Consider the following 144179-nt stretch of genomic DNA (forward strand, 5'->3'; position numbering starts at 1 on the left):
TTTAAAAGCTAAAAAACTTGAAGATGATCTCACATGATGGAAATGATGAATAGTTGCTCTATTATAATTCCTTTCAAGTACCTAGTTTTCAGCCTTGAATTCTCCCGAGTTTTAGATGAAATTGAGTTGACATGAGAATTTTCTCTGAACTTAGAACTCGTGGGTAGCATGTGCTTGATCTAAGTCTAGGTAATTGATAGATATGATATGAGAAGGTCTGAGCTGCTATTTATCTTGTTCTAAGTGACACTTGAATTCTAGAGATTTATCTTTTGAAAAATATAAATTTAACATGATGAGATCCTATATGACAAAGTTTGAATTCCTACCAGAGCCAAATATGATATCTAGACTAGGAAAACTCCAACTCATTTATGTCGCTTGCATTGCATTGAGTTTGGTCAAGCTTTGTTGATGCCTTATGAGAGTTTTGTCATGCTCTTAAAATCTAGATCACATACACACCACCTACATATGCACTACTCCTACACTAGGGGTAGACGTAAAAACATGCATTCCATCTAGATCCACCAAAAAATGTATTACTCCTACACTAGGAGAAAACACCAAAAACATGCTTGATAGGTTTTTCACCAATAAATGCTCCAAGTTCTTGTTACTATCTCTCAAAAGTTTTATTGCAGAGAAGAAGCATGGGATATGCAAAAGTTATTCATAAAAAAAGAAGAATTGAGAAAAAATGGACAAGTGTCCAAGATATTTAAAATAATGGGTATTTAGATGCCCGCTTGAAAAAAAATGAAAAAATGAATGATGAATAAGATAGCCCCTGCTCTCTAGCAAATGTTTCAAGATCCAAATGAGAGAGATGTTTTCAAGGAGCATAGTACAATTAGGCTAGCCACCATATTCATATCCACCATATTCCACACACATGCACATCTTGATTTGATTGTGTGACTCGACTCTCTTTGGATCCATTGTTTGACTTTACAATATATGTATCGTAAGTATGCTCTCTCATACATTTACCACTCCTATGAGCTCCACATAAGCCTTAGTTGTAGAAGAAAAAGCATAACATCATTATTGCCTTGGTAAGGATCCACAAATATCATATATATTGAGAGACTTGAGAGTGTCATACAATGGAATCTCTGAGTTTTATTTTGAAAACTTGCAAAAACTCTAGAATAATGGTTGAACAAAGAATTTGAGACATAGTGCTTGACTTGATTGTTTTGTCTTTCAATTACTCAAGACCCAAGGGAAAGCTCAAAAGCTCCATGGTTGAAGGAAACAAGGGTAAGTTTCAAAGTCAGATCAGTGGATTTTAATCTAGAGGAGAATTATTTGTTGAACGTGTAAGGAAAATGGACCCTTGGCCCATTTACTTTGGATTTTGGTGTTTGATGACCAACACAACCAAATTGGACTAATGAATTTGCAAGTGATTGTTTTGTAGTTCAATAGGATGCAAGATGTGACTTAGACAAAGGCGACATGATGATTCGATGATCAACACCTCAAAGAAGACCTTAGGAGCACAAGAGAAGACCTAAGATATCAAGCAAAGTCCAAGCATGAAGATAGAAACCAAGCTGCACGCAAGATCATGAAGAAACGAGCTCACAAAGGTGAACGGACGCTGGAGAAAAGCGACCGGACGCTCCGATCAGGAGGCTCGGCAACAGCAGCAGCGACCGGACGTTGGACCGGACGCTGGTAGCAAACCAACCGGACACAGGACCACAGCATCCGATCGAGTACAGAGAGGTTCCAGAGCGATGAATTTGTGACCGGACGCGTCCGATCAGGACGACTCCAGTGTCCGGTCAGTAGCAGAAAAGCGGGATTTTGTCCCCAACGGCTACTTTCTCACTGGGGCTTATAACTACAACCCCCAACCGGCCAAATGAGATGGGTGGAGCTAAGGAAACATACCAAGGGTGTTGATACACCATTTTAGCGATCTCCACTTGCATAGTGCTTAGTGTTGTATTATGTGACTAGCGTAGGTGCTTTGCGAAGTGCTTAGGTTGATTAGACCACCGCTTATGCGCTTGCTCTAGGGTTAGGCCTAGTGTTTAGTGAGGTTTGCATACCTCTTACCACTCGGTGCTTGCGTGCACCATTATTGTACATCAGAGGGGCTTGTAGTCTTGTGAGATCACACCAACCGCGTTTGTGGTGTGACTGCCACCGTGTACTAGAGGGAACAAGGCCCGTGGCATTTTGGCCAAAAGTTTGATAGTGAAGACGGCGGGGAGCATCCGGGAGAGGCTTGCCGGAAGGCACGTCGGAGACCCACTTGCGCGTGGGGAAGGCCCAAGGCTATCCACGGAGTTACCTGACCAAGAGCTTGGCCCTTGCGAGGGATTCCTTGCGAGGGGCTCCAACGAGGACTAGGGGGAAGCTTGAGCGCTTCTCGATACCTCGGTAAAAATACCGGAGTCATTGACGGGAGTTTGCATATCTCTACCTTGCTCTTTAACTTTCGCATTTACATTGATTGTATTACTCTTTTTGCGGTAGAGATAGCAACACATTAGCAAAACCATAGTTGCACATTTAGATAGTTTATCTTTTGCATAGGTTTTGCTAAGGTTAGAAAAAGAGGCCATAGTTTAGAGTTAGATTTTTAAGTTGCCAAATTCACCCCCCCCCCCCTCTTAGGCATCATGGTCCCCTTCAATTGGTATCAGAGCCAATTGGCTCAATTTGGACCTTTGGCTTAACCACCGTTGAGCCGACGCTATTTAGAGTGGTTGGGATGGATACCTCTAGGCCTCCGCATTTTGATGGTACTAACTTCCCCTATTATAAAGCTAGAATGGCTTGCTACCTTGAGGCGGTTGATTTAGGTGTTTGGAGAGTCACTCGTGATAGGATGAAACCCATTAAGAATCCCAAAAAACCCACAAAGAGTGATGAAAAAGAAATGCACTTTAATGCTAGAGCTAAAAATTGCTTGTTTGGATCTTTTAGTATGGATGTGTTTAACCAAGTGTTCACTTTAAATATGGCACATGAAATTTGGTTAAAACTTCAAGAGCTCCATGATGGCACATCTAATGTTTGTGAGCAAAAACATTGTCTAGCTAAACAAAATTATGATTCCTTTACAATGAATGATGATGAGCTTGTTCATGATATGTATTCTCATTTGAATCTAATTATCAATGGGCTCCATTCAATAGGACTAACAAAGCAAGATGATGTGGACATCATAAGGAAGATCATCTCCATGCTACCACAAAAGAAATATGCAAGCATCATCACCATCCTTCATAATATGGAGAACTTGAGCACCATGACCCCGGCCATAGTCATTGGCAAGATAGTGGCATTTGAAATGTCACACAAGATGGGTTAAGAAGAAGCCTCTTCATCAAGCAAAGGCAAAGCTCTCGCATGTGGCGAGAAAAAGAAGATGAAGGGCAAGCAAGTTGAGACAAGCTCAAGCTCAAGCTCCTCAAGTGAAGATGAAGAAGAAGATGAGGATAATGATGATGATCAAGACTCAAGTGATGATGATCAATCTTCCTCCTCCACCTCTGACCTTGATGAAGAATCAATCAAACTAATCAACAAGGTGGAGAAGATGATCCAAAAACTCAATGTCAAGGGTGTGCCCATCCAAATCCAAGATCTCATTTTCACAAATCAAAGAAATGAGCAAAAAAAGAGAGGATGCTATGGATGCGGCGAGTTGGGGCACTTTGTGGAAGCTTGTCCAAATAAGCCCACACCCAAGAAAAAGAAGAAGGCATGCAAGAAACAAGCCCTCACATCAATAAGGACATGGGGTGATTCTTCAAGTGAAGAAGAACACCATCACAAGAGGCGAGGGTGCAAGCACTCATCATCAAGCTCTTCTCGTGTGTGCCTTATGGCACGAGGTAACAAAAGCTCATCCTCTAGTGAGAGTGATAGTGATGATGATATGCCTTCTTATGAAGAAATTGTGCAACAAAATCTTAATTATGCTAAAGTTTGCACTAGTCAACAAAAGAAGCTCAGGAAAATAAAAGAAAAGATAGATAGTTCACAAGAAGCATACAAAACTTTGCTTGAACAATCTGAGAATTTTGCTAATCTTAATGTTCAACTATCTACTAAAATTGAGCAACTTGAGGCTAGTGCAACAACAAATGCATGCACAATCAATGATGAGCAACTTGTAAAGAAAAATGAAAAATTAAAAGAAAAGTTAGCTAGCTCACAAGATGCTTATAAAAGTTTGCTTGCTAAAATGGAAACCATGTGCAAACATTGTGATGAGCTAACTAATAAAGTTGCTAATCTTGAAGCCGTTAGCACAACCCCCACTAAGGCATCGAAAAGGAAAAGTTCTAACATGTCTAAAAAGGATGCCTCTACTTCTTGTAATGATTTATTTTTAGACTCACCTTTGTGCAACCAAGTTTGTGTTGAGAAAGTTGTTGTAGATACATGCACACAAGAAGTTGCAAAGGAGAATGAGCAACTCAAGCAAGAAGTAGCTTGCCTCACCAAGGACTTGAGTCAAGTGAAAGGCAAGGCGAAGCAAGCCCAACTTCATCAAGATAACACCATCAAGGGAGTGAAGAAGCTTGATGAAGGACAAACCGTGGTTTGCTACGTGTGCCACAAGGAAGGTCACAAGTCCTATGAGTGCAAGGTGAAGAATGGGGGAGGAGCAAAGAATAAAGAGAAGAAGCAAACAAGCAAGCTCTCCAATACCTACACCAACAAGGTGGACAAGAAGGCCTCCACACCTTATCTCTTGAAGAAGAAGAAAAATGACAAGGTGGTGGCCATCAAGGTGAACAAGCAAGCCAACAATGGGGCCAAATGCTTTTGGGTGCCAAAGGAAATCATTTCCAACATGAAGAGCACCAAGAGGTTTGGATCCCAAAAGGGAAGTGAGAAGTCCAATGGACATCGGGAATTTGGAGACTTGGCAAAGTGTGGATGCATTTCATGGGTGCATCATGATGGACAAAGACATTGCTAAGTGGGTTAGTGAATACTATGGACCCAAATTCCCCTTCTCATGTTAGGTAACTAGATTCAATTTATTTCAATTGGTATTAGATTTGAATTTTCCTACAATTGGTATCTTTTAGCATCTAGTTACTCTTCATGCCTAGGTTTGCATTTGCATTCTTATATATTTTGTCATGCATACACTAGGTATTTCATATGGTAGGCTTCCTCGGTTTCATTCTTATTCCTTAGAGCAATCCTACATGGTTTAAAATTGTTTAGGAGCATGGCACATAGCTTGTCTTACAATTGTTCATCTAATATGTGCCAAAGTCTGAATTGTAGATAATCTCTCCTCTATATCACCTTCGAAAATGACTCTCACATTCATATGATGTCATCTTTCAAGTGGTATTTATTTTTCTAAAATCAATGTGCACGTTTCCTACAAGTATTCCACACTTGTGTGCACAAATTTAGGGGAAGGTTACTCTACAAGTTGGATGCCTTGAGACTAACACCCTCTCAAGCTTATCATGTGTGTAGTAGTCTCATTGCAAGGAAAATGGAGTCCCCAGAGTGAAGCATCATACTTCAAATATCCACCACTTATTGCAAGTGGTAGAAATCAAATTGGTTTCCACATATGGTATTTCTAAACTGATATCATCATGTTGATTTCATTTTGATATTTATATGCTTTCTCCATGCATTATATAGATTAAATTCCCTTGAGCAATAATTTGCCAAATATGCATATGCCTTGCTTTCTACCATATGTATGCATATATTTAGGGGGAGCTTAATCTATATAATGTGAGAGTCAAATTTTGTGATCTATTCCACTCTACACACAAAGGATCACAAAGTTTGACCCTCCCTTGTGCTACTAATGTCTTCCTTTTTTGTGTTTGATTCCAAAGGGGGAGAATTTAGAGGAACAAAAGCAAGCATTAATAATTTACAAGTGGTAATGGTCCTAGAAAGGGAGGATAGTGGATTATGGATTGCCTATGTAATGGGAAAACTTGTAGGAAGCAAGGCTTAAATCCATAATACCATATGGGGACATTTGCAAGGGCAAGATAAGTTTCTATATAGTCTTACAAGTAGTATCTTTTAGCATCATATAATCTTGCCCCTTGCATTGCATCCTAGCAAGTAGGTAGTTTTTAAATTTCAAAATTCTATTATTTGCTTGCTTTGGTCGTGTTGTCATCAATCACCAAAAAGGGGGGAGACTGTAAGGAAAATGGACCCTTGGCCCATTTACTTTGGATTTTGGTGTTTGATGACCAACACAATCAAATTGGACTAATGAATTTGTAAGTGATTATTTTGTAGTTCAATAGGATGCAAGATGTGACTTGGACAAAGGCGACGTGATGATCCGATGATCAACACCTCAAAGAAGACCTTAGGAACACAAGAGAAGACCTAAGATATTAAGCAAAGTCTAAGCATGAAGATAGGAACCAAGACGCATGCCAGATCATGAAGAAATGAGCTCACAAAGGTGACCGGACGCTGGACCAGACGCTAGAGAAAAGCGACCCGACGCTCTGATCAGGAGGCTCGACAACAGCAGTAGCGACTAGACGCTAGTGGCAAACCAACCAGATGTAGGACCGCAGCGTCCAATCGAGTATAGAGAGGTTCTAGAGCGGTGAATTTGTGACTGGACGCGTCCGATGGCAAGTGACCAGACGCTGGCAGCATTTAGGACGACTAGACGCGTCCGATTAGGACGACTCCAGCGTCCGGTCAGTAGCAGAAAAGCGGGATTTCGTCCCCAACGGCTACTTTCTTAGTGGGGCTTATAAATACAACCCCCAACCGGCCAAATGAGATGGGTGGAGCTAAGGAAACATACCAAGGGTGTTGATACACCATTTTAGTGATCTCCACTTACATAGTGCTTAGTGTTGTATTAGGTGATTAGTGTAGGTGCTTTGCGAAGTGCTTAGGTTGGTTAGACCACCGCTTATGCGCTTGCTCTAGGTTTAGGCCTAGTGTTTAGTGAGGTTTGCATACCTCTTACCCCTCGGTGCTTGCGTGCACCATTGTTGTACATTGGAGGGGCTTCTAGTCTTGCAAGATCACACCAACCGCATTTGTGGTGTGGCTGCCACCGTGTACCGGAGGGAACAAGGCCCACGACATTTCGGCCGGAAGCTTGATAGTGAAAACGGCGGGGAGCATCTAGGAGAGGCTTGCCAGAAGGCACGTCGGAGACCCACTTGCGCGTGGGGAAGGCCCGAGGCTATCCACGGAGTTACCCGACCGAGAGCTTGGCCCTTGCGAGGGATTCCTTGCAAGGGGCTCCAACAAGGACTAGGGGGGAGCTTGAGCACTTCTCAATACCTCGGTAAAAATACCAGAGTCGTCGATGGGAGTTTGCATATCTCTACCTTGCTCTTTAGCTTCCGCATTTACATTGATTGTATTACTCTTTTGCGGTAGAGATAGCAACACATTAGCAAAACTGTAGTTACACATTTAGATAGTTTATCTTTTGCATAGGTTTTGCTAAGGTTAGAAAAAGAGGCCATAGTTTAGAGTTAGATTTTTAAGTTGCCTAATTCACCCCCCCCCCCCTCTTAGGCATCATGGTCCCCTTCAGAACGCATGTGTACTTTTGAGGAGTGAAAACATTGATGCAACTCATGATCCATTGCTAAGTCTGTCATTGCTCAAGAATGAGCAAAGGTTAAGCTTGGGGGAGTTTGTTGATGGTAGTTACCATCCATAATAAACCATTAATAAAACATGTATAAGGGCATAAATATGATCACCGACATAGACTTAGGGGTTTAAACTAACAATTTACATGAGTTTTGGTGAATATGTATTTTCTGTAGGAGTTATTCAGAAAATCGTCAAGGTGGACCTACATGCTAGAATTAATTGTGCTTATCCACAACAAAAACTACTCCAGAAGGTTCCAGAGGACACCAAAAGACACATCATCAAAGTAGACCTTGAGAGAATGACAGGTCCCCACCTGTCAGCCCCCCATTGTTATGTCGGTTCTCCACCGCCTTAAGGATTGCATCTACACCGTTTATTCAAGTCGGTTTGATCCGAGGGCTTAGGATTGATGCTCTGGCCTATATAACCAGCCCCTACCCCCCCTCTAGAGCACGCTGCCATAAGTCAAGATCAGACCAAAAAATAGGATTTTCAGAGAGAAGAGAATAGGGCTCCAATTCTTTAAGTTTCTAGTATAGGCTAGCTTGCAAGGTTCAAGTAGAGTGTGAGCTATTGCTTAGGATTCTGGATCTACCGTATGGAGACTGGTATAGCCATTGTATCTCTTTATTTATGACTTTGTGCTACTTCAATATTATGTTGCTATTTATTATGTTCCAAGTTTGCTCTAGTTATATACTTGATATAGTTGTGATTGATAATGAGTTTATGCATATGTTCGCAAAGTGCTTAGCCCAAGACGCGCATGGGTTAAGTGGTCGACATTATATAAGCATGGTGCTTAGATATTGTTTACCTACAGATGCATTATGCACTCTAGGTCATGTGGTAGATCGCGGATGTGACACTCCCACTAAGTCCTTTGTAGTCCACTCCCCATTTGTAGAGCAAGTAGAACACGGTTGCGAAGGGAGACAAGCTCTGTTCTTGATCTTCCTTAGTAATGTTCCTTATGCATAGATCCAAAGTTAATTATGCTATAGATGAGAGTGTATATACTTGGGTGTACAAAAGACTTAGTAAATAAGGAATAACTTAGGAATCTTTTTACTCTTACTGAATCTCCTACCTAGCCATACTACATTTTATGAGTGTCTATTTCTATCTCTAGAATTATTATCAATGCTTTATACTTATCATTTATTTATCATTTGACTTACCCCTGTCAAAGCATCAGAGTGGTTTTATCATAAGTATGCATACTTGTCAATATCTCTTTGCCAACAATCCCATAGCTCCTCCCTGTGGATAAAATATAAATAACGATACTCGGTATACTCCCAGGTGAAATGCTACAATGGTATATTATCTGTGTGCTTACGGATACATTACTTTAACATATATAATTTTCTGAGTTTACAAGTGTCATTAATAATTACCAACCACGCATTTCTGGCATCATGCTAGGGATGACAACTTTGTAAAGAGTAATGCTAAGAAATGTCAACACCATGCCCGTGGTGAAAGAGGATGACAATGTGCCCTTGGTGAATCAAGATGAAGCTCTAGTGGATCCCTTTGGAGATAGAGACGATTGGGCCATTGGCATCATGAGTAAGGCTTTCTTGAAGATTAGGAAAGTGCTATAGAACACCGGTCTAGGCACCATCAACCTGCCTCGGGAGGAAAAGGTAAGCAGTTACATCTTCATTTTTCACCAACTCTTCGATGTCCTAGAAGAACTGCTAGCCTACTTGAACGAGAATCGTGCGAACAATGCAGAGTACATCCTCGCCTGCTACCAGAGTCAGATAGATGGCTTCGACACTAGTGTCGCAGCATAGAGAATCAGCACTGCCCACAACACTAAAAGCACAGGCGCAACCTGGTTCGTGCAGATGCTAAGCAGGTGGCCAACCGCATAACCACTGACAAGGATGATGACAACATTGATACCAATGAGGAGGATGAGGACAAGGATAGTGATACCAATGATGAGTAGAGGAGTAAATAAAGTTCCATTTGATGTATCTCACATTTCATTTGATGTATATTCCTTATGTTGGGAGTACATGTTGTTACTCTTCCTTATATTGTTGAACTTTGTATGAATTAGGTGGGTTAAACTCTGTTGAGCATGGTGTAGATCAGGTCATTTGGTAGCCGGTTTCTAGCCGCTATTGGTTGGTTTTGCCTGTAGGTTTATTTCTAGTTCTCTTTCTGATCTGTAGTATGGTAAACATGCATAACAGAATTCATCCGATCAAGTCTCGTGTTGATGTAATACCTAACGGAGGAGCCACATATCTATTTAAATTTTACAGCACATGCAAGAAAGTCCAAGCATTGTAAATCTGACTAGGCCCGACACATCTCATGTTATACAAGGAAACCTATTTCGTACAAATACATTCATTGAATTCCTAAAGAAACAAATAAAATTGAAACTAGTTACATGTCCGGCTCATTCAAATTTACGCTGCTTAGACTATCAGGCGAGCATATGATTTACAAGAAATAGGTAAATGCCATTTTGTTGAATATACTAGAGGGACATGGCTAGGGGAAAAGTTATGATCATTTTTTGTAGAGTACACATCCGTGGTATGGTAACTAGTTGCCATCCGTTCATGACTACTATTACTACTGATTCAAATGTTGTGACCGAGTGCACTCCATAGGCAATAGTTTAAATCACAACTCTATACTATATAGTGTCTCTATATATTTCATCAAAATTTAGAATCTTTGAGGGAAGGGGGACACTCCTCCCATATAGACCTTGCACGGTTGCCGAGAGTGAAGTGAATGTGTAGGAAAGCTAGACACAAGAAGTGCATCTTAGAAGAAGAGCTTTTGACCACCATGAGTCCATGACATGCTTGAGACTTGAAGGCCTGGTGTGGTTGTGAAGAGGACTCACAACAATCGAGGGGCAGTCAGGCAGACCGAAGGTAATTTCTCTTGGTCAGAGGAGCAGAGGCAGTCAGCTAGCTAGAGATCGCTATACAATGGGAGTGAGCCCAGGCTTTGTACACACAGGGATGCTAGGGCTAGAACATGCTTCTAATGTGATCGCACGATGTTCATCATTACTAGTATCTGAGTAGTGAATATTTTAGATGGTCGGACCTTCTATCATCTGTCGAAGTAGTGTAGTCCAATCTAAGCAGTTACAGGCTCACAGCAGCCGAGGGGCAGCAACTAGCTAGAGATGGCTACATGGTTTCATAGGTTCTGTTCAACTGCACTCCTTGGGCTATGGTTGACGCTGCCGCTTTAGGAATCCAACTACTAAGTAAAGATGTACTTCTACCTTAGTAGCATTACTTCATGCTAGAGATGGTTACATGGTTTCAAAGGTTCTAATCCTGATGAGGATGATGTGAATTAGAGTTTTAGGATGGCTCTGCTACAAGGGGTATAGGGCAATATATATAGGGGGTAGAATCAATTATGGACCCTCGGATCAAACCGACTTAAAAGTACGATGTAGATGCAATCTAGGAGGCAGTGGAGAACTAACATAACAAAGGGAGGCTGACATGTGGGGCCACTAGGCTAGCCGGCCTATAGGTGGGGCCGGCTGGCCCCACATGTTATCCACTTGTGGTCTACTTTGATGGGTTGCCTTCTAGTGTTTTCTAGAATCTTATGGTGCAGGTTTCATCACAGATAAGTATGATTTACTTTGACAAATAGGTCCACCTTGATGATTTTCTAGATAAACCCTGTTGAAAGTATAGATTCACCAAAACTTGTGGAATTTATTAGTTTAAACCCCTAGACCTATGTTTGGTGATGGAATTAAGTATATATGCAGGATATATTGACGGTTTATTATTGATGTTAGTGACCATCAACAAGGTCCCCCAAGCTTACCCTTTGCCAGTCCCTAAGCAAAGCTAAACTCAACAATAGATCAGGAGTTGCTACAATGCTTTCACGCCTCAAAAGTACATAAGTGTTCAATCATGAATTCTCCTCTAGATTAAAATAAACTATTCTGACTTTCAAACTTACTCATATTACCTTCAACCATGGGCTTTTAGCCTTTACTTGGGTCTTGAGCAATTGAAAGATAGAACCATCAAGTCAAGCACTATGTCTCAAGTTCTTTGTTCTACCATTGTTTCGTAGTTTTTTTATAAGTTTTTAAAATAAAACTCAAAGATTCCATTATATGACACTCTAAAGTCTCTCAATATATGTAGTATTTGTGGATCCTCACCAAGGCAATAAAGATGTTATGCCTTTTTTCTCTTCCTACCACTAAGGCTTTATGTGGAGTTTATAGGTAGGGAGAAAGTTAGAACATACTTGCAATGTATATATTGTAAAGTCAAACAACGGATCCAAAGAGAGTTGAGTCATACAATCAAATCAAGATGTGCATGTGTGTGGATATATGGTGGATATATACGGTGGCTAACCTAATCCTACTTTGCTCCTTGAAAACTTATCTCTCTTTTGAAACATTGAAACGTATGCTAGAGAACAGGGGCTATCTTATTCGTCTCTTCTTTTTTAGGCGGGCATCTATGTACCCATTGTTTTAGATATCTCAGACACTTGTCCATTTTTTCTTTCTCAACTTTTTTTCTTCTTTTTTTATGAATAACTTTTGCATAGCCCATGTCTCTTCTCTACAACAAAACTTTTGAGAGATAGCAACAAGAACTTTGGAGCATTTATTTGGTGGATGGAAAACCTATCAAGCATGTTTTTGTGTTCACTCTCAGTATAGAAGTAAAACATTTTTTTGGGTGGATCTAGATGGAAGACATGTTTTTGCGCCTACCCCCAGTGTAGGAGTAGTGCATATTTTGGTGGTGTGTACGTGATCTTGATTTTAAGAGCATGACAAACCTCTCATGAGGATCAACAAAGCTTGATAAAACTCAATGCAAAAACAAGCAACATATATGTGGAAGTTTTCCTAGCCTAAATAACATGTATGGTTCTGGTGGGAATTCAAGCTTTGTCATACAAGAACTCATCTTGTAGCATTTTTATTTTTTCAAAAGATAAATCTCTAGAACTTTAGTGTCACTAAGAACATGATAAATAGTAGCTTAGACCTTCTCATATCATATCCATCAATTACCTAGACTTAGATCAAGCATATGCCACCCATGAGTTTTAAGTTCAGAGTAAATCCTTATATCAAAACAATTTTATCCAAAACTCGAAAAAATTTGAGGCTAAAAACTAGGTACTTGAAAGGAATTATAAGAAAGCAACTATTCATCATTTCTATTTAAGAGATTATTCTGAGTCCTCTTTATTTTATTCAGCTCCTAAAAATAAATTAAAGCAAACTAGACACACCTTTTTATGTTGTTTTCAATTTTATTAGATCACACATTATTACTATAAATGACTAATGCAAAGATAATTTTTTATTTTATTTTTCATTCATCATTTTTTAATTAATTAAAAGAAGCTAAAACTAAAACTAAAGGAGAAAAAATACTTACCTAGATACACGGGAGTGCTTCTCCCCCAAAGCTAGCTCTTTCGGTAAGGGTTTGGTGTTGTAAGTCCCTCGAACGGGACTTCTCCTCATGAAGTTCATTGATCGAGTACCTCAGTTTGCTCTGAAGATGAGTATTCTTGTGATGACACATCTAATGGTGATGTCACCTTCTTCTACCAAACTCTTCTTAGTTTTGAGTTTTGATTTTGGTTTGACAGGTTCAGAACTTTCACTTGTAGAAATTTGGGGAATCAACGAACTCCTCCACACTTTGCTTGAAGTGTGTTCTACTTATAAAGACAAGGTAGAGATCAAGTGCATGGGCTCTGTTGGTGGGAAAACACCAATAAAACCAAAACTTTACTTATTCTTCTCTAACCTTAGGCACATCAGACAAGATGAAGTTGATGTTATGTGCTTTGTTCATTTATATCATGGGCGATAAGATTAGAACATTGAGCATGAATGTAGCATTTAAAGATATTTGGCTAAAATGGTTGAATTGCTTAACCCATGGAAGGATTGTCTATCTCTACATAATGTATCAATCTTTACAAGATTATGACTATCATCTTGTAGAGATAGTATGTGCACTTTTTAGCTTATTTGGTTAATACTATGAGACCAAGAAAGTGGTGCTAGGAACAAGCTTAAAAGAACTAAATATGTTGAGTTAATCAAGTTGGATCAAGTAAGTTGTAACTCAAATATGTTTATTTCTTGTTTATATGCCTATCAGAATCAAGGAAAAACTTTTTTAAATAATGGCCATTTACCATTGGAAGTTACCTTTGTCATTGGAGCGTGATAACACCATATGACGAAGGGTTGATGACTCGTGATGGTCCTTCTCTTTTTGCTTAAAGTTTTTCTTATTCAGCTAGCCTCACAATTTGAACTATTCATGAGCTTCTTGTTTCTATATTGCATCCTTTCTTTCTCATCCTTTTGTCATGTCATCTTTTTGCTCTTCGATCTTGACATCTTGGTCCTTGTTGTCGATGTGCGAGTTGGTTCTTTTAAAGATAATGGAAGTAGGCATATTCTATTTAATACAAGGTGGGCTACATCCTCCTTCTCATCAGCATCCTAGCTTGAGTCTTAGGAAGACTCAATGCTATGATGTCTTTGATGTTGCTCATAGCTTGTCGATTTGTTCATCTACTTCCTTAGCTTGATTCATCTTTGATATAAATTCATCCCTTGACTTACCCAGATTGGATTTGAGAGTTTTTGCAGGGGTTAGTCCAACAAAATATCTAGTGTCTATACAAGCAATTTTTAGTTTAATAACCAAACTAGTCTCCATGTCTAATTTGACTAAGGGAGGCTATTTAACCTAAGCACCATGCTTAATTTAAACGGCTTTGGAAGTATGTGCAGTACTTCCAAACCAAAACTTACTATGGCAGGCAAAGGTAGCATGAAAGCATTATAGAAATTTATCCAATTGGAGATGAAAGAGCATGATTTTTATTGAGCATGACTTAAAGCAACCAAGATGAATTAGCAACATGGCATAGGATTTTTTAGAGAAATCTATCCCTTGAATTTTGTAGCAAAATCAAGTTTGGATGATAGAACTCTCATGTGTGAATGTGATTCAATGTTGCATGATAATTGGTTGGACATGCCTTGCATCATTATCCTTCATTCTTTTTGCTTCAAACCTAAAATGGTTAGTGACAAAAATACCTGAAGGAATATTTTCACAATTATATTTCTATGCCCATTTCACAAATGCATCACAGCAAAAGGTGAAAGCTTATGTTATCTCCTGAAAGTGCTTGTTTTAGGACAGAAACTCATCCTTGGGAAACCTTCAAATTGTGTCTAACTAGTGAAGTGGTTTCCTCTCCAACACCAACCTTTGGGTGCCTATCTCAAGATTCATGCCCATGAGATTTACAATATTTATGATAAACATATGCATCTACAATCACCCTTTCAAAAATTTTGTGAACAAGAAGCACAAGGGGGTTAAAGATCTCGTGAGTGGCAATGTTAGAGAGACCAATTCATTCAAGAGATTTCTCATATGAGCGTGGATTTAGTGAAATGTTCATGAAATAGTTTCCATGCTCGTTGATGTCATCTTCCTTTTTAGGCTCCAAGGTTGTTTCCTCATGAATGTCTATAGGCGGAAATATTATCTCCATCATTCCATGCCTATGACATTCATTGGTCATTTTATTGTCCATGATTTTCCCTTGGATTGGTAACTCTTAGGTTGATCTTGTATAAGGCCTCCTCCAAACTTGGATGAGTCATGTTTATTAAGGGGATTAACTTAAGCTCACCCTTTGGATTAGGTTTGGGTTCTATCCTTAAGGTTTTGGCCTTGTCCATTCCTTCAATGGCATATGAATTCTTAACATTCTCTAGCCATTGTCGTTGCTTCTCTTGGTCTTCCTTGTGGTCTTCATGACTCCTTTGTTTTGGGTGTTTTAGTGGATTTCTGGTATCATCATGAGACTTAGGAGAAAGAATATAAGAGGGATCATCGGGGTCATCATGAGCTCAATGCCACCCATGAGAGGCTAATGGAAGCCCATGAGAAGCTTGGCAAAGCTCACTCTAAGCTTGAAAAGGCTCACTCCTCTCTCATCGAGCAAGTCAAAATAGAGGAAGCCAAGAAGGAGCAAGTGATTATGTCTTGTGATGTGGGACTAACATGTGATCTTATTGATGAATCTTTTTATAAGCCCATTGTAGTTGCTCCCACTAACACTTCTTGTAGCACTGCTACTTCTACCTCACCTTTGAGTGATGGTCTCACTGGTGATGCCTCACTAATGGTGGAAAATGAGACCCTCAAGAAGGAGATGAATGAGCTCACTCGTGCCTTAGGCAATGCCTATGATGGAGATGCCCGCTTACTAAAGTGCTTGGGTAACCAAATGTTTTCTCTCAACAAAGAGGGATTAGGCTATACCCCCAAGAAAGGCAAGGCGGTCTTTGTCACTCCCAAAGTTAGCTTTGTGAAGGGCAATGGCTGGTTTTGCAATAGATGCAAGCAAGTTGGGCATATAGAGCAATATTGCAAGACTAACAAGAACAAGCTACCTAATGTATCCTCAATTAAATTTGATTCTTGTTACATGCTTGTTAAGGGTGCCAATGGTGTGAAGGCTAAATTCAATAGTACACCAATTGTGGGCCCAAAGAAGAAGGCCATTTGGGTACCAAAGACTTTGGTAACTAACCTTCAAGGACCCAAGCAAGTTTGGGTACCTAAAACGAATTGATCTTCTTTTGTAGGTCAATTATAAAGCCGGAGGAAGGCATTGGGTGCTTGATAGTGGGTGCACACAACACATGACCGGTGATCCAAGAATGTTCAATTCAATCAATGAAAACAAGAGCAATGGGATTGATAGTATCACATTTGGTGACAATGGCAAAGGCAAGGTCAATTGGCTTGGTAAGATTGCAATATCCAATGACTTGAGTATCTCCAATGTGTTACTAGTAGAGAGCTTGAACTTCAATTTATTATCGGCAGCTCAATTGTGTGATATTGGTTTCAAGTGCATATTTGGTGTGGATGATGTAGAGATTATAAGTGTAGATGGCTCTAACTTGATATTCAAAGGATTTAGATATGAGAATCTATACTTGGTTGATTTTAATGCTAGAGAAGCTCAATTGACTACATGTTTGATCACTAAGTCTAGCATGGGTTGGTTATGGCATAGAAGGCTTGGTCATGTTGGAATGAAACAATTGAACAAGTTGATTAAGCATGACTTAGTTAGAGGCTTGAAAGATGTCACATTTGAGAAGGATAAGCTATGTAGTGCATGTCAAGCCAGAAAGCAAGTTGGTAACACACATCCTAAGAAGAGCATGATGAGCACATCCAAGGCATTTGAGTTGATACACATGGACTTGTTTGGACCAACCACATACACTAGCATTGGTGGAAACAAATATGGATTTGTGATTGTGGATGATTTCACTAGATACACATAGGTGTTCTTTCTTGTTGACAAGAGTGATGTATTTGCAACATTCAAATCATTTGTCAAGAGCATTCACAATGAGTTTGAAACAACCATCAAGAAAGTTAGAAGTGGCAATGGTAGTGAATTCAAGAACACTAGAATTGATGAGTTGTGTGATGAATTTGGAATTAGACATCAATTCTTGGCCAAGTACACTCCACAATCAAATGGCCTAGTTGAAAGAAAGAATAGAACTTTGATTGACATGGCAAGATCAATGTTGAGTGAGTACAATGTGAGTCATTCATTTTGGGCCAAAGCAATAAACACGGCTTGCTATTATAGCAACCGACTCTATAGTCACCCCATGATGGAGAAGACACCATATGAGCTATTGAATGGAAGAAAACCCAACATAGCATACTTTTGGGTTTTTGGTTGTAAATGCTACAAATTGAAGAAAGGCACTAGATTGAGCAAGTTTGAAAAGAAATGTGATGAAGGCTTCTTGCTTAGTTACTCCACTACTAGCAAGGTATATAGAGTTTGGAATTTGGCTAGTGGTACTCTTGAGGAGGTTCATGATGTGGAATTTGATGAAACAAATGGTTCCCAAGAGGAAGATGAGAATCTAGATGATGTAAGAGGCACTCAATTGTTCAATGCAATGAAGAACATGGACATTGGTGATATAAGGCCTAGAGAGGTGATTGATGTTGAAGATGACAAGAATCAAGTGCTCTCTAACTCAAATATGCAAGCTAGTGGTTCTCATGATCAAGTTCAAGCAAGAACAAGTGATGACAAAGTGCAAGATCAACAACAAGTGGCTAGTTCATCATCTCAACCAAGTGATCAATCAAATGCAAGCAATCAAGTGCAAGTGCTTCAACCAACTAATGTTGCAAGAGATCATCCATTGGATACTATAATTGGTGATATTTCAAGAGGTGTGCAAACTAGATCAAGATTGGTTTCATTTTGTGAGCACTTCTCATTTGTGTCATCCATTGAACCTAAGAAGATAGATGAAGCTTTGAAGGATGTTGATTGGGTCAATGCTATGCATGAAGAGCTAAACAACTTCATAAGAAACCAAGTATAGGAGTTAGTTGAGAGACCTAAGGATCATAATGTGATTGGAACCAAGTGGGTCTTTTAGAACAAGCAAGATCAAGATGGGATAGTAATAAGGAACAAAGCAAGATTAGTGGCTCAAGATTACACTCAAGTTGAAGGTCTTGACTTTGGAGAAACATATGCCCTGGTTGTAAGATTGGAAGCAATTAGGATCTTGTTAGCCTATGCTTGTGCCCACAACATCAAGTTGTACCAAATGGATGTGAAGAGTGTATTTCTCAATGGGTACATCAATGAGCTTGTGTATGTTGAGCAACCTCCTGGTTTTGAAGATGAAAAGAAACACAACCATGTTTACAAGTTGAGAAAGGCTTTGTATGGATTGAAACAAGCACCAAGAGCATGGTATGAGAGATTGAGGTATTTCCTACTCTCTAAGGGATTCAAAGTGGGAAAGGTTGACACCACTCTCTTCACCAAGAAGCTTGGAAATGACTTGTTTGTAATGCAAATCTATGTTGATGATATCATATTTGGGTCAACAAATCAAGATTTCTGTGAAGAGTTTGGCAAGATGATGGCAAGTGAGTTTGAGATGTCCATGATTGGAGAGCTTAGTTACTTCCTTGGTCTTCAAATCAAGCAAATAAAGAATGGCACATTTGTGAGTCAAGGCAAGTACATCAAGGACATGCTCAAGAAGTTTGGAATGGATGATGCTAAAGCTATTAATACACCAATGGGAACAAGTGGAAGCTTGGATAGTGATGCTAGTGGCAAAATGGTGGATCAAAAGATGTATCGGTCTATGATTGGAAGCCTACTCTATGTGACCGCATCAAGGCCAGATGTGATGTTTAGTGTATGTATGTGTGCTAGATTTCAAGCCTCACCAAGAGAAAGTCATTTGAAGGCAATAAAGAGAATATTGAGGTACTTGAAGCATACACAAAATGTTGGATTGTGGTATCCCAAAGGAGCAAGATTTGAGTTGATTGGATATTCAGACTCTGATTATGTAGGATGCAAAGTTGAGAGATAGAGAACATCGGGCACATGACAACTATTGGGAAGATCACTTGTGTCTTGGTCATCAAAGAAGCAAAATAGTGTCGCACTTTCAACCGCCGAAGCGGAGTACATTTCGGCCAGTAGTTGTTGTGCTCAATTACTTTGGTTGAAGGCTACTTTGAGTGATTTTGGAATCAAATTCAAGCAAGTGCCATTGCTATGTGACAATGAAAGTGTTGTAAAGCTCACCAACAACCCGGTTCAATATTCAAAAACAAAGCATATTGATGTCCGCCATCATTTCATAAGAAATCATCAACAAAAAGGGAACATTTGCATTGAGAGTGTGGGCACCGAAGATCAACTTGCCAATATCTTCACTAAGCCACTTGATGAGAAGAGGTTTTGCAAGCTAAGGAATGAATTGAACATACTTGACTTCTCAAATATGTGTTGATGCACCCCCCATTATATGACATGCCTCTCCTTCGAGCAAAGCAAGGTAAAGTTGATTGACATATCATCCATCCATTGCTAAGGACTTGTTTAGTGCATCTAGTCATTCCTATCATGTCTTAGGCTCATTCATGAAAATCAAATGAATTTGATGCTTGTATGGTACCACTATTACTTGTATGCTTGAAATGATCTAGTGGTAGCATATGATATGTTTGTGGGCTTATAAACCTAGTGTTTGATCTAGAAAATAAGCTATAAGTGTTTAACTCAACATGGTATAAGATAACCCTTATTTAGAGGTGTGAAGAAGCTTGTCCTTGGATCAAACCAAGTTAAATATCTTTTGCAAATGATCTAGATTGAACCAAATTGGGAAAATGATCCTCATTTCACATGGTTTCACCTCAACCTATCTATAATTTGAGCTCACCTTTTGTGCTAATTGTTGACAAAGGGGGAGAGAAATTCACAAAGATAGTAAGATAGGAGGAGCAAACAAATGAAAACAAATGAAATGACATTGTAAGGGGATCAATAAAAAATGCACACAAGTAGGGGGGGCAAGCTCATAAACTTGTTTGTTGTATTTGAATGTGCATTTCATATATTTGCTTGCATGGCACAAGTTTTAAATTTCAATATCCATGCTTGTTTGGTGTATGCTAGTTATAGGCTTGAATGATGAAATGAGAAACTAGCATGCATAGGCTAAAGTAACTAGACTTATGTTCATTCTATGAAAACTAGACCCTTGCTTGTAATGTTGATCTCATAGGGTATTCTAGTTTTTATGTATGTCTAGTTACCAATGGTGCTAAGGATGGTATATTGGTGCACTTCGATTGGTATCACGCTTCAAAGGTCCATCTCTTATACTTTAGCATCATTTGGTAGACATTGTCTCCTATATTTCCTATCTAAGCATATGTGCAAGCTTCAATCCAAACTCTTAGCACATATGTAGGGGGAGCAATCGCTACCATATGGGATTCATGAAACTTGTCCATATTCTTTTACACATGGTAAATATGTTTGGACAAGCAACATGGATTCAATTGAATTTCAATTCATATCTTTGTGAAAGGGTTGTCATCAATTACCAAAAAGGGGGAGATTGAAAGCTCTAGTTTGGTTTTGGTGAATTGATGAAACCCTAAGTGCTAACCTAGTTTATCAAAAGTGATTATGAGATAGGTAGCACTAGTCCAAGTGGTGGAGCAAATGAAGATCATGACAAGATGATGGTGATGCCATGGTAATGATCAAGTGCTTGGACTTGAAAAGAAGAAAGAGAAAAACAAAAGGCTCAAGGCAAAGGTATAAATAGTAGGAGCCATTTTGTTTCGATGATAAAGACACTTAGTGAGTGTGATCACATTTAGGTTCGATAGTCGTACTATTAAGAGGGGTGAAACTCGTATCAAAATGCGGTTATCAAAGTGCCACTAGATGCTCTAATTCATTGCATATGCATTTAGGATCTAGTGGAGTGCTAACACCCTTGAAAATGTTTGTGAAAATATGCTAACACACATGTGCACAAGGTGATACACTTGGTCGTTGGTAGAGTTGAGCAAGGGTTAGAAACTTCATCGGTGGAGTGTCCCCTTGTAGAGTGCGGACAGTCCGATGGTGCCACCGGCGCCCTATATAGAAAAGACGGAGGTCACTGTAAGTGACCGGACGCTGGTCCCGGTTGGACCGATGCGTCTGGTCAGTGGCAGCAGAGGGCGTGCTGTTTTGGTCTCATGACCGGACGTTGGCATAAAAAGTGACCGGACACTCAGGGCCTAAGTCCGGTCAGTTTGACGTATGATGATGTTGAGTGACCGGACATTGGGTGTGTCCAGTCGAGCATGACCGGATGCATCCGATCATGATTTCTCGCTTCTAGATGCTTACTAGAAATGACCGAACGCTGAGGTCTAGCATCCGGTCACTTCACAGCAGCGCGTCCGGTCATCACTTAACCGTTGGGAGCGGGCGCTTAGTATTTAAAGAGAAGAGACACATGGCGTGCATCGCACGACCGGACGCTGGGGTCCTGCATCTATTCGCCCCGTGTTCAGTGCAGTGAGTAGCCCAACGACTCTATTTCATGGGGGGCTTCTATTTAAGCCCCATGGCCGACTCAAGCTCACTCTCTTGGCCATTTGCATTGACATAGCAACCTTGTGAGCTTAGCCAAAGCCCTCCCACTAATCTCCATCATTGATTTATCATCTTTGTGAGATTGGGAGAGAATCCAAGTGCATTGCTTGAGTGATTGCATCTAGAGGCACTTGGTGTTCGTGCTTTTGCTGCTGGGTTCGCTTGTTGCTCTTGGTGGTTGCCACCACCTACACAGCTTGGAGCAGCAGAGGAGGATTGGCACAAGTTGGTGATTGTTCATGGCCATCTCTGGTGATTGTGAGGGGATTTGTACCTTCCCCAGCGGAGCACCGAAAGGTAACTCTAGTGGATTGCTCATGTCATTGAGTTACTCACTTGTGGGTAGGTTCTTGCGGTGTCCAATTGTGTGGACGAGGTTCGTACAACACCTCTTAGCCGTCGAACCACCAAGTGTTGGTCAACACAACGGGGACGTATCGTGTTGGCAAGCACGTGAACCTTGGGAGAAAATTGATTGTCTCTTGCCCTTTTGGTTTTCTCCCAGTGATTGATAAAGTATTCATCTTGTGATTGGTTCACTCCTCTACGCGGCGGTATAATCATCTCACTTACTCATTTACATTCCCGCAAACTAGCTATATCAAGCTCTTTAGTGTAGCTAGAATTGAGAGCTTGCTTTGTGGATTAAGTTCATCTAGTAGAGCTCTTTAGTGTAGCATTTGTGAGAGCTCTTAGTGAGTAGTGACCTAGTAGATTGTGTGCCTAGTGATCATAACAACTAGAATTATTGGATAGGTGGCTTGCAACCCTTGTAGAGCTAGAGCAAGTTTGCATTTCGCTATTTGTTATACTAATCAAATTGTTCTAGTTGATTTATAGATTTTAAATAGGCTATTCACCCCCCTCTAGCCATATTAGGACCTTTCATGGTGGCGGACCAATGAGTAGGTGGGTATGCAACAAGGGGTGTGTGCTATGCCACTGCGAGGCGGCCACCGAGGTGATCTGTGAAACAAGATGGGGCAAGTTGTCACTGCCGCCGCTAGCATAGGTGTGTGGCGATCTTCCATGCGCAGGCGGCGCTTGCGGTGATGCAGATGGATGGGAAGGAAAAGCTGTGTATTGCAGCGAGGACTGTAGGCTTCACCGTGAATTTGAGTTGATTGCATAGGAACTTGGAATAAGAAACTAGTAATTCCCTCTTTACATGCGAGAGTGAATTACTCCCTCTATCCTAAAATATAGTGTATTCTGGCTTCAGCAGTACTTTTCAGGGAATGCATAGTGTTTTCCTCTCACAACAAATCAGCATAAGCATCATCATAAGCCAAATTTTAGCGAAACAAACAGGTTCAGCCCTGTTCGTTTCGCTGAAATTTGGCTTATGCTAATGCTTATGCTGATGCTTATGCTGAGTAGTTCAAGCTCCTCAAATATAGTGTATTCTATAGCTTTTGATTTTCTGTTGTTTTGTTTTAATTTTATTTGTTTTCTTTAGGGATTCAATGAAAGTACTTGCACGAAATAGGTTTCCCTGTATAACGCGAGATGCATCGAGCCTAGTTAGATTTATTATGCTCGAACTTTCTTGCGTGTGTAGTAAAATTTGAATAGCTATGTGGCTCCTCCTTTAGGCATTAGATCGACGCAAGACTTGATCGGATGAATTCCGTTATGCATGTTTACCATACTACAGATCAAAAAGAGAACCAGAAAGAAACCTACAGGCAAAATCAACTAACAGGGGCTAGAAACCAGCTACCAAATGACCAAAGGACCTGATCTACACCATGCTCAATAGAGTTTAACCCATCTAAAACAAAGTTGAACAAAAGTAAACATAGACATGTAGAGGGCCAAAAAAGACACCCCTGCCCCTCAATACTATGGCAGCAGCAAAGATCTTAGGCAATTAATATGGAAGTTCTGGTCTTTTTTTAACTGCTTTAGTGTCTTTTAGTCACCTACACTAAACACCCTAGGATCTCTGCTGTTAAACTTTAGTCCTATGTTCCCTAGGATCCTAAGTGCAAAGCAAATGTAGAAAAGTAAATATACTAAAGTAAAAATAATTCATTCAATGTTATAGTAAATATAGATAACTATTGATTTACCTCCTGGCGAGGGTTCCGATGACGCCACCTTTTCCTTCCACATCTTCTTTGTTTGTGGACTTGATTTTGGCGTAGTCTATTCATTCTTCATAGCTTCTACTTCTTCGTCAGTCTTTGGGGATTGATTCCTCCAGCATTGAGATGATTGGCGTCTTCTCTTGGAGCGGGTCTTCTTCAGCTATTCATAAGTTGTATAACTATTGAAGTAGCATCATACCTTTTGTCTAGAGAATTGAAAGTGGACTTATCCAGATCCGACATAGATGATCGCGTTTGTAGTGTTGAGGAATGGTCTTCCAAGGATGATAGGTACATCTTCTTCTTCTTCTCCCATGTCTAGAACCATGAAGTAGGCAGGGACATAGTGAACTTGTATTCTTACTATGACATCTTTTGCTATTCCCTCTAGAAATCAGATTGATTGCTCCACCATCTATAATTGCATATATGTAGGGAACAAAGGTTCATCACCAAATAAGTATTCATATGTTACCTTGAATATTATATTGACACCCGATCCAATATCGTAGGAGGTGATGTGAAAAATTCTTTGTCCAATAGTACACTCAATCGTGGGTACTCCTAGATCATCCTTCTTGGCAAGGAATGGTGAAGCGAGGAGGTGGTCATACTCTGATCAAAGTGTGTTGATCATATTGATTGATTCTTCTCTTGGTTGCCTAGCCTTGTTCTTCCTTCTTTGATTGTTCCTCTTCTTGGTCACTGTTGTCTCTTCGGGCAAGTATGCCATTTGTGGATGACTAGGAGAGTGATGTATATGATTCTTGAAAGTAAATTTCTCCTTTTTATCCTTTATAGTGAAGCAGATCTTGGCACTGTCCGCGTAGATGATGGCTTTTGCGGTGCTTAGGAAAGGCCAGCCTAAGATAATGGGTGCCCTTACATCTCCACCTGTTTCTAAAACCACAAAGTCTATGGGTACATATGATTGTCAACTCATACACAGATGTCTTCAAGAATTCCCTTGGGGTAGCAGAGTGACTGATCTACAAGCTGCAAATGTATGTTTGTGTACAACAAAGTATCTCCATGAATTTTATCATAAATTACCTTTGGCATGATATTCACACTTGCTCTGAAGTCATAGACAACTTCTTGGAAAATGTGAGGTCCAATGGCTATAGGGATGATAAATCTCCTTTCTTGATGGGTAAGGAATAATCCTCCCATATTCTTGTCAATTGTTCTATGTAGCATCCTGTAGCATTATGAATATTGACAAGATTTACAGTTTCTAGATCTTCCGGTTGCTTCGGAATCTTACCTTTGTCGGTCAAAGGAATAGTAGCCGTCAGCTGAGCAATTTGTGATTCTATCATTTTATTAAAGCTATGCTGGTTTTTAATGGCTAAGGAGAAGCTATCCATTCTATTGTTTATATTTTCTAGGATTTTATCATTGGAAGCTAGTTTTCTAGATAAGCCCTCCATAATTTTAGCTTGGCTAGAAATTAGTTCTCTCAGGGGTGGTTGATTATTGAAATTATTATAATTATTACCTGGATAGTTACCTTGGTAATTACCTTGGTAGTTGGGCCTTTGTTGTTGATTCCATCCTTGATTCTATTGAGGATGATAGTTGTTGTTGATAAAGTTCACATTCTCATGGGTTTTAGGATAGTTGTTCTCTGAGTGCCTAGTGTTTCCACACTCTTCACATGTCATGCAGGAATCATGAATGCGCATGACTTCTTGCTTCTCATTGGCTTGGTCTTTAAGCTTTTTCATCAGCAGGTCCATCTTGGTGGACAGCATGTCTACCTCCTTGAGTTGATGCATTCCTCCACCTCTCTTGTGGGTCTGAAGATGTTCTTCATTCCACCCTTGGTTGGAAACCATCTTCTCCACAAGAGTTATTGCTTATGCGATTGTGAGTGACAAGAATGCACCTCCAGCAGCAGCATCCATATTCTCACGGGTACTATTGGTCAACTGAAAGCTCTAGTTTGGTTTGGTGAATTGATGAAACCCTAAGTGCTAACCTAGTTTATCAAGTGATCATGAGATAGGTAGCACATTCCAAGTGGTGAAGCAAATGAAGATCATGACATGATGATGGTGATGCCATGGTGATGATCAAGTGCTTGGACTTGAAAAGAAGGAGAAAAACAAAAGGCTCAAGGCAAAGGTATAAATAGTAGGAGTTATTTTGTTTTGGTGATCAAGACACTTAGAGAGTGTGATCACATTTATGTTCGATAGCTGTACTATTAAGAGGGGTGAAACTCATATCGGAATGCGGTTATCAAAGTGCCACTAGATGCTCTAACTCATTGCATATGCATTTAGGATCTAGTGGAGTGCTAACACCCTTGAAAATGTTTGTGAAAATATGCTAACACATGTGCACAAGGTGATACACTTGGTGGTTGGCACATTTGAGCAAGGGTTAGGAACTTCACTAGTGGAGTGTCTGCCCGTAGAGTGTCGACAGTCCGACGGTGCCACCGGCGTCCTAGATAGAAAAGATGGAGGTCAGTGTAAGTGACCAGACTCTGGTCTCTGAAGGACCGGCATGTCCAATCAGTAGCAGCAGAAAAAGCGCAGCATCGGTCATTGACCAGACGTTGGCGCTGAAACAACTAGACGCTGGCTGGCTATGTCCGGTCACACTGACATGGTCACGCATAGAGGAGTCGTCGAGTGATCAGACGCTGGGTGTGTCTGATTGAGCATGACCGGACGCGTCCGGTCGTGAAAAGTCATCTCTGGATGCTTACTAGAAATGACCGGACGCTAGGGTTCAGCGTCCTATCACTTTGAGCTACTGCGTCCGGTCATCACTTGACCGTTGAGATTGGGCGATCAACATTTGAAGAGAGGGGACACATGCCACGCATCGTGTGACCAGACGCTGAGGTCTAGTGTCCGATCAATATGACCAGAGCATTCGATCACCCCATGTTGTGCCTAGTGAAGGGGTACAACGGCTCTATTTTGTGGGGGCTTCTATTTAAGCCCCATGGCTGGCTCAAACTCACTCTCTTGGCCATTTGCATTGACATAGCAACCTTGTGAGCTTAGCCAAAGCCCTCCCATTCATCTCCATCATTGATTCATCATCTTTGTGAGATTGGGAGAGAATCCAAGTGCATTGCTTGAGTGTTTGCATCTAGAGGCACTTGGTGTTTGTGTTTCGCTATGGGATTCACTTGTTACTCTTGGTGGTTGCCACCACCTAGATGGCTTGGAGCAACGAGGATCGTTGAGCGGAGGTTGGTGATTGTCTCCGGGTCCGATCGTGGTGATTGTGAGGGGTTCTTGACCTTTCCCCAGTGGAGAGCCAAAAGGTACTCTAGTGGATTGCTCGTGGTTTGTGTGATCCTCATCTTGTGTTGGTTGTGCGGCACCCTATTGAGGGTTTGGCGTGTGATGCCAATTAGCGCGTGAACCTCCAAGTGAGTGAATCGCCACAACAAGGAGTAGCTTGTCGGCAAGCAAGTGAACCTCGGTAAAAATCATTGTGTTCATCATTTGATTTCGAGGTAATTGGTTTTCATTAGTATTCATCCTTGTGATTGATTAGTTCACTCCTTGACATGGTGGTATAACTATCTCACTCACTATCTACATTACCACAAACTAGTTGTCAAGCTCTTTAGTGTAGCTAGTTGTGAGAGCTTGTTAGTTTGGTTAGTGTGAATCTTTAGTTAGCCTTTTGAGAGCACACTAACTTAGTGTAGTGACATAGTTATTGTGTGGATTGAAACTACATAAACTAGAATTGTGGTAGGTGGCTTGCATTTTTAGTAGGCTAGCGCAACACTCGCTTTGCCTCATAATTGTCTAACCGGTTTGTTAAGTGTTGTTGTAGAAATTTTTTAATAGGCTATTCACCCCCCCCCTCTAGCCATTAGGACCTTTCATCAACCCATGGTAGAAAGTCTACATGAGTAGCCAATTCTCCATCTCATGATGAGGACATTCTGATATGTAATCTTGGAAGTATTCCCATGCCTTAGGGATAGATTCATCATGTTGCTGTTGGAAGCTTGAAATTCTCCCACGCAGTGCATTGGTCTTGCTTGTGGGAAAGAACTTTGCTAGGAAGGCAGTGGAGCAGTTTTCCCATATAGTATTTCTATCTTTGTTGGCGTAGAACCATTGCTTCGCCTTCCCCAAAAGTGAGAATGTGAATAGGCGAAGTAATATGGCATCTCTGGTTACTCCCTTGATGGTGAAAGTGATGCAGATCTCCAGGAACTTTAGAGATGAACACTCACATCTTCATGTGCCTTTCCACAAAACTGGCTTGCTTGTGCCATGTTGATGAGAGCTGACTTAAGCTCAAAAGCATTGTCTCCAATGTTGATCGTTGGTCCAGTACGGATGTTGGCCATAGTTGGAGCAGAGAATTCATGGAGAGTCTTGTCAGCCATGGCTTCAAAAACTAGTGTTAAGCTTCGCCTTGTCTGGTTGTCTTCTGATTCTAAAGCTGGAACTTTCTTAAGTTTAGCTTTAGTCCTCCTGAGTAGTGCTTCTAGATTTTCAATGTAGTTTGTCGAAAGGTCAAAACCGGTCATACATTACCCTGCATAAGATATGAAAGTAGACAGAAAAAGGCTATGCCTGCTCGAGTAGAGGTATATGGTTTTCTCGATCACATGAATAAGTAAAAGTTTATCAATATTCCATGATTGCCTAGCTACCTTCCCCGGCAATGGCACTAGAAATGCTTGTTGGTATTTATTAACTTGTCACTTGTTTAAGTAGCCACCGAATGTGGTTGACATTTCTTAACATCACTTTTGCTAAGTTGTCATCCCTAACTATAATGCCAGAAATGCTTGTTGATAATTCCTAGCGTCATCACTAGAATGACACTAAGAAGTACTTTAGTATTTCATTGTGACTAGAAAGAATATATAAATATGTATATGAAGGGATCTACAAGTGCACAGATAATATATCATTGTAGCACTTCACCTAGGAGTATTCCAGGTATTGTTATTTATATTGTTACCACACGAAAGGACTGTCGGTTGGAATATATTGATAACTTATACATATAATGGAGAAGGAAACCATAACCAAACTTCTACTCACAACAGGGGTATGTCAAGAGATAAATATGATAAGTAATGATAAATGATAAATGATCACTCAGAGTACTCCTTTCTATGGCATTGGCATGACTAAGTAGAATATTAGAGGAATAATTCCTAAGTCATTCATAATTACAAGTCAAAGCATACGTTGACTAGTGCAATTACACTTAGTAGTCATGGCTAAGATCAACTTCATATCTACACATAAGGGATATTACTAAGGAAGATTAAGAACAGAGCTTGTCTTCCTTCGTAACTAGATCCTACTTGTTCTATATTCAGGGAGTGGACTACAAAGGACTCAACGGGAGTGTCACATCTACGATCTACCACATGGCCTAGAATATAGGGTGCATCCGCAGGTAAACAGCATATAAGCACCACACTTACACAATGTAGACCACTCACCCCGTGTACTTTGGAGCGAGCGCTATATGAACTTATGCTTGAACATGATGATAATCTAACTATAATAAGCATATAATCAAAGTAGACGATGAACATGATAACTAGGAATATGAATAATATTAAGAATAATGTCAAATCAATTGTAGCAAACATATGAATAATGAAAGATACAAAAAAGGATACAAGGGGCTATACCAAGCCACGCTCTTGACAAGATCTAGAATCCAAGCGAAGCTTGCCTTCCTCTAAATGTAGCCTAGCTAGCTATGCCCTAGAATATGGTGGAGCTTTAAGGATGATTAGGGTTCTATCTTCTTGACTGAATGCAGTTCGGCCTGAGGGAGGGGGTAGGGGCTAGTATATATAGGTTGTAGCATCCATTCTGAGCCCTCGGATCAAACTGACTTAAAGAAACGACGTAGATGCAAACCCTAAGGCGATGGAGGACCGACATTCGAAGGAGGAGGCTAACAATGGGCCCCATAGGCCGTTCGCCCTATAGGTGGGGCTGGTTGGCGGCCTCTCATGGTCTACTTTGGTGGTTTCGCTGCTGAACCTTCTGGAGTTATTTTTGCCATGGATAAGCATGATTAATTCTGACATCTTGGTCCACCTTAACGGTTTTCTAGATAAACCCTGCTGAAAACACAGATTCACCAAGTTTATGTTGGTGATTACTTTTATGTCATTATACAAGTTATATTGATGGTTTTATAATGTTTGTTAACTACCATCAACACTCCTCTTCCTCGAATGTTAGAGGAAGCTCCGCGAGGTGAGTCTCCCCGAGGCTACTTTTGATAGTCCTCTCCTGCTCATGGTGCAGATCCGAAGGCTAGAGATGCCTTGTGTTGGTCTCTCTACTTCATGAGATGTCCATCATGAGCGGGAAGGGATTCGATGATCAGCGTAACCTCGGGTTCTGTTGACATTCGGTCTTGTGGTGTATTCGACCAGATGTATTTGCCTATGGCTTAGAAGCCGATGGTCCTAAATTTTTATGATGGTGATGTTTAGTGAACGCGTAAGCCTTTGAGACTTCGATATGTGTGTTGTTCTTTTGATTTTTCCTCTGTCGTTGCCGCTATCGGCTATTTAACTAATTTGCTTTGGTGAGTCTTGGCGTGAGGAACTTCGCCCGAGTTTTGTAGCTTCTGAGTTATTGATGGTTCTCGCGAATCACCCCGCCTGGTTGTAACTGTTATCGAGTTGTTGTCGAGCTACGGTGCAAGTTCGTATTCATGTGTCATGGCGCGTTCCATCGTAGTCGAGGATACTTTGGTCGTGGACTGGTTTGGCGTGACTCCTGCCCCAAGGGAGGCGGCGCACTGGTCATTTTGCTGTTGGCCCTCCCTTTAGAGGAGCGGTCGCCGATAGCCCGAATGAAGCGACCTTGTCGTCTCGTTGGTGCTGTCGTCCGGATACGCGCCAAGGTGCCACTATAGGAAGACGGAGCATTAGTGATAAAATGATGTGGCGAAATTTATCTTTGCCACTAATGCTCATACTATTTGTGACAAACCTAGTTTTCATCACTATTATGTTGGTTATTAGTGACAAAGTATTAATTCGCCATAGAAAACATCTTTAGTGGCAAATCAAGTGGCGAAACATTATTTTGCCACTGTTTAACATGATATCTATGGCAAAAGAATATTTACCCCACTGATACGACATTTATTAGCGGCAAAATAAATTATCGCCACAAGACGTACAATTAGTGAGAAAATATTATGGCGAAATTTAAATTTGCCACTACTTGCCATACTATATGTGAAAAAAAACTAGCTTTCATCACTCTTATGTTGGTTATTAGTGACAAAATATTAATTTGCCACATAAAGCATCTTGAGTGGCAAATCGAGTGGTGAAACATTTTTTTGCCACTATTTAACAAGATATTTGTGGCAAAAAAATATTTACCTCACTAATATGACATTTATTAATGGAAAAAATATCACCACAGGACACACAATTAGTGAGAAAAATATTATGATAAATCATAGTTACGACTTGCTAGCTTAATTAAAATAGGGCCCATGCATCAGCTCCTTATGAATACATGTATCCAATCTAATTCATTAAACACACGTAACATACAGAAGCTATTTAAGATGGTTCCACGTGTTAGTCTATCTTTTTCTTCTTCGATTCTTATAAACACAAAATACACGGGCAACATGTTGTCAGACACGTGAGTTCCTTCCTCTTCACCTGAATGCGCTACAACGCCTGCACCACTCTAGATCCATCACCAGCATGCTGCACCTTCGCTCCGCCAGACTGCCACAGCAACGCCCCCATTCTAGCCTCCTGTGCGCCAGATTGGATTTACTTGATTTAGTAGTGACATCTTCTTCATCAGTAAAAATGACAGATAACCGTCATCCGTAAAACCACATTGGCCATGTACGTCTAATTTATATAAATTGTGGTGAATCTTATCATGTAAAAGAGTGAAAATGAAACCAAAGCTAAAAGCATGACTATTTTTGTTGCTTTTTGCTACAAAAGAAGTTAGAAATATAGGTTGTTTCTATATAACTACAGGTTTTTCATTAGTTTGCAGAATATGGAGTAATAAGACAGTTAATGATGAAGCAGATGAAAAATAAAAGTACAGAGCAATGAAGCAACAACAGGTCGCACAGCTAAATGAACTAATTGGTAACCATTAATTGAACAAACAAAAAATAGTATCTGCTTACTTCTGCTCGAATCTGACCAAAAAGACAGCGAATGTATGCACTAGCAAGGCCGTTTTCCTTCGCTGCTCGGCCACAGCACGCCTGCTGCCTGTGCTCGCCTCACTGGGTTAGACCTCCGCTGTCACCACTGATGCGTAGCCTCGTTGATCACAGCGTTGTTGGTTCATGTCGGATAGGGCAGTGTCTGTTTGTCCGTTCGCGGCGACGGCATCACCGCGAGTCTGGGATGGATAGATAGGCAGACCACATTGGACTATATGGTCTACAGGGACATGAATACATGCTTGGACCATAGGCCCAAATAACGATTCTTAAGGACAAGATGAATGCATGAGTGAGTTACTTATTTGTAAAAAAATCAGCTAAAACAAAACTAATATGGTTTGAATGTTGGTATTTGGTTTGATCTTTATGAATAGACAATTATGGTATTCTATATTATTTTTTATAAATATTTAATATATAATTTAAATAATTACTTATTTAGGATTTTATATATTAATCAAGTACATTTCTAATATGGTTTGAATTAGAACCATCCATTTGTATTCGTATTCAAGAACATTTGAATTCGTATGGTCCATGCTAAGGGGGGCCCGGCAAATGCTTACAAGCATACATGCACACTCATCCAAATGAGTTGCCGTACTAGAATAAATTCAGGAAAATAGGATCAAGTACATCAATGACTACCACAGGGTGTCAGGTTCCACCACAAGAACCTAAACAGATGAGCTACACTCAGTTCACATGTATTGAATATCTTTGACTGACCCCTCTATGTATAATTCCTATCTTCAGCCCATGATAATGGGTGTGTTTAGATCATTGGTCGTATCTTGCCTCTCCTTACTTGGTAAGGAATTGCAAGAGAGCCGAATGTTTGGTTGAGCGGTGAGTTGCTTGGGAGCCTGTGCTGGCAAACAAAATCTTTGAAAAGAGCTTGAGAGCACATTTGGCTTGCTTGGCTAGGTGAGTTTCTTGGATTCCATGTAGGTGAGGCGAGTCAAGTTTCCCAGAGAAACCAAATGCACCCATATGTTTACGGTTTTTGGCTCTGTTATAACGCTACGAGGAACTCATGGACCCTTTAGTACACTCTAGCCAACTTTTGCAGTCCAGGTTGATGGAGGTCTTCGCCTTCCATGAATATATTTTTATTTGTTGTATTGGATATTAATGTTAAATTAGTTCTATAGCATTGAAAGAACATTGTTTTTAGAATATACCGTTGGAAGATTTCAAGTGACACATCTTATTTGAAGAGGTTAGAAGCCGAATTTTATTCATTACCTAAAATTATTAGCTTTTTTCAATAAACACATATATGAAAATAACATTGGCCATTAAATATTATAAATTCTACTAGTAGAAATATTATGGCCTTGTTTTTTTTGCACCGAGCGCACCTTTTCCCTCGTAATTGGTAAAAATTGTTCTCTCCAAATATCCATTCACCAATGACGCTACTTTCCCTCCAACTACTCAGTGATTTTTTTTCACTCTCGCCATATTGCATTGGGCATCAACATATATATACACAACAACAAGGAGTCCTTTTCATCTACGAAGAAATAAGACAAGCCATTCTGTGAGAGGAGAAATAGGCAACCGTAAAGTCCGCAAGGTGAGTACTAGTATTTTCTATCTTTTTCCCCGTCTAACCTTCCGCCATCTAGCAACCAATAGTAGCCTCCATGATTACTCCTGGGTCAAAAGTAGCCGCAAAGGCCATGCTTCACCATCCTCACGGCCAGATGCCTCTACGGCGCATCTCCGTGCTGCTGAGACTCACCTGCCCCAATTTTCCGATCCATGCCGCTGCAAACTATCATCCTGGCCCTGATCCACACTGCCGCTGTCGCCGTTGCCCCCATCTCCGCGCCGCTTTCCTCACACATCTGCCCATCCGCGAAGATGTGATGCCTACTACTCTGCACCAACACCGCGCCCTTCGATCCATCAAGATGCATTGTATCATGCCTGTACTCGACACCAGCCCTTGCATACTGCTGTGCTAGGGCATCCATGCCTCCTGCTCACTCCGGCATTCATGTTTATGAAATTATTATTTTTTAGATTATTTCTTTTGGCAAAATCTTCATTGATTCCACAGGGGACATGGCTCCATGGGTGACTCGCCGAACTGTTGCTGATATTGTTAGAGAATTTGATGAGTTGACCTCTGCTTTATCTGATCCAAGGGAGCAGTTGATCACCTCTGGTATAGGATTCATACACTCAGTTCCACTAAATAATTTCTCTGCATAAAAAAATCTGATGTATTGTAGCATGTCACATAGTCCAATGTTTCAATTATGCTTAGGAAACTTACATGATCTTATACCAAGGTAATAAGGTGTATCTTCTAGTTACGAGGAACTCAATATCTTAATATTGATACTAATTACATTAGTCTCCACCAATTGCACTGTAAGCTAACCAAAGCCTATTAGTTCTCATACAATTGAATGCACCATGACTTGTTCATACGTATGAACTGGAGCAACTATGAGCACTTGTTGCTTGTATTCTTGTTGGTATAAAAATCCTGCTTTTATAAAATGTTTACTCCTATAGGGGAAAGAACAAGCAGGTTACATCCACGTGCCTCTCGAGCTAACAATACAAGTGATCATTTGGATTCAGATGAGGCCATGGATAAAAATATTCAAATAAATGTTGCAGCACACAACACTGAAGGTGCTTAGCTAATATGAAAATCTTTCTATACACTATTGTTCATTTCACTAAATTGCCTAGGCTCACTTTCAGTAGGCTTTGTTATGCTGATATGGAATTGTTTCTTTACATAACATAATAGTAAGCAGTGCATTTTAGAAAACCACCAAAGTAACTAGGAACTGTTATACTATCTAAATTTGTTTATGTACAGTATAGAGTAGAAATATGAAATATTACATCTAATTATTGTTGTTTCCCCCCTATATTAACTAGACCCTGCTAAGAAGAGTGGTAGAAAAGTTACAACCAACGACCAACTTCGCAAGAGAAGAGCAAATGGAAACAATATTGATATAAAGTTCCCCAAAGAATTTGCAAAAGTGTGTGGAGAACATGCTAGTTTATTTAAAAGTGAGATTACAGTTCTTGTAAGAATTGTACCACTCCAAGTGAATTTTCATATGAAATAAATATATTTGGCATGCATAGGTTATCATTGCATTCAATGGCTGCTTATTACATCATATCATTGTTCTACAACAAAAGTTTCCTAAACTTTTAGAAGAAGATAAAGATTGTGCAATGAGACAAGTAGAGTCAATACACACTATAACACAACATACCTTTGTCGACACTTTTTATAGTGGACAAAGGGCACCTTTGCCGATAGATAACCTCCCGTGAAAAGTTTTGCCGACAATTTAGAAACAGTCGCGCTAGAAGCCATCGGCGAAACTTTTGCCGACAGTTAACAAAATCCCCGACACTTTATGTGTAGGCAAACGGTCTACCTACACCGATAGTTGAAACCTTTGCCGACAATTAACCCTTTGTCGACAGTTAAGACCTACACCGATAGTTAAGACCTTTCCCGACAGTTTGTATGTTGGCCAAACCATTTCCAAGGTATTTTACAAATCATACCTTGCCCAAAAAAACTGTCGGCAAAACTGCATAGATATAATTACAATTAAAATAATTTGACAAATCCACTTTTGCTCATATAGAAGGCATCACATTGAACAAATTCACTTGATTTTTGTATAAATAATATATTAGATCTTCCATACATACACCAACTTTATATATATATATATAGCAGGTCAAGTGATGATTATAGTACATAGAGCCATATAGGTCCAAAATATAGATTAGTCTACCTACGAATCATCCTCTGTTGTTGTTCTATCTTTCAATGGTGAAGATTTTGGAGAACTGCCATCATTTTTCTCTTTAAGATTTGAGTTATTTGAATGTTCTCTCACACTTGTCTCGGGAATAACCACTTTGTTGTCTGCCTCTCCTTTCCTTGTAGGGAGTTCACTCTCTTTCTCTTTTATTTGCTCTTCATTGACAGCATGGATTTTGGGAGTTGACCTAGGTACTTTGTTGTCTGCCTCTCCTTTCCTTGTAGGGAGTTCACTCTCTTTCTCTTTTATTTGCTCTTCATTGACGGTATGGATTTTGGGAGTTAACCTAGGTACTTTTGAAGATTTACGGAGCTCATCCTTGTCAGTTGTCTTGCCATTCTTTCTATTTTTGGAAGATGCCTTACTTGAAACTTCTACATCTGTATTTCGCTGTTTTGCAGCATAATGATGTGTGAGAACAAGCCATTTTAACAAGAGAATCCACAGAGAAATTTCACATGAAATAATGTGATGTTACAAACATCAGATGGTTCTCCATATTTACCTGTTTTTTGTTTGCTGGTGTTGCTGCCCTGGTCGACTGTTTTGCCAAAGTTTTCCTGGTCTGCTTTTGATCTTGATTTTCAGTTTTGTTTGCGGTTGTTGCCACCTTGGTAGATTGTGATGCAAAGCTTTTCTCAGTCTTCTGATCTCGATTTTTAGATTTAGTTGGTAATTTCATGGTTCCATTATTAACGGGAGAAGTTGCACGAGAAACTGTTGCCCTCCTTTTAGCTTTGGTTCTCTTTCCAGTCAAACCAGTCCGCTTTACTATGCTTGGAGTATCAACCACCAAGGAAGGGACCTCTATTTTCTCTTTGCTGGCAATGTTGTTACAACCTTTGGAGCATCAACATTCTTTTTAATTGGAAATACCTTATTACTGATATCTTCAAGGTTGTGGTCAGGCCTTCAAACAAGGAAACGATCACAGTTAGGTAGCATCAATTCATAGTTGATCAGTCGATGCACTAGAAATAAATAAGAAGCTGCAACACTATGGCCCAAACTTCTGTTTACATAATAAAAAAACTAGGTACTTGAGGCAAAAAAGTATTCAGAAAAGAACCACAGTACAAAACATGACCCATAAAGGTGTATTACAAGCTTATGTCCTCCCTAAAGTGATAATCATAAGAAATGATTTCCAATCAGATATGATATATCAACAATAGATCATGTCATAGCCAAACTATTAATAGGACACTTACTAAAGGCTGCTTCAATAAATGCTATATGCGAATATGCGACAGTGTAGAAGGAAAGTGAATGTTTATACTCCAAGTACTTTAAGCGTTCAACCTAAAAACCCAAGCTATATTTATGACAGAGATTGTTTGTCTGAAACTCTAAATTGCAGATATCCTAGGCAAATAGCACTACATATGGGTTTTATCCATTATGATAATCTCTGTAATCCTTTCTCTGCACTTTGACCATCCCTTGATCTTGGTGCCATTACTGGTCGAGTTTGTCAGAGAAGTTTTCAAGATACATGGTTTTATTACTCATTAGCAATAGCATGATGTATAGGACTTCACATCATACTAATGCTTCATCTTCATGGTTGCACTTGTACAAAAAAAATGAACGTAGAAGGCATTGCCAGAATAGGATAAGGAGAAAGTAGAAACTATGTTTTACAGAAGAAACTCAAAAGTTAGAACAACTGATTCACCTGAGTTTCTCTTTAGGATTGCAGCCAAGATCAATGTCGCATACTGGGCAACAGGCAACCTCCTCATCATTTATTTTCTCCATAATGCACCCCCAACAAACTGTCAAAGACATAGTAATAGGAGAAATTCTATTAAGACAAGGAAGCCAGATTCAGAAAGAGGTTTAAAACAATTGATAATGGTAACAACACGTGTGAACTTCTTTCATAGCAACTAGTAACTTGCAATATATATATAGCAGGTCAAGTGATGATCATAGTACATACACCAACTTGATTTTTTTAGCACCATTAAAGTTTTTAAGAAGTGATGACTCTTCAGGTAAGACATCCTTAAGTAACTCTAATAGCATGTCGAAGCTTTTGTTACTCCATCGCCCAACAAATTTGATATGGAGTAATCTTACAATGAAACGTAGCTTCGAGTACTTGCAACCTGGATATAGCTCCTTGCCAGCATCTTCTACCATTTTGTAAAAAGCTTCCATATCCTCATCGTGTTGCTTCGTGTTGTCTACTTCTAAGTCCCCCTGGACATCTAAACCCCCTGCTATGTCATGAAGTAAACAAGAAATGTCATCCTCTTCATTTGGGTCCCCTACTTCTACCCTTTCATGTTGGCTGCTATTTGTGAAAAAACTAGAACTAGGTTCACCATGATTCACCCATGTTATATACCCATCTGTAAATCCCTCATATATCAAGTGCTCAAGTACAATACTATGGACCCTCCAACAAGAGTTCTTGCATGCCTTGCAGGGACACAAAATCTGATTTCCTTTTGCTGAATTACTAAAGGCAAACTCTAAAAACATATCCACTCCTTCTCTATACACAAGGGCTTGCCTACATATGATTATCAAGATATCAGACCAAACACCCTATGCATGCAGATTCTAGTATATGGTCATAGGTTTATAATGTACCTAGGTTGATCCATCCATGTTTTATCCATGACACACCTTTTACAAAATGCAGTGTCAAAATAGTGAAATATTACTCCCAAAATAAAAAAAATCATTCAATTCAGATTGGGTTGTTCAATAAAAAAATAAAGATCATGCCAAACAATTGTCTAAATTAAATCAATTTCACCACACTTGATGCTAAAAAATTATCCCACCACAAGCCATCAATAAGAACTATAGGGGAAATTTAGTCTAGTTTCAAGAAACCAAATCATCACATCATAGATCACACACAACCTGCAATTCTAAGCCAAATGCAGAGACAAAGTTCATAAGAAAAGGAAAGCATACCAATCAAGCAATGACATTAGAAGAACAGATGAAGACTAGAAGGCCAACTTGCTCGTGCTCCCTGTAGATAATATTACCAATGCTAATTAATCACACAAGGCAATACAAATAAGTCGAAAACCTAAGCATAAGCAAACTTACTTCCAAGCTTTAGTTGGTGACAAGTTGGTGACGACTTGTGTAGAAAGAAAAATCGAAGAGTTGAATCCTTTAGTGCTTTCTTATTGGATATTTTGCAACATGCATAAGAAAGAAACAAATACTCAGATCTAATCTTTTTGCAACGAGGAGACATGTATGCATTTCAATAGTTCCAAGACTAACTTATAATTTCACTTGCAGCTTAAAGTTCAATTGATTCCCTTCTCTCTTTTTATACAGAACAGTCACAACATTTTTTCGCATAAAGGACCAAACTAGAAAGACTATGAACTCCCATCAGTGTGAACTTTGCCTTCATATACTAGACTAGAAATAAGTTGCAGATCCAGCATAAGAAAACTTACATGCAAACTGATGGATTCTCTTGTGTACAAGATCTTGAATCCTATTGGTTCCTCTGCAAAATCAACTAAGGCAGTAAACATCACATCGAAATCGAGCTGAATATGTTCCTTCTCCAAAGAGGGGAAGAGGGGCGGATCTGGACTGAATGAAAGTTTGGCAAGAGAAGTAACCCAAACCTTGAATCTTTCTAGTCTTTCTCACCTTCGTCTACTCCTTTCTGCAACCAAGAAAAAAATATAAGAAAGTAAGCTGTGCCAAAACCCTAGCACATAGGGGAATGGGGATGAGAGGAAGGGGATGAGGAGATGACGCACCTGGATGCAGAGGGGAATGGAGATGTGGCAGCAGCATTGCTCCTACTGGCCGGCGGTGGTACTTGCAATGTTGTACTTGCAATAGAAAACCATAAATTAAATTCTTAACATTAAAGGTGAAGTACAATTCTTCACGTCAAAGAAGTTTCTAGAGTCACTGCTATATCCTAAAGTCAAGTGCAAATGTTATTACGACATTGTACAATATTAGACAGAAAGAGCAAGGGGTCATATGAACATCTCATTAGCTAATTCACAATTAATAGTCTCCAATATTTCATTGCATAAACTAAACGAAGGGCAGAGAGGTACCATTTAAGCATGAACTAATTTCTTCAGTAGCACCACATAAGCATCAAGTAAGCACTCTGTAGAACTAAGCCATAGCCACACTTCTTGAAGAAAAGAAAGAACAAGCAATTAAAAATCATAGACGAAGATAATTTTATTGCGAGATTTTTAATTGCTTGTCACAATGTAACACCAAAACTGCTATCAGGATTAATCGAAAACATCACAATACACATCAGCAGGCTCATTTGCACAACGGCTCGCAGCATTGCCAAATACAGCATCACCAAGAGTAAGAGAACAGATATCATCCTTGAGTGTTAGTCCATTAGACCGCACAAATACCTGATCATCCCTGCAGCTGAAATGCAGCATGCTATCTTCGAGCATCGTCAGAATCGAGATTGCGACACCAACCTTCACTATTGCCATGGCTGCTAAGGCTAGTGTGTCGATCAAACCCCTCACAAATGTGGCGGTGGGGCCTTCTCCTCTGGGTCAAGGGAGGCATGGCTGAATCTGGCCCAAGCAGCCGCACACACAGCTCCAACAGTGAAGGCACGGTGGCATGTGTTGGCTACAATGTCCAACGAGGTAGGCATGGCCAGATCTAGCGCACGGGCGACCTTCGCACGTGTGGTGCCCTTGGCCACCTGCCCTAGCGGTGGACAGTGTGTGTGGTGGCCCTTTGGCATGGGGAATGTTGGAGGTAGCGGCGGCGTTGGGAGCGGTGGTGGTGGCATTAGGGGCATCAGCGTGGGGGCGGTGGACGTTTTTTTAGGGCAGCGGGATTTTTTATTTTCTTTTTTGGGTGTGCGATGGCCCCAGTGAGAGATCAGAATAGTGTGCTGCGGGTGGGAGTCTTTGCTTTGGCTTCTCAGCTGCCGGCCCACATGCGGAGTACTCCTTGGCCCACACCTAGACATTAGCCCTGTATAGGCTACGCCGACACTTACTAAGTCTAGAATTTTTTGCCGACACATTTCTTGCTAGTAGATAAACACCGACAGTTAACTTGTAGTCCTACATCCTTATTGCCAATAGATAATTTGATGTTAAAAAGATATACATTTGCCAACACATAATGGGTAGTCAAAACTCGACTTTTGCCAACACATAATTGTGGGCAAATGTGAGTCATGGTGTAGTGACAATAATTGATGTTATCGTCTGCTTCAAGCTTACCATAACAAGAAGCCAAGGCCACAACATGTCTCACCAGAAGGTTGGCAATGGTTGATAAGGAATTTGTGGACAGATGATGATTTTTAGGTACATACTACTCGTCCTAAATTATAGTGCTACATTATTGTTAATGACACATTTATGCAATTTATAAACCAGAAAAGGAACAACCAAAACTCTATCAATAGAGGAAAGCAAGAGATGGGGTCCAAAGTAGGAACTAGATCAATTGCTCAAATTGCTTACGATCTGGTGAGAAAAAAGTTACCAGGCAGATTTTTTATTTGCTACAAATTGTTCTGAATTAGTGAATACATGCTTTTTTATTCCAACGTAACGAGACCCAGAAACTGGTGAATGGCCTACTGCTATACAAGTTTGGAGGGCTACATATCAAAAGGCTGATGGGACATGGTCCATTCCAACGGGTGAAGAAATAATGGTATGAACATGTCAATTTGTATCCTACCTTTTGAACTAGGTTAGGTGGAAGTGATGTGTTTTTGTATGAAAAATATGCTAATAGAATTATGTATGACTCCTTCATGGTTATTATCTCTGTAATATAGTTTCTGATGTATTGTTCATTTAATGAGTTGAAAAGTCTGGGCACTATGATGTGTTTGCAATATCTCTAATCATGAACAATATTGTTTTAATGAGTTGTTTGTACATTTCACATATTATTTAATTTGTCTACATTTTTCATTTATTAGATAACATGTCTACTGATTTTGTTTTCAACACCAGCAACTCTGAGAACATTTGCATTACACTATCCTATAGCTAATTAATTTGTGCTCATACTTATGATTCATTACATGAACGTTTTTGGATGTTGCTTAGTATATGGGTTCTTAATTTGTTTGTTGTTTTATGCTTTGCAGACCAAGCTACAGGAAGCTGCTGGGATACATCAAGAAAAGATTTCTTCTGCGCCGGTGCCCATAGTGGAGCACTTCGCACTAGTTCTTGGTTGAAAGTCAAACCATTCACGTGGTGTTGGTATTCGTTCAGTAAACTGAGTGGCTGAGAAAAGGATCAAACTGCAGGCGCAAATTGAGGCTTCTAAAAAGCGTGAAGCTGCAGCTCAAGCACATGTAGATGCTGCTGAGCAACGTGCTGAGGCTGCTGAGCAATAGGCACAAGCTTTGGAAGGCCAAGTTTCCATGGTGGTCAAAACAAATGCACACTTGCAAGAAGAGCAGCAATCCCAACGTGATGACTTACTCCTTTGCGTCAAGCACAGAGTGGACAAGTTGCTCATCTAGTGAGAGAACAACTTGATAATCAAATGGCTGAATTAATCATACGCATACATTCTGGTGCCTCGTAGCCTCCAACATCTTAGAGTTTAAACCCTTTAGTTGAATAATTATTGTGAGACATTAAAGTAGTGTCAAGATAGTTATTTTGAGGGTTGTGAGTGTTCTCAAATTTGTGTACTGCTTGATTGCCAAATTTAAATTATTGAAATAAATATTATTCATGCAGATTTGAGAGGATCATATTGCTATAGTGTACATCTGTTTGAGTTATTTTTGTCACTATAACAAGGATAATAATGATGACTCGGTCACCACAACAACTAATATGTTTCACACAATTGAAACTTATCTTGTGACAAAACTTGTCTTGACTAATATTTTCCTACAAATGCTATGCTTTTTGGTGATGAAACTATTGATACAATTTGTCTTGTCAATTCTCACAAAAAGATAATTTTGTGTGACAAAGGTTTGCCACTGTAACTTACATGTGAGGATGAGTTTGCATCACAAATAAAAAGTATTTGTGTTAACAAGTGACCACATATTGTGGCAAACCATTAGACACAATTATAGTTTAATAGTGAGAACAAGCATCGACACGATAAACTCATGTAATGGCGAAACTTCTGTCACTAATATGTAGTCTCTAGTGACGATTAATTTTGCCACTTTTACAATGGTAATTGTGACAATTATATTGCCATAAATTCTGTATAGTTGTGTCAACTATTATTACTACTACAAACATTATAAGTGGCATAATTTTTTGCCACTAATGCGTATGTTTTTGTGACAACAAATGGGCCACAAATGGCCATGTTACTAGTGGAAGCACAATTTGTCACTAATGAGTATGGCTATTTGTGGGGAACAAAAAAATCATCACTATATCTGTGAGGCGGGTATTTGTGGTGACTAGTGGTGATTAAAAAAATCACCACAAAGGCTGATTTGTGGCGAAGAAATAAGCTTTTGTGATGAAAATTTTTGCCACAAAAACCCTTTGCCCTTGTGGTGTGCTTGGTGTGTGAGCTCATCTACAATGTCACCACCTATTTTCCTCTTGTCCAGGGTAGAATGTGCTCCGTCTCCTCAGGCCTTGTGCGTGTGGGTGCGCATTCTAGCTTGGGGGCTGGCCTATAGGGCTAAATGTTGCACGGCCCAGCGGCGTGATCAAAGTGTTGGGGATAGGTTGAAAATTCATTTCGATGCAAGAGGTAAACGAGCAGAAGGTATAGGCTTCGTCTTTCCCCATTCTGCCTGTTAGGGCAGAGCAACATTCTATTTCCTTTCACTCCCACATGCGAGTGCCCAACTTTGCCTTAGAGCTAGTCCATGAGGCTTGGTCTGAATGGCGCCTCGGAGCATTTGAGAGATCAGGAATTAGTTCACTGATTTGTCCTACCGTGAGCACAAATGGTGAGGTTCAAAACAAGTGCTTTGTCCAACGACAGATGGTGTTTAGGCTTTACATATATATGATGTGCTTAGCATATTCGTTTGTCATTCTGCTATTCTTTCACTTACTTTTCATCCAAATTAGAATGTGCTTCCTCCCCTTAGTCCTGCACTTGTGAATGCATGTTTCAACCTAGGGGCTAACCCATGGGGATGAAATGTGCATGATCTATCGGAGCGACCGGACGTCAAAGGGTAGATCGCAGATCCAGCATAATGCGGAAAGAAAGCAAGAGGATGACCAACACTCTTCTTTTCCTTTGTTCCCTTCATCTTGAGTGTACAAGTTCCCCATTTCCTTCCAATCTCATGCACGGGTGCCTAGCCTTGCCTAGGAGCTGGTCTGTGAGGTCTGGCCGAGTGGCGTGAGCGAGAGATCAGGACACGGGTCACCGGCTCATCGCAGCATAGGGAGTGGCCAGTAGAGACTCGAAAATGGGTCGCTAGGACGATGATAAACAATGCTATGTCATGGATCATGTGCATGTTCCTATGTGTGCAACCTTCGTGAGTGAGTCATGTACAGTTGCTTGCGTAAGTCGGATCGGAGTACTCGGGGGTCCACACGATACTAGGATTTGATGTGTGGAGGCTATGATCTTTGGTTCGCTCCATGTGTCGATCCTGGTCCTAGCTCTCTGGTGCTTATGGGTCAGCCTACATGTGTATGTGGATGTGCTTGGGGTAGAGCGGCTAGAGTAAGGGCTGATATAACTTACCGATGTGTCGGAAGCCATTGCAGATCTAGCCGTCTTGCTCAGGGCGTGGTGAGCCCCCGAGTGCTTGTCTATGGAGAAGTTGTTGCAATCTCTATGGTGTGAGCTGTTGAGGACGTTTCTTTAGTGCTTGGAATGGTTGCAGCCAGCGCAGATCGACCTCTCGAATGACTTTGGGTCGATCTCTGCCGACCCGACATCCTTGATAGGCTCACGAGCCCCCAAGGGTGACTTCTCGAGTTTGGATTGTTGTAGCTTCTGACGTCCTTGATAGGCTCGTGAGCCCCCAAGGGTGATTTCTGGCACTGTTGCGAGGAAACGATTGCTGAGTTAACTTCGAACCTAGCTTAACCTTGTATCATTACTCTTTTACCTTCTATCTTTCATTCCTTTTACCATGGATCTAGCATCCACCCCTATCCATCAATACGCTGCACCTACGAGCACATGCTTGGAGCCACTAGAATCCTCAAAGCCTAACCTAACACCTGGCTATGAGGTGCGCCCATGTGTTAATCAACATGGTCCAGGATCAAACCTTTTCAGGCGAAGATGATGAAAATCCTTATTCCCACCTAAATGAGTTTGAGCAAACCTATACATGCCTATGCATTGCGGGCATGTTAGACGAAACCTTACGATGGAAGTTTTTTCCTTTCTCTTTGATAGGAAAAGCTAAACATTGGTACAAGAAAACCATAGAGAGTAGACAAGGGGATTGGGAAGCCTTGTGTTCTAGCCTTTGTTTGTATTTCTTTCCCATCCCTAGAGTAGTCAGCCTTTGTTCATAGGTTCTAACTTTTAAACAAGAAGAAAAAGAATCTCTAGGCATGGCTTGGGAACACTTTAATGCTCTTATTAATACTAGCCCTAACCTTGCCATTTAGGACCCATTCTTCTTCAATATTTTTACATGGGTCTTGATAGGAAAACCTCAAAGCATCTTGATACGACCTCAGGAGGCTCGTTTTTGCATGTCTCCGCTAATTTGGGGAGAAGCATTCTTACTAAAATTCTAGAGAACACCCCTAAAGAAGTAGAAAAGAAGCTATTAGAGGAGGAATTCTAGATAGCTGAACCAGAATCGTTGCCTAACCCAGCACTAACTTCAACTATGCCAAATCCTAAACCACCAGAAAAGGAGGAAACTCCAATTTTGGATTTCATGCTTGAATTCGAGGATGAACTTTTTGATGAATACAGAGATACCTTGAATTATCATACCATGAGGAGACCCCAAAAGCCTAGGAAATCATCATCCCATGAAGAAATTCTTGACCCTTCTGAGGAAGCTTTCCTTAAAAAGACTACGAAAGAGCTAGTGTCTATTATAAGCAACGAAAGGTTAGAAGAATCAGAGCTTTGCTCTAATGTGATTGTCTAGACTCACTTTCTATATACATTTGCTACCAAATTAACAGAGCTCCTTTTGATGCTCTTTATAATCTAGTTGTGGGTGTTAATATCATGTGTGCATCCTTTGCTCATGATTTATTAAAAGACATGCCATTAACCCCAACAATAAAGTTATTGAAAAGTCTTTCAGGACACATTCTCCTAAGTTTGGGAATTTTGTATGTCCTCCCTATCTAGGTAAAATGAACCATGGTTTATTTGAGCTTTTATATCTTTGATATCATGGAGTTTGACCTATTGATAGGACAACCAATTGAAAGACTTATCCAAGAAGGACAAATGGGGAAGTTGAAAATAAGTCTTGGGAAAAACTTTGAGCTTTCTATACCCTTTACTCATTCTCTAAATGCTGAGGCTAAGCCAATTTCTTAGGAAGACCTAATGGAAGAGGTTAAGGTAGCATCTCTTGATAACTTGATCGAACCCAACCTTGAAGATGATGCCCAGTTCCTCATCGAGGAGGAAGAGGAAAATCCTACAGAACCTGAACCTTTAGATGAATTGCTGGAACCACCTAAGCCCACCATTGAGCTTAAACCCCTACCTTCTGGTCTTAGATATACTTTTCTCAATAATGATTAGGGTTCTCCTATGATCATAAGTGATAAACTCTCTCAAGAAGAATCCCTTCGCTCTGCTTTTGGCTACTCGCTCCAAGACCTTAAGGGAATCAACACTGCTCTTTGCACCCATCGCATCCCTATAGACCCAGATTCTATACCTTCTAGCGAGCCACTGCATAGGCTTAATAATGCGATGAGAGAGGTTGTTAAGAAAGAGGTTATGCCTAAAAATGAGGCATGACTATTGTTAAAAATAAAAAAATGAATTAATCCCCCAAAGAACCATCATAGGATGGCAGATGTGTATTGACTACCAAAAACTTAACAAGGCAACAAATAAAGATCATTTTATGTTGTCCTTCATTGATGACATGTTGGAGCGACTAGCAAATCACTCTTTCTTTTGTTTTCTCGATGGGTATTTAGGTTATCACCAGATACCGATCCATCCAGATGACCACAGCAAAACCACCTTTACATGTTTGTATGAAACTTATGCTTATCGTAGAATGTCTTTTGGACTATGTAATGCTCCAGTTTCTTTCTAAAGAGGCATGATGTTTATATATATGTTCTGATATGATTGAAGAAATCATGGAAGTTTTCATGGCTGATTTTTCTGTTTATGTAAAAACTTTTGATTATTGTCTTGAAAATTTAGACAAGGTTTTGCAAAGATGTGAAGAAAAGCACTTAGTCCGTAATTGGGAAAATGTCATTTCTCTATAAAATACCCTCCACTTCTGGTGTGTTGCACCCCACCTCCATTTGCCTCTATAAAATACCCTTGGTCCTTGCTCTTCTTCTTCATCTCTGTTCCCCTCGTATTCGGAGCAGAGCTATGAAATCCAGTCGCTATTGTGGAGCTAGGTTCGTCAGTCTGAGGTGATGGTGTAATCTGAGGAGAAGAAAGGATCTGGTTCGTCGAAGAAGTTCAAGTCTACCATTGGTTGATTCGGTCTTAGGGTTTATGATGTTTTACTACTCAGTTGACTATTTTTGGATCTGTTGATCATACGCCATGTTTTGGATACTCATTATCCTGTTCTTTCTCCATTGCCCTCGTCTATCTCGACTTTTGGATTAAGTCTCGGTTGTATTAGGTTGCTTGGAACCATGTATCCCTAGATCCCTGTGTGGGTTAGCATTCGAAGTCGTGTAATCTTTCGTGTAATCCCTGATCTATGGAATATAATCGCGTTTCCCCTCTTTTGGTTTGTGCTTCGAATCTCAGGATGAGATTCTTTTTAAGGGGGGTTGGTTGTAACACCCCTGGGGTTACGAGCTCGTTTAGCACCACGATTTAGGCCTAAGAAAAATTTTCAAAACGATTTTCTCAGATTTTAAAATTTAACTTAAGAATGTCTGATAGCAAATAAAAGGGCGAATGGCTTGTTTATTTGATTAAGCATGAAAAAATAGTTTTTATAAACAAAAATTGTTGAAAGTAAAATTTGCGTGTGGGGAAGGCCCGAGGCTATCCACGGAATTACCCGACCAAGAGCTTGGCCCTTGCGAGGGATTTCTTGTGAGGGGCTCCAACGAGGACTAGGGGGAAGCTTGCGTGCTTCTCGATACCTCGGTAAAAATACTAGAGTCATCGACAGGAGTTTGCATATCTCTACCTTGCTCTTTAGCTTCCGCATTTACTTTGTTTACATTACTTCATTTGCGGTAGAGATAGCAACACACTAGCAAAACCGTAGTTGCACATTTAGATAATTTATCTATTGCATAGGTTTTGCTAGGGTTAGAAAAAGAGGCCATAGTTTAGAGTTAGATTTTTAAGTTGCCTAATTCACCCCCCTCTTAGGCGTCACGGTCCCTTCAAGGGGCATGACTACCATGATAGCCCAATCGATCTTCATTACCGTGACCTAACTTATTTGCCTCTACAAAACACATGTTAGTCACAGTAATCATGTATTGTCATTAATCACCAAAACCCAACTAGGGGCCTAGATGCTTTCAATCCTGATCTTGAGAGCATGATAAATTTGTCAACAAGGGTCACAAGGTTTGACCAAACTCAATACAATGATAAGAAATATATGTAGAAGGTTTTCCTAGTTTATCATATCATATCATATTTGGCTCTGGTAGGACATTGCTTTACCACAAAGGAGAGGTGTAGCTATTCTTTTAACTTTTTTAGAAATAAAATTCTCCAATAATGAGACATCAAGAATCAAGTTCTCATTATTCTACTATATGTCATTCCACAACAACTTAAGTAAGATGGGGTCCCTATTAATACGTTCCCAACTATAGATGGCCAATGGGCCGGCCTGGCCCAGCCCGACACGGGCCCGTGCCAGCATGGCCCGATAGACAACGGGTCGGCACGACACGCTGTGCCTCCCGGGCCATGCCTCACAGGGCCACGAGCCTAGCCTTTGGCCCAGGCACGGCCCTATGGGCCGATTTCTGTGCCAGGCCAGCCCGAGAAGCATGGCCATTTTCACAGACCGTGCTAGCCCGAGGCCCACTAAGGCCAGCCACCACGCAGGGGCCTTGGGGGAGGAGGGTGGCTGCCGGTGTGCTCAAGGCCGGCGTGTGCACCGTGGCCACACGGGGAGGCGAGGAGGTGGTCACCGGGGCTAGGAGCTGTGCAGGTGGTGCCCTACCTCAAGCGATGGAGAGGAGATGAAGAGGGGGTGAGCGAGATAGAGAGGAGAGAATCAGAGAAAACAAGGAAGGGAGGGAGTCGCTAGATCTGCTTGCCCTCGCGCTCCTAGCCGCGCGCCGCTGAGGGAGAGTGAGGGAGGGAGTTTGGTCATCGTACCTGCGCTGGATCTTAGCGGAGGAGGCACAGCAAGGGAGAGGGTGGGAGGGAGCCCACCATGCACCGAGGATGAAGGGGAGAGGGAGGCCATTGGATCTGAGCTGAGGGAGGAAGGGAGAGGGAGAGGGGGATCTGCATGGGGAGGGAGAGATGGAGGATGGGGGAGGGAGGGAGGGCGTCGCCATGCACCAAGGATGAGGGAGAGAGGGAGGCCATCGGATCTGAGCTGAGGGAGGGAGGGAGAGGGAGAGGGAGAGGGAGAGAGAGATGGAGGACGCAGGGGTAGCCGTGGGAGGTGGTGGCGGCCGTCGACATGCTTGTCCTCGAGGCAGATCCGGCTAGAGGCAGGGGTAGCCCATAGGAGGTGGCGGTGGACGCCACCGAGGAGGATTTAGGCCCATGCGGCGTGCAGCAAGAGGAGATAGGATTAGGGGGAGGGGGAACCGACGAGGTGAGCTAGGGGCCTAGGGGCGCGGCCGCGCGGGGTTGGTAGGCTGGGCCGCCAGTGGGCCTCCGGCTCTAGAGCGGGCCGTGTTGTGCTAGCCCACGTGCCTAGGGTAAGGCCCAGGCATGACCTGCTCCTTCGGGTCGTGCTAGCCTAGGCCCGCTCACCACCGGGCCGGGCCATGCTTGATCCAGGCCAAAAAAATGGGCCTTGGGCTGGGCCGACGGGCTCGGGCTACATGGCCATATATATTCCCAATAGTAGCAACACTTTCAAGAAAAGTATTATGTGAGTCTATCCTTAAGTCATGACTATAATAATCTTTCCTCATGTTTTAGAGTTGTTTATTATAGGATTTTCAACTTGGTTCAAAACAGAAAGCGAAACATGTGAAAGTAGATCATACGGGCCGCAAACATGATCGTGGACGAAGCGCAAGGCAAGGCGACACTGTGATGGGCCAGTCGGCCCAGTAGGTAGACCGAATGGCCTGCCCCAGAGCCCATTCGGGTCTATCTTTGGCCGACGTCGTCCTTGGTCTATTACTTCCTGAATTTCAAGATTTTTGCTATCGGATCTCGTTCTGTTGTCGCGGTGTGCTCCCCCCACACTTGTTTCCTATTTTCCTTTATGCACAATATGTGGAGACAAACACATATACAAAATAGAGAGCAGGTAATAATAACAAGATTCCATTAATATCATAGGGCACTTTATTACACAATCAAACCTAACCACAAACTTTTAACTAGCACAAACTTTCAACCACTCTAGCCACCTAATTGTGCCCTATCAGTTCACAACCTAACTTTAACTCTCATACTTCTCTTTGTTGACAACATAGTGACTTAAGATCACAAGCTCATATTCAAGGTTCTTACGATAAACGTGCTCCTTATCTATTCTAAACTGTAGAGCGTGGGTATAATCGGTGAGAGTTTTGATCTTGTCATGTAGCATGGCAATGGTCGGCCATTGGCACTTCTCGTCATTCTCTAGGACAGAGGGTGGCGCCCTCTTCTTCTCCTTCGGTGGCACGGCCTTCACTTGCTCAGGAGCAGCACAAACACCATCTATGGTCAAGTGAGGCATGTCCGACTTGTTCTTCGCACATGTGATGTCTTGAAACTTATTGGTCTTCACCTCGGTTAGCGTCTCGTTCGCCCTCGATAGAAGGATGTTGATTGCCTTGGGGACCTTGATCGTTGGCGGTGTGTTGGGTTGACATGCCTTGTCCTTGAGAAGTAGACACGGTGAAGGCAGAGCGATCATTGGACGACAGATGGCTTGAGCGAAGTAGGATTGGTTGGAAGGAACATGAGCAACTTCTCATGGCAGGAGATGCTTAGCGGTATGGGTTCTTGAACTCCGTAGGGGACGATCTCTCTATCGGCCATTGGAACTAGGGAGGTGGAGAGTTTTGGTGCTGCTGGAGGTGGAAGGCTTTTGATGGAATAGCTATGGAGGCAGGCAGAGGCTCGTTTATATAGGGGGAAAAACTTGCAGCAGGGGTCAAGATCTTATCATTTAGGGTTTCGTAACAAAGGAAAAATGAATGCGGCGGAAAACTACGGAATGGTAGAGGAAAAGGTTCTAGAATACATAAGAAAATTGACCGGAGGTAGGGGGACTAACAGGTGGGCCGGCCGGCCAAGAGGTGGGCCCAGCCGGCCCCACATGTCATCTTCTCGTGGGGTTTTTCTCACGATGATTTCTAATGCCTAACTAATCCTGAAAAAAGATATTCTCGTGTTACGAGATGTAAAGAGGAGGGTAGTGGTGTAAATCTATGAAAAAATAAGAAAATCTACCTTATCCAAATCTTCAGTTGTTTTTTAGGTTCTCGAAACATCTTGAGACGATGACCATTTACCTTGAATAACGTACCTTCGTCATTTTAAAGTATTACCGCTCCATGTGACGAGGTGCTTATAACCTTGAATGGTCCTTCCCATTTGCTCCAAAGCTTTCCGTGCCCGAATAATTTAACCCTAGAATTAAAAAGTAATACCTTATCTCTCGGGGCAAACTCCTTTGATGAAGGACTCCAAAGAAATTATTTATACCTACATTACAATGTTCTAATGAGAGTATCTCAAATCAATTATTAGGTACTGCTCTCTCTATTTCAAATTATAAGATATTTTGGCTTATCTAGATACATTTATTTTGCTATGTACATAGATATACACTATGTCTAGATACATCGTAAAAGAAATGTATCTAGAAAAGCCAAAACGTCTTATAATTTGGAATAGAGGAAGTATTGTTTTGTGTGACCAGAGATAACCCATCCTTATATATCTTTGAAACAATTAGTTGATGGTGATCCAACAATAAAATATCCTAACATCTTATGAATTATTGAATTATTGACTTAAAACTTATCTCATGTTCACAGTACAAGATGTAAACATATTGAGTACATTTAATCAATGCAGTGTATAAATTACTATTAATATATATATTCCATTTTTTCTTCATTTGAATCGAATGTTTTAAATTGCAGTCTATGACATTTAGCTATAGAAAGCTATAGCCGACTATAGTGGAAACTATTTCATTTGAAAATTCTTAATTAGTTGTGCATGGAAACATTTAAGTAGACAAAATTTTATGAACACAAATAGTCAAATACATGTACAAGATCTAGGACAATATGTTTCCAAGCACATTACTTAACATTCATCATATCAATCAACATGTCGTCGCTATCAACATTCAATAGTCAACACTTCTATAAATATTAAATGGTTTATTACATCATTTATTAAGTAAAAAACCTAAAGGAGAGACATAGATTATAGTCCTTTAGATTAAAAGAACAAAAATCTACCTTGGTCAGGATTAGCAGTGCTAAAATATATCATGACTAAATTAAAAAGCGGTGTTTAGCGGAACTAAGATATTTAACGGCAATAGCGGAACAATTGACAGTAGCGTAGTAGTAGACCTTGTGAAAAACTATGTAGAAGTTATAACGGGTTATTTAAAACCATGTTTGAATCACTATTAGAAATCCTTATAGAATCACTATTGGAAATCTTTATAGCATATGATGTCATGTGTCTTTTAAGCCTGTAGTGATACACGAGCATGAACCTATTAATTGATGACGATAATTAACATGTAAATGAACATGGCCCTGATGAAGAATGCTATTTTAGTAAGTCCAATATTGAATACCTTCCAACAAAAATTTAGTTATAAAAAGAAGAATCCGACTATGTTAATCTTGTATGACTTGTAGTTGTAGAGTTTTCTTGAAAAATATCTATCAAGAATACATGTTCAAAAAACCTTACATCCCGATTTGGGTATTGGCATAAAATGATAACAGACGCAAGTTAGAGCATAATAATAAAAAATATTTTTATGAAAATTTATGTTGCTTTCATTATAAACTAGCCATGGCTGCCCGCGCTTCGCTGCGGGTGATTTGCTTGGTATAGAAAACCTCATATGACTAATATGTTTTCTCATCGTATTAGTACTGAAGATTGGTCTCAATACCATAAACGAACATAGAGGTTGGTTGTCATTACATGGTGCCTATTCTAGGCCAACAAATAAATGACATGTTAGTGGAAAGAAGTATTTGATGGAGTTGGATTCAAGCAACTAACACACTTAAATTTGAAGTACAACATTGGATAGCATTACATTATAGGCAAAAATAGAAAAAACTAAAACACAAGTACTTCTCCTAACGGTAGGGTTTAAAAAAGTGAATTAGGATCCACTCTTCTTAGGTGAATCTACAACACGCATCTAATAACTACGGATGACAATAACGACAAGAGTACAATACAGGAGTACAGCGACGAAAAGCACTACTACTACGGGTACAGCATCCCAAGGCAACTAATCTACCTTGGAACCACGCATCTTGATTCCTGTGCTTGGCGGATTCTTTTATTGTCCTGGCTATGGATCTGCAGCTTCTCGCGCTAATGGCTGAGTGAGAGGAACCAAGGGTTCTGCTTCTAACACTTCCAAAGGTGGAGGCGCTGGTGGTTCTACATCACCGGTTCTCCTTGTTTCAGTTGGGTGGATAGGGATCCCCTCCAAGATCGGGGCACCCCGCATTTCATCAACCAGCGCCCTCCGCTTGGCCCTAGTGAACAAATAGGCCTCACCTAGTTGATGAACATGCCGATCTTCAGCCTCCTTCAGAGCTTCTAACATTGTAGTCTCCCGGCTCTCAGCAGCTGCAGCACTGCCATGCGCTTCGGCGAGCTGCACCTGGAGCATCCGAGTGAAGATCTCGGCTTCTTCGGCGCGCCAGAGGCACGCCCTCAGCTCCAAGGCTTGCCGGTCATACTGCTCATCCAGAGCAAGCAAGTACGTGGTTAAGCGCACCACGATAGGACTATCTTCTTGCGCATCACGCCCTTGCAAAGCCTCCATGCGAGCCATCCATGGCCGCCGATTCCTATCCAAGGGTGGAAAGAACTTCATGGGGGTATGGGCAACGGGCTCTTCATAGAGCTGGCAAAGGTACCACGTACCCCTTGCAAAAACGGTTGCAGAAAACAGGACCACCCCTACCTCAATTGACACAAGTCACCATCAACCATTGTAAACAAGTTTAGAATTCTACCGAGCTTGAATTATTGTGAAGGTTGCTCATTTAACAGAGCGCTACACAGACGACCAAAAAATTTCCTCAATGAAACATTTCACAGTTCATGAAATCGACAGACTGCAACGACCAAAAGATGCCGGGAACCCCAACAGTTTTGTTTTCACCAACTGACCTGATCTGATCAAAACAGTCATGCTAGGAGCTTAGAAGGAAAAAATATGGTCTCGATAACCAATCAGGGCTTGAGGGCCACGGCAATCCCGACCTTCGAGCTCTTCTCGATGGTCTTTGTGTCGACCTCGACCGAGATGGTGACCAGTGACTTTGGGCTCCACTCATGCTGGATGAGGGCGCTGGCCTTGCCAGAGTTGTTGGTGCGGGCCTTCAAGACGGTTAGTGGGTCTAGAGCGTGCTGCCCGCCAAAGTTGAGGGTGTTTTCATTGGTTGAGAAGCTATGGGTAAGCTCTACCCCAACAGCTGTGTTGCTCAATTCGCTCACCTTGTGGTAGTAAGCTCCAGTAAGGCTGTCTCCCCTGTTGTTCCTGCAAGAGAAGGTTGGATCAGTAACATGAAATTTGGAAAGGCACTGCAATAATAAGACAGTAAACATCCTAGAAGAAACGGGATTATATCTGTTGAGGAGCTATGACATCAGTTTCATTTAATATAAGAAAATTATACATAGGGCTTTTCACTCAATTAGGAAACCAAAATACTGAGCATCAAACCCAAAATTATACATAGGACTTTTCACTCAATTAGAAAACCAAAATGCTTAGCATCAAACCCTTCCTGGAGGCACTGCTCAATATTAGCCATATTGCCACCAGCCTACTGCAAAAGATCCTTTTTTTCAATGAAACAAAAAAAACACTTAGCAAAGTCAGTAACTTTCATCAATTGCTGTACATGCAATAATCTGAGTGACTTAGGAACTCGTGTTTGTTGCAAACAAATATAAGTGAAGCAAAAATATAAAGTTGCTTCTTTCAAAAACTCCATTTGAGAAATGTCTCAAAAGGCGAAATCATGGTGACAATATATTAATATTTTGACTATTTTTTATGCACTAAACCAGCTACACAACGGCTTGAAGTTGAAACAAATTAAGCAGGGATTTGCACTTAACCATAAAAAAAGAGATTACAAGTATCAAATAAGCTTAAGCGTTGTCAAATAACAGTCGCATACAGTGCCTAAATATATAAGATTACTACACTTTGAAAACTCACAGGGTCAGGGATGCGATGAGGTCTTCATGAGTGAATCTCAGTCTAGCGTTGTATTTGGTTAAGTTCCCAGTGGCAGTATCAAGTGAGACATCTGCACCAACTGCAAGAGCCTTAGTGCCAAAGGCAGCAGAGAGGTTGACTACAGGATTGGCTGTCAGACTAATGCTTGCATTAACTCCAGCATAATCATGCAAATACTAAAGCTCAACCTGCAACCAGAAATAAATACATGAATACATTGAAGAATAACCTTCCACTTAAGAAATAATAAAATGAATTAGATTATTACCTTTCCAGCCCTCTGATCAGGAACAGCAAAGCTAAGGATGGTTTTCAGTCCTAGAGTTGTAATCTCATCAGCAGTAACTGTAGTAATGATCTGAACAGCACGTCAAAGCAAGCAGTCAACAGAACTCGAACAGTGAGAAACATGACAGATCAACTAATTAGTCAAAGAGCAAATTGTTGACCAACACAAATAGCATGCTTGATAATAGTTTGGCAAACTACTACTATTAGTCTAGGTGATATCACAAGAAATGAACATGTTGCAGGTCCATTTTGAGAAAAGCATGCAATTTCCAGGGGTTAAGTATATACATATACAGAGAGAGAGATTTACATTTGACTCTGAGTTTGCTTTCACATCTACCGTAATGTTCTTGTTCTTTATCTGTGATTGTATCTCACCAAAGATCAGGTCAGCTTTCTTTGTGCTAGAAGCAGTGACAGCCTGCATGAAAAAAGCAACAGAGGATATTAAAATTATAAGAATATGATAGCCATGCATGCAAATAATTCTAACATAGTCACGATTTTCAGTACAAGCATGTAGGCAGCATTAAGAGAACAATCAAACATATACACGCAAACCAAACAATTAGTTGTTAAATCACCCAAGCCTTTACCATTTAGACCACAACATATGTAATTCCAGACTCCAATACATCAACGGAAAATACAAGTTGCAAAAGTCATCATGAGTTGAGAAACATAATTATGGTAACAGCATACCTGGGGTTCAATACAATCATTTTTCAGGTGTTTGATACTTCCATTATAGTTTTATTATCCTCAATTGTTTAAGTTCAGTACAGATATATTTTTCCTAAAAGTCTAAAACCCATCAAAACCTACAATTTACTCACATCCCAACCATGGAAGGAAATCCACCGAGCCGTGCTGACATCGCCCAGCTACTTACAATTATTCTACTCAATAACTGACTACCCACTGTCCTCCCACTATCCAGACAGTGCCAACATGTGTTACATCCCCTAAAAATTGAGCCCGACACCAGTTACATAACTAAAGCTGGCTGCTATTTCACATCACCTCCCAGTTTTTACTAGAACCACAACAGCGTGGGGTTCCACCGTCCTTTTTTATTCAAACCCTTTTCTCCCCCGGCTAAGGGGGTTTCTCTAGCGACCCACTTATTCAAAACAAGCATTAAAAAGAGCATCACATGTAAATCACACATTGCCAAATCCTATACCCTACAGCAAAAAACGAACAAGCAGATAGGCATAGAGCACAACTCAAGGCTATGCAGGAACCCAATCTAATCAATAATCTCCTGTGCTGGCTTTCGCTACCAAACAGCCACTCACTCGCTAAGATCGAGCAACAGGATCCGAACCCCACAGACGAATCCAATAGAAGATCATGAACCCATCCCACGGCTATATCAACCACCCATCCCAAGCAAGAATCCATCAGCACTAGAAAGTTCTTTCCTCTTATAAGGTCGAGTGCCTACAGGGAAAAGAAAAGGTAATGTCAACTCGTTCCCTCGAAAAAATATACCAAAGGAAAAAAATAAATATCCACACACAAAGAACTAAATAAAGGAGAGAAAAGATTAGTGTAAAATTTATTTCTATATAAATTATAGAATATGTTAATAGCACTACAGCGCCAATGTATTATAAGTGTAGACTATGTTAAAAGCACGCAGGCTAGGAAAACTTACATGACTTGGTGGAATGTGCTTTCCACTCAGGAGATCAAGCGAGACAGTGCCAAAACTGTAAACCACTCTCAGGACTTACTCTGCCTGCAGAACAGATAACAGTTAAAGAGGCACATTCCCAAAATGTTTCATGGGATATTGCTAGTGTGACACATTTACCTGTCTTAAGATACTGAGGAGGCGTGAAAGCCAAATTAGTACTGTAACTCTTTCCATCCCTGCTGTTCTTCATCAGACCAAAACATGATAGTCTTGGATTACCATCCTACAAAATTGGCCCACAGTCAAAACACAAAAGGATTAATGCTTTTGTATGAAAGATCTGAGAAGCAGCTAATGCGAACAAGTAAAGACCTACCACATCAAAGATGACCCTGTATGCATGCAGATCATGATAGAGTGCCCTCCCTTTGCTACTGCAGTAGTCCAACGCCTGTGCCACATAAAGCGCAGCCCTCATCCTCATTGCCCAACCCAATGGATTTGTCTCCCCTGACACATATAACCACCATGAGGATAAAATGCAGCTATCGTCTTTTTTTAACACAGAGCAACTATCATATATTAGATTGGTATAATCCACTTAAAGATCAAAATTTTAAATGCTTAAAGCTCCTGACAGCCATATCCCTCCGAGAGTGGTCCATAAATGGAAGGTCATAGCAATTCAAATCCTCCCTAATAAGTACCATTTGTTGGAAGCAACATTTGCAGGTTAGATGCAAATCAAGCTACATATATCCTCTAGCATGGCCAAAAAATCAATGGCATGAATGACTGCTGCACCTCCAACCAGAACAAAGTAACAAACTGAGACAACCCAATATTGGTGATTAAAAGTAACTATAGAAAACCAGTGTCTTGATTTATTGCTAGCCTAAAGTACAGAAATAGCACCAGATACAACAAACAGGTAGAGGATTTGGCACTAGAAACTACTTCCACCCTCTGCGGCCAAAGGCCACATTTCCACAGTGGTTACTGGTACTGAGGTACAGGCGACAAACACACATCCTTAAATATGGTGACTAAAATTAATTATAAAAGACCAATGTCGATTTCCAGTTAGCCTAAAGCACAGAAATAGCCCCAAATAAAGCAAACAGCTAAACAGTTGTGCAGCAGAAACTAACTTGAACAACACTCTACAATTTAAGGCAACACTTCCGGATTGGATACAGGTGACAAACACACATCCTTAAATATGGGTCCCAATACCATCACCTTGATGCTACATTCGAACTAGTACCACATCAGAATCAACTCGCTAATGTAAGAGAAGAGTGAGGAAGGAGAAACCAAACATACAGTGGAAGAGATGCTTTGCCAAGGTCTCATGCCGCATGAACTCTGCGACGAGGAGACGCTCGACGCTCTCGCAGTAGCAACCGATCAGATTGGCCAGGCGACCACTACGCAGCTGCCCAACAGCCCTCGCCTCCTCCTGCACCCACAGACACACAGTCATTCAATCAGACGCCACAGAGCCAAGACGAACACAAGAAACAATCCATCCATCACACGGAGCAAGGTACACGAACCAGGAACTGGCGCGAGTCCGGCTAGGCGGAGCGACCGAATCGCTTGATGGCGACGGTGCGGCCGGATCTAAAGAGCGTGTCGCGGTAGACCACGTTGGGTGCCTTCTCGTCGTCGGTGGCCGCTCGGAGCTCGTCGAGGCTGTACTCGGCGAACACCGGCACGCCGCTGCCATCATCCTCGGCGGCGCCATTCTCTGCACACAGGGAATCGAACACGGCTGTCGGATCAGGACCAAGGACGCGAGCAGACAGCTAGACAGACACAGCGGCACACCACGCTCGGAATCAACAGCAAACCACTCGCTGTTAGCTTCGCATTGCTCTCCGCCACGAGAGTGCACGAAGAAACGCAGAGAACCAAACACGATTAAGTCCAGAAACCTCGCGAGAGCAACCAAATTCGCCGAACCGAGAGGAGGAGAAACGTGAGGAATCAGCGGAGCAAGTGGCGGCCGCCAGCCAGAGCGAACCACGATTCGAATCGCTCTTGCGCGTGCGAACAAATCGAACGGATGGGATCGGAGCCACAGTTCGAGCGAGATCGACGGGGCCGCATCCCACCAAACGGAAGCGCAAAATCACGCACGCGGAAACGAACAGCAGAAACCCCTAAAAAGCCGCAGCAGAAAAAACACCCCAAATGCCGGGCCGACGCCGCCGCCCCCAACAACAGAAGAATCAGGCGCGGGGCGCGAGGCGCAGCGAGTGTGTGATGAGGAGAGAGAAAACAAAAACACGGAGAATCCTAGGGAGAGGCAGTGGTGGTGGCAATGTCCTGGTATATCTTGACGAGGAGAGAAGGAGGGAGGAGCAGAGGAGGGGGAGGCCGGTGGGGGAGAGAGAGATGCGCGCAGCGGGGGGAGGGGAGGCGGCTGCGCCCACCGCCGGGGCCTGGCCACGCCGGTGCGCCGGAGGTCGACCGATGCGACCGCAGATCTGGAGAGAGGCAGTGGGAGAGGAAGAGAGAGAGGCACTGCCGAGCCACCCCGCATGGAGAGAGAGAGAGAGGCAAAGAGAGAGGAGCTCGAGAGCAGAGAGAGAGGGACGAAGGAGGCGGAGGGGAAAAACTCACCCGCGGCGGTGCGCCGCCCGCGCAGGGGCCTGACGTGGCCGGCTCGCCCGTCGTCGCTCCGGAGCCGCCAGCGTCGGGAGAGGAGAAGAAGAGGACACCCGCCGCCGCTCCGGGGGCGGCCTGCGTCGGGGTAGGAGAGGAAGAGGGTGAGGTACCACCGCGCCGGGGGACAGCAGGGGCTCGGACGCCGCCGTGGCCACCGGCGTTGGACGGCGCACCATGGCGTCGTGCCGGGGGACGCCGCCGCGCCGTGCACAGGGTGCGGGGAGCCTCGGCGGTGGCGACGATAAGCGAGGGAGAGAGCGAGAGCGAGAGCGCGGAGAGGAGAGAGAGCGCACGGAGAGGAGAGAGAGGAGGGGAGGAATGGACATGGGGACAGGGATGGGGATGGGAACCGGAAACGAGGACGGGATGGGGCCATGGTGCACACAAATCGACGATGCATGCATGCAAAGCGAGGACAGGCCCAGCAGTACGCATGTACGCGTTAGGCACCGACCATGCATGTTACCTGTTACTGTTTTACCTGGCCGGTCGAGACACGTTTCATATGAGCCGTGAAATCTCGATCTAACGCACCAAATTAAAAGAACTGACGTGGACAGCGTAGAAGGCCGCCGATTCGGCGTGCCTTCGTATCTTTAATGTACGGTCGAGAACTTTCATGATAGAGTTTTTTTCCCCTCTCCTATTGCAACGCAGAGAGAGTATATAGATAGATCGCCAGTCAAATTTTGAGAAAAATAGCGTCATATACTTATGTTTAAACAGATGGACAAGACGTTCAGACTATAATTTTTTTTACAATTTTGTTGTATAAAAAATAAAATATTATCTCCGGGCCACCCTGATTGCCTGCCCAGCTGGCATCTGCATCGTCAAAACCATCATCATCCCTTTCCATCCCCTGCTTCGAATCCTCCGCCCGTCGCCAAAAACCACCCTCGTCCTCGTCCACCCTCGCCGCCTCCGCCCATTTCACTTCACCTCGTCTTCTTCTGTTACGCCTCGACCCCGCCGCCTCTCACGATAGCACTAGAATCCATCTCCACTCGCTGCCACCACGCACCCCACGGTCATGTCCCTCTCCGCGGCCTCGGCGGCGGTCGCCAGCAGCGCCGCCGCCTACAGGTACGACACGATCCGGCCGGTTGCCAGGCTTCGCTTCTGCGGCCTCAGGCGCGAGGCCCTCCGGTTCCACTCGCCCCGGTCCACGCCGCAGTTGGTGGCCGCTAGGCGGAGCGTGGTGGCTGCGGCGACGGCTGGCAATGGCGCGGCCGCGAGCGGCGGGTTCGACTACGACCTCGTGATCATCGGAGCCGGCGTCGGCGGCCACGGCGCCGCCCTCCACGCAGTCGAGAAGGTTGGTTCCGCTCACGCTGTTCTGCAGGTCTCGCTAGGGGTGTGTAATAATGTATGGTGGGCAGTGGGCTTTGCTGCCACAGGCCCACAGTCGTCATGATCTGGTCAAATGTAGATCGAGAGATGGTGGCGCCAGCTGTCTAAGCTTGCTTGTAATTTCTATTAGTCCAGGTTAATGAGTAGAGTAGTCTTAGGCATTGCTTGCTAGCTAGGAATCTATCTTTAGTAAGGCAAGAGTTGCAGGTCTGCTAAAATTCAACCGGAATGTTGCAAGATAGCACATGCTACTGTTCTGATGCTAGAGCTTAGTTGATTGAAAATCTCTCTGTACCTTTTTTGGGTGATTCTATAACTTTATCATTTTAAGATCTTTCAGTAGTTTAATTAAATAATAATAATGTTGTATACTCCGTAGTAGTTAAATATCAATATTGAACAATCAAAAAATAGTGAGAAGATGGAAGACGCAGTTGCAAGGTGCCTCTGAATTTATGACTTCTCTTGCTTAGAATTTGCTGGACTGTTTTTTTTTCTCAACTAAGAAGTACATGTGACAGTAAATTTTATGCTATTAAGATTAATAATTTTGCTTGCTCTATGCCTCTCTATGTTAATTATTTGAGTATTTCTGTTGGTAGTATGGTTCTCACTAATCGGGGCTAGTGGATTGGCATAGTTTCTTAAAAATATACAGCTAAAAGGGGTGATGAAAACTTCCTCTCTTTTTTTTCTATCATGTATCATTTGTTGTATTGCTTAATTATATTCTGTTTTTATTACTCTGGTCAATCAGACATAATAAATAGCAATAATATAGTCTTTGTGTTTGGCCCCCCACTTGAATTGCTTATATTCTGGCATTGCCTTCAAGAAGGGACAAAGATAGATTATTCTTTTTTATTTTCTTTTTTGAAATTATGCTGTTACTGTAACCAGTGCATTGAGTTTGCTTTGAATATATTGGAAACTATGATATACTATCTTTTCTTTTTCCTTTCAAGTAGGATTATTGCTTTGCTAGTTCTGATGGCTGCTGAAGTCTCGACTTAGTATGTGTTTTCTTTCTCTTTTCACAATTATGATTAACTATCTGGATGGCAGTAAGCGCATATAACCTATCAATCATGGCTGGGTTTTTGGGAATTATCCTGTGAATGAATTTCATTATTGGTACAAAATTCCATGTGTTTTGGACATGGACCTTTATCTGTGCTGCCAGCAATTGAACTTCACATATTCAATAAGTGTTACTAATGATTTTCGAAAAAATTGTCTCATGCAGGGTTTAAAAACTGCCATAATTGAGGGAGACATCGTGGGTGGAACTTGTGTGAATAGAGGCTGTGTTCCATCAAAGGCTCTCCTTGCTGTAAGTGGTAGGATGCGAGAACTTCAAGATGAACATCACATGAAATCACTGGGCCTACAGGTGATATTCTCATAATGGAACTACTGGTTGTTGTGCGTGTTTTTATGTATCAACAATGATTTACAAAATGCAAGGAACCTCAATGTACAATCATGATGAATCTGCGCTGTGCTAGTTGTTTTACTATTGGGTGTTGGCACATCTATTTGATCAGCAAATTAACAATGCTTTGGTAGATTCTTTTCTTAGCTTAAGAACCGTAATAAATTTAAAGGGCGCTTTTGTCATAGTAGGTCCCAACATAGCAGGTCCCAAGCCCTGATAAAGGAGGAGGGTTGTGATAGGTGTGGTGAGCCAACGTTAAATCTAGCCATTTTAATGGAGATAAAACCTGAAAGAAAACCGTTGGGGCGTAACCCTCTTAGTGGCGCGTCATATCGGAACCCGGGTATGGTGTTAAATGGGCAAGGGCGGGGTCGGCACCCCCTTGGTGACGCGCCGTGTCGTGATCTGGGCATGGTGTCAAGTGAGCAAGGATCGGGTCGTCGCTGCCTTAGTGGCGCGCTACATCGGCGCCCGGGTGTAGTGAAAAATAAGCAAGGGTCTTCACATCTGAGTCGACGGGTGCGAAGGGTAAGGAAGCTAGTCGAATCAACTAGGATCCGTTTATGTAGTTGGAATGTAGGGTCGCTTACAGGTAAGTTAAGAGAATTAGTTGATACCGCGACTAAGAGGCGTGTAAATATATTATGCGTTCAAGAGACTAAATGGAAGGGTCAGAAGACGAAGGAGGTGGACAATACAGGTTTCAAACTTTGATACACAGGGATAGTCGCGAATAGAAATAGAGTAGGAGTTTTGATTGATAAGAGCCTCAAGAATGGTGTGGTGGGAGTGAGAAGGCAAGGAGATAGGACTATCTTAGTCAAGCTTGTCGTTGGTGATATGGTCTTGAACGTAATTAATGCGTATGCCCCCTAAGTAGGCCTCGACGAGAGTGCTAAGAGACAGTTCTGGGAAGACGTAGATGGCCTGATTAGAGCTGTACCTAGTAGTGAGAAGCTTTTTATAGGGGGAGATCTTAATGGGCATGTAGGCACTACAAGTATAGGTTTCGAGGTAGTTCATGGAGGTTTTGGTTATGGTAGTTAGAATCAGGAGGGGGAGGAAGTTTTGGACTTCGCGGTAGCTTTTGACCTGATGATAGCCAACACTTTCTTTAGAAAGAGAATCCCACCTAGTGACCTTCAGTAGCGGACAACACTCTAGCCAGATTGACTTTGTCTTCGCAAGAAGAAAGGATAAACGAGCATGCTTGGGTTGTAAGGTGATACCAAGGGAGTGTGTTGTTTCTCAACATAAGAATTTGGTGGCAGACTTTCGTTTTTAGGTGCATGCCCATAGGGATAAATAAGCTAAGATTGAAAGAACACAGTAGTGGAAACTGAAAGGGGAGACGTCAGATGTATTTAGGAAAAGGGTTGTCAAAAAGAGCTCTTGGAAGGAAGAAGAGGACATAAACGACATGTGGGAGAAGATGGCAACCAACATTCAGAAGGTGCCTCAAAGGTGTGTGGAGTAACCAAATGAAGTGGAGGCGAGGCTAAAGATACTTGGTGGTGGAACGAGGAAGTCCAAAGGGCTATTAAGGAGAAGAAAGAATGCTATGGACACTTGTACCATGATAGGAGTGTGGGCAACATAGAGAAGTACAAGGTGGCAAAGAAGACTGCAAAGCGAGCTGTGTGGTAAAGGATAGAGTGTACGAGGATCTTTACCAACATTTGATTACGAAGGAAGGAGAGAAGGACATTTATAGGATGACTAGGGTTCGTGAGAGAAAGACAAGGGACTTCAACCAAGTTAAGTGCATTAAGGATGAAAGGGAGCATCTCTTGGTGAATAAGGATGAGATCCGAAATCGATGGCAAGAGGATTTTGACAAATTGTTTAATGGTGAGAATACGGACACAACCTTTCAGTTGAATGACTCTTTTGATGACACCAATAGGCGCTTTGTGCGGAGAATTCAAGAATTTGAGGTCAGAGAGGCGTTGAAAAGGATGAAAGGAGGTAAGACGATGGGACTGGATGGTATCTCAATCGAGGTGTGGAGATGTCTCGGGGACATAGCTATAGTATGGCAAACCAAACTTGTGACAGAATCGTCCAATTTATACAAGATCAAGTATGGTTATCCCCGTTAACACGTTGACACATGCATACTTTCACTTATATAAATCCGGTAGTCCGTCGAGTGTCACGAAGGACCTCGGTAAATCAACATCACAACCAAGATCGCGTGATTAAGCAAATACACATCACATACGCAGAGTTGCAGCGGAAATAATATTATAAATGGGTTCACAAATAATAGTATAAGTTTGGATTTCAAAATCGATTACTGACAACAACATAACTTTCAAATAATTACATTAATATAAGTTTCAAATACATTGCTAGCATAAGTGACATCCTCTGATAAAAGTATATAGATGAGAAATAAATATAGAGTCATCGAACCCACCGGCGGTTAGCCACCATCTTCCGCAGGTCGAGAACTTCACCTGCAACATGGTGGGATAAACCCTGAGTACTCGAATGTACTCAGCTAGACTTATCCGTCATAAACCAGAAATAAAGTGACACCAAGGAGTATACAAGGCTTTATAGGTGGAGGTAGCTTGATAAAATTTTGCATAAAAGCCACTAGTTGAGCTATACATTTTACAATTCGTTAACCAAGTTAATTATAGCTATTCATTTCTATATTAACAACAAACCTGTGTCAAATATGTGGAATATCATTTAGTAACAGACAATAGTAACCATAGTCGTTGTAGTAATGTGAGTATCATCATCATAACCATTAAATTTTCATTAAGTTACTCTACGTTGCCGTTGCTTAGTCAAGTTCTCATTATCCGAGAGAGACGGCGATTCGAATCGATTCCTACCCAGCTGGGGAATTATTCCTAACACAAACCCAGACATACCTGCGTCAAGGTAGTCTTAGGTCACCTTTGGTACAACTCAGGAACTAAATTCGCGAGCCCGAGTAGCGCCACATTCTCAGGGAATCCACTCTGTCAGGATGTCAATCTGCCCTCGGACTTACGCCAATGGCTCCCCGTACATTCTTACTACCATCAAAGTGCACATTTCACTTCCCGGCTTCTGGCCTGAGTTGAGCTACTCGACTTCGTGGTCGGAACGAGTTATCCGGCCAACTAAATGATAGGCATGCGTTTAACATGACATGAGGATGTACAGTGAATTGGTCCTTAACCGACACAGACGAGGATAGATCCACATTCAAGACCTCTATGTCTTGTTGCTTCTCTATTTACATCCCGTCCGATCTTCTTTTTATTCATCAACACATGGTTATTTTCATGATAGCAATATATAGCCAACCGTGCTTTGGTATCTACCTATATCTCGCAGGTGACAGGAAATCACCTGACTTCTACCGGTCTAAGCATTGCGAAGCATATATTTGATCCTAGATCTACATAGGGTTCAAGGTATATTTCTGGACAAGATAGTTCTATGCATCAAGTGGTTCCAGTCAAATCTTATAACCTAATGGATCAAACAAAAAGAATTCAAGTGATATTTATAAAAATATAGAAGGCTTAGAATGCTTCGGGGCTTGCCTGGGATCCAACATTAGGTTAGTTTTTGTTAGACGACACTCGCTTGGCGAGTATCTTTCATCTTTAGCACTTGTCTAGTCCTTCCATCTTCGGGATAGGTCCACTATACACCGTCTTCAGGTTCGGCTCCAACATCACGTACTTCATGTGGTTCATCTAGCGTACCTAGATGAGATGCAAGATGCAAGCGCATAAATATAAAGAATGGTAATATGAGATGCATCACATAATAGCATTCAAGGCAAATATAAGATCATATAAGACATAGGTACCTAGAGTTATTTAATGAAACATCACACAACCTATTATAGAGGGATAGCAAGCATATTAGGCATGGCACACAAGTGAACTTAAGTTCAGATATTGCACACCTGCATTGATAAAAAACTAACCAAACATGTTTAAGCCGAAACAAGAGCAAGCTAAAGTAATCACCTAGCACATGTATAGAAATCTGGACAGCATAACAACAGTCATTTGTTTTAACCATAACTAGAGATCCAGACATCCAAAGAAGATGATCCTAGACTTTCTGGAAAGCTAATAAAATTGCCTACAACATTGTTATTATCACCAAAAGCTTACTCCAAAGCTAACCTGGTCAAACATGCCAATGTTTCAGATCTGCACAGAACTAGGACATAAAAGTAGTAGTAATTTCAAAAATGCATAACTGGAGTTACATATATCAAACAAGCATGAACCTTAACTTTCTAGAAAGCTTATTAAATTATCTAAAACATGTTTATTATCATCACAAGGTGATTCCATAATTAACAAGGTCAATCAAGCACAATTGAGCACTTCTGTCCACACTTGGACAAATTCTGCCATGCAACTTCACAAGCTTATAACTGGAGCTCTAGAATATCAAAAGGAGTGATCTAGGATAATTTGGAAATATTAAGGAAAGCACTATAACTCTTATATTTTCACCAAGACATGATTTCATACTTAATTAGGTCAAACAATGCAATTCTTCAAATCTGCACATAGCATAGATCAAACATGACAGATCATTTGTCAAATTCATAACTCCTAAACTATCAGGCCTCTGGTCATGAAATTTGAACACAAGCAAGATTATGAAATTAGCTACAACTTTGGTATTCACCGCAACCACAGCAAACATCATTTACACTATGAAAATAATTGCACAAGCAAAACTGCACATGCAGCCCAAGTAGCAGTGGTACAATTATAGACAGAAAACTGATAGGGACTTCAGAGAAGTATAACTGGAGTTCTAGACCTCTAACAAACATGAATCATAACTTTTTAAAAAGTTTATGAAGTTATCTACAACTTTCTTATTCTCATCTTAAGATAATTCTACAGTTAACAAGGTCGATTAATCCAATAAATGCATCTCTGTTCAAAACATGGACAAAATCTGATATGCAACATTAAACAACTATAACTAGAGTTCCACATGTCCAATAAATGTGGTTCTAGACTTTTTAGAAGGCTTAGCAAATTCTAAACAACTTTGTTATAAACACATAGAGCTAATTCTACAATTAAAAAGGTCCCACAGTACCAACAAGACAACCCTGTCTGGGTTTGGGTAGAAATAGCCATAGAAATTTAAGCAACTATAATTAAAAATCTACTTAACTAAAAATTATGCTCTTTAGCTTTTTGAAAAGCTTAAGAAAAATGCTACAACTCATTTATAATCATCAAGGCATGATTCATAACTTAACTTAGTCAATTAATACAAACATGCAGGCCTATTCAGAACAGGAGCAAAGCAACACAAGACATTTGTTATTTTTATAGCTCTTAAACTATCAAGTCTAAACTTTTGAAATTTTTACCACATCATACGGATAGCATCATTAGCCTACCATAAAAATTTCATATTTATTTAAGCTCAACAACTGTAGTTATGAAAAAGACAAAACATAAGTAGTATTAAAAACCTAACTGCATAAATTGATTTTTACAGCACAAACTTTAAACTAAAACATGTCATATTATAGATCTACTGCATAGATAATTTCACAAGGATTCAAAAAACTTCTCATTTACTGTTTTACGTTTTTTCTACTATTTACTACGAATTTGCAAATTTGATCATCCAAATCTGCATAAACCAAAGAAAAGGAATGTAGATCTTGCATCGGGGATCCTGCAGTTTTCACAAATTAAACTCGAACAAACAGATCCTTCTGGGCAATATTCACCTAAGTCTAGTGTTCGCAGTTAGGCAAAGGGGGCCCGCGCGAACCCGCAGAGGGGCACGGCCCATATGGAGAGAGCCCGCTGGCAGCCAGCCACAGGAGCCGGTGGCTCCAGCCTGCCTAAACTGGCGGCGACGGCGCTCCGGCGACCTGAAGAGACGGTGGAAAGGCGAGGGAGCTCGTCCAGTCCAGCGTGCATCCGATGGAGAGCTCGGTGCAGGCGCAGGAGGGCTGTAGGAGAGGGAGCAACGGCGGCAAGGGAGCTCGGTTGGCTCGGCAATGCCGGCTTCGTCTGCTCTCGCGGCTAGAGAGCGAGAGAGAGCGAGCAGGGAGGGAGGAGGGAAGGCGCTCGGCTGTCCAGGGTGAGGAGAGCGAGCAGGGAGGGAGGAGGGAAGGCGCTCGGCTGTCCAAGGTGAGGAGAGCGAGGCGAGGTGGTGCTCATGCGACAAGTGAGGCCAGCCACGCGGCGCTCGGCTCCTGCACACGGTCAGCACGAAGGCCACGCAACACAGATTCAAAAATTCTAATTCTACCCCAAAAGTGTGACTGAACATCAATCTTTCTCCCTTTGTAACTCCTAATCCGTTAAATTTTGGTATAAGATGTAGTAACAAATGTTGTAGAGCTATATGAGGACTACAACTTTGCTTAAAGGTTTTTGGTCTAACTCGAATTATATTGGAAGATAGAGAGCTGCAAAGTAGGGCTCATGAAACTGAAAATTCAGTTTTCAGTTAACCCAGATTTAGCAAAATTTCGAGCTCTCAAAACAGCCATGGATTCTAACTTGAGGGCTCGGTTAGACGAAGTTAGAGACTAAACTAGATCTTGACCTTTAAACAAAGTTTGTTCTACATAAGATGAACTACAACTTTTATTTAGGTTCCACCTTCATGCAAGCACTCTAAACAGTTGGTCAATACCGGTCAAAACCCTATCATAAAAAAGACAATTCTAGCTATTCCAACAAGCATTTTCTGTTTTCTTTAAATCATTTTTGAACATTTAAACGTGCTCCAAGAATGATGAGACTTGTTTTGTTGTTTCCATCACAAGGTGTACTCCAAATCATATCAATGAATCCATTAGAGCTGCCATGTAAATTTGGAAGATAAAATGTCACAAACTTACCATCACGCTGCTACTGATCGAGGACTTAGAATATTTCTGAGCTCAAAAGGAGCACTGCATTCAAACTTGAGGCCACTATTTGAGCCACTTAGGAGTTGAATCAAGTCTTGGTTCAAAAATAAAGTTTGTTGTACTCCACTCAAACTTCAACTTTTATTAAAGATCAAACTTTATATCTGATACATAAACCAATTCTTCATCTTGGTCAAAGCAGCATCTCGTTAACCTTGGAATTAGGGTTTTCGACCAATTAAGACCTTTTCTTGACATTTGCTCAATACGAACCCATCATGACTTTTGTTGTAGAGTTCAATTAGAGTCATTTGGGCAAGGTAGCAAGGTTTGGTCGACATCTCATATTCTCATTTACTTACTAAAGCAATCCAAGAAAGATTATAACTTATAATTTCATGTGACTTCTTGATTTCAAACTTCATGAAACTTTTCCACTAGTCAAGATGGATGCATGTTGATGTAATGTACATGAAATAAGCATGTTTAACATTATTCTTGCATAATCTTAACAAGGGTCCACATGTAAGCAAAGGTACGTTGTCCAATTTTAAGTTGGAGCTCACTCTTGTAGATTTGATCTGGACACCTTCATCACCACTTAACATGTCATGTTTGAGTTCAAATCCATTGCTTAACTGGTGATAAACACATAGGGTGTTACCAAGCTGTTCAACTATATTTTTTGATAGAACAAGATGCCTGACGAGTGGAGAAGTATATTGGTACCAATCTACAAGAATAAAGGGGATATTCAAAGTTGTACTAATTACCGGGGAATTAAGTTGATGAGCCATACTATGAAGCTATGGGAGAGAGTTATCGAGTATCGCTTGACAGCAATAACGCGGGTCTCTATGAACCAATTTGGTTTCATGCCCGGAAGGTCAACCATGAAAGCCATTTTCTTAATAAGACAAGTTATGCAGCGGTATAGGGAGAAGAAGAAGAAGAATGACCTATACATGGTTTTTATTGACTTGGAGAAGGCTTATGATAAAATACCAAGGAATGTTATGTGGTGGGCTTTGAACAAACATAAAGTCCCAATGAAGTACGTCGGGCTCATTAAGGACATGTACAACAATGTTGTGACTAGTGTTCGAACAAGTGATGGAGACACGGATGACTTCCCGATTAGGATAGGACTACATCAAGGGTCCGCCTTGAGCCCTTATCTGTTTGCCTTAGTGATGGATGAGGTCACAAGGGACATACAAGGGGACATCCCTTGGTGTATGCTTTTCGCGGATGATGTAGTGCTAGTTGATGAAAACCGGACATAAGTGAATCAGAAATTGGAGTTATGGCGGGAGACTTTAGAGTCCAAAGGTTTTAGACTCAGTAGAACTAAAACTGAGTATATAAGATGTGACTTCGGCACTACTACTCAGGAGGAGAAAGATATTAGTTTGGAAGGTCAAGTAGTGCCTAGGAAGGATAACTTTCGATATTTAGGATCAATGCTACAGAGAGACGGGGATATTGATGAAGATGTTAGCCATAGAATCAAAGCAGGGTGGATGAAATAGCGCCAAGCATCTGGTGTCCTATGTGACAAAAGGGTACCACAGAAGCTAAAAGGCAAGTTTTATAGGACGACGATTAGACCTGCTATGTTGTATGGTGCAGAATGTTGGCCTACGAAAAGACGACATGTTCAACAGATAAGTGTCGCGGAAATGCGTATGTTGCGTTGGATTTGCGGTCATACAAGAAGGGATCGAGTTCGGAACGATGATATACGTGATAGATATGTGGTAGCACCAATTGAAGAAAAACTTGTGCAACACCGGTTGAGATGGTTTGACATGTCCAACGGAGACCTCCAGAGGCATCGGTGCGTAGTGGAATCCCAAGTCAGGATAGTAACGTGAAGAGAGGCAGAGGAAGACCGAAGTTGACTTAAGTAGAGGCAATAAAGGAGACTTGAAAGGATGGAATATACCCAAAGACTTAGCCTTAGATAGGAGTGCTTGGAAAACAGCTATTCACGTGCCTGAACCTTAATTGCTTTTACTGGGTTTCAAGTCTAGCCTACCTCAACTTGTTTGGGACTTAAAGGCTTTGTTGTTGTTTTGTTATAGTAACTCCAGTTTGTAAATGATCTAAGTCAAATGTTCTTACACTTTTGGATTTATTATGTTCATCTTTGGTTCTTTTCAAATTTTATGATGTCTTGTCTTTGCTCCAAGTATATGTTGGCCTATACTGCATTCGATTTCAAAAAGAAATCAACCGAGAATTTACCTTTTCTCTTAGACCATTAACTACGATGTGTATACCCTTTTCCCTTTGTATCAAGTTATTCATTCCCTGACCCTACTAATAATTTGTGATGGTTGTAATAGGTCTCATCACCAGGATATGACAGGCAGGCTGTTGCCGACCATGCAAATAATCTTGCGTCTAAAATCCGCAGCAACTTGACTAATTCAATGAAAGCTCTGGGTGTGGATATACTCACTGGTATTGGCACCATTGTGGTGGGTCATCTACATCTTTCCTGTGGTTGTCTTAAAATCAGATATTTTGCTATTAGAATGTCATGTTTGTTGCAAGAAGTATTGTTCACATCATCTTGTCCAGGTATAAGACCTCACTTTTCAATTGCTGTTCTTAGCTATCAGCAGATCATGCTTGGCTAAATTGCAGGGATCTGTATCCCAAATATAGGCCTTTTCCAAATTGTTAAAAGACTTGTACTCCCTCCATTCCAAATTATAAGTTGTTTTGGGTTTTGTAGATATATAGCTTTTACTATGTATCTAGTCATAGTGTATATCTAGGTACATAGCAAAAGCTATGTATATAGAGAAGCCAAAATGATTTACAATTTGGAATGGAGGGAGTATATGTTTAGCACTACTATGACTAAAGTTGGTCAATTTCTGTTGCAACTCGGATACTACAATGTGCATCTACCTGAATTGGAATTTTGAGATATTCTAGGTATTATTTATGCTAAATCTGAAATTTTTTTGTATTCTGCTATATTAGATGTTGTGTATAAACATTGAGTTGAGCTATGTCTGCTATATAGTCTTTCAAATGTTGTAGAGTATCATTTGTAGTGATTAAATATTCTGTTTCTGATATCTGTAGGGGAAGCAAAAAGTGAGATATGGGAAAGTTGGTTTCCCAGACAATGAAATCACTGCTAGAAACATCATAATTGCCACTGGATCTGTTCCTTTCGTTCCCAAGGGCATTGAAATAGATGGTAGCTGCTGTTTTTTTTGGAACTTCATGTCTGTTTTTTTTTAACTTCATGCCCCAATACATTTGGCCTAATAAAATGAGAAACAACGCTGTTCCAAGTTCAAACTATCATGCTTCAGATTATTTATGTTGTTCGTATTTTTTTCTCAAACACGCAGGAAGTGGTAAGAGCCCTTACAACCCCCACAACTTTTTTTAGCGCAACTACAACCCCCACAACCACCCTCACAGATGGTGCTTAGATTATATTCACGCCCTTGTCTCCAAAACAAGGTTGAACTATATTACTATTATCATAAAAATGTTTTATCCTTTAACTCATGCAATAGTTTGCAAGATATAGTTTGCTGCGAGGAGTGTTGGACATCACACATTTTGTTAGTCGCTGAATTCTCACTCTTGGTAGTAGGAGAATTCTTACTCTCATCGAGAGAGGATGACACTAGGAGTTGGGGCAATTTTCTTGTCTATTTCTCACACAAACTCACACAAATGTCATACCAACCTGAGGGGTTGGGGTTACATATTTATAGGCTGCTAGCCAGCCAAGCATATGCCAAGATGCTAGTCTAAGATGCTTATATGCTGTCCTAGCTAAGATGCTGTCCTCTAGTCTAAGATGCTGTCCTAAAAACAGAAAAACAGTCACAAGGACCATGTGAGCAGCACAGCCCCACAAAGACCAGCCACACATGAGACTTATCCATCATTCTCCCCCTAAGTCTTGTGCGTCGTCTTTTGGGAGAGTTGAACCATCCCGGTCCTGGAGCAGAGCTCAAGAAACTTGATCCTCTCAAGGGGCTTGGTGAGCAGGTCTGCAAGCTGGTCCTTGGTGTTGATGTAGCTCGCCTTGATGCTCCCTTCCTCCAAACAGCCTCGGATGAAGTGGTACCTCACCTGGATGTGCTTGCTGCATTCGTGAAACACGGGGTTCTTTGCCAGGGCCAGAGCGGACTTGCTGTCCACCCTGAGCTTCACCGCTCTAGTGTCTCTGCCGAGGAGATCACCAAGCAGTCGAGCGAGCCAGAGCGCCTGAGTCGAAGCGGTGGAGGCCGCTATGTACTCGGCCTCGCAGCTGGACAGGGCCACCACCTGCTGCTTGACCGACTGCCAGCTAACGAGGCACTTGCCGAGGAAGAAGAGGATCCCGCTCGTGCTCTTGCTGGTGTCGATGTCGCCGGCGTGGTCGCTGTCGCTGTATCAGACGAAGTGTGCCGCCCCAGGGCACCTTGGGTAGTAGAGGCCGTGGTCGAGAGTCCCCGCAACGTAGCGGATGATCCTCTTCACAGCCTGCTGGTGCTCCGTCGTCGGTCGCTGCATGAACCGACTAACGTAGCCGACGGAGAATGCCAAGCCCGGCCGTGTGTGGGCGAGGTAGCGAAGGCTCCCCACAAGACGCCGGTACTGCGTAGCGTCCACCTCCTCCGTCGTGCTGTCGCGGCTCAGCTTTAGCCTCTCCTCCATTGGAGTGAGAGCTGGGTTGTAGTCGGTGAGCCCAGCTAGCTCAACGACGCGCTTGGCGTAGGTGGTCTGTCGAAGCGTGATCCCAGAATCATCCTGGTGCACCTCGATTCCCAGGTAGAAGGAGAGAGGCCCCAGGTCACTCATCTGGAAGGTAGCCTTCATCTCTTCCTTGAATGCCGCCACCTCCGCATCCTTGGTGCCGGTGATCATCAAGTCGTCGACGTAGACATCCACCAGCAGGGCATTTCCTCCATTGCCCCGTCGGTAGATGGCCGCCTCGTGCGGGCTTTGCTCGAAGCCCATCCCCTTTAGCGTGGAATCCAGCTTGGCATTCCACGCCCTCAGTGCCTGCCGCAAGCCATAGAGGGCCTTGCGCAGGCGGAGCACCTTGCCCTCCTTGCCGGGGATCGCAAATCCCGGCGGCTGGTGCACGTAGACCTCCTCCTTCAAGTCGCCGTTAAGGAATGCCGACTTGACATCCATGTGATGAACACGCCAGCCCTCCTGGGCAGCTAGCGCAAGGAGGAGTCGCACAGACTCCATCCGTGCCACGGGAGCAAAGGCGTCGTCGAAGTTGACCCCCTCCTGCTACACGAAACCTCGTGCCACCAAGCGAGCCTTGTGCTTGACGATGGCACCGGCTTCATCCCTCTTCAGCTTGTACACCCACTTAAGGGTTATCGCGCGATGACCACGAGGAAGGTCAGCAAGCTCCCAGGTGCGGTTCTTCTCAACCGCATCCATCTCCAATTGCATCGCGGCGCGCCATGCCGTGTGTCTCTCGGCCTCTGCGAACGACCGAGGCTCGCCGTCGTCACACGCAAGGTGCAACTGCGCCTCCAGGTCGTGAGGCACCGGTCCCGGCACCGGCTGGTCGCCGAGAAGGTTCTCCATCGTACGGTACCGCAACGGCTCGCCGTCGTGGTACGCGTCGACGCGCTCCTCGTCGTGAGAGAGCGGAGTAGCAAGCTCAACCGGGCCGTGCTCGACACGAGCTGGTGGTGGAGTAGACGTGCCCGGAGTGGTGCCTGTCGGTGCTGGAGTGCGTGGTGTTGCCGGCTGTGGTGGAGCCGGCGAAGAACTCATTGCAGCCGAGGTCCTGGCTGGAGAGCGTGGTGCTGTCGGAGTAGCAGGCGCCGGGGTCGGTGGAGGCTCGGGGACTGGGGTAGACGCGCTCGCCGAAGAAGAGCCGCCTACTCCCCCAGCTCCCTCGAAGTGGACGTACTCGACAGAGAAGTCGTCGTACGTTGGAGCCGAGCCGTCGTCCACCGCCTTGTCCCACGCCTATCCTCGCCCTTCGTCGAACACAATGTCGCGCGCCGTGCGCACACGCTGTGTCTTCGGGTCGAGGATGCGGTAGGCCTTCGAGCCCTCCGCGTAGCCGATGAACACTCCCGGAGTGCTCCTGTCGTCGAGCTTGCTGACGTGGTCAAGCTCCTTGGCGAACGCGAGGCAGCCAAAGACCCGCAAGTGGGAGACCGCCGGCTTGCGCCCATGCCAAGCCTCGTACGGCGTCCTGCCGTCGAGCGCCTTGGTAGGCGAGCGGTTGAGGATGTAGACGGCCGTCACCACCGCCTCTCCCCAGAAGACAGCCGGCATCCCCCTCTGCTTGAGGAGGGCCCGAGCCATCCCCACAACCGTCTGGTTGCGCCGCTCGACGACGCCGTTCTGCTGCGGGCTGTACGGCACGGACTAGTGGCGCTGAATGCCCTCGTCAGCGCAGTACGACGCGAATTCAGCCGCCGTGAATTCGCCGCCGTTGTCGGTGCGCAGCACGCGCAGCTTGCGGCCGCACTCCGCCTCCACAGCAGCCTGCGCGCGCCTGATGGCGTCCGCAGCCTCTCCCTTGCTGCCGAGGACCATCACCCACATGTAGCGGGAGAGGTCGTCGACGAGCAGCAGGAAGTAGCGTCGTCCTCCTAGTGTGGCCGGTGTCACTGGGCCACACAAGTCCCCGTGCACAAGCTCGAGCCTCTCCTTGGCTCGAAAGCTAGCCCGCTGTGGAAAGGGGAGTCGCCTCTGCTTCGTCAACACGCAGACGTCGCAGAGCTGCTCCACATGGTCGAGGCACGGCAGGCCTCGCGCCATCTCCGTGGCACTGAGCCGCTTTAGGGCCTCAAAGTGAAGGTGCCCAAAACGCTCGTGCCACTGCCACGCCTCGTCGTCCCGACGAGCAGCGAGACAGAGGGGTTGTGCCACCTGCACGTTAAGGACGTAGAGTTGATTTGCGCTTCTGGATTACCTTGGCAAGAAGGCGACGACGACGATCCCAAATCCTCATGACTCCGTCCTCAACCACCACGCGCGAACCGTTCTCATCCAGCTGTCCCAAGCTGATGATGGAGTTCTTCAACGCGGGGATGTAGTAGACTCTGGTGAGCAGCCTATGCTCACCAGACACGGTGGTGAAGATGACGGAGCCGACGCCCTTGATCTCCACGCCGGAGGCATCCCCAAACTTGACGGAGCCTCGGACGCTAGGATCAAGCTCGGTGAAGAACTCCCGTCGACCGGTCATGTGATGGGTGGCGCCGGTGTCGAGGCACCACCCGTCAGTCTTGTCGTTGCCGGAGCTGTCGCCGAGGAGGGCGTGTGCTTTTGGCTCGTCAAGGTGGAGGAGAGCTGCTGCGGCCGGTGCCGCTGGAGGTAGCTCGATGCTGGCATGTGCCATGAACAGAGCCGGCTCCTCCTCCGCCTGTGCGACGTGGGCCTGGCCGCGTCGTGGCTGTCGACAGTCCTTGGCCCAATGGCCAAGCTGGCCGCAGTTGCGACAGGTGTCGTCTCGTGCCGGCTCGTAACTGCCGGCGACGCCGCCCTGGGCGCCTCCGCGGGCATCACCCTCGGCACGTCCTCGCGCCCCGGCCTGGGCGTCTCTGCGCGCCTTGCGCGGCTTGCCACGCTTGCGGCTGCCTGTCGCGGAAGAAGGCTTCCCCTTCCTCCGATCACCTTGGCTGGCAAGCCACTGCTCCCGAGTGAGAAGGAGCTTCCCGCCAGTGGTGATGGGCCCCGAGAGGGACTGTGGCTCATCGCTGTCGACGACCTTGAGGCGACCTATCGCCTCCTCGATCGACATCGTGGAGAGATCCAGCAGAGACTCGATCGAGCGAGCCATCTGCTTGTACTTCTCGGGGACGCAGCGGAAGAGCTTTTCGACAGCTCTCTCCTCGCCGTAGGTGTCGTCGCCGAACTGCACCATCTTCTGCAACAAAGTGTTGAGACGGAGAGCAAAGTCATCAACGTCCTCACCTGGCTTGAAGGCTAGGTTCTCCCACTCCTTGCGAAGTGCCTGCAGTGTGGACTTGCGGGTGCGGTCGCTACCGATGCGTGCCGCAGCGATGGCGTCCCAAGCCTCCTTGGCAGTCCGCTTGCTGGTAAGCGAGAACTGCATCTCGGGCGGGACTGCAGCGATTAGAGCATCCAGCGCCCGTCGATCTAGGTCGTAGTCGATGTCACCGTACCGGACTGCCTCCCACATGTGCCGCACCTGGAGCTTTACCCTCATCACCGCAGCCCACTCGACGTAGTTGGTCTTGGTGAGGGTAGGCCACCCACCGCCGGGACCGATGTCCCTGACAACAGCCTGGAGCCCGTGGTAACCACGGTACCGATCCGGGGAGAGAGAGCCACGCTGCCTGTGAAGGCCGCGCTCTCCATCGACCCGTCGGTACCGATCCGGGGAGAGAGAGCCACGCTGCCTGTGAAGGCCGCGCTCTCCATCGACCCGTCCGCCACCGTTGCCGTGCGCGCCTTCTCCAGGAGCACCGCCGCCGTGCGCGCCTCCTCCAGGAGCGCCGCCAGTGCGTCCGCGCCTGTCTGGGCTGCCGCCGCGCTCGTGGGCGTGCGCGGCTGCCCCAGGAGCGCCACCGCCGTGTGCGCCTCCTCCAGGAGCGCCGCCAGCGCGTCCGCGCCTATCTGGGCTGCCGCCACGCTCGTGGGCGTGCGCGGCTGCCCACTGCGCACCCGCGCTCGCGCTGCCTCCCTCTCTAGCAGCTCGAGATCCGCGTCGGCAGTGTCGTCAGCGGAAATGGAGCTGCCGATGCTGCCGTGCAGAGCCTCGACCTCCGCTGCCGCCGCACGCGCTGCATTCGCCGCCGCCGCTACTTCCGCCTCCGCTCTTGCTGCTGCCAGCTCCGCCGCTGCCAGCCTCGACGCCCTTGCCGCCGCTGCAGCGGTCTCTGCCGCGGCAAGTTCGGCCTCCTGCCGACGCCGCGTGCTCGAGGCGACCGAGCGCTGAGACTGCCCTGCAGACATGACGCGCTACCGGGGGGCTGCTGCGTGGGGAGAGGGCTGCTTCAGACGAGCTGGGAGAGGAGTGAACAGGAGCGGCCGGAGGAGCTGCTGCTGCCAACAGCTGGGGCTGTTGTGGGGCTGGGAGAGAAGATGAGCAAGAGATGCTCAGGCTACAGGATAATATGGCTCCGATACCAGTTGTTAGTCGCTGAATTCTCACTCTTGGTAGTAGGAGAATTCTTACTCTCATCGAGAGAGGATGACACTAGGAGTTGGGGCAATTTTCTTGTCTATTTCTCACACAAACTCACACAAATGCCATACCAACCTGAGGGGTTGGGGTTACATATTTATATGCTGCTAGCCAGCTAAGCATATGCCAAGATGCTAGTCTAAGATGCTAAGATGCTGTCCTAGCTAAGATGCTGTCCTCTAGTCTAAGATGCTGTCCTCTAAGATGCTGTCCTCTAGTCTAAGATGCTGTCCTAAAAACAGAAAAACAGCCACAAGGACCATGTGAGCAGCACAGCTCCACAAAGACCAGCCACACATGAGACTTATCCATCACATTTAAGCCACTTTCTTTGGTTGAGATATTTACATATTATTATTCTCTGATTTTTCCTATCTAATTAAGCTTGCAGAGTAGTTTATTCGTTTACCATCATCACAGGACTGTGTATTAAGCTAGTTGTAGAAATGTAAAAGTTGATCCTAGACACTGCCTGTTATATTGTAACCGTCAATAAGTAGAAACATAAACAGGAACTGACTTTTACTGTTTGGATGGTTATATGAGTGTTGAGTGGTCTTTTCTTTTGTTCTACTACATCCTGGAAATAACTACATAAGAAACCAGATCTAGCTGTCCTGCTGTTATTTTAACTGTATCTTGACAGATATTTGAGTGTATGTAGCACAATCACTCCTTGAAGTTTCAATGCTTCATCATATATGTTGTGTACTACAGCTGAAATGCATTTGTTGGCCATTCCTATTTCATTGTAGCATTCCTTTAAAAGCTTGCACCATGGTTTTATGCAGGTAAAACTGTATTTACTAGTGATCATGCACTAAAACTTGAGTCAGTCCCTGAATGGATAGCTATTGTTGGAAGTGGTTACATTGGACTTGAATTCAGCGATGTATACACGGCTCTGGGAAGTGAGGTATATGGACAATTATTCAAGTCATCATTGCCTAAATACATGCTTAGGGAGTGCTAGTCATGTTAGTTATTTTAGCTAATATTCCTATCATATATCATGGAAACATGGTCTCATGCAGTGTAGTAAAGAAAAAAAAGAGAGCTAAGCGCATGTATAGTGTGATTGGAGGGCATTTGATGTCTCTGCATCATTACCTGTTTTCTTTTCGGTTTAACCATCAAAACACTTGCCTTCATTTCTGTTTTGTTGGTTCATAATGTTGATGCAATAATGTACATTCTATGCATTATACAGATGTGACCTAAGCGACACTTTCCTGTATGCTGTTGTACTTTATTGTTCTCATGGAACAAGCCATAACAAGCCTGCATGGTATTTCTGATGTTGAGCAAAAATGATTTAAAACCTATATTCCTGAGATAACATCACCATCATATTGTCGACCTAAGTAATCCTCTTTTATTTGTAGTACTTTATTCATAAAATGTGCCATAACAACAAGCCTGCTTTCTATTTCTGATGTTACTTAAAATGATTACAATTTAGTCCTGAGATAAAATTGTCATGTTAATAAATACATCATTCTATATAAATATCCAAATATTTGCAAAGCCCAGAACATCAAGTGATGCATGTCATGGTGTTCCCTAGTCACCAAATAAGCATCCCTGCTAGTACCTGGTAGCCATATCTTCCATGGACCCTCGCTCTCCATCTTTCCATCACACTTTGATGGAGAACTACATGGTGCAATTCTCCAAATGTAGGGTTCGGTGATGTGCTTGAGTGGGGGCCAGATGCAGTGCAATCTAGTATTGGCAGGGCAGGCAAAGTTGTGTGGGGGTGAGTATGTTATGGTCTCGCTAGGGTTAAGGAAGAGATAGGAGGACCCAGAGCCAAGCAAGAAGAAGGCTTTTCCTTCGTTTCTTGCTTGATTCCAAATGATGTTCTGGATCCCCTGTTAATAGGCAAGCCACAATCCTAACAAATCTATATATCTTAACCTCTAAGTAATCTAATCCAGAGGATATGCATGCACACTTTTTAGCTAACCTTAGGGGTAGCTGTTGTGGCTGACAGAGTATGTGGTGTGTGCTTTTCCGGCTCATGAGCCATCTCCGCCCCTTTGCCCTCTCCCTTGCTCTTCTCCCTCTGTCCCTCTGTCCCTCCTCCCTCTCCCACTCTTTGTGCCAGATCTTCTCTTTATATATTTGTTTGTGGGCATTTAAATATTGATGGCTTCTTGGTTAGCCACACTGGGCCTTTGTGAAAACCATGTATTGGAATCTGGAGTGGATCTGCTCCAATTTACATATAGTGGGTCTATTCTTTGTTTCCCGAACTGGATTGTATTGTTAGGTTCCAAGCTGTGGTGACTAATTTGACACTCAGAATTACAATGTGAGAATGAACTGGACATCTACATTATCTCTTAATCTACAATTGAACTTTGCTGTCAATAGATGAAGTTTCATCTATATTTATACATTTTTTTGATCGACCAGGTTACTTTTGTTGAAGCTCTTGATCAATTAATGCCTGGGTTTGATCCCGAGATTGCAAAATTGGCGCAGAGGATTCTTATTAATCCTCGTAAAATTGACTATCACACTGGTGTTTTCGCAAGCAAGGTAAAGTTAAGATCAACTCAAGCTTTTTTAATGATGTGTAATCTTCCTGCATGATTGTATAATTATACCTCAAAGTATTCATGTCTCTAGATTACCCCAGCAAAGGATGGTAAGCCTGTTTTGATTGAGCTGATTGATGCTAAGACAAAAGAACACAAGGAGACACTTGAGGTAAATGATAGTGAACTCTTCCTTTTCCCCTTCAGTACTTACTGTAGATGGTTTCTTTTAATCTTTAGGTACTTGCATCACTATGTTCTCCTGAGCTGAATGGTTTACACCAGTAGATAGCTGCATGTTGACGCCACTATCAGAATATCAGATATTAGCGGTGTCAACCTAGGTCAAACTGTTAGGCCAAAGTAAATGTCAGAATAACATGGGCAGTATGTTGTAGGATGATGCTTGCAATGTTATTGGCAACTCAGATGCTTTTACTGTTAGATGACCAGGTATTAAAAAAAATGCTTATATCTGTGGACCTTTGATGATTAATTAAAATTGTAATCATGTTTATTAAACAAACAGTATTTCTGCTGGTTTCATAAACGATATACTTTTCATCTTGAAACTTGGATTTTGCATCCCCAGGTGGATGCAGCACTCATAGCTACTGGAAGGGCACCCTTCACCAAAGGACTTGGCTTGGAAAATGTAAGTACATGGAAATGGTTGCTATCAGAATTCACAAATTTTAAATATGATAGCATCCAAAAGATGCCCTTTTATGCAGATCAATGTCATTACACAACGAGGTTTTGTTCCTGCTGATGAGCGGATGCAAGTTATGGATGCAATTGGCAATGTGGTATGCTAAATATGTAATGTGTTACTGTTACTCTTTTGTTCCTTCACAACAATAGTAGGCGTTTCATTCAAGTTTGCTACATAAATATCAACCGGTATGCAGGTTCCTAATTTATATTGCATTGGAGATGCCAATGGTAAGCTCATGCTTGCTCATGCAGCCAGCGCACAAGGAATCTCAGGTAAATGTTGTGCTCGCCTGTTTCTTTTATGCATGCTTAATGCTGATCACTATAGTTATTATATGAGCAAATGTTCATCTGAATATAGTCGTGGAGCAAATCAGTGGGAGGGACAACATCTTAAATCACCTAAGCATCCCAGCTGCCTGTTTCACTCACCCTGAGATCAGTATGGTTGGCTTGACAGAGGTAAGTGAGATACCATTCTCCAATATTAACATCCTCTGTTCAACATAGTGGAAATCTGCTTGGTAAAGTTAATTTGACTAGTACACTTTCTTAAGTATAGGTGCAAATGTGCTGTCCTCAATTGGATCATAATGCATGTCTTAGTTGCATCTAAAGCATACAATAAAATCACAACTTGTTTTCAACTCTTGCTTTTGTTGGCTAGCAAACCAATTTTTATTGTTCCTGCTTTTGCAGCCACAGGCTAGGGAGAAGGCTGACAAGGAAGGATTTGAAATAAGTGTTGTAAAGACCAGTTTTAAGGCTAACACAAAGGCTCTGGCAGAGAATGAAGGAGATGGACTTGCTAAGGTAACACAGTACTGGTTTTCCACCCTGTTGTGTTCTAATTTATGCAACAGAGAGTTCCAGTGGATACAGTAACCAGACCTATGCTAAGGAGCCTGTATCCATGGCGTAACCTCTAAATTTAAAGTGACGATACATGTACTATTTTGCCTCAGATGATTTATCGTCCTGACACCGGAGAAATTCTTGGAGTTCATATTTTGGGCTTGCATGCTGCTGATCTCATCCATGAGGCATCAAATGCCATTGCCCTTGGAACCCATGTGCAAGTGAGTTTGTCATGCATTCTGTTAGCTGTGTAGCATTTCTGCATTTGTGTTCTCTGCATAATGATAAACTCTTGAATTTGCACATAACCTTTTGTATGCTGCAGGACATCAAGTTTGCTGTTCATGCACACCCAACGTTGTCTGAAGTTTTGGATGAGCTCTTCAAGGCTGCCAAGGTACATGGGCCTATTTGCCCTTATGCTATATAGTATATACATATATGATTCTTTGTGTGAAAATACAAACAAAATTTGTGCCTTGTCCCAAAAATATGAACAAACTTTGTCTTGATCTTTTCTCCCCCTCAACAGGTTGACACAGCTGTTTCACATTCTATAAATGAGCCAGTTGCGGTGTAGAGAGGAACCATAGTCGAAACAATCCATCTGCCGCAGCCCCACACCCCAGTTATATGCCCTTAGTACTTAACTAGTCTGCTACTCACAGGAAACTGATTCTGTAGCCATTCGCTGGCATTTTCATTATGAGTTCCAGGATTAGTGCCAACACTATGTATATAATGAGAAAAGAGAAATCCAGTGATGTATCCTATGTATGGGAAAAATGTAAAATTTGTAGTCCTTGTAGAGAGTAAACGTACAGTGCCTTTACGCAATTACACGTCAACTTCGCCGTTGTGAATCTATGATTGCTTGAATTCTGGCCCCGTTCGGCTTGCTGAAACTTGGCTGAAAAATACTGTTCTGGTTGAATTGGTGTGAGAGAAAAACACTGTTTCAGCTGAAAAAACAAGCCGAACAAGCCGGTTTCTGGGTAAGCCGAACAGGGCCAGTGTGGGCTTGTTTGATAGAGCTCCACTCCCTAATTCTCAACACTGATAAATCTTTGCAAATTTTTTACAGCTCAAGACACGGGGTTCTCCAAGAGAAACGCTCCAAACCTAATATTTATCTTTGGAGAGTGGTCTGATTTATCCCTTTTTATATAGGCTAAATATTTAGTGTAAACCTCCTATTCTGTGGAAACTTGAAAACCCTATAAAAACATGCTTATGTCTTGTTTGAATGTTATCGTATATATCTCAGTTCCACCCACTTCACTCAAACATACGTAGATTGATGCGAATCTGATTATATCCAAACCAGGCCTTAAGTGTTTTTAAAAAAATTGAATGCTGCACATTCATAAAAGTTGAGACAATACAATGCGCATGTATTGTCGCAGAAGTTAGAGACAATAGTGCATGCCCGTATCTTTTTCTGTTAGCCACATAGCAGATGCCACTCATCTTTTTGGGCTATTTGATCTATTAGTGCTAATTGTTTATACAGCTACAGTAGCACTAGTGGATTCAAACGGCCTAACTAATAGTCCAACTAGTAGTTCAAAATAAAATTCCTAACTACGAAAAAGTTATTAATTGGCCTCCTCAATCCAAGTACTAGTAATAGTCCAACTAATAGCCCAAAATGAAATTCCTACCTAATAAAAAGTTATTAATTGGCTTCCTGAAAGGATCTAGCAAGTGGCATAAAGAGGGGGTGAATAGGCATTTTTTATGAAATTTAACAAACTTCAAGCTCACTGGCAGACTGCATAGCCTTCGAGAAAAAAAGCATGGAGCCTCCGGGCAGAGTACAAATTCGATCTAGTGCGTAATGTAACGAATGAAAATCAGATCGAATACGATACCAGCCTTCATGGGAAGTATCACGTTCCTGTCAAGCAAGTGGTTGCACCTAGTTGTTGAGGGAATCGTAGATCATGTGCAAACCCTAAAAATCAATTCAAATCACAAGTAATAGCAACAACAAGCACAACACAAGAGACACAATGATTTATTTTGTGGTTTAGCTCGCCACAAAGGCTTGCCTATGTCCACGTTGTTGAGGTAAGCCACAAACCTTTCACCAAAGCAATAGGTTAGAGGGTTCCACTAAGTCACAAAGGGTAATACAAACGTCCCGGTGCTTAGCCACAATAAATTGGGAGCTCCTTGGCGACCGCTAGCCATCTAGCTAGCCGTCTAGGAGCCAAGCTCTAAGAGTAACAAACACACCAAGTGGCTAGGGCTTCACCAAGTGCATAAGAATGGAGGAGAAGGATCTTCTCTTGCTTTCTGACACTCTCTTTTGCCAAATCCCTTAAGGAATCACCGAGATTTGAGCAAGGGAGTTGGGAGCAACAAGAATGGAGAGAGAAAGCTTCAAGTTGAAATGAGTGAGTCAATGAAGAAGATGACCATTGGGGGAGAGAGGAGAAGGTACAAATACCCCGCCCCCTCAACTCCCACAAAACGGTCGACCAGACAAAACACGGAGGTTCCGCGTAGGCTAGAATAGATTAGAACGAAGATCATCTGGCTTTTTGTGGCTAGGATAATTTGTGATGTGGATAGAGATTTGACTTTTGTGCACTTGGTTCCACCCAGCACTCTATTAGTATCCCCTTGATAGTACGACTTGTCCTATAACTCAATTTCAAAGTATAAAACAAAGTAATCTTGCTCCTTGAGTCATTGCAAGCCATCCTTTTGAGTTGGGGGGTCTCCTCCTATGTTTCTTAGCACCCATAACTTATGATTCGTTGTTAAACACTTGTAAAAACTATTAGTCCTTTAATTCTATGGTCAACATCACCAAAACCCACTTAGGGCTTGATTGCACTTACACTTCCTCAAGCTAAGTACTAGTAACTATTAGATGGAGGATCTAAACACAGGTTGCTAATAACCTCACTACTAGAAGGCCACTAGCTGGTTTCCCTCTACTAGCTGCTAACTATTAGTTGCTTAGTAATATAATGGGTCCAGATAGAACTATCATAGTTAGTACTAGAGATCAAATATTTAAACTCTATCACACATTTTAACGATAGTTTAGGCCCACCTTGATTGTCACATGTCATGTGTGTGTTTGGTTTGAGGGTGGAATATGGACAAAGTTAAGACAGTGGCAGAGCCAGGACTTTTGTAGAGCCTGGACAGGGCTCTGGCTCCTCTTAGGTGGCTCTGGCTCCTCATGTAGAGTAGCTTTTTTGGTGGAGCTAAAGCCGTTTTGAAAAACATTTGGAAAAAATAGCTCCAGTGATAGTCTTGTAATAATTTGTATTAGATTTGTGAGCAGGGGCAGAGACAAGGGGGGTGGGCAGGCCTGACCCCCTAACATTGTATGGTTTTTATTAGTACATCTTATTAGTTCTCACTAATCATTATGAACTAGGTGGTTCCCCGCACGTTGTTGTGGGAATTTAAAGGTTTATTTTAGATGAACTCTTTATGAAGGAAAGGTTTTAAAAAACAAAAAATACATAGAAAATGAGGTAAGCTATGCGTATCTGCACCTAATAAAACCAAAAGAAAATCAATATAAAATTCTTCAAGACAGTTGTAGCCTAAGTTACATGGAGCACATGGACAAAAGAACTCATGCATGTGTCAGTGTTTGGGTCAGTGGTTTGTGTTTGGGTCAGTGGTTCTTGTTTGGTGAGGACACCAACACTTAAGAAGTTTTTGTGTCAATCATGTGGCTACACCTTAGCAAGGCACATATGCCGAATGGACGTATATATCTGCCATGGCAATGAATTGATATTCGCCAGGTGAGCCCAGGCACCGGCCTAGGGTGGCTAGGCCTTGGAAGACACATGTGTTGCCAACCTTGGGCTTGGACCCTAAAGCCCTAGATGACCTCTAGTGGACCCCACTAGGGTGTATACATGTTGGCAACACATGTATACATGCATAGAAGCCCTAGGTGTAGTGTAGAAATAGAAATAGAAAAGGAATTGGAAAAAGGGAGGAAAATAGAAAAGGGAAAGAAGCCCAGCAGCAGCAGCCTATGTCGAGGCCCAGCCTCCCGCACCCGCACCCCACCGTAGCCAGCCTAGCACCACAACCCAGCGCCTGCCTATGCCCGTGCTCGTGTCCACACGCATTGAGCGGCCCAGCAACGGCCCCGCTCGTGCGCCCATGCCAGCGAAGAAGTAGCAGCCCACGCCACGCCCCACGTCATGCCTCGCCTTTCCCCTCCACGCTGTCGCTGCTAGGCAGGACCCCACCTGGCTCTCTTCTTTGCTTTTGCAAAACAGAGAAGAGCATCTCGCCAGCAACGGATTCAAGGCCGCGCCTTACCATCCCCATCTTCCGCCCTTGAGCCATGGCCTACGTTAGCATGGATGCACGCCACGTTGGTGATTCACACCACCTGCCCTGCCCTAGCTGACACCCTCACCTACGGTGACACAAGCACCATGGCCCACACCGCTTGTAGCGCCCCTACACCCGCCATCCTTCCTTTGATCGGACGCCGCTCCCAAAATTGGAGGCACCAGGTTCACCTCACTCGCCTCATGCCCCAAAACCCTAGCCTAGGTGCTGTGATCACCCTACACGTGGCCCACCCCATCTCCCTATCGTCCACCGCGTTGTCATGACCGTGGCCACCTATAAGACGGCACCCCCGGTGCCCTAGCGATCTCCCATCGCCTACCGCCACTCTGTGGCTATCCACCTACCACACCAAGCCAGGAGAAGGGAGGAGAAGGAGAAGGGAGGATGAAGGAGAGGAGCGGAAGCCGCTGGAGTTCTGGCCTGGCCGCCGGAGCTGAGGACTACGCCCGCTCATCTTTGTTGCCATCGCGGTCCTGCATGCACTACTTCACCTCATCACGGCCACAACTTGCCTCTACACCGCTAGTCTACCACCCCGAGCCCCATGGTGAGCCCCGCTTGTTCCTCTGCTCACCGTTCATCGCCATCACCATGTCTGCTGACGTGGTCTCCCCACTTGGGACGCCCAAAGGCCACGCCTTTGGCCACCTTGGAGCACAACACACCCACGCACACCTTCAGGAACACTCACATAGCCATGCTGATCCTTGGATGCTCAGGAACGCTAGCGTCCCACACGCGCACCAAGCGTGCTCACCATGGCCAGAGCATGGCCGAGGTGGAGCCGTTCTGCCATCACCAAGCTGGTAGAGGTAGGAAGCCCACCACAGCAAGCCTCGCCTCACTGAGGGACACAACCCGCACTAGATGAAGGGGAAAGTAGGACCCTAGGGGCTGTTGGTCGTGTCTGCCTCGCCTGGAGCCGCCGCCTTGTCAGAGGCGTTCCCACCGATCCCAGCCGCCTCGTGGAACGAGGGATGGCCGATGAGCTCTAATGCATCATCGCAATCCTAGCTGCCTAGCTCAATTGCTAGATAGCTAGCACTAACCCCCCATGTCATCATCGCCAGTGCCTCACCAGAGCCCCACCATGCGTGCTACCGCCGAGCAGACTCCGCCGTGGAAACCGAGCACCAGCGCCACCTTCATGAGCACTCTAGTGACCCCGATCACATGAAAAGGACCCATCTTGAGCCTTGGGTGCTCGCATAGCTGAACTACCATGACATCCATGCCCACTACCATCCTAGCCATCGTTGGTAGGCCACGAGACGTAGCCTTTGCCCTGGTCACCCTTGCTGGAGAGCCTAGGCCACTCAGGGATAGCCATGGTTGTCTCGTCGAGCACACCTCATGAGCTCATCACGCCGCTACCGGCCCTTGCCGGGGGGCCAAAGAGCCACCTTTAATGCCCCACTATGTTCGCACGGGTGCCTAGGACCCCTAGGAGGCCATAGCATCCCTACCGAGCAGCCGTGGAGCACCACCAGGCGACCTTGTCGCCGACATGCGCGAGCAGGAGAGGCCGAGTTGATCGATAGATACGTATAGCTGCTTCCTCAGATATTGACATTCCTATGACCTACGCTTCCCTTAATTAGTGAGTGGAGTCCTTTCTTCTCTCCCCTGGGTTCTTGTGTTGGTTTCTGGCTTTGGCCGATGAGGCAAGGTACGAGCGGGAGTCATCCTTATTGCCTAGAGAGTGAGAGTGGTGAGATGTGTGTGAGGGGATGGGAGAATGTGTGGATGAGACGGGTTAAAACTTGATGAATTATTATTATTAAAACTTGACATACTCGCATAGGAAACTACAGCCACAAATAGGTCTTTTGCTCTACCCTTGCATTCCACTACCACAAAGAAAATGCAAAGCATAGGGTGGGAGCTAGTGGCCAGTACAAATCATATTGATAATGGTTTGATAGGTTCTGAGTCTGAGTACGACTACTAGGGAGACGATTGGGAGGATTAGAGGTCTTGTTCCTATGCTCAAGTTTGGTTGAGAAGATGGAGTCAACGTCCGCTGCCCTTCTACTTGATGCTGTTCTAGATGCTGCATACTCTGAGTGATTTCGCCAAGTGGCGATGTAATAATGAGTAAACCTTGCTATTTGTACCTTCTTGAGACAAGTATTCGATGTATGACTATGATATCGACTGTTATTTGATAATGTGATGGGATGACCACCTGAGACTATCACGTTATACTTCGAATATGTGGATTTCCCTTCGAGGAAATCAGGATTGTTTTAGTTTTGGATAATTGATGAAACCTAGGACTAACATTTGATCTAAGTGTGTGAATTAGATAAGGTGGTCCAACTCAAGTGGTGAAGCTAAATGATGGCCATGGTGAAGGTGATGGCTCACATTTGGAAAAGAAGAAAGAGAAAAACAAAAATGAGCTCAAGGCAAATGTATAATGATAGGAGCCATTTTTCATATGGACTCAAGACACCATAGAGGGTGTGAGTGATTTAGGATCGATAGCTATACTATAAAGGGGGGAAATCTTTTGCTAAACGGTTTATCGAGTGCCACTAGGTGACATGATTCATGCATTGCATTTAGGAACCTAGTGTGCTAACATCTAACACTTGTAAAATGCTTGTCAAAATGCTAACACACGTGCACTATGGTGAGACACTTTGTGGTTGGCAACTTAGAAGCAAGGGTGTTGAGAAAAGATTGAAATGTGCTGGTCATAGAGTGACCGGACACGTCTGACATAGAGACCGGACGTGTTTGGTATTCACTCATGCGTGGGCAGGCATACATGACCGGACATGTCTGGTATTGGGACCAGACATGTCTGATATTTAACCCCGGCGTGAGTAGCTAAGGCAGGGATGACTGGACGCTGGGCTATGTCTGTTCGCGTTCGATTTGACATGTCAGGTCATGCCCTAGACCTCTCGGTGTAGTTTTGGATCATGACCGGACTCTAAGTGTAACAAGTGACCTAACGCTGAGTGTCATGTCCGGTAAGAACAAGCAAAACACATGGTAGTGAGCACCTAATGTAGGGTGCGTCCGGTTGGCTATATCAGACAAGCCCGGTTGATCCAGAGGCGCTCTAGGAGGCCTTTGGACTTGACCTAACGCTTCCTCTCCTATGTCCGGTCGTTTTCAAGCATCGCGTTCGATCGTGTCTATCAACGTGCGCAGAAAAGAGCCGTTGGACGCCAATGGCTATTAACTTTGAAAGGGGACATCTGGCTGCTCGGTGTTGACCGGACGCATCCGATCAGTACGCAACAAACCCAGTGAAGGGGTATAATGGCTCTATTCATTTGGGGACTCTATAAATAGAGCTTAGCCAGCTTTGGCTCAACTCTCTTGGCACTTTGACATACTTGACATCCTTGTGAGCCTAAGCAAATACCTCCCACTCATCTCCATCATTGATTCATCATCATAGTGAGATTGTGAGTGATTCCTAGTGCATTTGCTTGAGTGATTGTATCTAGTGGCACTTGGGGATCGTTGTGGGTGTGGAATTCTTGTTCCTCTTGGTGGTTGCTGCCACCTAGATGGCTTGGAGGAACGAAGGAGCTTCGGCATGTGTTGGTGATTGTTCATGGCCGGCTTCGGTGATTGTGAGGGGTCTTGAACCTTCCTTGATGGAGAGTCGAAAGGTAATTCTAATGGATTACTCGTGTCATTGAGTTACCTCACTTGTGGGTAGGTTCTTGCTTTGTCCAATTGTGTGGACGAGGTTCATGCAACATCTCTTAGCCAACAAACCACCAAGTGTTGGTCGACACAACGTGGACTAGTGTGTCGGCAAGCACATGAACCTTGGAAGAAAAATTGGTTGTCTCTTGCCCTTTGGTATTCTCCCGATGATTGAATTGGTATTTATCTTGTGATTGGTTTACTCCTCTACGCGATGGTATAATTACACTACTCACTCTTTTATATTCCCACAAACTAGTTGTAGCAAGCTCTTTAGTGTAGCTAGAATTGAGAGCTTGCTTTGTAGCTTAAGATCATCTAGTGGAGCTCTTTAGTGTAGCAAGTGTGAGAGCTCTTAGTGAGTAGTGACTTAGACATTTGTGTGCCTAGTGATTATAGTAACTAGAATTGTTGGATAGGTGTCTTGCAACAACCCTTGTAGAGCTAGAGCAAGTTTGCATTTTGCTATTTGTCATACTAATCAAATTGCTCTAGTGATCTTGTAGATTTTTAAATAGTCTATTCACCCCCTCTAGCCATATTAGGACCTTTCAAGTGGTATCAGAGCCATGGTCACCATTTGTTTTAAGGCTTAACAACCTTTGGTTCAAATTATGGCTCAAGTTGTGTTCAACCAAGTTGGGGGTAAACTACCGTTCTTTGATGGCACATCTTTTGATTATTAGAAGAGAAAGATGAAGATGTAACTTGGTTAAATCAATGACAAGGTGTGAGATGTGGTAGAGAATGAGTTTGTGATCATTGACCCCACCAATCTCACCGACAATGACAAGATCAACAAGCAATGCAACACTATGGCACTCAACACAATATACAATGGCATTGATTCAAAGGTGTTTGAGCAAATCAAAGATCTTGAGAAGGCAAGTATAGTTTGGGTGAGACTAAAAGAAACATATGAGTGCACTTCAATGGTAAAAAGTATCAAGCTCTACATGCTCAAAGACAAGCTATCAAACTTCAAGTTGAAGGATGATGAGTCCATTCCGGAGATGTTCTATAGGCTACAAGTCATCATCAATGATCTCAAGAGTTTGGGTGAGAAGGTGAAGGATAAGGACTTCTCTCACAAGTTCTTGATGTGTTTGCCAAATAGATTCAAGACATTGTGAACTATCATCTTTAGAGGTGGATTGAAGGATGTCACACCAAATGAGGTGCTTGGTGATGTGATGACTGAGGACCAATACAATAGTGATGGTGAAGAAATTGTGGAGGAAGACAAGAAGAAGAAGAGTGTGGCATTCAAGGCTGGCACTTCATCCTCCAAAGAACAAGAGCAAGGGCAAGGCTAAGAAGAAAGAATCAAGTGATGAAGAATGCTCTCATGATGATAGTGATGATGAAGCACTTGCTCTCTTTGTGCGCAAGTTTGGCAAGATGAAGAAGAAGAAAGGCTATGGTGCAAGGAAGAGAAGAGACCACTTCAAGAACAAGGAGTATGTGAGGTTGTGCTACAAGTGGAAGAGCCCCAATCTTGTTGTAGCAAATTATCCCTACAATAGTAACAATGAGGATAATGAGAAGAAGAAGAACAAGAAAGAGAAGAAGGAGAAGAAAGAGAAGAAGATGACCTTCAAGAAAAAGAAGAAGGGTGGATCCTATGTTGTCACATGGGATAGTGATGCCTCCATCGATGATGATTCAAGTGATTATGACAAGGCATCCAAGAAGAAGGCTCTAGCAAGCATTGCTATCAACAACAAGCCTTCACTATTTGACACTCCATCATGCTTCATGGCCAAGGGCTCCAAGGTAAAAAATGATAAGAGTGAAAATGATGATAGTGAAAGTGAAAATGATAGTGATGATGATGAATTCTCAAATGAACAATTAATGAACATCCTAGAACAAGCTGACTCAATAATTAATAAGAAAAAGCAAGAAGTGCAAAGAATTGGAAAAGAAGTTTAGTGCTTTTGAGCAATCCTTTGATGAGCTCAATGCTACGCATGAGAGGCTAGTGGAAGCCCATGAGAAGCTTAGCAAAGCTCACACCAAGCTTGAAAAGGCTCACTCCTTGCTTCTTGAATAAGAAAAGGAAAGGGTTATAGTGTCATGTGATGTGGGCATAACATGTGACATTATTGAAGATTCATTTTATGAACCTATTGTTGTTGCTCCCACTAACCCTTCTTGTAGCTCATCATCCACCACCGCTACCTCTCCTATCGTTACTACTAGTAATGGTTTCACTTGTGATGCCTCACTAATGGTTGAAAATGAGACTCTCAAGAGAGAGGTGGATGAGCTCACTCACGCCCTAGGCAAGGCCATGGCGGTGAGGCCCGCTTGCTAAAGTGCATGGGTAGCCAAAGGTTTTCTCTTAACAAAGAGGGATTGGGCTATACCCCCAAAAGAGGCAAGATGGACTTTGCTACTCCCAAAGCTAGCTTTGTGAAAAGCAATGATCGGTTTTGCAATAGATGCAAGCAAGTAGGGCACTTAGAGCAATCTTGCATAAAGAACAAGAATAAGATCAATGCTAATGTATCCTCAATTTGTTTTGATTCTTGTTACATGCTTACTAAGGGTGTGAATGGTGTGAAGGCTAGGTTCATTGGAACACCTATTGTGGGCTCAAAGAAGAAATCCATTTGGGTACCAAAGACCTTAGTGACTAACCTTCAAGGACCCAAGCAAGTTTGGGTACCTAAAAAGAATTGATCTTCTTTTGTATGTCAATTATAAAGCTAGAGAAAGGTATTGGGTGCTTGATAGTGGGTGCACACAACACATGACCGATGATTCAAGAATGTTCAATTCAATCAACTCAAATGATGACAATGGGATTGATAGCATAACATTTAGTGATAATGGCAAAGGCAAGGTCAAAGGGCTTGAAGGCTTGGTCATGTTGGAATGAAACAATTGAACAAGTTGATTAAGCATGATCTAGTTAGAGGCTTGAAAGATGTCACATTTGAGAAGGATAAGCTATGTAGTGCATGTTAAGCCAGAAAGCAAGTTGGCAACACACATCCTAAGAAGAGCATGATGAGCACATCTAAGGCATTTAAATTATTACATATGGATTTTTTTGGGCCAACTACATATACAAGTATTGGTGGCAACAAGTATGGATTTGTGATAGTGGATGATTTCACTAGATATACATGGGTGTTCTTTCTTGTTGATAAGAGTGATGTGTTTGCAACCTTCAAAACATTCATCAAGAGAATTCACACTGAGTTTGAAACAACCATCAAGAAAGTGAGAAGTAACAATAGAAGTGAGTTCAAGAATACAAGAATTAATTAGCTTTGTTATGAGTTTGGAATTAGGCATCAATTCTCTGCCAAGTACACTCCTCAATCAAATGTCCTAGTTGAGAGGAAGAATAGAACCTTGATTAACAAGGCAAGGTCAATGTTAACTGAGTACAATGTGAGTCATTCATTTTGGGCCGAAGCAATCAACATGGCTTTCTACTATAGCAACCGCCTCTATTGTCATCCCATGATGGAGAAGACACCATATGAGCTCTTGAATGGAAGAAAGCCCAATATTGCATATTTTCAGGTTTTTGGTTGCAAATGCTATATATTGAAGAAAGGCACAAGATTGAGCAAGTTTGAGAAGAAATGTGATGAATGTTTCTTGCTTGGTTACTCAACTACTAGTAAAGCTTATAGAGTTTGGAATTTGGCTAGTGGTACTCTTGAGGAGGTGCATGATGTTGAATTTGATGAAACCAAGGGTTCCCAAGAAGAAGATGAGAATCTAGATGATGTGAGAGACACTCAATTGGTTAATGCAATGAAGAAGATGGACATTGGTGACATAAGGCCTAGAGAAGTGATTGAAGTTGAAGATGACAAAGATCTAGTGCTCTCTAACTTAAATGTGCAAGTTGATACAAGTCAAGCTAGTTCATCATCTCAAGTGCAAAATCAACAAGTGGATAGTTCATCATCTCAACCAAGTGATCAATCAAGTGCAAGTGCTCCAACCAACCAATGTTGCAAGAGATCATCCATTGGATTCTATCATTGGTGATATCTCAAGAGGTGTACAAACAAGATTAAGATTGGCATTATTTTGTGAACACTTCTCATTTGTGTCTTCCATTGAACCTAAGAAGATAGATGAAGCTTTGTTGGATGTTGATTGGGTGAATGCTATGCATGAAGAGCTAAATAACTTTACAAGAAATCAAGTATGTGAGTTAGTTGAGAGGCCTAAGGATCATAATGTGATTGGAACTAAATGGGTCTTTCGCAACAAGCAAGATCAAGATGGGATAGTTGTAAGGAACAAAGCAAGATTAGTGGCTCAAGGTTACACTCAAGTTGAAGGTCTTGACTTTGGAAGAACATATGCCCCGATTGCAAGATTGGAAGCAATTAGGATCTTGTTAACCTATGCTTGTGCCCACAACATCAAGTTGTACCAAATGGATGTGAAAAGTGCATTTCTAAATGGGTACATCAATGAGCTTGTGTATGTTGAGCAATCTCCTGATTTTGAAGATGAGAAGATATCCAACCATGTCTACAAGTTGAGAAAGGCTTTGTATGGTTTGAAGCAAGCACCAAGAGCATGGTATGAGAGATTTTCTACTCTCTAATGGATTTAAGATGGGCAAGGTTGACACCACTCTCTTCACCAAGAAGCTAGGCAATGACTTGTTTGTGTTGCAAATTTATGTTGATGACATTATTTTTGGATCAACCAATCAAGATTTTTGTGAGGAGTTTGGAAAGACGATGGCAAGTGAATTTGAGATGTCTATGATTGGAGAGCTTAGTTACTTCCGTGGTCTACAAATCAAGCAATTAAAGAGTGGCACATTTGTGAGTCAAGGCAAGTACATCAAAGACATGCTTAAGAAGTTTAGCATGGATGATGCTAAAGCAATTAGTACACTAATGGGGACAAATGGAAGCTTGGATAGTGATGCTAGTGGCAACATGGTGGATCAAAAGATGTATCGGTCTATGATTGGAAGCCTACTCTATGTGATCGCATCAAGACTGGATGTGATGTTTAGTGTATGCATGCATGCTAGATTTCAATGTAGGGTTATGAGGATGCTACGCTAGCCGGAAAACAAAAATTTCGACCTCATAAACTAGGATCTACTGCTAGTTATAGCTCACGGGATTACCACTAGACGCGCAGGTGCAGTGGAAGCAACTCAATGTAGTCGAACGCATCGTAGCAGTGCCGTGCAGTTGCAAGGTCGTCCGTATGTCCGTCCCCTTCGAGCAGTTCGTCCTTGTGCTCCAGATGTAGCACCTCTGAGGTATCCACACGTATAGGGAGGAAGCGTCGTGCCTCTGGACTGTTAGGTCCGCGAGGAGCAACAGGCGCGGGCGTAGGATGGGCGGCGGCGGCTGCCAAAAAGGCGTGGGATACCTAACCTCGTTGCCCACCCACTTATTTATAGGCGTCCCTAATGAGCTCCCGAGTTGGAGGCTCATTAGTAACCCTAAGCCTTGTCTAACTCGGATCCAATCTGAATTAGGCTTCTAGCTCCTTAAGCGTGTGACCCTATGGGTTCACGCACACATAGACATGGCTCGAGTACTCCTACTCGGCCATTAGTTGATAGTGGCCTCTAGCAAGGCATGTCAACTCCTATGTGTACGCAAAGATCATATCAGACGAACCACCACAAAACCACATACTTGTTATTCCCTTGCCTCATGATATTTGGTCCAACTCATAGGTTAACACTTAACCCAAGCATGGCCATGCATTTCTTTATCTAATCATTAGAGTGATCCAGTGATATCTCTCTCATATATAGAGAGGGGCAAATTCCATCTTGATTGTCTATGTCTCATAGCATGTTTCCCGACAAACCCGAAAACCACCTTTATAACTACCCTATTACGGAGTAGCATTTGATAGTCCCTGAGTAGGTCGTTTCACATCTTGAATACATACAACAATCTTAGGTCTAAGGACATAACATACATGACATGAATAGAGATAATAACAACATCTCACGTTGGGTCAGTCCAGCCCCATGTCATACATGTGCTCACATTATTAGTTTGACATCTCTATGTCTATGACTTGTGAAACATAGTCATCAACTAATAATGTGTTGATCCATTATTCATGTGTGTCCTCACACGAACTCTGACCAGGGACAACATTAGAATAACTATACAAGTAAAAGAGTTTCACAAACAATTCACATAATTGCTAATCGATACAAGTTGTCTTTAATGGAAATTCAATGAACTCATAATATATCATGGATACAAGGCAATATAATCATCTCTATGATTATCTCTAGGGTATACTCCCAACAATCTCCCACTTGCACTAGAGTTAATCTCAAAGATATCTAATACCCATAGCTCTCATGTGCGCCTCATGCTTAGGCTGTGGAAGAGCCTTTGTCAAAGGATCTGCAACATTCAAATCTATGTGTATCTTGCACATCTTGATCTCATCTCATCTAACGAACTCTTGAATGAGGTGAAATTTCTACAGTACATTTTTGTTCTTTTGGTGATTCCTTGGCTCCTTAGCCTGCGCAATTGCCCCATTGTTGTCACAATGTAGATTCAATAGACTGGACGTATTCAAAAACACACCAAGTTCAATGAGGAACCTCCTCATCCAAACACCTTCCTTCGTAGCTCCAGAAGCTACAATGTACTCGCCCTCTGCTATAGAATCAGTCACCATCTCCTGCTTGGAACTTTTCCAACTTACAGCACCACCATTTATTGTGAACACAAAACCTGATTGAGAATGTGAATCATCCGTGTCAGTTTAGAAGCTAGCATCGGTGTAACCATTTATAATGAGCTCCTCCTCACCTCCATAGATTAGGAACACATCTTTAGTCCTTCTCAAGTACTTAAGAATGTTTTTAACAAGTGTCCAGTGACTCTCTCCTGGATCAGCTTGGTACCTGCTCGCAACACTTAGAGCATATGAGACATCTAGGTGAGTACATATCATGGCGTACATGATGGAACCAACTACCAAGGAGTATGGAACCTTACTCATGCGCTTCCACTCATCAGCTGTCAAAGGACACTGTTTATCGCTAAAGCGCATACCATATGACATAGGCAAGAACCCTTTCTTGGACTGTTCCATGTTGAATCATTTCAACACCTTGTCAATGTACATATCTTGGCTTAATCCTATAAGCCTCTTTGATCTATCTCTATAGATCTTGATGCCCAAAATGTATGCTGCTTCTCCTAAATCCTTCATAGAAAAATTATTATTCAGTGAAGTCTTTACGAATTGCAACATAGGAATGTCATTCCCAATCAATAATATGTCATCCACATACAAGATTAGAAATACAACAGTGCTCCCACTTTCCTTGTTGTAAACACAAAGTTCTTCTTCATTCTAATGGAAGCCAAACCCTTTGACCACTTCATCAAAACGAATGTTCCAACTCTGAGATGCTTGCTTTAACCCATAAATGGATTTTCTGAAGCTTGCAAATTTTTCCAGCATTGTTTGGATCAACAAAACCTTTGGGCTGTATCATATACACGTCCTCATCCAAATTTCCATTTAGAAAGGTTGTTTTAACATCCATCTGCCATATCTCATAATCGAAATAAGCAGCTATTGCTAGAATGATCCGGATAGATTTAAGCATCGCTACCGGTGAGAAAGTCTCGTCGTAGTCAATTCCTTGAACTTGCCGAAAACCCTTTGCAACAAGTTGAGCTTTATAGATGTGAACGTTTTCATCCATATCCTTTTTTTTATAGATCCATTTGCACTCTATGGGTCTAACCCCATCAGGCGGGTCAACCAAGTTCCAAACTTGATTGTTTCCCATGGAATCTATCTCAGATCTCATGGCACTTTGCCATTTCTCGAAATCTGGGTCCATCATTGCTTCCGCATAAGTCATAGGTTCATCATCATCTAACAATAACAAATCCCCATGCAACTCACGGATTCTTGCTGACCTTTGTGGTTGTGGTGGTGTTTCTCTTGCCATGGGTATCTCAACTTGTTCTGCTACATTAGCATCACTCGTAGAGTCCTTCCCAACTGGCTCATCTTGAACTTCTTCAAGATACACCTTCTGACCACTTTTCTCTCTTTTGAGAAACTCTTTCTCTAAGAAAACACCGTTCCGAGCAACAAACACTTTGCCCTTTGATCAGTTGTAGAAGTAATACCCTAAAGTTTCCTTCGGATATCCCACAAAAAAGCATTTGTCTGATTTGGGTGTTAGTTTATCTATCATAAGTCATTTGACATAAACCTCACAACCCCAAATTTTTAGAAAAGACAAACTAGGACTCTTACCAGTCCACATCTCATGTGGTGTCTTAACTACTGACTTAGATGGTACCCTATTCAATGTGAAAGCGACTGTTTCTAGAGCGTATCCCCAAAATGGTAACGGTAGGTCTGACTGGCTCATCATAGACCGAACCATGTCCAACAAAGTCCGATTACATCACTCAGACACGCCATTTCTCTAAGGCGTTCTAGGTGGCGTAAGCTGTGGAACAATTCCGCAACTCTTTAGATGATTGCTAAACTCGTGGCTCAAATATTTGCCTCCATGATCAGATCGCAAAGCCTTAATTTTCTTGCCGCGTTGATTCTCTACTTCACTCTGAAACTCCTTGAACTTTTCAAATGTCTTAGACTTATGTCTCATTAAGTAGACATAGCCATATCTACTAAAGTCATCAGTGAAGGTTATGAAGTATTGGAATCCGCCTCTTGCTGTCGTACTCATTGGTCCGCACACATCAGTATGTATGAGTTCCAGCAAGTCTGCCGCCCTCTCAGGAAAACCTATGAAAGGCATCTTGGTCATCTTGCCCAGCAGGCAAGCCTCACATGTCTCGTATGATTCAAAATCAAGCGAAGTTAAAAGCCCATCAGAATGGAGCCTCTTCATGCAATTCTCACTTATATGACCTAAACGATAATGCCACATATAGGTAGGACTTAACTCATTAAGCCGAGGCTTTTTAGCACTTATATTATAGACAGGAGCATCTTCAAGATTTAAAATAAATAACCCATTCACAATGGATGCAGAAGCCACAAACATGCCATTTTTAGAGATCACACAACCATTGTCTTTACTCGCAAATGAATAACCATCCTTCATCAAACATGAAGGTGACATAATGTTTTGACTTAAACTAGGAACAAAATAACAATTATTCAACTCCATAATAAATCCTGACAGGAGGTGGAGTTGCATCGTCCCGACGTTCAATGCAGCAACTCTTGCATTATTGCCCACACGGAAATCAACTTATCCCTTTTCCACGCTTCTACTTCTTATCATTCCCTGCATCGTATTGCAAATATGAGCAACCGATCCGGTATCAAATACCCAAGAATTAATATAAGAATTAGCAAAGAAAATATCTGTAACATAAACAACAAGTGTACAAGCTGCGGGAGTACCTTTACTGCCGTGATCCTTTATGAAAGCACTCAGCATCAGCAGTTGGTCCAGCCTTGGGCACAGGTGGGTTTGGCTTAGAGATCTCATCTTTAGCCTTGCCCTTTTTCTTCTTCCAAGAATTGCCCTTCTTCTTAAACTTAGGCTTGTTTTGGACCGCCATCACATGGCTACTGCCAGCACCTTTCTTGATGTTAGCCTCTGCTATTTTAAGCATGCCACATAATTCATTCAAGCCCTTATCCACCCCATGCATATGGTAGTTCGTGATGAAATTTCCATAGCTAGGCGGAAGAGACGCGAGAACAAAATCAGTAGCTAATTCAGGGCCAATTGGGAAGCCCAGCTTCTCCAACCTCTGAGTGTAACCAACCATTTTGATCACATGTGGCCCAACTGCTACGCCCTCTGCTAGCTTGGTTTCAGCAAAAGCCTTTGAGACATTGAACCTTTCAGTCCTGGCTTGAGTCTAGAACATATCATTGAGCGCCACGATCATATCGTGCGCTACATAGTTATTGTCTAACTGCAACTGCAGATCTAGTTCCATACAAGCAAGAATAAGGCAACTCACTTCAAGATCAACATCACATGCTTTCTTGTAAGTGTTTTTCTCTGCAGCAGGTGCATTATCAGCAGGCTCATCTGGTATTGGGGTGTCTAGATTTTCTTCCTTTTTCTTAGCCCTGAGAACAATTCTCAGGTTGTGGATCCAATCCGCATAGTTTGTTCCATTCAACTTATCTTTCTCAAGAATTGAACACAAAGTAAATGGTAGATTGCTAGGCGCCATTTATCTACAACAAAAGTAATGCAAAATACTAAGACAATGTATCCAAGACAGAGTAAACAATATTAAACCTTTAATATAATATACTCCCACTAAAATCAATATCCCTCTATTGAAACTTAGTGATTCAAGACCCACAACTAACAAGTCTACTAGTGTGCTTTAGCATCACCGCTAGAAGACGTGGTAGATTGGTAAGCAACTCTTTGCTAATCATATCACATATGACTCTTGTTGTTCGGTAGCATCTCTATGCTTTGGTGCCCAACTACTCATGCTCCAAGGTCCCTAACCATTAGGATGACCTTGTCCAAGTAACCAACCCTTCTGCTGTAAGTATCCGATACGAACCTGTCTAGTCAAGGAAAACCAGTGGCACCCTAATTTCATAGACCCACCACCGATTGTACAAGACACATGATAGTGTAAGGCTTGGGGAAGTATTTTAACTTAAACATTGCCGAGGGATCGTTCTACTTCACCATTGCATGTAGACAAAAACATTATCTCACGTGAAAGTAGAACATAGTAAGAACGACATTAACACATATATGACATGGTATAGCCCAATGTTCCTTTGGGGATCTCCATCTCCATCGAACTGTTCCTCATGATGATCTCCATCTCCATGATCCATGTATGCCATCCTTCAGTGATGATTCCACCAAGACTAGCTATCACTAACACAAGGCAGTGAAGAAAATTACATAGTCACGGATAGGATCATCACAGTTTGGCATGCAGACCATTACATCAAATTGACAATATCTTTGTGGCTCCAGCCATATTGTCATACTCACGACATGCAAGCCATGAATTAATTACATACATGCATCACATACACATAAGGGCTATACCAGTCACAAATTCCTGTAAAACAGAGTTAACCAATTCCGACGTCTAATCTTAAAACACCAAAAACACCATCTTCCCGGCCATTTTTCACAAATCTAATTTCAGCAAAATTGTCAAAGGGGGTGAGAATTGGATGTAATTTTTTTTCTGTACAATTTTCATATGGAGTTCGTCTCAATCCGAGGTCGTATGCAAAAGTTATGGCTGTTTTACCGAACAACACTTTTTCTTGCACCCCGGCGCTCGGCAGTAGATCCAATCTATCACCGTTGCACATCACATGCACTCGGCACTTGACCTAGGTTTGATTCAATCAATCTGATTGATCTCTATCTTGCCATGACTGGATTTACATGTATCACTTAACTCGGATGGCGGAATTCTGACCGGTACGAGTAGATCGTTACAAGACCAACATGGTAAAATCACGAACCATGATCTACTGCTTTGATACCATTAACATGTATCACTTAACTCGGATGGCGGAACTCATCTACAACTGCGCATATCTCCATACGCACTCATCTAAACCAATAACAACATAGTAAACGGCTTTGATACCATTGTAGGGTTATGAGGATGCTACGCTAGCCAAAAAACAAAAATTTTGACCTCATAAACCAGGATCTACTGCTAGTTATAGATCACGAGATTACCACTAGACGCGTAGGTGCAGCAGAAGTGACTCGATGTAGTCAAACACGTCGTAGCAGTGTCGTGCAGTTGCAAGGTCATCCGTACGTCCATCCCCTTCGTGCAGTTCATCCTTATGCTCCAGATGCAGCACCTCCGAGGTATCCACATGTATAGGGAGGAAGCATCGCGCCTCTAGACTGGTAGGTCCACGAGGAGCAGCAGGAATGAGCGTAGGATGGGCGGCAGCGGCTGCCAAAAAGGCATGAGATACCTAACCTCGTTGCCCACCCCACTTATTTATAGGCGTCCCTAATGAGCTCCCGAGTTGGAGGCTCATTAGTAACCCTAAGCCTTGTCTAACTCGGATCCAATCTGAATTAGGCTTCTAGCCCCTTAAGCGTGTGACCCTATGGGTTCACGCACACATAGACATGGCCCGAGTACTCCTACTCGGCCATTAGTTGATAGCGGCCTCTAGCAAGGCATGTCAACTCCTATGTGTACGCAAAGATCATATCAGACGAACCACCACAAAACCACATACTTGTTATTCCCTTGCCTCACCATATTTGGTCCAACTCATAGGTTAACACTTAACCCAAGCACGGCCATGCATTTCTTGATCTAATCATTAGAGTGATCTAGTGATATCTCTCTCATATATAGAGAGGGGCAAATTCCATCTTGATTGTCTATGTCTCATAGCATGTTTTCCGACAAACCCGAAAACCACCTTTATAACTACCCTGTTACGGAGTAGCATTTGATAGTCCCTGAGTAGGTCGTTTCACATCTTGAATACATACAACAATCTTAGGTCTAAGGACATAACATACATGACGTGAATAGAGATAATAACAACATCTCACGTTGGGTTAGTCCAGCCCCATGTCATACATGTGCCCACATTATTAGTTTGACATCTCCATGTCTATGACTTGTGAAACATAGTCATCAACTAATAATGTGCTGATCCATTATTCATGTGTGTCCTCACATGAACTCTGACCAGGGACAACATTAGAATAACCATACAAGTAAAAGAGTTTCACAAACAATTCACATAATTGCTAATCGATATAGGTTGTCTTTAATGGGAATTCAATGAACTCATAATATATCATGGATACAAGGCAATATAATCATCTCTATGATTATCTCTAGGGCATACTCCCAACATTCAAGCCTCACTAAGAGAGTCACTTGAAGGCAACAAAGAGAATATTGAGGTACTTGAAGCATACACAAAATTTTGGATTGTGGTATCCCAATGGAGCTAGATTTGAGTTGCATGGATATTTAGACTTTGATTATGCGGGATGCAAAGTTGAGAGAAAGAACACATCGGGCATATGTTAACTATTGGGAAGATCACTTGTGTCTTGGTCATCAAAGAAGCAAAATAGTGTAGCACTTCCAATCACCAAAGTAGAATACATTTTGGCCGGTAGTTGTTGTGCTCAATTAGTTTGGATGAAGGCTACTTTGAGTGACTTTGGAATCAAATTCAAATAAGTGTCATTGCTATGTGACAATGAGAGTGCCATGAATCTCACCAATAACCCGATTCAACATTCAAGAACAAAGCACATAGATGTCTGCCATGATTTCATAAGAGATCACCAATAAAAAAGGGACATTTGCATTGAGAGTGTGGGCACCGATGATCAACTTGCTGATATCTTCACCAAGCCACTTGATGAGAAGAGGTTTTGCAAGCTAAGGAATGAATTGAACATACTTGACTTCTCAAATATGTGTTGATGCACCCCCATCATATGACATGCATCTTCTTCGAGCAAAGCAAGGTAAAGCTGAGTGACATGTCATTCATCCATTGCTAAGGACATGTTTAGTGCATCTAGTCATTCCTATCTTGTCTTAGGCCCATTCATGAAAATCAATTGAATTTGATGCTTGTATGGTACCACTATTGCTTCTATGTTTGAAATAATCTAGTGGTAGCATATGACATGTTTGTGAGCTTGTGAACCTAGTGTTTAATCTAGAAATGAGCTATAAGTGTTTAACTCAACATGGTGCATGATAACCCTTATTTGGAGGTGTGAAGAAGCTTGCCCTTGGATCAAACTGAGTTAAATATCTTTTGCAAGTGATCTAGATTGAACCAAATTAGAAAAATAATCCTCACTTCACATGGTTTCACCCTAACCTATCTAGAATTTAAGCTCACCTTTTGTGCTAATTGTTGACAAAGGGGAGAGAATTCACAAAGATAATAAGAGATAGGGGGTGCAAACAAATGAAATGATATTATAAGGGTATCAATTAAAATTTGAAGCACACAAGTAGGGGGGGCAAGCTCATAAACTTGTATGTTACATTGGTATGTGCATTACATATGTTTGCTTGCAGGCACAAGTTCTAAATTCCCTATTTATGCTTGTGTGGTGTATGCTAGATTGTAGAAAATGATTGATGAAATAAAAACTAGCATGCAGAAGAATAGGAAGAGTAATTAGACTTATCATGTAAAAACTAGACCCTTTCATATAATGTTGATCTCATGGGGTTTTCTAGTTTTTGTGAATGTCTAGTTACTAATAGTGCTAAGGATGGTGTATATTGGCAACTCTGATTGGTATCATGCTTCAAAGGTCCATTCTTTACACCTTAGCATCATTTGGTAGCTATTACTCTCTCAAACTTCTAATCCATGCATATGTGTAAGCTTTCAAATCCAAACTCTTAGCCCATATGTAGGGGGAGCTAATACTACCAATTTGGGTTGATGAAACTTGTCCATAATCTTTACACATGGTGATATGCTTGGGCAAGCAATATGAATCCAAAAAGATTTAATTAAATATCTTTGTAAATAGGTTGTCATGAATTACCAAAAAGGGGGAGATTTAAAGCCCTAGTTTAGTTTTGGATAATTGATGAAACCTAGGACAAACCTTTGATCTAAGTGTGTGAATTAGATAACGTGGTCCAACTCAAGTGGTGAAGCTAAATGATGGCCATGGTGAAGGTGATGGCTCACATTTGGAAAAGAAGAAAGAGAAAAACAAAAATGGTCTCAAGGCAAAGGTATAATGATAGGAGCCATTTTTGGTTTGCACTCAAGATGCCATAGAGGGTGTGAGTGATTTAGGATCGATAGCCGTACTATAAAGAGGGGAAATCTTTGGCTAAATGGTTTATCAAGTGCCACTAGATGACATAATTCACGCATTGCATTTAAGAACCTAGTGTGCTAACTTCTAACACTTGTAAAATGCTTGTCAAAATGCTAACACACATGCACTATGGTGAGACACTTTGTGGTTGGCAACTTGGAAGCAAGGGTGCTGAGAAAAGTTTGAAACGTGCTGGTCATAGAGTGACCGGACGTGTCCGACATAGAGACCGGATGCGTCCGGTATTCACTCAGGCACGGGCAGGCAGACATGATCGGACATGTCCGGTATTGGGACCGAACGCGTTCAGTATTTGACCCCAGCGTGAGCAGCTAAGGCAGGGATGACCGGACGTTGGGCTGCGTTCGTTCGCATTCGATCTAATGCATCAGGTCATGCCCACCTCTTGGTGTAGTTTTTGATCATGACCGGACTCTAAGTGTAACAAGTGACCTGACATTTAGCGTCGTGTTCGGTCAGAAGATGCAAAATGCATGGTAGTGAGCACCTGACACAGGATGTGTCTGGTCGACTATACTGGATGTGTTCGGTCGGTCCAGAGGCACTCTGGGAGCTTTCTGGACACGACCTGAGGCTACCTCTCCTACGTGATGCTGTCTCTCCTACATCCGGTTATTTTCAAGCATCATGTCTGATCATGTCTGCCAATGTGCGCAGAAAAGAGCCATTGGGTGCCAATGACTATTAACTTTGAAAAGGGACATGTGGCTACTGTCCGGTTGCCATACCAAACACATCTAGTTAGTACGCAACAAGCCCAGTGAAAGGGTATAACAACTCTATTCATTTCAGGACTCTATAAATAGAGCTTGGCCGGCTTTGACTCAACACTCTTGGCACTTTGACATACTTGACATCCTTGTGAGCCTAAGAAAACACCTCCCACTCATCTCCATCTTTGATTCATCATCATAGTGAGACTGGAAGTGATTCCTAGTGCATTTGCTTGAGTGATTGCATCTAGTGGTATTTGGGGATCATTGTGGCTGTGGAATTCTTGTTACTCTTGGTGGTTGCCGCCACCTAAATGGCATGGAGCAGCGGAGGAGCTTAGGCACGTGTTGGTGATTATTCGTGGCTGGCTCTAGTGATTGTGGGGGTCTTGTACCTTCCCTGGTGGAGAGCCAAAAGGTAACTCTAGTGAATTGCTCGTGTCAATTAGTTATCTCACTTGTGGGTAGGTTCTTGTGGTGTCCAATTGTGTGGACGAGGTTCATGTAACACCTCTTAGCCATTGAACCACCAAGTGTTGGTCAACACAACGAGGACTAGCGTGCTGGCAAGCACATGAACCTCAGGAGAAAAATTGGTTATCTCTTTGTTGACGGCAGTTAACAACCATTATAAACCATCAATATGACATGCATAAGGGCATAAATATAATCACCAATGAAGGCCTAGGGGGTTAAACTAACAAATTCCATGAGTTTTGGTGAATCTATATTTTCTATAGGGTTTATCTAGAAAACCGTTAAGGTGGACCTATATGTCAGATTTAATCATGCTTATCCACAGCGAAAACGACCTCAGAAGGTTCTAGAAGACTCGAGAGGACTCCACACTAAAGCGAAGGGCGAGACGCCGCCAGGTGGGCCCAGCTGGCCCCACCTATAGGCCAGCCAGCCCCTAGGCCCCACCTATCAGCCTCTCGTTGTTATGTCGGTTCTCCATCGCCTCCTAGATTGCATCTACATCGTTTATTCAAGTTAGTTTGATCCAAGGGCTCAGGATTGATGCTCTGGCCTATATATACCAGCCCCTACCCCTCCCTCTAGCATTGCATAAGTCATTTGAGAAGACAGAAACCCTAATCATCCTTAGAGCTCCACTATATTCTAGGACATAGCTAGTTAGGCTAGGTCTAGAGAGAGGCAAGCAGGCTTCGCTTGGATTCTTGATCTTGTCAAGAGCGTGGTTTGTTATAATCTTTGTACCCCCCTCTCTTTTGTATCTCTCATTATTTTTATATGTTTGCTACAATTGTTATGACAACATTGGTATTCACAATATTCATGTTCTTAATTATAATGTTCACTGTCTACTTTGATTATATACTTAGTATAGCTAGTTTATCATTATGTTTATGCATAAGTTCATATAGCGCTTGCTCTGGTGTACACGGGGTGAGTGGTCGACATTGTGTAAGCGTGGTGCTTATATGTTGTTTACCTATGGATACACCCTATATTCCGGGTCATGTGGTAGATCATGGATGTGACACTCCCATTGAGTCCTTTGTAGTTCACTCCCCGAATATAGGTGCAAGTGGGGTCCGGTTACGAAGGAAGAACAAGCTCTGTTCTTAATCTTCCTTAGTAATATCCCTTATGTGTAGATATAAAGATGACCTTAGCCATGACTACTAGCTGTAATTGCACTAATCAATGTATGCTTTGACTTATAATTAAGAATGACTTAGGAATTATTCTTTTAATATTCTGCTTAACCATGCTACTGCCATAGAAAGGAGTACTCTAGGTGATTTATCATTAATCCATACTTATCATATACATAATTTATCCTATGACTTACCCCTATTGTGAGTAGAATATTGGTTATGGTTTACTTCTCCATCAAAAGTATAAGTTATCAATACATGTTCTTGCTAGACCTTCCCTGTCATAAAAATATAAATAACGATATCTATAATACTCTTGGGTAAAGTGTTGTAATTGTATATTATCTGTGCGCTTGCACATTCCTTTCATTAATATATATTCTTTCTAGTCACATGAAATATTAAAGTACTTCTTAGTGTCATTCTATAAGTGGCACTAGGTAGTACCAACAAGCATTTCTGGCACCAACACTAGGGATGATGACTTAATAAAAGATGCTAAGGAATGTAAACAACATAGGGTGACAACTTAAAACAAGTGACACGTAATAAATACCAACACTCTTGCCCTTTGGTATTCTTTCGGTGATTGAATTGATATTTATCTTGTGATTGGTTCACTCCTCTACGTGATGGTATAATCACCCTACTCACTCGTTTACATTCCCGCAAACTAGTTGTAGCAAGCTCTTTAGTGTAGCTAGAATTGAGAGCTTGCTTTGTAGCTTAAGATCATCTAGTGGACCTCTTAAGTGTAGCAAGTGTGAAAGCTCTTAGTGAGTAGTGACTTAGCCATTTGTGTGCCTAGTGATTATAGTAACTAGAATTGTTGGATAGGTGGTTTGCAATCCTTGTAGACCTAGAGCAAGTTTTCATTTTGCTATTTGTCATACTAATCAAATTGTTCTAGTGATCTTGTAGATTTTTAAATAGGCTATTCAGACCCCTCTTGCCATATTAGGACCTTTCAGTGAGGCACGTCGATCTTGATGACGCTATCCATGAAGATGAGTGCATTGGCAATAGTGTCACTGACTACGGGCATGCCACTCTTAGGGCACTAACATCGAAGGCATCGGCCGCTTGGTGCGAGTGCTTCGACCATGGGAGCATTGCCTGTGGGAGCACCGATAATGGGGCCGAGCATGGCTATCTCGTGTGGCCGCAGCGCACTAGTGATGGTATCGAGCGCAACTATCTTGTGAGCATGGGCTAGGGGGAGCCACTGAGGGGGGCAACCATGGTTAGTAGACGGGTCGACTATTTATGGGAAGAAGAAATATGCGGTAGAGAGGATGATAAATATTAGGCTAACAACGACACGGTCACTTGTTAGGAACATTTATCCTAGATTCAATGTCCTCCAACCAAACACCAAGATTTTTTGCTATTTTGGCCTGTTTTGGGGATTTCTTGAAATTCTAATCACCACCGGCTGGTAGTATGAACCGACTGCAATGAGAATGGCATCACCGTCAACAACTCACTATTGAGGACGAAAACCGACTGTGATGGGATTTATGAACCAGCTATGATAGGTCTGAATGTAGTAGTGGTTCTTCCTTTGTTCATCTTTTTTGAGAGAGAGGGAGAGAGTGGAGAATGAGAGAGGGGGTGAGAGATGGGGCTAATTCTACTGAATAGATGTTCAAATTCATGATGGTGTCCACTAGGAGAGAGTGGAGGATAGCTCACTTCCCACTCAACTCTGTTTAACTAAATTTTCGACGGGCAGTCCATCAATATTGACAAACACTCCATTAGTTCCCTGACTTTGAGGATTTGATCTGACATTTGGCATTGGGTCCACTCTTATATGTTCTTAAGGTGATCAAGCATAGTTGGAGAGACCCAAAAGGTTAACTAACATCTTCTAGAGATTACTCCTTGTGAGGTCAATTTCAGGTTGACCATGGTTGACTTGAGTTGTCTCAGGACAGTTGACGAAGTTGATTGGCGAATTTGGAGTCTTTGTCCTAGTACAAAGCAACAGGGATCTCCACAAGAGATTGACAAAGTGATCCTAGAGGAGTTCAAAGATTTCAATAAGGTGGTCATCAAGAATGTTTTATTAAAAGTTTTAGTTGAAACGACTTCATTACCGTCGATCGAAGCTTGGTCACCTCCTAAAGCTGCATTACTATTCGACCAAAGCTTGGTAGTTGTCTCTTGGTGTTGACGAAGTGGCAAAGAAGCAGATCAACAGTGGCAGATGCTGCTGCTCTAGGGTTTTGCATGTGGGAGCTCTTGGCCATGACTGAGGTTGAGTGAGGGCTCAATGGAGGTGGTGTGATGCGGTGGAGCAACTTTTATAGCCCCTTGATGAACAAGAAAGGAAGGGAGAGACCAAAGCTAGATTCAGTTCGAATGTAACGACCCATGTCATTCCAATCTCAGCTCTTGATCAATGATCCTCTGAGAAATTCCCAATTTAATTTCTCAAGGACCTCGAGTGATGTTTCATCAAAACTTGGTTTCATTTGTAAGTGCTAGTGCTTCAATTCATGGTTCAGCCTGGCTTAGTTCGTCAAGTCAACTCGCGAACAATGGCGCTCAAACTAGGAATTTATATCAGAAGTTAACTTTCGAAGGATTGTAATCAAGGTTCATTATCCTTCTCTGAGTAAGGTTGTATCTCTTGGATCACAACATTGGCCCCAATGCCAATTTACCTAATTCTTAGTTCAATTCTTCCAAGACAGCAAATTAGCGAACGGTCCACTGGAATGATCGGACCCTCCATCAATTTGTTGTTCTAGTGGACCGTCCACCAAAATTGTAGAGACATTAAATTGGGTGGAGAGTGAGCTGTTTTCCACTCATGGGGTGTGGCCCACAAGTCAGCATGAGTTGGATATATTTCCCAATAGCTGAGCCTCAGCTCCACTCCACTCCCCTCTCGTTTCACTCACTCCCTCTCTCTCTCTAGAATGAAGAACAAGAGAAAGGAAAGGATGAATTAGAGTGAGAAAGTGGAAGAAGAGAAGAAGAGAAGAGACATGAAGGATACAAAGGGCAACAAGATCAACTCTAGATCAAGAACTCAAGTTTCACCAAATCCCTCATGTCATGGTTAGCTCAAGAACTCTCTTTTCTCATTATCTTGAGCTCAATCCTCAAACCCTAACTCAAGTTTCTCTCATTGCATGGATGGATCATGAGGATTGCAAGATGACTCATCATCCCAAGAGTAAGATCAGGAGTTGATACAACTTAATCCTCTCAAGTTTTTCTCTCATATGGATTTATGGAACTTTTGCAAGAAATCTTGGAATCCATCTCTTTGGCTTGTAAGTAAGGATGTCAAGTGCTCAATCTTCAACCTTGGTGACAAGGGAACTCACCAAAATCCCAAGCTAAGTTGTCATGCCCAATCTCAATCTTCTCAATCTCTTTTGTTGAGGATTTCTAAGTCAATCCTTGAATCACTAGTTGCACTTGTTAGCCATAGCTCAAACCCTAGCTATCTTGAGCCTAGCAAGCTACCTAAACCATTCTAGGAATATCTTACACATGCATTATTGGTATTTTTAAATGCACACAGAAAAATCCGCAAGCATGCGAATATCGTTGTAGCTTTCACCTAGGAGTATTCCAAGGTATTATATTTATCCACAAGGAAACAATGGTTAAAGAAGTTTATAGTTCACCATCATGTATCTACTAACTAGTATACCGACTAGACTAAAGTGGGGGTAAGTGTTGATAATGATAAGAGTTATGTATAATGACACATAGGAGAATTCCATGGTAAAATAAAAAAGCAGTCAAGCTAAATTAAGAGGACAACGGGTGAGTTTCAAGGTTTCTAAATACTTCTCTATTACTTTGGTTCTATTTTAGTTTAGACTAGAAGGTATAACTAAATCATGGGTAGATATAGCGATCACACACAATAACACTTTGGAGCAGCAGTACCTTCCCAACTCTCGAGGGGGGTGAGAAAGCATAGTTAGGGCAAGGCTGCCTAAAGCTCTATGAACACCAATCCAAACGTGGTGGATTACAAAGGCTTGACAGAGCTATCACCTCTGGGGCTACCACAACTAACCATGAGATTGAGCGCAAACTCAGGTAACCCATAGGTTAGAGACCACGTCTACACTATTGATTACTACTCTAGCTAAGTACGATAACTAGAGCACTCGATGCGTGCGAAGATCCCATGCTAAGGTGTGACAACTATACTTAACCATACAGATGAAAGGCATAAAAGTAAATAGAGAAGATAACTATATTAAAGCATAAGTCTTGCAAAGGTAAGATACAAAGATATACCAGACCTCCCAAGATTTCCCCAGAACATGGGCATAGCTCAACTCTCCCTAACTCTCAACTTAACTATTCTACTTCTACATCTTGAGAGCATAATGGAGATTTCTCTCTTGTGGTGTTTCTTGATCTTAATGAGATTGATCTCAATTGATGGCCTTCTGGAGGAGGTTAGGGGTTGTTTTATAGGGGGAGATGTAGTAGGGGCAAGGCATTGCCATGTCATCAATCAGTGTCAACTCCCTATATCACCGATGGATGAACTAACTTCAAACCGACCTTTATTCACGGTAGAGATTCATCCTCAGAGGTGGTGGAGAGTCCATGTCAAATGGGAGACCGAACGGGCGTCCCCACTGTTCGGCCGGCCTAGAGGTGGGGCCGACTAACCTATTTCTGACCCCATCTTTTGTAGATAGGTGGGTCCACTCCCTAGGGTCATAGATATGCGTGCTTGCACATTTGTTGAGGTCAGTTTATATACTTGATGTGTATGACAATGGGCCCACTAATCCTATGAAGTAGACTGGAATCCTTACATGCTTCTAATTGACTTGCTTTGGTCCATTTTCTATGTAAATCAACCTGCATACAAATATTCACCAAGACTTGAGGAATTTGTTAGTTCAAAACCTCTAAACCTATCTTGATGTTTGGTTTTAAGGATAAATGCAGGTAAAAATGATGGTTTATAGTTGACATTAGTGATCGTCCACATGCATGAAGCCCCTATTCCTACATCTAGGCTTGAATCACCAAACCATCACTCAAAGAGTCATGAACATAGGTTATGTCGACCATTTGGCAGAGTGTCTGTCAAACCGACGGAGAGTCTGTTAATCCCAAAACTTAACCAAACTCTGCAGCTAGAGCCTTTACACCCTCTTGGAGTGAAGTGGCAGAGTGTCTGCAAAGCATAGCGGAGAGTCCACCAAATTATAAAATTAGTTCCTTGAAAACCCAAGAGCACCTAGTTTACAACGGAGTGTCCGATCCGCGACATCTCATGGAGCATCCACCAATTTATAAACTGAGAGCTCCTAGTTCTTACCAGAGTATCTATCAATTGGTACAGAGTGTCCATCGAGAATTGCTCACCAAAAAAACTAAGTTCCCAAACCAACGAAATGTTCCACGGAACAATCCGCAAGTCATGGAGTGTCCATCACATTCGACGGAGGGTCCGTCAACTCTTCTAGAGCCAAAATAGAATATGTTACTCTCAAAGTCCAACCTAGCGGAGTGTCCGCCACCTATAGCGGAGCGTCTGTCAGTTAACAGAAGATGTTGAATTGTTTAGAACCTTACCCAAGAGGTCAACAAAACTCAACCACACATATATTATAAATAGTGCAATAGTAGAGCCTAGTTAGACATCTCTTCCCAAGTTCCAATTCACAATCTCTATCTTTATCTCCTTATCGGGTTGTGCGGTTATCTCCAATCCATGTATCCTCTCTTTCAAGTTCACTTAGCTTGCGAGGACCTTGCATAAGTCATCATCGTCATCCTCAGTCATTTAGATGACATGATCAGGCAGGCACCTCACTACTATGAACCCTATTTTGGATGCTCACTACTTGTCTCATTATGAGTTATGCATTTCATTCAAAATTAATTAATAACTAATGTTGTTCCCTTAACTTAGAATTACTCACTTAATCCTAGCCCTTATTCAACTAATGGATTGAGATTCCTTTAATGCTTAGCTGCTTAGCTTTGTTAGAAGTCGAGTGTGAGAAGGGAACTCACTCTCACGTGTGTAGGATGCTACATCAGGCTAATTAATTACTAAAACTTGCAAGGGTGACAACTTACCTATTTACTCAATGTAACTAAGGACCCATCCTAATTCAATATTTTAACTTGATGATCAATTTGATAATCTCTACTCATGCGAGGGGTAAGGTAACTGTGAGTGTGGGATCTCAAGTGATGTAGCTCATGGAGTAATTAAGGATCATTCATTAGGATAGTGAGTCAGAGTAACCACCTGTACAGACCACATGTCACATATGGGGGTGACAAGCCAAGTAACTAATTGCAACCGGTGTATCCGTGAAACTAGCACGAAGGTGGCGCTGGGTAGATGGAATGAGCCATTGTAGACCCATTGTAGTGATCATGGTTACACTTGTTCATGAAATTAATTATCATGTTGATCACTTTAAATATGCTATTCATTACTACCTGCTATGCACTTACAATTGCTAATTAAATAAATTATGAATCATGAGCATGCCATTCTTTAATAAACGCCATGCTTTTCTGCAAATGTACAAATACCTGATAATTTCCTTTTGGATCCACCAAATATTTATATGTTGGAATTAAGTCTTGCGAGTACGAAATGTACTCGCGGTGCTGCCATTAAGATGTTTGCAGGTACTTCGGCTAGATGACATTTGAGCCATGCTCAATAGGTCAAAGGATAGTAGACCTTGGAATGGACGATTCCAATGTGAGCTGCAAGTTAAATCTGATGTTCGTATAAGAGTGATTAGAAGAGATCAACTATAGAATGGGTTAATCTAAGTTGTAACATCATTAATTATATATTCAAATTATAATGATTATGGCGGTTTTGAATTTAAATGTAACTTTGTCATGGGATGAAAGCATCTAGGCCCCTAGTTCAGTTTTGGTGATTAATGACTACACAAGATTACCATGACTAATGTGTGTTTTGTAGAGGCATTACAAGTTAGGTCATGGTAAAGGTGATTGATTGGGCAATTATGGTATTCATGCCCCTAATGATGGAATCATTTTGGTTTTCAAAGGATGGACGACAAGGTTAAGGATGGACTTGTTCTAAGTGTTGTTTGGCATTGAGAGACACTTAGATTAGTTGTAGGTGTTTACACCAAAATTTGGAAGAAGAGTCATAGGGACTCGAAAGTTCTCAAGATCATGTCATCAAGGAATCAATTACGTGCAGATCGGAACCAGCTGATTCAGATGCAAAACTGGAATCGGTTTTCTTTAGAAAGCAACAACGGATAACGACAAAGGCTATGATCGACGCCAGGACGAGGCATGTTGGACTCTACAAAAAAGGAAAAAATTAGAGTCCAAGTTATCTTAAATTAGGAATGTTTTCTCTAGGGTAAAAAATTGTGATAAGTCATGCTTAGACTGGAGTCAAGCATAGGTCCCGGATATAAATATCAAACCCCTGCTATTGTAAAAGAGACAATCAATCCAATATACAAGTCATTTACTTTTTCGGCTCCGACCACCCCTTAGGAGTAGGGATAGAGTAGATCTCGGTGAGTTCTTCAACAAGTATGACTGCATCGATCCGGTCAACCTCCACTGCTTGTTGTAAGTACCATCATGGCTTATACCTCTGTTCGTACAGCTGCATCGATCTGGTTGACCTCCAATGCGACTCTGTATAAGTTAGTTATCGATTCTTGCCTAGTTTAAGTATGGCTGCATCGATCTGGTCGACCCCACTGCATGAACTAGATCAAGGCCAAGTTATCGGCTCTATTTAAGGGTGGCATTCCTTTGGATAAATTCATTAAGTTACCGATATTGCTTATTGCTTCCATTATTTATTCAATTACAGCAATATCACTTCGCCCTATTGGGATTGATCTAGATCAGCCTTATATCCTTTTTAACCCATCGTTTGTTAATCTAAAACTGATCTAATATGTACTTTAAGCGATGAGTTATGTTTTATCGGCTGTTTTACATCAATCTTGATCGTGCATAGCATGCGGTTAAGGCGTGTTTGATCTTGAGTAGATCTATTGGTTAGCGAAAACTGTTCCATGACCCGTTATCATGGCCTGTGTGATTCTGCCTCACACCCCACTATTAGCACCATGGAGTAGGGATTGTTATTTGGTAGATCTGTTCTTGAGAGGGCATGACCTTAACTATGCGCTATGCCTAAATCGACTATTTTAGCCGATATTGAGTGCTTTCATGAATAGTTCGCATCATGAGATCATTGAAGTAGCGATAGGTTGAAAGATGTGTTAGCCCCATGATCTTTTTATTGTATTATGGCCTGCATGATTCTGTCTCATGCCCTGCTAATATTAGTAATAAGTTAGGGTCGTCAAGTCTATTGTTGTTTCTACGGCCTGCATGATTCTACCTCATGCCCCACTGGTCATAGCGATAAATGAGATCTAATATGTTCATTAGATTTATTTCTATTAAATGGTTGAATGATGATGAACTATTTCTTTTATAAAGGAGTTCGGTTACATATAGTCATTGGCTTAGCATGAACTAATTATTGTTGATATCTTTTTGCCAGTGACTAGTATTTGTTTAAACAATGACATTCATAATGATAATTGATTCTTCTTACACAACCCCATGAGCTTTAACTGATTTATTCTTATGAATATGCTGGAGTCGGCTATTTAGTCGATCTCCTTTCATATCGGCTCTTAGAGCCACACATTCAGGACTGTCTGGCAACACCAGCATGTTTCGCCCTTAATTACTGATAAGCTTTCTCTCCTTGTCAATTGCAGGGTCAAATTGACTGGCACATCTCGAGAGGAGTGCGCGGAATCGACCACCCTTGCACTGAAGCTAGGTAGATCTCTAGCTCCATTGAGCAGACCCTTCCGACTTGCTATGTGTGTCCTCGACGTAGGACAAAATTCTGTGTCGACACACGTTTCTGGCACGCTTGGTGGGACACCACAATCGTCATGGCGGTTCACAACAACAACAACATCCTTATGCTACATTATGAAGATCTACCTGATGGGGATAAGGGTATCATCAGCAAAGCTACAGAAGAGTTTTAGAACAAATGTTTATTGTCCTACACCAAAACACGTGACAACATAATTATTCAGAAATTTCCACTACCAAGAGTTCTACTATGCGGGTAGATAGATACAACTGAAGATGAAGACAATCATTTCTTTAAGGAAGTTGTAGACAAATCTGTTTGTGATGCCATATCAAGCCATAATGAAGCTTTCGTGGACATATTCCACAACTCCATGAGAGAGGCGATTCATGGGTTTCCAGTTGGTCAAGGTGGGCCAGCTTATTACAACATCCTAGATCCGTTGACCAAGGGACTAATCAAGTCAGTACCAGCCATCAAGAAGCAGCACTAGCTGGTAGTGGTGATGTCTAGACAGTTCAGGGTTCATCTGAACAAACTCAAGGAACTACTGCAAATCAGACACAGTACAATCCTAGACCATCAATACAGCATGTGCAATAGCCGATGAGGCAAAGTCAGAACTAGGTGATCAATTTTGGCACATTAGGCCACATACCATCGTCGGCTCAAAAAATAGCACCATCAATTCAAAGGATCCGTAGAGATATAGATCCTTATGTCTACAATCAAAGACTTCAAGCAGCGAGTCAGCAAAGGACCCAGCAGATCGAGATTCCACAAGGGTATCACTTTGGCACAGATTATAACACCCTTCACATGATGTCAAATCTAGGATATCAAGGCACATGGGATTTCAATCCATAGATGGGTCAGCAGGTACAGAGAAATCTAAATCCACAAGCTGATGAGTTATTGTTGAGGGTGACCGAGATGATGAAGAATTAGTTCGGTCGAAAACCAAAAGGGCTGACCTTTTCGTACAAACACCCATCTCTAGAATGGTATGATTTGGTTGCCCTTCCCACAAATTACAAGCTCCCAGAGTTTACTAAGTTCACTGGCCAAGATAGTACAAGCACGATAGAACATGTCAGTCGGTATCATACATAGTTGGGCGAAGCATCAGTTGAGGATGCCCATCGAGTTCGTTTCTTCTCCATGTCCTTATCAGGGCTAGGCTTCACTTTGTTTTCATCATTGCTAGTCAATTCCATTGCTAATTAGGTTGACCTAGAGAAGAAGTTTCATACATATTTTTACACTAGGACTAAAGAAAAGAAGATTACCGATCTGACAACTATAAGATAGAAGACTAATGAATCGGGCACTGAATTTCTTCAGAGGTTCCGAGAAACCAGGAACTTGTGCTTCTCCTTAAATTTGGCTGATGACCAACTGGTTGCTTTAGCTGTTCAAGGAATGCTGCCAATATGGAAAGAAAAGCTGTTGGGACAAGAATTTAACAACTTGGGACAATTGGCTCAACAAGTGGTAGTGCTCAATAGCCAATTCCAGAGTATGCGCATAGATACCTGGTTCCAGAAGAGTACCATAGTAGCTGAAGCTTATGATCCATACTCAGTTGATAATGGCTATGAAGATGAAGAAGAAGAGGTTGCTACGGCTGAATGGAATTGGGGCAAGAAGACAGTAATGGTGCCAAATCCTTGGAGAAGAGGAGTCGAGGAGAGCTATGACTTTGATGTCACCAAATCAGATAAGCTCTTCGATTTTTTGCTTGAGAAAGGACAGATCAAGTTGCTTGATGGTCATGTCATGTTGCCCCCTGATCAATTAAAGAATAAGAAGTTCTGCAAATTCCATAATGCTACTTCTCATTCCACCAACAAATGCAGAATTTTCTGGCAACATATACAGAGGGCTATTCAGTAGGGGAGGCTCAAATTTGATACGCCTCAGAAAATGAAAGTTGATGATAATCCTTTCCTAGGAGAACAAAACATGGTTGATGCTGGGCTACTCAAAGGAAAGACTAAGGTCCTAACATCAACCAAATCAAAAGAAGATAGAACGGTCAATCCCAAGATGCAAATATCGGCTGACAAATACAGAGAGATTAGAAGACGTCGTGTTGAGCAAAAGAGTCGATGTGAGCAGGGGGAGACATCAAAAGCAAAGACGACAAAGCTATGGGTTACATCTTAGATTCTATTGAATAAGTGGCAGCAGCAGAAGGAAAAGTATTATCAGCATTGGTTAAAGGATCAAGCATACCAACATCAACTGAAAGAAGAGAGGTATGAAAGGAAACGAGCCGAATTACATTGGAATTGTCCTTTCTTCAGACATTGCTGGAATGAAGGTTTGAAGTTGCCTACCAGACATGACTATCTAGAATGCACCAATCAGTATTCGGAGTTTAGGCAATCTCAAACCAACCACCGGTCTATCCATACTCAAGATGCATATCATCATGATAAGGATCGACGCTTAAAAAATGGAAGTGTTCATAATCGGTTAGGAAAAAGAGTTGTTGACCAGGACTGGGCTGATTATGAAGGGGAAAGCAATGAAAGAAAATATGTTTGGTAGGAGGGCTAATGGTGTCCAGGAGGTTTAACAATAAGCCAGAAGAGAAGGGTGCAATGCCTAAGGAATAAAGAGATGGAACAGGCTCAGGCATCCAGTAAACCTCAAGTATGTCGTACCAAGCAAACAACCGATAGAAAGCAACCATCGGCTAATATCCAAATGGCTTTTCTGTTGCCATCAGAATTCAGAGCTCCAGCAGATCAAGAAGTTTATTTGGATTTCAATGAATTGGAGTATGAGGAGATAGTTGCCAAGTTAATGGTTGTACAGCAAGCAGTATTTGAGAAACCAGTCAAACATCAGCACTTAAAAGATTTATATATGAAAGGTCTTGTTGATGGGAAGCCGATGAACAAGAAGTTGGTGGATGGAGGCGCTTCTATTAATCTTATGCCTTACACCACTTTTCGTAAACTTGGCAAAGGACCAGAAGATCTAATGGAGACTGACATGATGCTTAAAGATTTTGGAGGTAATACGTCTAAGACCCGGGGGCAATAAACATCGAACTAATAATCAGAAGCAAGACTCTGCTCACCACATTGTTCATCATCGATGGAAAAGGGTCATACAGTTTACTCCTCAGTCATGATTGGATTCATGCGAACTGCTGTATACCGTCAACCATGCATCAGTGTTTGATTCAATGGCATGGGGATGATGTTGAACTGGTTCGCACTGATGAGTCTATGAGCATCGCAATAGCCGATCTAGTCTTTTAGGAACTAGGAGACTTTGAATGTTTTTCTGGCAAGTCATGGGAAGGAGGCTTCATTAAGATCAGCAATGAAAGCCAACAGCCGATGCAAGCGATCGTCTTTGAGAGTTTGTTTTAGTAGAAAAATCATGGCTTCACGTCAGTCATTGGATTAAAGGAAAAAATAAGCATTGAGTCCTGGAGATGAGTTTAGGCCAATATATGTGGATGCTGAGTCAAATTGTAAGTGCAATTTAGAGTTCATGGATTTCTTAAAGAAGTTATGTTTTGCTTAATAGAATTCTTGACCTAGGTTGATTAATCGTTTAAACTTTGATATGAAAAGTTCGGTGGGATGTTATCCTAACATCTGGTCAACATTTGATAGTCGATTCGTTCTCGGCTCTAATAGCCGATACTAGAAGGGTATCGCCTCTAGTTCAAAAAATGAAAATCTTCAAAGACAATAAAAGCCGATACGATATGTATCGCCTATAGAGCAAAAACAAAAACAATCATACACAAGGGCATTGCACTGAGGCACATTCATGAAAGAGAAGTCTTTGTTCATTGGTTCCCCTAAGTACAATCTAGTCGAAGACTTTGTTCACCACATCCTGAGTGGATGTGATGTCCATGATGGCCTCCGCTGCTACGGTGAAATCTTCTATCAAATCTTCATGTCCCTCAGGGCCATTGCCAATCAGGAAGACAACCTCCATGGTGGGGAGATCATGCTCGGTTTGGACCTGCTCCACAGTTAGCGCCACCAATGTGTCATGACGAATGCCATGAAGGGCAATCTCCTAGACGCGGGCCGGGATGTCTTGGAGGCGAGCATCAATGAGGGAACCCCTAGCATTGATGGCATCCACAGCCACGTTTGCCGCCAATTGGAGAGACTCCAATTGCACCATTTGAGCTGGCGATTACAGAAGAATATCAAGACAAAGGCAATGGAAACAAGAATAGAAACATTCATGGAACTCATTTTACTTGCTACCGCGGCGTCAGACTCAGCTAGCTGTGCTCGAACGGCGCTGGCCTCCTCCTCAGCCGCATTAAGGGCCGCTTAGAAGACCCCTAGATGAATCTCAAGCTGGTCATTGTTCCGAATCGCCTCGGAATAGCAGTCCTTGGCTGCCCTCCATTCTCGGAAGAAGCGCCGGGCATCATCGCCGTCATATGAGTTGGAAGAACCCGATGATGAAGCTGGCGTGGTGGATGCAACATCAGTGGGTTTGCTGGTCCTAGGGAAAGGATGAAGGCTATCATTCACAATGGACCTATAGACGAGTTAGAATAGGTCATCATCATGAATAGAGGATGCCAATCTCACCTCACGCGTCGAAGACGCTAGTTCATCAGCATGTCTTCTGCCGAGATCTACTCCGCCACGCGCTTACCTTGGTTATCTTCGCTGGCCATGAGAGATGATTAGATCTATGGAAGAAAGGAAGAAAATTGCTATAGAGTTTTTGTAGGCGGAAGAGAGCGAAGGAACAGTTGTGAATGGAGATGTGTTTGAAGCCAAAGCCCTCGGCTGGTATTTAAAGGCGTGAAGTGAAGAAGCGGACGCCTCGGGACACGTAAAAGGCAACTGCAATTAATAGAAGATGAACACCACTTCACCAATGTCAATGAGAATACAGCGCCAGATGACTAAGGATGGAAGATCGAAGGGCTCTCTTAATAAAGGCCACATTTTTAGACCTAGATAGAATTAAAACCGAGAGTCTAGAATCGGCTATTTTCAAAATCGGTTCTTCAGCCGGAACAAAGGACATGATCTTCAAAAATGAAGAAGGGAGATGAGACTTTCAAGAAGGCTAGGGATGAATTACCCTTGATGACCAAGGGCAAAAGGGCTGGTAGAGTCGCCTTATGAACCTGTGTATAGCCATAATATAGTCCCTCCTTGGGAAGTTCAAACCGAATCGAGGTGCATTATGCCGAAGTCTACAAGAATTTTGTGATGAATAGCTTAAAAGATTTGTGTTACCTTTGGCTGCATGCTCTTGTCTCTGAGAAAGATTTGGTTTGGAGAGTAAAATTGCCGATCAGGTCAAAGGACAACAAATCTGGCAAAGTGGTCAACTAATTAGGAAGGACCTTATCGGATCAAGCGTTGTGCACGGGGTAATATTTAACACTGAAAGGAGAAGAAGGATTCGGTAGAGCAATCGAATGGGGAATATTTAAAGGAATATTACCCTAACATTTGGATTAATACTTAACAACCAATTTGCTCGGTTGACAGCTCCAATAGCCGATACCAGAAGGGTATCGCTTCTAGTGCAAAAATAAACCTAGAAGGGTAAAAGCCAGTATAATGTGTATCACCCGTAGGAGCAAAGCAAACATGGACAAAGTGATGCATATAGTATGAAGTACGAAACAAAAGAAAAATCACTCAAGACAGATGAATTGTTTGCTAAATATCACCTATTACAAACTACGGGCCAAAAAACACTTTGGCTATTATATCATTGGCCTGGGCGATAAAGGATACAGAGTTAGCAGCACTGAAGAAATCCTCAATCAGGCATTCATGATCCCTAGGGTGCACCACTATTGGAAAACCATGGGGGAGAAACTAAAGTTCATGACTAGAATGAGCTTGCGCAGAAGCCAGCGCCATGGCGGCACCATGGCGAACGCCATACAAAGCGATCTCCCTGATGCGATTTGGGATATCGTGCAGGTGAACCAATGGGGTGGCGCCTCTAGCGTTGATGAATCATGTTGCGTGCTCCATGGCCAATCGGAGGCTCTCCTGTTGGGCAGACAAATCTAAGAAGATTCAAAGGGAAGGTGATCAAAATCTTGAGGATGAAAGTGAAAGGGAGCAAAGGTCATGACAGATATCTCACCCGTGATTCTAGCCTTGGCCTTAGCCAACCTATCCTCCACTAAATCAGCCTCAGGAGGTGATCGACATCGAACCATGGCCAGAGCCGATTTTGTGAGGGAGAGACATTCAACGAGACTCTAGCCATGCCGATCAATTTAGGCAAGCAGATCGTTGTTGTCAATCTGGCTCCTTTGATAACAAGGGAGCTAGCGACAAGCTATTAACAAAGAGGACCCTAAAGGCTGAATGGAGTCAGTCCTATTCCCTGAGGCAGAGGGGGCACCACGAGTTGTACCCTCCTGATGATGAAGGCGTTGACGCGATGATGCAGGTCTGTTGAGGTCCTCCTCAGCAAACTTCTTGCTATTCTCCATGATCTCAAGCCTACGAAGAAGCAGGAACTATACTAAGGACGAGGAAGGTTTGAGGTGAAGTGAGTTATTTTTTGATCCCTAGCCATGGCCTGTATATATAGCCCGAGAAGGCAGAGAGATAGATTTCGCCAGCAGTGTGAAATTGAAATCAGATACGGAAAAGGATCGACGCTCCGAGAATTTAGGGAACAGATAACGAAGAGATAACAGATTCGGACTTATTGCTCTCCCAAGTTATAGAATGCCATGGGATAGATGCAAAAGATTTACATTGACCAGCAATCAACCCACCAAGGCCTCTTTGAATTGAAGGAAGTTCGAATCTCCACAGGGCCAAAAGTCATCATAAACCAAGTCACATCGGCCCGTTAATAAAATTACGACATGGAAGGAAAAGGCCGCCTGTCTAACAAATGCCCAGCTGATTTGTCGAAGCGCTGGAAAGAAGCTTGTGGCTTTCCCGATGGGCATTTGATTAAGCAAACAAGGGGAAGTGTCCATGCATTTTAGCGCTTGCAAACACTAGAACAGCTCTGCATGCATGGAGAGAAGACCTAGGCAATATCACAAGGATTCTTCTAACCGCAGTAGCTGATTCTCTTGCTCGACAAGGTGCTAAGATGGGAGGCACAATCACCCTATGCACAAGAATTCTTCTAGCCACACAAGATCTTCATATCAAAAGGATAGACCATGGAGGGTCCAGTGGAGTCGGGAGCATTCGAGAAGATAGGTAGGAGAGAAACATGGCTGAATTGTTGAGTTGCTCTCGCTAGGGTCGGATAGACATTTTATAGCCGGCCTGGAAGGATGAATTCAAGTGCCCGTGAAGCAATGATGCTCTCATAAAAGTTTTTGAAGCGTGGGCTCATGAGCTGGCATAGGTGGTGACAAACAGTAGACCACAGATCAAGATTCTTTACCCATGACTACAGACCTATCGGGGGCACAGATATGATAATTTTGGAATAAAATTACTTTTATCCCAAAATTGGGAGGCATGTGTTTACACCAAAATTTGAAAGAAGAGTCATAGGGACTCAAAAGTTCCCAAAATCATGTCATCAAGGAATCAATTCCGTGTAGATCAGAACCAGCTAATTCAGATGCAAAACTGGAATCGGCTTTCTTCAGATAGCGACAGTGGATAACGACCAAGGCTATGATCGGAGCCAGGATGAGGCATGTTGGACTCTACAAAAAAGGAAAAAATTAGAGTCCAAGTTATCTTAAATTAGGAATGTTTTCTCTAGGGTCAAAAATTGTGATAAGTCATGCTTAGATAGGAGTCATGCGCAGGTCTCGGGTATAAACATCAAACCCTAGGCTATTGTAAAAGAGACAATCAATCCAATATATAAGTCATTTACTTTTTCGGCTCTGGCCACCCCTTAGGAGTAGGAGTAGAGTAGATCTCGGCGAGTTCTTCAGCAAGTATGGCCACATCGATCCGGCCGACCTCCACTACGACTCTAGTATAAGTTAGTTATCGATTCTTGCCTAGTTCAAGTATGGCTGCATCAATTTGGTCAACCCCCACTGCATGATCTAGATCAAGGCCAAGTTATCGGCTCTATCTAAGGGTGGCGTTCATTCGGATAGATTCATTAAGTTACCGATATTGCTTATTGCTTCCATTATTTATTCAATTACAGCAATATCACTTCGCCCAATTGGGATTGATCTAGATTGGCCTTATATCCTTTTTAACCCATTGTTTGTTAATCTAAAACTGATCTAATCTATACTTTAAGCGATGAGTTATGTTTTATCGACTGTTTTACATCAATCTTGATCGTGCATAGTGTGCGGTTAAGGCGTGTTTGATCTTGAGTAGATCTGTTGGTTAGCGAAAACTGTTCCATGACCCGTTATCATGGCCTGCGTGATTATGCCTCACACCCCACTGTTAGCACCGTGGAGTAGGGATTGTTATTTGGTAGATCTATTCTTGAGAGGGCATGACCTTAACTGTGCGCTCTGCCTGAATCGGCTGTTTTAGCCGATATTGAGTGCTTTCATGAACAGTTCACATCATGAGATCATTGAAGTAGTGATAGGTTGAAAGATGTGTTAGCCCCATGATCTTATTATTGTATTACGGCCTGCATGATTCTGCCTCATGCCCCACTGATATTAGTAATAAGTTAGGGTCATCGATTCTATTGTTGTTTGTATGGCCTACATGATTCTGCCTCATGCCCCACTAGTCATAGCGATAGATGAGATCTAATATGTTCATTAGATTTATTTCTATTAAATGGTTGAATGATGATGAACTATTTCTTTTATAAAGGAGTTCAGTTACTTGTAGTCATTGGCTTAGCATGAACTAATTACTATTGATATCTTTTTGCTAGTGACCAGTATTTGTTTAAACAATGGCATTCATAATGATAACCAATTCTTCTTACACAACCCCATGAGCTTTAACCGATTTATTCTTATGAATATGCTAGAATCAGCGATTTAGTTGATCTCCTTTCATATCGGCTCTCAGAGCCGCACATTCAGGACTATCTGGCAACATCGGCATGTTCTGCCCTTAATTACTGATAAGCTTTCTCTCCATATTAATTATAGGGCCAAATTGGCTGGCATGTCTTGGGAGGAGTGAGTAGGATCGACCACCCTTGCGCTAAAGCTAGGCGGATATCTAGCTCCATCGAGCGGACCCTTTCGGCTTGCTACGTGTGTCCTCGGCGTGGGACAAAATTCTGTGTCGACAGTAGGACTTTGTTTTTTCCTTTGGCCATACTATAAAGGGGGCATGGATGGGTAGCTTGACCTAGGCATGCCTAGTGAGAAGAATGTGGTGCACATTTGTTAAATCTTACACTAGGTAGCTCAAATAAAGCCTAAGATCATTAGAAGTCGGAAACCATTTTGAATCGAGACTTGAAATGGAGCGCAACATTGCTGGTGGTAGCGGACAGGGCAGTGTGCACCACCCTAGTCACCGCCATGGGGGTGGTAGAGTCACCGCCCCTTTTATCTAAAGACTAGGGTCTCAGGCTGGTCACCAGATAGGGCACCACCCCTAGGGTGGCGGTGCCACCGCCACTTTTCTCAAGAGAGCACCCCCAGGCCTTGGTGGCATCGGATAGGGCACTGCCCTAGGGGTGGCGGTGCCACCACCATTTTATTCTAGAGAGGGGTGTTTTAGGGCTTGGTCACCACCCTTGGGGTGGCGGTGCCAGCCCAGTAACGGCTAGTTCAAAAACTAGCCATTGGGTGGCACCATACAGGGGGTGGTGGTGTGCCACCTTGCTGTCTGGTGACCCTAACATTGCTAAGTTGGAGGGTAATAGTTAGTTCCTTGGTGTGGGGATATTTATACACCTCCATCTCGTGCATTGAGGCTCTGTTGCTCATTTGTTAAGCTGAGAAAACACTTTGGAGTGCAAGGGAGAGCAAGAGCCTAGTGGTGTGATTGAGATTTGCTAATCCAAGATTAAGGACCTCATTAGTGCATAGAGAGTAGCAAGTGTGCATCCACTCTTCTCATTAGGTTTGGTTGGGTCAAGTGAGAGTTCATGCTTGTTACTCTTGGTGATCGCCATAACCTAGATGGCTCGGTGGAGATTGGAAGCTTGGCGATCATTCGGCGGAGCTTGTGGATGACCCAAGTCATGGTGTGAGTGGTTGTGGGCAATTCACCATGATGGAGTGTTGAAGAGTCAACCTATAGAGAGCACTTGATCCTTGCGTGGATAAAGGGGGAGCTACACCCTTGTGTGGGTACTCCAACGAGGACTAGTGGGAAGTGGTGACTCTCCAATACCTCAGAAAAACATCACCGCATTCCTCTCCCCCTCTTTACTTTGAGCATTTGCATTTGAGCAATTCAGTTCGTGCCTTTACATTCTTAGAATAGTCATACTAGAGTAGGATTGGAACCTAGGGTGCAAAACTTTTGTGCGGTAGAGCAATAGAAACATTTGTAGGCACAAGGGGATGAAATGGGCTAAGTGTAAGGCTTAATTATTGCAAGAAATTTGGAATTAGCCCAATTCACCCCCCCCCCTCTTTGGCATCTTGATCCTTTCAATTGGTATCAAAGCCTTGTGCTCTTTGAATTAGGCTTAACCGCCTAGAGCAAGATGTCCCACGGGGATGGACCCCCTCCCATCTTTGAGGGAGAAGATTTTCCTTATTGAAAAATTCATATGGAGGCATACCTAGAGGCTTTAGATGTTGGAGTGCTTAGAGCCGCCTCACAAGGCTTCCCAAAACCTAAGGATCCTGCCATTCTTCAAGGTGATGAGGTTCACTATGAGAAGTGGAATGCAAATGCTAGAAACACCCTTTTTAGAGGCCTTTGCAGGGACATCTTTTACCAAGTGCGGAACCACAAAGACGCCCATTCACTATTGGTGGACATTTGTGCGCTCCATGAGGGAACCAAGGGTGAGTGTGAGGAATGCTATCACCTTGTAATGAAGAAGCTTAATTCATTTGAAATGCTTCCTAGTTAAAGTACTAATGAAATGTATTCTCGCTTGAATGTTCTTATAGAGGAGATCAATGGGCTTGGACTCACTCAAATGCAACCATCCGATGTTGTGAGATAGATCTTGAGTGTCCTCCCCATTGACAAGTGTGGGCATATTGTGATGGTGCTTCATCAAGGTGATCTTTCTAGCGCTACGCCAACTAAAATATTGGGAAAGATAAATGCACATGAGATGTATATGCACATCGCTCCACAAGATGGCTCTTCTTCCACCAAGAAGAAAGATTTGGAATTCAAGGCTAGCCAAGAGAAGAGGGGCAAAGCAAAGTTGATCATGATATCTCAAGTGATGATCAGATCGATAATGCAAGCCTTGCTCTCATGGTGAGAAGAACCGCTAAGATGCTTAAAAAGATCAACAAGAATAGTGTCAAGTTTGATGGAAAGAAGAAGAAATTCTTCACTAGTAGCGAGAGGAAGCCCATCTCTGAAATGGATTGCTACAATTGTGGACAACTTGGTCACCTAGCTCTTCAATGCCCTAAGCCCAAGAAAGACAAGTACAAGAAGAAGTACAAGGGCAAGAAAGATGACTCAAGTGATGATGATGATGATGAGAAGAAAAACAAGCCATACAAGAAAAAGGATGGCAAGAAGAAGGAATATCACAAGAAGAAAAATTGCAAGGCTTACATTGTTTGTGATTGTCTTACGGACATTGAATCATCAAGTTGCTCATCCGGTGATGAAAGTGATAATGAGAAGGAGAAGGTGGCTGCTCTTGTGATTGGGTCTTCACTACCTCCACCACCATTTTCGGCATCATCCTCTACACACCTATGACTCATGGCCCAGGGTGAACAAAAGGTACAAAGTGATGATGATAGTAGTGGTGATAACAATGCTAGTGATGATGAGAATGGTAGTGATAGTGATGAAGAATTTGAATCACCTTCTTATGATGATCTTGTTAAATTGCTAAACCAATACACTAAAATCATAAGAAAGACAAGAGCTAAAAATGAAAAGCTAAAACTTGAGAATTAGTCTCTTTTAGCAAAATATGACATAGATGAAAAAGCTAGTGGTGAGCTTAGAGAAGAAAATGAAATTGTGTCATCCAAGCTCAAGGATCTCAAAACTTCTAAAAAGGAGCTTAGAGAAAAACATGATAAACTTGAGGGGATACACAATGAGCTCACCACTAGATACAACTTTCTAAAAGAAGAATACACTACTCTCAAAGTTAATCATGATAATCTTGTGCTTTCTCATGAGTATTTATCCAATGAACCACATGATGCTACTAACCAAGTTTTTAAGATTGATATAGCCACATCATGTGATGACTTGATTGTTGAGAGCATTGAGCAAGGTTATAGTAGCAAAGGCAAGAAAGTGGTTGAGTCCTAAAAGGATCAAGATGCCCAAGAAGGGGGTGAATTGGGCTTATTCTAATTTTTTTTGCAATAATTAAGCCCTACACTTAGCCCATTTCACCCTCTTGTGCCTAGAAGTGTTTCTATTGTTCTACCACACAAAAGTTTTGCACATTAGGTTCTAATTCTACTCTAGCTTGGCAATTCTGTAAAGACATGAATTGAATTGCTCAAATGTAAATGCTCAAAGTAAAGAGAAGGAGAAGAACACAGCGATGTTTTTCTGAGGTATCAGAGAGTCACCACTCCCCACTAGCCCTCGTTGGAGCACCCGCGCAAGGGTGTAGCTCTCCCTTGATCTGCGCAAGGATCAAGTGCTCTCTACGGGCTGATTCTTTGACACTCCGTCGTGGTGAATCACCCACAACCGCTCACAACAGACTTGGGTCATCCACAAGCTCTGCCGGATAATCATCAAGCTTCCAATCACCATCGAGCCATCTAGGTGATGGTGATCACTAAGAGTAACAAGCACAAACTCTCAGTTGACCAAGACAAGCCTAATGACAAAGGTGGATGCACACTTGCTACTCCCTATGCACTAATGAGGTCCATAATCTTGGATTATCAAATCTCAATCACCTCACTAGGCTCTTACTCTCCCTTGCACTCCAAAGGTGTTTCTCAGCTGAACAAATGGGCAAGAGAGCTAAGTTGGATGAGTGGGGGAAGTATTTATACTCCCCACTTCAAAACATACCTATTGGGGTCCAACTTAGCACATTTCGAGGTGACCGTACGCTCAGGTCAGTAGCCAACGACTACATGATGCTAGCACAGTCATCAGAGATCGAACTCTGACCAGTGTCCGATCACCACTCATTTGACGTGTTCAGTCAGCAATTTCCTTCTCTAGATGCTTACTGTTGTTGACCGGACGCGGCCTCTAGTGTGTCAAGTCACAGCGTCCGGTCCTTTGTGAGTGCTACTTGCTCTATAGTTGTGCACACTTGTGCATTCGATCCTGACTAGGAGCCATCGTCCGGTCAATGAGCAAGCCCTAGCTGCGCAAGCTAACACTGACTGGACACGGCACCTATGCGTCCAATCCAGCATCTGGTCATCATCCAAGTCTCCATTCACCTCAAATTCTACCAACTTTGTGAATGACATAGACTTCAACTAATCTATGGGCTGTCCTTGACCTACCTAGTGCTAAGTTTGACAAGTGTGCACCACACCTAAACCATTAGATTCACCTCGGTCAAGCTACTAGTTCATACCGCCCATAATAGTATGGCCAAAAGAAAAACATATTCCTAAACTACTCTAAGTGTCTCTCCAATGTCAAACGACACTTAGAACTAGTCCGTCCTTAACCGTGTCATCCATCCTTTGAAAACCAAAACGATTTCCATCGATAGGGGCATGAAAACCATAATTGCCCAATCAATTACCATTACCATGACCTAACTCAAGTTGCCTCTGCAAAACACACATTAGTCATAGTAGTCTTGTGTCATCATTAATCACTGAAACCAAACTAGGGGCCTAGATACTTTAAATCTCCCCCTTTTTGGTGATTGATGACAACACAACCACGAGTATGTTTAAAAGATGAGTGAGATTCTCAACATGCCTGGCTCATATAAGCAATTGACAATAAGAATAAAGGAGGGTTAGGCATGCTTATATGATCCAAGCCAACACAATGTACTCATGAGGTATGAAATAAGCATAAGTACACAAAGTAAAACTCATTTGTATCAGAGTGAAACGCAGAAGCAAAGCAAATGAGCATAATCAAGTGACATGACATATAAATCAAGGTAGAGAGCACACATGCCACATAAGTCACACAATCACACATATTTTACATATAACATAATGCATGAGAGTAAATGTGAATGCATGAAGTATCACACAAAAAAGAATGAGTCCATCTCACGCGCTCCCCCTAAATTTAACATACTCACTCCCTCTTCCCCTTTGGTGTTAAGCACCAAACCTAAGGGTCAGACGGTGGGGTAGCAGCAGATGTGTCGGGTGCTAAGGTGCGGTGAGAAATCTAAAACTAAGCTACATTATCCTTGGACCCTAAACTCAGAGCGGTTGGACCCTTTGTCACTAGAAGTGGAGATGAGGCGGTCTGGGTTTGCTTAGTGGACTCGATAGCTGGGGTGCCTATGGTAATGCTGAATCTATGGTAGCAGTCTAACCCTGTGGCTCAGAAGGTCTCACTAGTTGAGAAAGTCAGGGGCCCTCATCAAGTTTGGGTCTCTAAACAACAAGATTGATCTCTTGTGTGTGTAGGTGAACTACAAGACCAGTGGAAGTCATTGGGTTATTGGTAGTGGTTGCACTCAACATATGACCGGTGTTCCTCATATGTTCACCTCACTAGATCAAGATGTGGATAGTCAAGAAAGAATTACATTTGGTGATAGTTCAAAGGGCAAAGTACAAGGGTTGGGCAAAGTTGCAATATCAAATAATCACTCAATATCAAATGTGCTATATGTTGCTTCATTGAGCTTCAACTTGCTATACGTTTGTCAATTGTGTGATCTTGGCTTTCAATGCTTGTTCATCGAGAAGGAAGTGGTTGTATCAAAGAAATATGATGATCAAGTTATATTTAAGGGATTTAGATACAACAACCTATATCTAGTGGATTTCACCTCTAAAGATGCAAACTTGAAGACATGTTTATTCACCAAAACATCACTTGGGTGGCTTTGGCATAGAAGACTTGCACACATTGGGATGAGCTCACTCAAGAAGTTAATGAATAATGAGTTGGTGAGAGGTTTGAAGGATGTGAAGTTTGAGAAGGACAAGCTTTGTAGTGCATGTCAAGCCAGCAAGCAAGTTGCTCACACTCATCCAACCAAAGCTTATATGTCAATAACAAGAGTGTTAGAACTTCTTCACATGGATCTATTTGTACCAACAATTTACAAGAGTTTGGGAGGGAACCTCTATTGTCTTATGATAGTTGATGACTACTCTAGATACACTTGGGTGTTCTTCCTTCATGATAAGACCGAAGTTGCGGCATGTTTTAAGAAGTTTGCCAAGAGAGCATATAATGAATTTGAAGTGAAACTCAAGAAGATAAGAAGTGACAATGGGAAAGAGTTTGACAACACAAATATTGAAGCATATTGTGATGAAATTAGGATCAAGCATGAGGTCTCCGCAACCTACACTCCTCAACAAAATGGTGTAGTAGAGAGAAAGAACCGAACACTAATCACCCTTGTAAGAACAATGCTTGATGAGTACAACACACCGTAAGATTTATGGGTAGAAGCTATCAACACTGCATGCTATGCATCCAATAGCCTATTTCTTCAAAAGTTTCTTAGCAAGACCCCTTATGAGTTGCTCAATGGGAAGAAGCTAGACGTCTCATTCTTTTGGGTGTTTGGTTGCAAATGCTATATCTACAAGAAGCAGCAACACCTAAGGAAGTTCCAAAGATGTTGTGATATTGGTTTTCTTCTTGGTTACTCATCAAAGTCCAAAGCATATCGAGTATTTAATCATGCCACCGACTTGGTTGAATAAACAAATGATGTGGAGTTTGATGAATCTAACGGCTCCCAAGGAGCACATAAGAATCTTAATGATGTAGGTGATGAACCATTGAGGGAGGCCATGAAGAACATTCCAGTTGGAGACATCAAGCCTAAAAATGATGAAGATGAAGTACATGTGATTGATCCACCCTCTTCATCAAATGTGCCACAAGATGATAACAAAGATGGGAGAATAGAAAATAAAGATAGTCATGTTTCCCATGACCAAATGGTGGCACAAGCTCAAGATGTTGATGCTCCACAACCTCCTCCTCAAGTGGTTGATAGAAGAAATTCGCCTCTACTTCAAGCACATCCACAAGATCTCATTATAGGGAGTCCTTCAAAGGGTGTAGTGACTTGCTCTCAAAAACTTGCTTCATTTATTGAACATCACTCGTTTGTTTCTTGCATTGAGCCTAAGAATGTAGAAGAAGCTCTTCAAGATCTGGATTGGATAAATACCATGCATGAAGAATGGAACAACTTACCCACAATGAAGTTTGGACACTTGAAGAGCGACCACAAGATGCAAGAGTCATTAAAACAAAGTGGGTGTTCCACAACAAGCAAGATGATCAAGGCATTGTTGTGAGGAACAACGCAATGCTAGTTGCAAAGGGGTTCTCTCAAGTTGAAGGTTGTCCAAGGCGCTATATGGGCTGAACCAAGTCCCAAGAGCTTGGTATGAATGCCTTCGAGATTTCCTCATTGAGAAGGGCTTCATGAATGGGAAGGTCGACACCACACTATTCACCAAGAAGCTTGATAGAGAAATCTTCATTTGCCAAGTGTATGTTGATGATATCATATTTAGCTCAATGAATGAAGACTATTATAAAGAGTTTGGTGAATTGATGTTAAAGGAGTTTGAGATGTCTATGATTGCAGAGCTTATATTCTTTCTTGGTTTTTAAGTTAAGCAAATGAGTGAAGGGATTTTTATCTCTCAAGAAAAGTATACCAAGGATCTTCTCATGAGGTTCAAAATGGATGAATGTAAGCCAATCAAGACACCAATGGCATCAAATGGACATCTCGACCTAGATGAGGGAGGTAAATCGGTTGACCAAACTCTACCGTTCGATGATTGGTAACTTGTTATACATGTCCGCATCTAGGCCCAACATCATGTTTAGTGTGTGTATGTGTGCTAGATTTCAAGCTAGTCCTAAGGAAGCTCACTTAATTGTCATTAATAGAATCCTTAGGTACGTGAAGCATACACCAAGCATTGGCCTTTGGTATCCCAAAGGAGCTAGATTCCAACTAGTTGGTTACTCCGATTTGGATTATGCCGGTTGCAAAATTGATAGAAAAAGCACATCCGGAGGGTGTCATTTGCTTGATAGATCACTAGTTTCTTGGACCTCTAAGAAGCAAAATAGTGTGGCCTTGTCCACCACCGAGGCGAAGTACATTGCCATGGGTACTTGTTGTGCACAAATCCTTTACATGAAGCAAACTCTTCTAGATTATGGTGTAGTTCTAGAAAAGGTACATCTTTTGTGTGATAATGAGAGAGTGGTAAAACTTGCTAATAACCCAGTTCAACACACTCGCACCAAGCACATAGATATTCATCATCACTTTCTTAGAGATCATGTTGCTAAAAATGATATATCACTAGAAAGGGTAAGGACCGAGGATCATTGGTGGATATTTTCACAAAACCGCTAGATGAGGCTACATTTTGCCGGTTGAGGAATGAGGTCAATGTGCTTGACCTAAGTAACTTCACTAAAAAATGAGCTTGTGTTGACCCTTGCATTGCAATGTAATATAAAACATGTCTAATTTTTAGTAATGCACTTACGGTTATCTAACATGGTTAAGATAACCACCGAAAAGCGTGTAAAAAAGCTTAACCTTAGATCAAACATGACAAGCAACTAGATTTAAATTCAAGTATTGTAGTGCATATGCATGTGTGATGCTTTTGTCGTTTCTTTTTGGTGAAGTTTGAGCATCCGCTGTGTTCGTCCACTAATAGGGGGAGCATTTGATGATCCTAATGGTTACGACCCCTATGTGGTGGCCACATGATGTCTTCTTGATCTTTTATTGCCTATTTTCTTAAAAATTAATTAAGCCTATGGCAAAATTATTTTAGAAATGAGAGCTTGAGTGAGGATGACTCAAAGCAGTCCCAACTAGTATTTAGTTACTTCTTTGTAACACCCTAGGTGTTAGCCTTGCATAAATTGACTTGCATTGCATGAGCATGAGCATCATGCATTCATATTTAAGCTTTTACAATTGAAACATGTGATTGAAACATTTGCAACATTGCTTGTTATTTCATGTTTCCCTATATATATGCATATGATCATGAGTGAATACATGTAAGCGATGAATGTGAGTCACTAAAACATATTAGCTACACTTATGATGACTAGTGGAACAATGTTCATGAAGATCGTTTTGACTAATCAAGTACTTAAGTGATGCTAGGTGTGTTGAACTGAGAAGCTCTATGTGTAACCAATGCATGAAATGATTGTGTGACCTTACAAATAGCTTAGACATGTTTAAAATATCCTTATGAGCAACTTTAGTATTCATGGTTAAGGGTAATTTGGTCACTAAGCCAAAGTTAAGTGTATACCATCATTTGAATGTAGCATGTTTGACCAAGTTTGAACTATGTGCTAGAGACCTTGCATGGAGGTGGTCACTAAAGCAAAGTTGTAGTAGTTGGCATGAGGAACAACTTTTATTTTTGAGTCATAGACTGGTTTAGCTCCTAACATGCTTGAATTAGGCTCACAAGAATCATCAATTCTCTATTTTCAACACTTAGCAAATTTTTGCTAAGTCATTTTCACTGACAGTTTGACAACCTCGTTTTTGGGATGATATTACTCGAGATTGGTTGTGAATTAGCACTGAGTCCCTTAATAAGAATTATAGATGGTACATTGATCTACAACTTTGATTCAGCTTGTGCGTGCTAATGCTCCATGGATTAGGAGATCGAGCTTCGTCAAATCTCGCTGTTAGGCTCGGTTTCAGGCACTGATCGACTCCACGCCGCGCTCTGTCATGGCCAACCATGGACAAAGCATGGCCACTGCATGGCCACCATCGGCCGACGCCTGGCCTCAACGCCATGCATTGGTAGCCTTTATCTGCACCGCACCGCACTCCATTTCCACTCAATCCCGCCCATTCTCTCCCTCTCCAGCGCACTCCCTTGCTCTCGCCGCGGAACCAAGCAACGCCACTGAGCATAGCATCACCTCCGCCGTCGCCTCACATGCGCTCCACTGCACCGCCACCATCTCCATCTCACATATAGCTGCACCACATCCACCTCCACCGCCTCGATGTTTTGGCTGAGTCATTTGAGCTTTGGTGAGGGCATATTGCCTTTTTCCCCTCTCGTCGGAACCTCGGCCGCCATGGCCACCTCCACGGCAAGCTCGCCGCCGCTCGGCTCATGCATGCTTTTCTTCCAGTGTTTAGCGTTAGAGCTTGGTTAGGATGAGTATTAGCTTGTGCTATGATGTTACCTCCATTGGTGGTCCCGCCGGCGCGGAACATGACGACCCACACCGCCGCGTTCTGACCTCCGCGCCACCGCGCCGTGGCCATGCTTCGTCGAAGCTTTTCCAGCCACCTAGGTCATCTAGATAGGTTTGCATGGTCACCGTGGTGCTGTTGCGCACCTCGCCTAGCTTTGCCATGGCCGGTGACGACCGGCGCACCACTGAGCAGCGCCGTCGTGCCACCATGGGCGATGACAAGCTTGCTCCGCCCCACCTCCACTGCCACCACCTAGGTCATTCGACGCGCGATGCTCCGTAGATCACGTAGGTCCACTTGTCCCCACCGGCGAGCTCACCGTCGATGAGCTCTGGCCGCGCCAGCGTTGTGCAGCGCCGCTGCCCTGTTTTGTGTCACTGACAGTGGGTCCCAGTTGGCAGTGACTGTGGAACTTTAGGATAGTTCATTTGTTCCTATTTTTGTGTGCAACTTTGGAAATTTATAAGTTGAGCTATAGAGATCCAAAATTAGTGAACCAAATTTTGTAGTGTTCCTTATGAAGTGTAGTATTTATGAAAAATATGATATTAGCATTTGTAGTAGAGTTTTTGGAGGATTTAAAATGAAACTTGAAATGTGTTTTTAAATGTATGTAAACTTGTTTATTTTATATCTAGAGTTCATGTGCTCCAAAAATTATGAAATTTATGTGGTGAGCTGTTCTTGACAAGTATAAGCTCTGGTAAAAATTGGAGGGTTAGTGCATGTATGGATTTGTAGTTATAGATTTTCCTTTTATAATTAGGTGATCCTTGTATGAATTTTTATAAATTATTTATGAATCCTATATTCATGAAATTTGTTGGAGGTTGTCCTAGTACCATATGGATGCTAAGAAAAATATAAAATCTATTGCTTGATGCTTTTCACGAGGGTTTTCTATTTATGCTATTTTAAGCCTTTATGCCTTATCATTTTTGTGTAGGATGTTTTCCTTGGTCAAATGGCATGAAATTTTCACAGTAGTCTATTGGTAGCATTAGTAAACCACTGTAAATATTTGAGAATTTATGATGCAACTTTGTATATGTTTATTATTTACCCTAATTATTTAATTAAATTAAGAAAGGCAATTAAATAATTAGATTATGATTAAGCATAATGTTTTCTATGGTTCTTATGTTGCATAGTAACTATTGATGTCAATGGTAAGGCTTAGAAGCCATTGATTGTATACAAATGACTAATTATCGCTTTATCATTCAAATACAAGACTGCATGTATAGTTTTGATCGCGTGGATGATTTCATATAGATAATGGTCTCTACTGTAAAACTTGTTAATAAGAAAGTTGTAGATAACTTGCTAATCTACCTTGTGTTAAATTTGCACATTCATAGGACTTAGGGTTTTCTAGTTCTAGCTGTTACAAGTTTGCTGTCCAAAAGGTTTACTTTCTGGACAGATTTAATTGAATGATTTGTTTGCCCAATTTAACTCCTGAATCACAGTGAGAGTAGTAGAATAGAGTTGTAGATAATTTTATAAGCTTTCCAGAAAGTCTGAGATCACCACATTTGGATAAGTAGAACTTTAGTTATGAGTAAAACAAGTAGCTGCTGTTTTGTGGTATAGTAAATACATTGTTGAAGTAGTGATTAAAAAATCAAGAAGAGATATGCACATACTCCGTAAAATGTGATGCACTTGTTATTACTTTAACACCACGTTGTTAAGAATACTTACAAGAATGCATTCATCAGGTATCATCATATTATACTTGTTAGTCTGTATGCATTCGCAATATCTTATGCCATAATCATGCATCTAGGATCGACGGAGGAGATAACGTTGCTGGAGTTCGATGAAGGAGAGGAAGGGGACCAGCAGGAGATTCCTCAAGCTACGGCTCCTGAAGGCGAGGAGCAGACCCCAGAATTGCTTCTGGAGTGCCCTGATCACCGCCCCACTTTCTTTCTAAAAGGCAAGCCCCGGAGCATTCTAAGTCTCCCAGTATTTTACAAAATATTACTTAAGTCCTTTATGATTGATGCATTAGGTTATAAGAGTTGATTGGAACCACTTGCTGCATATCAATTCCTTGTCCAGTAAAGTACCTTTAACCCTATATAGGTCTAGGATTGAGGATATGCTTAGCCATGCTTAGACCGGTAGAAGTCGGGTATTTCCTGTCACCTATGAGTTATAGGTGGATACCGAAGCACAGTTGGCTATATTTGCTATCATGGAAAAGAACCATGGGGTAAGGTAAATCAAGGCCGGACGGAGTCTATGGTAGGTTGACTCATGTGAATCCATCTATGCTGGTTAAGGACCATACCGTTGTTGGCGCTTCTGACAAGATTGAACACATGCCTATCACTTAGCTAGCTGGATAACTCGTTCCGACCGCGAAGCCGAGTAGCTCAACTCAGGCTAGGCCCTGCTCTGTAAGAGTGCACAATCTAGATGGTAGTAAAGATGTGTGGGGAGCCAGACTGAGCCCAAGGGTAGGCTGGGCCTGAACGTCCTGTCATTTGGTTGTCCCTGATTTTGCGGCACTGGGCGAACCTACAAATGTGTACTTGAGTTATACCAAAGGTGACCTAAGGCTACCATGGCTGGTAGACCCAGGTTTGTGTTAGGAATAAATTCCCAGCTGGTTGAAATTGATTCGAATTGCCGTCTCTCTCGGATAGTGAGAAACTTGGCTAGTCCCAACATCTTAGTAATTGTATTATGGAATACGATGGTTCGAATGAACATGGAATTACAATACCTGCTATGGTTACTATTGTATGCTCTTAAAATGATACACCACATGTTTGGCACATGATAGTTGCTAATTTAGAGATGGATAGTCATAATTAACTTGATAACAGTATTATAATTGTATAACTGAGTTAATCGCTTTTTATGCAAAATGTTGTTAAGCTATATCCACTTATACAGCCTCGCATGATCCTTGGAGTCATTTTATTTCTAGTTTATGAGGGGTAAGTCTAGCTGAGTACCTTCTCATACTTAGGGTTTTATTTCCCATTGTTGTAGATGGCACTATTTATCATGGTTATTGCAAGAGTTGCTTCTATCCCGCTGTGGATGAGGAGTAAGCCTTGGGCAGGATTCTTTATTAATCCCTCTACATGCTTTTGTGGACTGTGATCGTATGTTGGCACTGTATCAAAACTATGTTGGCAAATGCTACTTTCAAACTTAATTTGCTTCCGCTTTTATCTATTAAACTTGGTTTGTAATAACTTTGTTTCATACTCTGATGATGAAAATGTATCTATGAACTTTATGTAATATGTGACATGTATGTTGAATCATGTACGATCTTGGTTGTTGTAAATCGTTTATCGAGACCCATCATGGTACTCGATGGACTACCGGGTTTATATGGGTTCAAGTATGACAGTGCGACCACCTGTGGGCTACCATTGTACTTATACTCTTATAAATTGGTCGATTATGCGACAGCTGGAATCAGAGCAAGATTCAACGTTAATTGTCACATGTGTATTTAAAACAAAAGTTTTTGTTTTCCAAAACCCTTTCCAGCAACTAATAGCTATATAAATAGGTATTTGAAATCTAAAGTGTGCTAGTGATCACTTTCCTTATGCCCAAGTTAAGGACTATTAGGTGGCTATTTAAGTACTAACTTGGGGGTTTTAATTTCGTCGTCCGTACAGCTTGCTATTGTATGGATGCCATTTGCTTGAATGGTAATGTATGGATCAAATGCCTCTACGCCAAGGTAAGTTAATGAGTGGCATGACCGCAAGATGTGAACATGCGGTCGGGGAGAGTTAGCTTGGTATGACTATGTATGCATGCTTGCATGTGTATGTGGTGCGTATTTAATTGTGGATATAAACTGTTATCGGGTACCCTTGATACAGAAGTATATGTGTGGGTATACATATATGGAAGTATTTAGATTTATATTCTGCATATTTAATTATGGAATGGGCTGAAATGGAACTTTTATGCAGGTACACTAACAACGAAACGTGTAGCTTGACAAGTTACGCTATATATGAGAGAACGTATGTATACCACCGTATATGTCGTTAGAAATAATTTTTTTTCTAAGTTTGTGAGGTTGTACGGAACGAGCATGCATCATGATAACTATCATTCAAACAATTACATTGTTCCTTCCCTTATAAAATTCTTACTCGGTTATGTAACTCTTATCCATTATGGCCTTGTCTCACAAAGTTGTACATGTTGATGGTATAGATGGCAGCACCAGCTGGATGTGAGAATTTCCTGATTGTTTTCGGAACGCCTACCCTACTATGGAGAGTTTTGCACTTTGCGGGGTACCATGAACCGCCCCTTTATCATTGGAATGAAGAGTACTTGGAGGGACAGCCATGGTACGAGGTGTGGCTAACTATACCAGCCCGCACCCAGGCACCCTTCTAGCAGGAGTGGAAGGCGGAATCGGAAGGGAAAACTCCTTGGGAGGCTGCCCAAGTAGTGGCCTTTAAGGTTTTGAGTCAAATCTGCCAGTAGCATGGGGATGCACTTACCGGCAGTGCAGTGGGTATGTTTCCTTAGGTGGATCCGTCCACAACAATATGGGAACAACGCAACCAAAATGCATTGATCAGAGATCAGGATGAGCGGGCAAATAGCTCTAGTCCCGCTATGAGTGCAATGTTTGTGGTGATGAAGATGTTTTGTACACGCCAGGACACTAAGGATTTCTGGCAGGAATCATACACCACTTGCATGGACAAGCTCATGAGAGCTAAAGCCACACATCATAAGCTTAAGAAGTGTGTGGGCAAGCAAAAGAAGGCTGCTAGTAAAGCCCGATGGGAATCTAACCAAGCCTATGCAGCTTTGGGCACTCTCCATGCCCAAATGGAGCACATGGATCAACAGAGAGCAGCAGCCCAGAAAGCAAGAGCTAATGATCAAGCATTGCTTGTAGGACTATGGGAGCAGTTGGAGGCCGCCCGTGCTAAGGTGTCCATAGCTAGATGCCAACGTGATGTAGCAGAGAACCATGCCGCTACAGTAAGGATAGAAAGAGATCGACACCGTGACATGAGTAACGTGCAGGACCATGCCGAAAGGGGCTTACGTTAGCAGCTTGCACAAGCTCAACTGCAAGTGATGAACCTTCAGCATGAGGTGCACTATCTAAACAACCAACTGAACCCTATCCTTGATGGGGAAGAAGATGGTCCAAATATGGAGGAAGATGATGATGAGGACGAGGAAGAGGAAGAAGTGGAGCCTGAGGAAGGAGATGATCCTATCTCTGACCTCGATAGTGATCATGATGAGGATTAGATCGCTTAGTACTTAGTAGAAGTGCTTAATGTACCATCATTGGTTATGTAATAGATCTGTAGTTTGAATTTGGTGTTGGTGATTGGACTATCATGTAATATTGTTATTTGCATGACTATCGCATGTTTGGTTAAACGCCAATGCAAATTCTAGTTGATTTATCAAAGATCATGATTCGAATATTAACGTGCTATGAGTTTGATAAGTGATCAAATTAGTGGTGTCATGTTGCGAGAATGAATTATTATGCCTCTATTTTTATTGTATGAATTTGAGATTTTCTCCAGTAATTTTAGTTTGGCATGATTATAAATTCATCTACAATCTTTTGACATCAACCAATAATCGCTTATTGTTGCAAATTTGTAGATGACTCGCACCCATGCAGGAGCTAGTAGCAGCCATGATGGCAACGACAGTGACTTACCACCACCACCACCGCAGTCTGCTCAGGAGTTCTTTGCCCAATTCTTAGGGAGCCAAAGGACAATGGAGGAAGCTCTATGCCTCATCACGCAGAACATAGCTCGTGGCCACCCACAGCAACAAGGGCCCGAGCCTAATCAACACAGTACATTCAATAAATTTCTAGATACAAAGCCTCCTATCTTCAAGGTGGTAGAGGAACCACTATAGGCGAATGAGTGGCTCAACACCATTGAGCAGAAGTTTCGTCTACTAAGAGTCACCGAGCACCTAAAGGCTGAGTATGCGTCCCACCAGTTGCAAGGACCAGCAGGGATCTGGTGGACACATTTCTTGTCCTCTCTACCTGCTAATGCGCGAGTAACATGGGAGTAGTTCAAGTTGGCTTTTTGGGGGCATCACATTCCTCTAGGTCTAATGCACATGAAAGCGGCTAAATTTATGAGGCTCACCCAAGGGACAAAGACCCTCATAGAATATATGCACACATTCAATAACCTATCTAGGTATGCTCCAGGTTTTATGGATACCGAGGAGAAGAAGATAGAGAGCTTCAAGCGGGGTCTTGACACCAAATTGATGAAGACCATGGCCAATTCCAAGTGCACCACCTATAACGAGTTTATTAGTGATGCTCTGACCTAGGAAAATCATAACAACATGCATGCAACAGCAAAGTGTTGCAAAAGGGATTTTGAGGCAGGTGCCTCCGGATCTTCACAGTCCAGGGCTCCTATCAGAGCTAGGCCATAGTTCCACCCACCTGCACCAAAGTTCAGGCCTCCACCACCTAAAGCTCAGAACGGCAGGCCTCAGAAAGCGTTTCGTAAGGCATTCACTATTGCCTTACCTAAAGGAAATGGTGGTTAGGGAAGCTCCATAGGTCTTAGGAGTAATCAACCCTATTTCAACTGCAATCAAGTGGGTCATTGGGCCAAGGAATGCCCCCACCCAAAGAAGAATGGCAACCAGAATCAGAACAATCAGAGGCAGGCAAACTTAAGGGCACGTCCGGGATACGTGCACTATACCGCTGTTGAGGAAGTGCCCGCTGGAGAAGTTGTCGCGGCTGGTATGTTTCTTGTCAACAAGCATCCCGCTATTATTTTATTTGATTCGGGAGCTTCTCATTCATTTATGAGTCAAGCATTTGCATCTAGACATGACCAGAAAATCATTGAAGTAAGCAAGGGTGGTTATAATATAAGTTCAGCTAGGGCTACTATTTCTACGAATAAGATAGTCAGAAATGTGCTCATCTCTATATTAGAGAGGGAGTATACAACGAATTTGATAATATTGCCTGCGTTATCCATAAGTGTAATCTTAGGCATGAATTGGATGAAGGATCATGGTGTTCTCATTGACACTAGCACTCGTACTATTATGTTGAGAGAACCCAAGGGAGGGAATGCTTTTCTAGTACCACTCTCCCAAAATTTTGAACTCCAACACTTAGCTTATGCTATCCAAACCACTACCCTTTGTGATATCCCTATGGTTTGTGAGTTCTTAGATGTATTTCCAGAGGAGTTACCAGGTATACCGCCTGATAGGGATGTGGAATTTAAGATTGAGTTAGTGCCAGGTACGGCACCCATCTCAAGAAGGCCCTATAGAATGCCACCAAATGAGTTAGCAGAACTTTAGATTCAGTTACATGATCTATTGAACAAGGGTCTCATTCAACCTAGTTCATCTCCGTGGGGATGCCCAGCATTGTTTGTAAAGAAGAAAGACAAGTCCTTGAGAATGTGTGTGGATTACAGACCACTCAATGCTATGACT

At 42.4% G+C, this 144179-nt stretch overlaps 3 protein-coding genes, 1 non-coding gene and 3 pseudogenes across 5 annotated transcripts; 4 read left to right on the forward strand and 3 right to left on the reverse strand.

Moving 5' to 3' along the window:
- The first annotated feature begins 27713 nt into the window (after nt 1-27713).
- LOC136455671 (small nucleolar RNA R71) lies at nt 27714-27819 on the forward strand. The gene has a single exon (XR_010759153.1). It is a non-coding gene; the product is annotated as a small nucleolar RNA R71 (small nucleolar RNA).
- A 7996-nt stretch (nt 27820-35815) lies between these two features.
- LOC136454608 (E3 ubiquitin protein ligase DRIP2-like) lies at nt 35816-37993 on the reverse strand (annotated as a pseudogene).
- A 3287-nt stretch (nt 37994-41280) lies between these two features.
- LOC136454609 (uncharacterized) lies at nt 41281-42415 on the forward strand (annotated as a pseudogene).
- An 11716-nt stretch (nt 42416-54131) lies between these two features.
- LOC136454610 (mitochondrial outer membrane protein porin 1-like) lies at nt 54132-56414 on the reverse strand (annotated as a pseudogene).
- Nucleotides 56415-61041: 4627 nt separating this feature from the next.
- LOC136449943 (dihydrolipoyl dehydrogenase 1, chloroplastic-like) lies at nt 61042-84015 on the forward strand. Of its 2 annotated transcripts, XM_066450171.1 has the most exons (15): nt 61043-61504; nt 62786-62932; nt 72212-72346; nt 72966-73083; nt 79821-79945; nt 81451-81576; nt 81667-81747; nt 82168-82230; nt 82310-82384; nt 82487-82565; nt 82654-82754; nt 82992-83105; nt 83258-83371; nt 83476-83547; nt 83683-84015. In XM_066450171.1, the coding sequence occupies exons 1-15, from the start codon at nt 61220-61222 to the stop codon at nt 83728-83730; spliced, it is 1683 nt and encodes a 560-aa protein (XP_066306268.1). In that variant the 5' UTR covers nt 61043-61219; the 3' UTR covers nt 83731-84015. The 2 variants fall into 2 exon arrangements, with proteins under 2 accessions (XP_066306269.1, XP_066306268.1); XM_066450172.1 differs by lacking the exon at nt 72966-73083 and having other exon boundaries at nt 61042-61504; nt 72212-72449.
- An 8384-nt stretch (nt 84016-92399) lies between these two features.
- Nucleotides 92400-93116, forward strand: LOC136454611 (protein PXR1-like). The gene has a single exon (XM_066454978.1). The coding sequence runs from the start codon at nt 92400-92402 to the stop codon at nt 93114-93116; it is 717 nt and encodes a 238-aa protein (XP_066311075.1).
- Nucleotides 93117-101056: 7940 nt separating this feature from the next.
- LOC136454612 (uncharacterized) lies at nt 101057-101380 on the reverse strand. The gene has a single exon (XM_066454979.1). The coding sequence runs from the start codon at nt 101378-101380 to the stop codon at nt 101057-101059; it is 324 nt and encodes a 107-aa protein (XP_066311076.1).
- Between the last annotated feature and the right edge of the window lie 42799 nt (nt 101381-144179).

The sequence above is a fragment of the Miscanthus floridulus genome, chromosome 5, assembly GCF_019320115.1.
Source record: "Miscanthus floridulus cultivar M001 chromosome 5, ASM1932011v1, whole genome shotgun sequence".
NCBI classification, from domain to species: domain Eukaryota; kingdom Viridiplantae; phylum Streptophyta; class Magnoliopsida; order Poales; family Poaceae; genus Miscanthus; species Miscanthus floridulus.

Excerpts from the sequence above, each read along its gene's own strand:
- LOC136449943 (XM_066450171.1), top strand. The coding sequence starts at position 61,220 with ATGTCCCTCTCCGCGGCCTCGGCGGCGGTCGCCAGCAGCGCCGCCGCC. Across the intron at positions 61,505-62,785 it reads CCCTCCACGCAGTCGAGAAG|GGTTTAAAAACTGCCATAAT; the intron begins GTTGGTTCCGCT and ends TGTCTCATGCAG. Across the intron at positions 82,566-82,653 it reads CAGCGCACAAGGAATCTCAG|TCGTGGAGCAAATCAGTGGG; the intron begins GTAAATGTTGTG and ends ATCTGAATATAG.
- LOC136454611 (XM_066454978.1), top strand. The coding sequence starts at position 92,400 with ATGGTGAAGAAATTGTGGAGGAAGACAAGAAGAAGAAGAGTGTGGCAT.
- LOC136454612 (XM_066454979.1), bottom strand. The coding sequence starts at position 101,380 with ATGGCGCCTAGCAATCTACCATTTACTTTGTGTTCAATTCTTGAGAAA.